This window comes from Peromyscus maniculatus, chromosome 23, assembly GCF_049852395.1.
Source record: "Peromyscus maniculatus bairdii isolate BWxNUB_F1_BW_parent chromosome 23, HU_Pman_BW_mat_3.1, whole genome shotgun sequence".
NCBI lineage: Eukaryota > Metazoa > Chordata > Mammalia > Rodentia > Cricetidae > Peromyscus > Peromyscus maniculatus.
In genome coordinates, this window is record NC_134874.1 from 28605852 (window position 1) to 28742928 (window position 137077).

The window sequence follows — 137077 nt, forward strand, 5'->3', positions numbered from 1 at the left end:
AAGAGAAACAAAAGGTTAAACAAAGGATGGATTGGGGCTGGTGCTGCTCTCTGGAGCCAGGCCAGGCGCAGCTCAGCAGGAACGCCGCCACAGATCCACCCTCTGCTCCCACCATGGTCTCTTTCCAAAGGCCTAACACAACCCACCACCATCTGAAATCTGGGGCACCATGAACCAAAGAGCAACTTCTCTCTCTTAAAAGTTACCTCAGGTAGTTTGCTACAGAAACAGAAAACTGACCACCGCCTCTGGGGTCAACCGCTAGGACCCGGTCAGGAAATGGTTTGTAAGTGTCTCCAGGAAGGATGAGTGAGTGTCACGTTTGTCAATAAGGTGACAGGAAGTGTTCTGAAGCCCATTGTACAGAAAACTATGCCTGGCTTATGTGGTGATTTGAATGTCCATTTCTTAAAATTGATCAGGCAAAGCCCCTGGAGATCGCTATACTCTGTTTAGGGACAGATAATTGCTCTGACGGGATTTTTCAGGTCACAGAGCACATAGATCCATGTTTTGTGAGTATGTGGTTAATGCATATACACATGGATGCAGGTCTGCAAGCTTGTGTGTACACACAGAGGCAGGAGGATGTCCCTAGGTCTCCGTTTTAAAAACCAGAACTAAATGGCTGGAGGTGACTCAGCCATGCTTGCTGCTCTTGCCCAAGAGTTTGTCTCCCAGCACCCGCTGGGCAGCTTACAAACATCCGTAACTCCAGCTCCAGAGGGCTTGACGCCCTCGTCTGGCCTCTGTGGGCACTGCATGCATGTGGTACACATACATGCATGCAGGCAAACACTCCTACACATTAAAAAAAGAAAAACTAAATTGCCCAGTCTGTTAAGAATAAGTGGGCCAGGCGGTGGTGACGCACGCCTTTAATCCCAGCACTCAGGAGGCAGAGCCAGGCGGATCTCTGTGAGTTCGAGGCCAGCCTGGGCTACCAAGTGAGTTCCAGGAAAGGTGCAAAGCTACACAGGGAAACCCTGTCTCAAAAAGCCAAAAAAAAAAAAAAAAGAGAGAGAGAGAAAGAGAGAGAGAATAAGTGGTGCTAGTTACTAAAGGTGGTTACCATGCGGAGAGGTCATGAGCCACGAGCCATGGCAAAACCCAGTATCAGAGCTTTATTAGGAGGAGAGGGGGAGGACAAAAAGAACCAGTCCTGGGGGAGACACATGTGGAGAGAGAGAGAGAGAGAGAGAGAGAGAGAGAGAGAGAGAGAGAGAGAGAGAGAGAGATAGGGGCAAGAGAGAACAGAGAAGGGAGGGGGGTCTGGCTGGCTATTTAAGGAGCAGGTGGGCTTACAGAGCTATGCCTGGCATGAGCCGATTGCATGACCATGCTGTGCACATGTAGTCACCTGCGCACACTGATGAGGTAAGACGCAAGACCCTTTGCTTAGCTCCTGAACTGCACATGTGCGGTCAAGCAGCTGGAGTGAGGGCAGAATTCTAACAGGGTCTACAGAGAAAATTCAAAGCCACCATGGACAACTTAGTGAGATACTGCCTCAAAATAAAAAGAAGGCTGAAGATGTAGCTCAGTGTAGAGTGCTTGCCTAGAATCCCCCGGTGTGAGGCTATTGACATGCTTCAGATGTAAAGCGTGCGCACACACACATACACACACTTAAATGAGGAAATACATTCTTGCTTTTAATATGAAGAAGAGACTGTAGTTCTGACTTCTGCTTTAGCAGTGAATGGTTCTCCGTGTTCTGATGGGAGCCATCTTTCCTGTGGAAGTTACAGCAACAGCAGTGTGTGAGCCAACTGTTCCTGCTGCAGAAGAAAAACCTGCTGCTGCCCTGAAGTGAGAAACATCCATTATCCCTTCTGCGCTCTCTCCATTCACTCCAACCCAGGCTTTTGGATTGGGGGTGGGGGGAGGTCCTGTGTAGCCCAACCTGATCTCAAACCCCCTATGTAGCAAAGGATAACCTAAATTCCTGATTGTTCCACCTCCGTTTCCCAGACACTAAGATTATAGGCATGCACTACCATGCCCAGTTTATGTGATGTTGCAGTTGGAACCCAGGGCTTCGTGTTAGGGGAGTCCTCTGCCTACCAAGCTCCAGGCCTCTACCCTGTGCTTTCTACAAACTTTGAAAACACATCCCCTGTTTCTAAAGGCTTGGTGCCGACTTACTCCAGTTAAGATCTATTTGGAGATTCTAAATACTCAAACCTGTGGGACTCAAAATGAGCCTCGTCTTCTACAGCTGTAGTCTTACCAGAGTTTTGTGCTAAGTTTCTACTCGGAGAAGCCTGTTCCAGGGGGCTGGAGAGATGGCTTAGCGGTTAAGAGTACTGGTTACTCTTCCACAGGACCCAAGTTCAATTCCCAGCACCCACAACTGTCTGCAACTCCAGTTCCAGGATATTTGATACCTTCACACCAATGCACATAAAGTTAAAGAAAGAAACCTATTTCAACTACTTCAACTACACATCAAGAATATATCCCAGCCAGACTGGTGGCACATGCCTTTAATCTCAGCATTTGGGAGGCAGAGGCAGGCAGAGCTCTGTGAGTTCAAGGCCAGCAAAGAGAGTTCCAGGACAGCCAGCATTGTTACACAGAGAAAGCCTGTCTTGAAAAACAAAAACAAAGAGTATATCTCTTTGGAAGCTGGGGAGATGGCTGGGTCAATACAGCATCTGCTGTGAGAACATGAGGACCTGAGTTCAGAGCCATAGCCTTCATGTACAACCCGGCATGATGGGGATTTCCTGCAATTTCAGAGATGGACAGATCCCCAGCACCAGCTGACAGCCAGTTAGCCAAATTGATTATATATATTATGATAATATATATATATATATGATGGAGGTACTGGAGAGATGGCTTAGTGCTAAAGTGCTTGAGGGCAGAGCCAGGAGGATCTCAGTAGCTTGCTGGCCAGCCAATTTAGCAAACCAGTAAGCTGAAGATTCAGTGAGAGACCCTACCTCAAAAACTAAGACAGGAGAGTGATTGAGGAAGACATGTGGCATGGACCTTTGGACTGCAGGCACACACACACACACACACACACACACACACACACACACACACACACACGCCAGAAGAGGGCGTCTGATTCCGTGGACTAGCCTGCAGATTATAAGGCCATCAGTCATCCCAACTTTAGTCTTGCCCCTCTGGTCAGGTGGTTCGCATTGTCTCTTGAGATTCCACTGTCCTTAATTATTGTCTCTCGGTGTGTAGCGGGGGAAGATTCGCATACCAAAGCCTTGCATTCTTGTGCCTGTCCTCGAGTGGACATCTAGATTGAAGATGAACTCAGAACAAATAAGCCATTGGCAGTTCTTAAGCTTTATTCCTACAGTTTGTTTACCGTATAAGCTATGAAGTGCGTCTATCAATTTTATTAGCCAGGGGTTACTTTGGGCTACTTTTGTGTACAACCAAGAAGATGGCTGAAGACAGGCTAGCCAGGTACAAGCTCCAATTAGGAAATGCAGTGTCTGAATGCAGCTCCGAGGGTTGGTATTGAAAAAGGACTTGTGAGTACTAATTACTCTAAATACTTATGAGGCAAATTCTGTGTTTAAATAGTCAAGATGCAAGAGGAAGAATTTTAACCCTTTAAATGGTTGGCTAGTGATCAATGGACTACATTTCCCATAGTTTCCCAGGCAGTTTCCGCTTGCCCTTCCCAGAGGGCTGTTCGCCCGTTGCTCTGGCCCTGAGCATCCGTGGGGAGAAAAAGAAGCGCTGTACTCGTCAGCATTGCTTAAATCAAATATCGTATTCTGTCCTTCCTCTCGTCTGGATTCTGATCCTTCACTCGCCGGTTTCCGGAGGCCGATCACCGGTGCGGCTCCTGGAAGCAGGAAGCCGTGCGTGCCGGAGCATTCTGGGAGATGTAGTTTTTGTTCCCTTACAGGCTGCAGCTTGTCTTCCCCCGTCTCCTCCGGTCTAGTGGCGGCGAGCGCGTGGACAGACGGATGGCAGCCGTGAGGGTGAGTGACAGGTCTGCCTAAGACCACCTTGCGGGCCGCCAACGGCTGCGAAGCCAATGAGGTTCCTGTCGCGAGCCCGGCCCCGTAACCGGCTTGCCGCGGAGAGCTCTGGGAAGTGTAGTTTTAGGCACGAGCAGCTGCCGTTAGCTGCGGTCCGCGGCGGGTACCGCGGCTCCGCAGGTGTCTGCGGCTCGGATCGCCCTTACACGGTGAGGATTTTCGGCCGGGATATCAGGCCCAGACCGGGGTTGGATGCGCAGGTGTCGTGCTCGCCACCTCTCCGGTCTTGAAACCCCCGGAGATGCGCCTCGGGTTCACCGGTCAGGTTCCTTCGTTTTGTCCGGAATTGCAAAATGAGTCCTGGTGATCAGAGCGAACCCATAGAAAGGGCCAGAGTGGAGCATTTAGATGCGGCCCTTTGGCTAGGGAGATGAGGATAAGGGGATAAGAACGCTTGTTGTGCAACCACGAGGACCTGAGTTCGAATCCCCAGCACCCACGTAGAAACAAAACAGTAACGTCAAAAAATACCTGGGCGTGGACACACCCACCCGCTACGCCAGCGCTGTGGGATCCGAGGCCCGAGGATCGCTGGGGCTTGCGGGCTGCCAGCCTAGCTAGCTTAGGGAATACGACTGTGAGTGTGCAGGTGCACACGAGCTTGCACACCGACGTGAGCATATACCACACACACAATAAATAACGATGGGTGCTGCCCGAGCCACAGTCGTCCTCTGTTACAGAAGAGAGAGCTGGGGTCAGAGTCAATAATGTACCCCAAGTCGGCAGTCCAGCTGGGGGCTGACGGACCACACATCTGCAGTGCTTCGAGAGCTGTTTCCTTCTAAAAGCAAACAACGGCAACACTCCGATAAAGGACGAGGTTTTTAGGTTGCTTTTTCTTCTTTTTTAAGTGTCTATGTATTTGTGGGGAGAGCATGTAGTGGTCAGATAAAACTCATTGGGTTCAGGAACTGATTCTTTCCTTTGGCCATGGGAGTCTTGGGGCTTGAACTCATAGGCCAAGCTTTGCAGGGACCACATTTATCCGGTGAGCTATCTTTTCTCACCACCTCTCCTGTTTTTTCAGGGGTTTGTTGTTGTTTGTTTGAGATACCGTCTGTGTATGTGACCCTAGGCTGGATTGGAACTTGGGGCGATCTTCCTGTCTCAGCTTCCTGGGATCACAGGCAAACAAACCAAAACAAAAAAAAAAGTGCCAGGCTGGCTGCACATTCCTGATCAAGGAGGATCAAGGCTAATTTAAGGCTAGCCTGATCTACATAGCAAGATCCAGACCAGGCAGGACTACAGAGTGGGAGCAGTGAGGGCCTGGTGGGGAAACCAAGCCTGACGTCCTGATTTCAGCCCCCCAGGACCCACACCACAAAGCCATGCACACTTGTAGTCCCAATGCCGCACCGGGAAGCAACCACAGGCAGATCTCGAGAGCCCGCCTGGCCAGCCACCCCGGCCACGTCAGGGATCCTTAGGCTATCGAGGGAACAGGTCTCAAAACCAAGGACAGTGACAGGAAGGACACCCAGGGTTGACCTCTGACCTCCACGTGCGCCGGTACATATATAAACGTGAGAGCCAGCATTTGAGCATGGGTTCTGGAGTTCCAACTCAGCCGTTTGTGGGCACCATCCCAACACCCCCATCCCCACCCCGGCCCAAATGTACTGCCTTTACATATATGCAGATTACTTCTCCTTTAACGCTTTCTAGATTTTCAAACCATATTAAAATTTGAATAATTGTAATTTAGATTATCTCTGAGAGATAAGATTATGAAGGGCATTTCCTTTATACTTTTTTTTTTCCAGTGTGGGTGAATCCAGGGACTTCCACACACTAAGCAAGTGTTCTAGTGAAGGTACAGGAGCCCTGTCTTGGACATTTTATAAGGCTGTAAGTTTTTATTATTATTTAGTAGTAGGTATTTGTAGTAAATAAACATTGCTTTTCTAGCCAGAAAGCTGTTCAAAAACAATCTAGGGGCAGGGAAATGCCTCAGCAGTTAGGAGTGTGCGTGCTGCTCTTGAGAAAATCAGAGTTCGGATCCCAGCATCCATATTGGGTGGCTCACAACCGCCTGTAACTCCATATCCAGGGGCTCTGATGCCCTCTTCTGGACTCCATGGGTACCACACACATACACTCACACAAACATGTACACATGCACATAAATAAAAATAATACAAAGGAAATTGTTAATAAAGGGTGGGAAGAGGTAGGGAGACCACGCAGTGGTACACACCCATGATTCCAGAAGCAGAGGTGGGAAGTTGCCACAAGTTCAAGACCAGCCTGACCATCATAGTGAAAGGCTGTGTAAAGACCCTATCAAGCCGGGCGGTGGTGGCGCACGCCTTTAATCCCAGCACTCGGGAGGCAGAGCCAGGCGGATCTCTGTGAGTTCGAGGCCAGCCTGGGCCACCAAGTGAGTCCCAGGAAAGGTGCAAAGCTACACAGAGAAACCCTGTCGGGGGGGGGGGGGACCCTATCAAAAAGAACTAAAAACAAGCTGGGCGGTGATGGCACACGCCTTTAATCCCAGCATTCGGGAGGCAGAGGCAGGCGGATCTCTGAGAGTTCGAGGCCAGCCTGGTCTATGTTTGGGATCTAACAATTTTCTTAAAAAGGAGGAAGTAGGGCTGGGGCTGTGGTGCAGTGTTCGCCTAGCATACACCAAGCTCTGGGGTCCATCCACAGCACCACATACACTAGGTGGGATGGTGCCTGCCTGTAATCCCAACACTTGGAAAATGGAGGCAAGAGAGAGGATCAGGAGTTCAAGGTTAGCCTCTGCTCTGTAGTCAGTTCTAGGCCAGCCTGGGCTATATAAGACCAACAAAAAACCTTCAGTGTCCTGTGCCTGTAATTCAAGGACTTACCTAGCTAAATCATGAAAGAGAGGTGGGGAGAGAGGAGAGAGGAAGGGAATGGGGGGAGGGGAACATGGGCCATATGTCCTCCCTTTAAATCCTATTTCTTTTAGAGTTCCCGATGTTCTATCATTCTTGATGGTTCAGGAAGCTTCTGGAACACAGGACAGACACCTCTACAATGGAAACAAGATCTGCATCATCAGCTTCAGATGTGTTCTTGGAGCCATGGTAAGAACAGGACCCACTGGTGTCTGTGCCCCCTGGCCAGGCCTGGAAAGCAGTTGAACCCTTCTCGCTCAGCTTTGAGATCTATAAGGACCTGGTGTGGTCCTCACTCTACGCTATGAGCCCACTTTGGATTGGAAACCAGAGAGGGTCCTGAGGTGATCGTGGAAGCATGGAGGCCCTCCTGTCTGTATCCTTATGTGGCTTGTGACCTCCATCTCCCGAGGAGTTGCCTTAGGACCTCTATGAGGCTCTCCCCCTTTGCCATCTGATGGCTTTCTGGGTGACCTGCATGCCGCAGGGTGGCTCCGGAGCAGGTTTGTGGACGACAGTGGTATTTCCCCTTTGCTTCACGGAGCCTAGAGGACTAGCCAGTTCCTTCCTCCTGGGAGAGCCTGTTCCAGGAGGAGAGGCTGCAGATGAAGACAATAGACCCAAGCTGGGTGTGGGGCTTCACACTTACGAACCCAGCACCTTGGAAGGCAGAGGCGGGGTCTTGGTGGGAGTTTGAGGTCAGTTGGGCTGTGTAGTGCAGCTCTGGGACACAGCTGGGACACAGCTGGATGAGAGTCACGTTAGCCCCACCCTCTCAGGGCCAGTCCACATGGTTCAGCATCTAATGGTGGCCAGGGCCCTTCTCCAGTCCTGGAGCAGCATTTATTCTGCTAATCCCTGAGTGTGTGGAAATCTCCAGAGTCTCAATGGTTGTAGTGTGTTGACTAGAGCCGTTCTCCGCCTGCCCAGCCCAATGATGCTCAGCCACCAGAACTAGCTAAGGCAGGCTCCGGCTCCCTGTGTGCAGCTGTACAGGCTGGTGCAGGTCTTTAAAATCCCTGAGCCTCTGGCTCTCTATATGAATATCAGACAAAATAACAGATCTGGAATGTGGCTCAGTGGTAGAGCACCCGCCTAGAATCCCCCAGTGAGGGGCTGGGGTGTGGCTCAGTGGTAGAGCACCTGCCTAGAATCCCCAGTGAGGGGCTGGGGTGTGGCTCAGTGGTGGAGCCCCTGTCTAGAATCCCCCAGTGAGGGGCTGGGGTGTGGCTCAGTTGTGGAGCCCCTGTCTAGAATCCCCCAGTGAGGGGCTGGGGTGTGGCTCAGTGGTAGAGCCCCTGCCTAGAATCCCCCAGTGAGGGGCTGGGGTGTGGCTCAGTGGTAGAGCCCCTGCCTAGAATCCCCCAGTGAAGGGCTGGGGTGTGGCTCAGTGGTAGAGCCCTTACCTAACACACACAAAGCCTTGAGTTTGATCTTGATGCCCAGATGGTATATCAAATAAATAGTAGGTTTAAAAGGACGTTAGAAATTACAGGATGCTAACATATGGAAGTTTTTTGTTTTTTGCTTTTTTGTTTTTTTCAAGACATGGTTTTTCTGTGTAGCTTTGCGCCTTTCCTGGAACTCTCTCTGTAGACCAGGCTGGCCTCGAACTCACAGAGATCCGCCTGCCTCTGCCTCCCGAGTGCTGGGATTAAAGTCGTGCGCCATCACCACCCAGCATGGAAGTTCTTTTTATTGCTGTTTTCGTGTGTGTGTGTGTGTGTGTGTGTGTGTGTGTGTGTGTGTGTGTGTGTGTGTAAGACAGGGCTTCACTGTGGAGACTAGGATGAGACTAGGCTGACCCCAAACTGTGGTCCTTCTGCCTCAGCTCCCGAAGCTTGGGACCACAGGTGGAGTCACCTGTTCAGTTCATTCCTCTTTATTATTGGTATTTGCTCTTTGCCCGGCAGCAGTATCGAGCCCGGCCTTCCTGCCTCTCCTGCCATTATCTTCCTGCAGTTGCCCCGGTCTCACCCCACAGCCGCCACCCTGACTCACAGCAGCAGCTGCTGCCTGCCTGAGCACCAGGACTCTGCCCTGGGAGGCCAGCACCTCTTCACGTGCCAGTCACACCCTCCCGAGCACCTGTCAGCCACACCCTCCACCGGGTGGTCAGCAGACCCTTCATACGCCTGCCCTCCCTCGCCCCAGAGTCCTCCTCCTTCCTCACCCCACCCCAGGGGTGTGAAATTGGTGAGCTTTCTCCTGGATTTAGAAGAATTTAAAAGAAAGTCGGGCTGTGGTGGTGCATGCCTTTAATCCTAGCACTCTGGAGACAGAGCCAGGCAGATTCTGTAAGTTCGAGGCCAGCCTGGTCTATAAAGCAAGTTCCAGGATAGGCTCCAAAGCTACACAGAGAAAACCTGTCTTGAGGGAAAAAAAAAAAAAAAAAAAGAAAGAAACTAAATGAGCCTAGAAAAGAAAACAGAAGTAAGTCAGAATCTCTCTGAGATCATCATAGTCCATGACCTGCTCTAACCCCGAAACTGAGGCAGGAGGATCAGGGCTTGGGGTGGGGGAGGGCCTGGACAGATAACTCAGCGGTTAAGAGTTCTAAGAGTTCCTATTACTCAGGCGCGAGGACCAGAGGTCAGATCCCAGCACCTACGCAACAGGCTGAGTGTCACACTCATGCCTGCAACCCCAGCCCCAAGGGGTCAGAGACAGGAGGATTGCTGGGACTCCTCGGCTTCCAGCCTAGCTGAGAAACCCTGAGTCCCAGGTTCAGGGAGACGCCCTGCTTCCTCTGCATATACACTCGGACACAAATGCACACAGATACATTTTTTTTTTAAATAATCTTTTTTTAAAAGAGACATGGTAGATTGTGCCTTTAATCCCAGCACTCAGAAGCAGAGGCAGGCAGACCTCTGTGAGTTCAAGATCAGGCTGGTCTACCTACAGAAGTCTAAGCCGGCCAGGGCTACAGAGTAATACTCTGTTTCCAAAATAAAAGTGTCTGTCTCTTGCTGTGACTGTGGCTGTGGCAAAGTATGGATGGATCGTTAAGTAACTAAGGGCTGGGGATGTAGCTCAGTTGCTGGGGTGCTCACCTAGCATGTACGAATCCCTGGTGTCCATCCTTGCAGTACATAAACTGGGGGGGGGGGTACACACCTACACACCTGCAATCCTAGTGTTTGGGAGACCGAAGCAGGAGGACAGGAGGCTCGAGAGCATCCTTGGTGCTGAGTGGTGGTGGTGGCGGCGGCGGCGGCGGCGGCGGCGGCGGCGGCGGCGGCGGCGGCAGCGGCAGCGGCAGCGGCGGCGCACGCTTTAAATCCCAGTGCTTGGGAGGCAGAGGCAGGCAGATTGGGAATTCATAGTGAATTCTAAGACAGCCAGGGCTACCCAGAAAATTGTTGTCTTTCAAAAAACATATATATATATATATATATCACATCCTTGCTATACAGAGTTCAAGGCCAGCCTGGGCTACCGGAAGCCTTGTCTTAAACAAGCAAACAAGAACTCTGATCCCTTAAGAATGTGCCATTTACCAGTGGCGGTGGTGCATGCCTTTAATTCCAGCACTCGGGAGGCAGAGGCAGGCAGATCTCTGTGAGTTCGAGGCCAGCCTGGTCTATAGAACGAGGTCCAGGACAGCCAGGGCTACACAGAGAAACCCTGTCTTGAAAAACAAAATGCAAACAAACAAAATTATACCAATCACATCTCATTGTTGTGCTGCACTCCACGGTTACTCAGTGGGTCCAGAAGGGAAAGGACTTATTCGTGGACCGTGAGGTAACAGATCACATTTGAATGTTCTGTTTTTAAGACCCAAGAGTTCACCTTGAATTGGGGACATTCTGGAAGTTAACCCGCGAGGGACCTCCAGCAGAACCTCTGGGGAAGCCTTGAAGCACCTATGCCGAACATCAAGGCAAGTCCAGGCACCCTCTGCTGGCTTCAAGATCTCCTGGAGGGAAAACTGAGCCATCCGTTCCTGGGAGAGGAGAGCCAAGCAGGCCGGAAGAGGGAAGAGTGATCCAGGTACGTCCTTCCTTGTTCCAGTCGGACCTATTGGTGTGGCGCGTGTGTGTCTGGTGCCAGGTAGCATCCGCAGGTCTGATGGAGAGTGTCTGTGTAAGCAAGAGGTTCTGGGGAGACCAGCCTGTCTTCCGGGGTGCCACTCCCCCATGGCCTGGGGGAGAAAGAGTGAGCCCCGAGTGTGAAGTGCTTTTCTCGTCCCTTGGCCAAGATACCGGACAGGGCTGGAGAGACGGCTCAGTAGCTGAGAGCACTGGTTGCTCCTGCAGAGGACCCGGGTTGGGGTCCCAGCACCCAGATTGATTGACTTACAACCCCCTGCAACCCCGGCTCCGAAGGATTTGACACACAGTGACCTGCGCGCGCGTGCACACACACACACACACACACACACACACACACACACACACACACACGAGTTTCAATTGTTTAATGCCTGACAGAAGACAGCTAAAGGCGAGCAGGGTTTATTTCGGCTCACGGTTTAGACCAGTGGCTCTCAACCTGTGGGTCGAGACCCCTCCGGGGGTCAAACAGCCCTTTCACGGGGTCACATGTCAGATCTCCTACACATCAGATATTTACATTACGATCCCTCAGAGTAGCAAAATCACAGTTATAGGGTAACAAAGAAATAAGGTTATGGCTGGGGGTCACCACACCTTGAGGAGCTGTATTAAAGGGTCGCAGCATCGGGAAGGTTGAGAAGCCCTGGTCTAGAGGATTCCGTCCATCCTGGCAGGGAAGTCAGGGCAGCGCTCAGGGGCGCAGGAGTGTGTGGTGGCAGAGACTTCCCATATGGTGGTGGGTATGGAAGGTAGCCCGGAACCGGAAGTGGGTGTAGTCGTCAGAGGCCTGACCACAGTGACCTGCTTCCACCTGCCAGGCCCCGTCACCTGCAAACTCCACAGCCTGGAGAGAAGGCTCGGCAGGGCACTTCCTGCTCCTCCAGAGGGCTGGAGTTGGTTCCCAGCACCCACGTCGGGCCGCTCAGGGCCCTCTGATGGCCTCTTCTGGCTTTCCCAGACACCGGCACTCATGTGCCCTGCCTCCCCACACGCGTACATATGAAAATAAATATAAAAGGAGCAGCCCATGCCAGACCCTGAGCGTTCAGAATGTGAGCCTTCGGAGGACATCTCAGGATTTCCACACACACCGCTGTCTGACCCGGCAGAAAACCATGCTGGAGGGTAATCCACAGGTGCTGTGCACATGGAGACCCTGTGTTCGTGGTCAGTCCCCGGAACACCCAACACTCCATTTGGAGTCTGTGGGCAATTTCAGCTTGTCATAGGCTTGCCTCACACTGTAAAAAGACCGTAGCCGGTGCCTCCTTGCTGAGAGCTGGGTGTGAGGGCATGCCTGCAGTCCCAGCACTGGGGAGACGGAGGCAGGTGGATCTCTGTGAGTTCAAGGCCAGCCTGGTCTTCACAGAGTTATAGGCCAGCCAGAGCTACCCAGTAAGACCCTGTGTCCAAAAGAAGGGAAAGAGAGAGAGGTGTGGGGGGAGAGGAGAAGAAGAAGAGAAAAGAAGACTGGGAGCCAGGCCTGATGAGTCACACACATACCACATGATGATAATCATGGAACTCAGGAGGCTGAAGTAGGAGGGCCACAAGTTTGAGGCCTGTCTGGGCCACTTAGTGAAAAAAGAAGACAAGAAGTCAGGGATTCCCCTAATGGTCCAGCTCCATGGAAGGGGCCACAGACTGGAGCTCTCCTGAGCTCTGTCGTCCTGTCTCAGATGACAGGACTCCTGTCCCTTTTACTGTGTGGCCCTGTGCCACACCAGGTCCACCCTGATGGAAGATTGACCCAAGATGCCCTCTGAGTGACCAAACTGATGTGCTTGATAGGGCTGACAAGGGTTGGACGTGGAAGTCTGGCCTTGGCTCCAGGTCCCTGCGGGGTGACGAGGCTCTGACTCACCTTCCCGACCCAGACTTGAGTTTCAGTGTACGGCTGAACCTCAGCAAGCTTGTTTCGATTTAGCTTGTGATCCACATGTGATTTTTATTTTATTTAGTGTGTGTCTGAGAGAAAGCTAAAGAAGCACGCATATGCCATAGGACATGTGGAAGTCAGAAGACAGCTTTTAGGGGCTGGTCCTTTCCCCTTGTTGAGGAGGGTGTCTCTTGTCTCTTCCCTGCTTGGGAACCCAGGTTAGGTGGCCCCCGAGCTTCTGGCCAAGCCTCCTTCCTGTCTTCCACCTCTCCTCTTCTCTCTGGGATTTACAGATGTGCTCACACCACCCCACTGGGCTTTTTCACCCAGGTGTCAGGGATCAAACTCAGGTCTCCAGGCTTGCTGCAATTTTACCCACTGAGGCATCTCACCGGCCCCCACCCCATATTCATCTACCCCCCCCCCTTTTTCTCAGACACACACACACACACACACACACACACACACACACACACACACATTTTCACAACAGCCCTTTTTTTTTTTTTTTTTTTTTTTTCTTGAGCAGGGTTTCTCTGTGTAGCCCTAGCTATCCTGAAATTCACTCTGTAGACCAGGCTGGCCTCGAACTCACAGAGACCTGCCTGTCTCTGCCTCCCAAGTAATGGGATTAAAGGGTGTGTGCCACCACTGCCCAGCTGCAACGGCACATTTTTATAGTTTATATAATCTTCCCTGTAACTTTGTAGGAAAGATGTTTTACATGTGATGCTTTGGAGACCCAGGGAAGTTCAGGACCATACAGTAAGGGCAGCCTCTCCCCTGGGCAGGTGCGTGAGATGAAGGGTCCCACAGAACACAGAGAGTGGGCAACCATTCATCTGGAACCCCGGCCCCAGGTGCAGGCCCGCCATGTGGCTTTGTGACCAGCCTGGTTTGGAAGGAAGGGAACAGGAAGCTGCCCTGAATGGTGGTTCACAGACCAGCACCAGCTCACATTTCAGCAGCCTGGCTTCCACTTATGTACCCCTGTAGGCCACTGTTCTATTGCTTCTGACCTTTGAGTGTTTGGGGGGTTGGTATGGTGTGTGTGAGTGTGCACACACATACATACACACACACACACACACACACACACACACACACACACACACACATACACACACACACATGCACCTGTAGGCTTGCACATACCAGCTTTTGAGAGTTGGCTCTTTTTTTCTACTGTGGGTCACGGGGATCAAACTCAGGTTGTCAGACTTACACAGCATGTGCCTTTACCCACTGAGACATCTCACTAGCTCACTTCTCTTTTTAAAATTTTTGTATTACATATTTGCTATTAATAACAAAAGGGAAAATAATAACGTGAGGAAAGTCTAGTTTGCGGTTGTGAAGAATCATGGCTGACATTTGAATACCTTCGGAACGCTTGCTGACTAGATGAATATGCATGTGTATGTTTGCACGTTTTCCTCCTCAGTCACCCTTAAAAGAGGAATCTCAGACCACTAGCCCCGTGCAGCCCTGGCATTGACGTCACTGGAAACTCTGGGCCTGTCTTTAGTCTTGCTCTTCTGGGCAATACTGCTCTCAGCCACAAGGGGGCAATATTTGCCCATGAATATCCCCCACAAAGCCTGCTGCGAATAGCAGACCCGGCACCTGATCTTCATGCCCTTCGGAGCCTTCTCCAGGGACAGAAACCGGTGACTGTTTTATCCAGGTCACCCTGGGCCGCCCTCAGCTCACTCTGCTCTCTGTACCTCCAAGAAACCCTCTTGGGAATTGGGCATTCGAGCTCACACAGTGGCACAGGCAGGTGGATGGATCTCTGTGAGTTTGAGGCAATCCTGATCTGCATAGAGAGTTCTAGGACAGGCAGACAGGGTGCTTAGTGAGATCCTGTTGAGATGCAGAGGTTCGAGGCAGGACTCTTGTTGACTGGGTGGCTCCTTTGGTAAAGAGCTTGCCTCACAAGCACAGAACCTGACTTGGATGCCCAGAAACCACACAAAAGGCCAGCCGGTGGCCGCATGCTTGTAATGCCAACAACGGAGAGGTGGGCAGGGGGACCCCTGGGGCTTGCTGACCAGCCAGCCTTGCCTCATGGTTGACCACCAACCTTAAAGAGACAAGGTTGGGGCTGGAGAGATCCTCAGTGGTTAAGAGCACTGGCTGCTCTTCCAGAGGACCCAGGTTCAATTCCCAGCACCCACATGGTAGCTCACAACTATCTGCAACTCCAGTTCCAGGGAATTCTGTCAGATCCCCTCACACAGACATACAGGCAAAACACCATTGCACATAAAATAAGTAAATAGAGAGGAAAGGAACGTGCATGGTGCCTGAGAAACTATACCCAAGGTTGTGTACACACACACACACACACACACACACACACACACACACATTCTTACATACTCTCACATGCATACACACATTCTCACACACATACTTACATGCTCTTACACTCACACACACATTCACACACACACATATTTGCGCGCACACACACACACACACTCACACACCTTGGCTCGTGAGGAAGAAACGACCTCACTCGTTCTCTGGCACTGCCTACATTTGACGACCTTCCTTCATTTTGCAGCCTTGGGCTTTAAAGGAAAAACTAGATGATGGAGCTAACAGGGCCACTCAGATTGCTCCCCTCAACCTGACACCCTCCGCTGCCTCCCCACTCCAAGGACTGAGTCAGAGCACCTTACCAGGGTCACTGGGCCCCTCAGACCTCATCCCTCCTCATCTCCCTCCACATGTTTTCTTCCTCTGTCTTTTGGGTTTGGTTGCTGTTGTTGTTGGTTTTGTGTTTAAGACAGGGTCTCACTACAAAGCTCTGGCTGGCCTGGAACTTACGATGTAGCCCAGGATGGCCTCAAGCTTTCAGTTTAGCCTTGTGCCTCTGCCTCTGCGGCTCTGGGGTTCCAGGCATGCACCACCATGCCCAGCTTCCTCTGTTTCCTAACTACCTTCGGCTTCCTTCAGCCGCCCCCACACTTGTCCGTCAGCATCAGCTCTTGCCAGGCACTTCCTGGAAGGTTCTTTCCTGCATTTCACCAGAGCTCACCTTCCCAGAAGTCTCTGCGGACTCCATGGTGTCAGATGATGTAATTCTCCCCCAGGCCCAGTACATCATCCACTTGCAAAACACTTAGCAAGCTGGATTCTCTGCCTCCCTTCTAGAAGGGGAGTCCCCAGAGAGCCTGGGGTCGGGCCTATCTGTTCACTTCCCCAGCACCTCGGCTCCCGGGGAATTCCCCTGTGAGGCTCGGGAGAGGTGTGCTCCATGGGTGCATGTCTGTTTCACCCTTGACCTTCCCACTCACGTGACCTCCCAGTGCCCACAGAGTCTCTAGAAATACATCCCCAGTAGCAGGGTCGCCAATTCTGCCCCTCATCCCTTTTGGTGATAGAGAGACCCGTGTGGTGTGGTCCGGTGTGGCCTCTGCCACTTACAGATTACACATGTATCTTATTTTCTTTCTTTTGTTTGTTTTTTGTATCTGTTTTTGTTTTCGTCTGTTCCTTACTGTTGTTGTGGTTTTGAAACAGGATCTCACATAACCCATGCTAGCCGCAAACTCATGACATGACTGATGCCAGCTTTGAACCCCCAAACCTTCCTCTACTCCCCTCAGTGCTCAGATGACAAGCCTGAGCCACCGCTGGATAGCTCAGGCTGGCCTGGAACTCAAGATCTTCCTGCCGCAGCCTCCCCAAGTGCTGGGCTTACAGGCCTACATCGCCACACCCAGCTTGGTTTCTGATCCGCACAGAGTCCACGGCTGAGCTTGCAGGGCTGTTATGAGAAACAAGTGCAGCCCCCCCTCCCCATGGCAGCCACCATGCCACAGTTCTCTCTCTCTCTCTCTCTCTCTCTCTCTCTCTCTCTCTCTCTCTCTCTCTCTCTCTCTCTCTCTCTCTCCTAAACCCTTTTCTGCAACCTCTGGACGCAGGTACCCCTAGAACCCCAAGACCACCACTTGGAGCTCACACTTTCTTGTCTTGTACACTGACTAGCAGTACTAGACAGGACAGGTGCCCTGAAGACACTTGTCACGACCCGGCCAGCACAGCAGCAGCAGCTTCTGGAACGCACAGGTGGCCCGGCCCCTCTGCCTATTGCGGGCAGGCAGAGTGCCTGGAGTTTCTGGTGTTAGGAGCCTTCACAAGGCCTAGGCAAGGAACTGAGGAGGGGAGCCAGATTTTCCTGAGGAATGAAGAGGAGAGAGGGACTGTGAAGAAAGCATGTAGCCCAGAGGGGGAAGGAAGCTTCTGGAACCTCAGAGCCTAGATTCTTCTCTCCTGTACAGGGTTGAGGACCCTTAGTGGACCCCAGGGGTCTCCTGTGCAGGGCTGTGTCTCATCTGGAGACCTCTGTCCCAAAGGTTCAGTACTTGAAATCTAGCCTTGCTGTTTCTGCTCTCCCTCCCTCCCTCCCTCCTGCCTGCCTTCCTGGGTTCATGACGCCCAGGCTGCCCTCACTCTCTTTATAACCCTAGATGACCTTGAACCCCTGATCTTCCTGTCTCTACCGCCCAAATGCTGAGATCACAGGAGTGCATCCGTATGCCAGGTTTCCGTGGTGCTGCGGATGGAGCCCAGGACCCTGTGCATGCTAGACAAGCGCCCTGCTGACTCAACTGCCTCCCTAATTTTGAGGCTCTCTCTGTGTAGCTCAGGCTTGGCCCAAACTCTCTTGAAATTATTTACTTATACTACTTTCTTTTAATTACACTTATGTGGGGGTGGGGCTCATCCCACGGTGTGGATATGGGGGTCAGAAGCCATTTCGTTGAAGTCAGTTTTCTCTTTCCTCCTGGTAGGACCCAGGGTTTGAACTCAGGCCCTCAGCTTTGGTGGCAAGCGCCTTTACCCACTGAGCCACCCCACCGGCCCCTCTCAAACCCATTTGGCCTAGGTCTCCCAAGTGCTGGGATTGCAGGCCCCCACTGCCCCACCTGGCTGTCTGCCTCATCTGCGGCTGCTAAAAGCATGAGGGCCATCAGGACCCCCTTCTAAATCGGCCTCCTCCGTCATGCTTTCCTCCTGTGTGAGCACGTTAGGTCATAAGTGCTCCAAGGCTCCATCGCTGTCCTCCTGGCCCGTCTTTGCTGTCCTTGTCTTGTGAGATGAGAGCGCCCCCGGGTCTTCGTCACTGATGACAAGCATCCACCCTCTTTCCAGCCGGAACCTTCAGCTGATGAATAAGACTTGATTTGTCCCATGAACCATCACCACCCCCGCCCGATTCATTCCATTCAAAGGCTTTCGCTCCAAATGGCTCATCTGACGTTCATTGCTGGGAGCGGTGGGGCCCCCTCAGAGCTCCACTTCCACAGGTGGAGGGTGTGCGCTGTCTCCTGTGATGGGCTCCAGAGTGACGAGCTCTGACGTGGGTTCGAGCCGATTCGGGCGCTGTATCCGCCCTGCGATTTTCCCCTCTATGGCTGCTTGCCTCCATCCAAGGAACTTCCTCCCTCCCTGTATTCATCAGGCGTCTCTCCAGTATGAATTATGGAGTGAATGGAAATTTTCCCTTATTCATCGCATTCAAAGATCCTCTCTGCCACGCGGATTTGTTGGTTAGCTACTGAATCCCATCCAAACGTCTGGGCAGAGCATGGCCCAGAGTGAGGGCTAGGCTTTATCTTAGTTTGTTTTCTGTGGCTGTCGGAAATACCATGACCAAAGGCAACCTGGGGAGAAAAGAGTTCATGGGTTTACCCTGTAGGTTCAGTCCACCATCAAGGGAAGCCAGGTCAAGAGCTCAGAGCAGGAACCGGAAGGCAGGAACTGAAGCAGGGACCTTGGAGGAGTGAGGCTTGCTTCTCCTGCTTCTCCAGCTGCTGGTCTCACACCGCCCAGGACCACCTGTCTAACCCAGGCCGGTCTCACACCGCCCAGGACCACCTGTCTAACCCAGGCCGGTCCGGTCTCACACCGCCCAGGACCACCTGTCTAACCCAGGCTGGTCTCACACCACCCAGGACCACCTGTCTAACCCAGGCTGGTCTCACACCGCCCAGGACCACCTGTCTAACCCAGGCTGGTCTCACACCGCCCAGGACCACCTGTATAACCCAGGCCGGTCTCACACAGCCCAGGACCACCTGTCTAACCCAGGCTGGTCTCAGACTCGCCATCCCCGTCTCAGCTTGCTGCATGCTGGAATTACCAATAAGAGACAGGTGCCCAGCCCTCTGCCCATCTCTCAAACCTGCCCAAAGCCCACCTCTTCTCGGAAGCCCTCCGGTGATTCTGTGAGCCCTACACATTGACACATTTCTGTGAGAATTTGATGTCTGCAAATGCCTTCTTCACCTACGATCTATTTATACCTTATTTTCTCCTCCTCTGACAGATCTAACACTTGAAGGTGAGCCACATCTTGTCCTTTGCATTCTCCATGGAGCCTTCAAGTGCCAAAACACCGAGGAAGGGTGCTGTGGCTTGGTGACTGTGTCACTGTGGACACTGTGGCATAAGGAGATGGCCTGGCCATTTGCCTTTGAAGATGAAGCTCGCCTTCTCCAGATGATTTTCTATCTTTCCTTCAAGGTCGCACAGGGAGGAAGGGATTTCTTATTGCTTCTTCTTCCTCCCTGCTCTGCCCACCAGGCAGCCCAGCCACGTTAGCTCTGAAGACCCATCAAGTGACCGGAGCCCCCGCTGCCTCCCCTCTGCCAAGGAGATGGTACTAGTTAGTTGGGTGTTGTGCTAGGACATAGGAATGACCTTGGGAAAGGTCACTTGGTGACTAAGCAGGAATGGGCACTGGTGTGTCTGTCTACCCCATCCAGGGTGTGGGGGAGGCTGGCTCAGCGACCACCCCCAGTGTGAATTTGGAACTCTGCTAGGTTCGCTTCCGTGGCACTTAGGTCTGTACCTGTTGAGGACTTAGCGGACGGACAGTTGATGGAAGTAACACATAGAAGTGAAGGAATACACCGAGCTGCCCTGCCACCCCCTCCCGAGCCCCATGGGAAGGTCACATCCCTTCTTTCAGAATATGGCTGAGTTCTGGGTCCCACCAAGGATAGACGCCCCCTTCCCTGTTGGTTATGAAAGTCTCTTATCTCATGTATAAAAAGGGGGTGGCAAATGTCTCCAAACCTAAGTTCTTATATGGCCACAGCTCCCTCCTAACCTTTTAAAGCAAGTACCTGAAGGGATAGAGATGTAGTTCAGTTGGTAGGGTGCTTGCTTAGTATGCACGGAACCTGAGTTCCTTTTGTAGCGCCCCATAAGACGGGTGTGGTGGTGCATGGTTGTAATCCCAGCACTTGGGAGCATGTGGGCAGGTCGCCAAGTGCCAAGGCAGAGGGAAGGGAATGCCCGCTAGAGGCCACATAGGAATCCATTTGTCTCCAGTGTTCTCTACCACTGTCCTGGAAATGCATTTTGTACTAAGCGTCTCTCTAGTTGCCCCTAAGATCGCCATTCCAAGACCACGTTCCCTAAGAAATGACAGAAATGGGTAGAGGGAACAGAAGTAGAGGAAATGCATGCTCTTGAAGGAACCAAGGCCTAAGGTGAAAGGTTACCCTAACCCAGGCCCTCCAGGGAGCTGCTGATGTCCACCCCAAAGAGGGCTGCTGGGAACCTGCTCAAGACAGTAGTTGGAAGCTGTAAAGACACCCCCTCCGAGTCTTGATGGCACACACCAGGAGTCGTAGCTCTTGGGAGACGGAGGCAAGGCACTTAAGAGTTCAAAGTGCAGTTGAGGCTGGCCCGGGCAACTTACTTGAAATCCCTTCTCCATGCTGCATTTCCATACCCCTACTTCCCATTCTGAGGTTACCAGCAGTGCTCCCAGCCTCTCTCTGTCTCTGTCTCTCTTTCAAAAAAGGGTTTCTCTGTGTAACAGCTCAGGCTGTCCTGGAACTCACTCTGTAGACCAGACTGGCCTTGAACTCACAGAGGTCTGCCTGCCTCTGCTTCTTGAGTACGTGAGAGACTCTCCTAACAGTACCTCACTTGTTAGCGCTCACAGTGACCTGGGAGTCCCATGCAGCGTCTCATTGAATCTTCTCAACAAGCCTTTGGAATCCGTCTTTGGGCCATGTTACAACTGAGGGAAATAGGTGTGGAGAGCTTTACTCAGATCTCTCTCAAAGCCCTGCAACTCCTGGGTAGAGAATCTGGGACTCAAATGTACACCTTCCTAGTAACTATGCCCATGAAAGTCCTGGGGTCGGTTGCAGGAGTTTCAGTTCCATTTGCTGGTTGAAAATAGCACTGTTTTTACAGTCTCATCTTTAGCCTGCCCAAACCTATCCAATATTTTACAGGTACATGAGCTCCCTGTAAGAGACATAAGCTTCTTATCAGCAGACGCTAGTGTATCTGCTGTGGGAATTGAAGGGATTCTTGAGTTGGGGCAGATTCAAGAGCCTCTGGTTATGCCATTGAATCTGCAAGTCAGGCATTGTTAGGGTTTATCTCTGCTCCACTCTGTCTGAGACCTTCTTTGGATCGGCTGGAGATACCAACATGGTCCAGGTAGGGCTCTGCCTGCCAGCTGGTTGTTCCTCTCCCTGTAACATCATCTGGGGCTAAGATGCCTAAAGAGGCCCTGGCATGCAGGTCCCTGGTGCCTCTACCTTCTTTTATGTGTACACCGTCTTTAGATGAGTAGCTTCATCTTACGCTCTGGGCTATCAGAGCCCACACGATCAATATCCCTCTCCACTGCACTCCACTTTACCTATCCTACCTCTAGCCAGTACTTCCTAGGTGGCACAGTCATATACTACAAGATTCTACCTCTGTGCATGTATTCTGTTCTTTGGACCAGAATCTAATACAGGCTGGCCAGCAACTTTTGAAGTCATTTGACTCAAAAATGGAAGGAAATCCAGTCAGGCCAGGTAATTCCCTCCCCCCTTTTTTTTTGAAATCTGAACCTGAAATCAGACTAATTGACAGTATGTAGCAAGATGTTATGATGGTAATTAGGGCTTTGATGGTCCAATGTTCTGGCCAAACTCACAATGGAGAATTTTAATGAGGAAATAGGAAATAAGTCTATTATATGGGGAAAATCCACTTACTGTGGAAGAGGAAATAAACTTTTTTTTTGGAACAAAGGAAAAGAAGAGAATGCTCAGAGTAGGGTCATGGCTACTAAGCTGCCATGCTGCCCTGTGTCTCTCCAGACCGCCCTCGCCTGTGTGTGCCCTGTGTCTCTCCAGGCCGTCCTCGCCTGTGTGTGCCCTGCGTCTGTCCAGGCCGTCCTCGCCTGTGTGTGCCCTGCGTCTGTCCAGGCCGTCCTCGCCTGTGTGTGCCCTGTGTCTGTCCAGGCCGTCCTCGCCTGTGTGTGCCCTGTGTCTGTCCAGGCCGTCCTCGCCTGTGTGTGCCCTGCGTCTGTCCAGACCGTCCTCGCCTGTGTGTGCCCTGTGTCTGTCCAGACCGTCCTCGCCTGTGTGTGCCCTGTGTCTGTCCAGACCGTCCTCGCCTGTGTGTGCCCTGCGTCTGTCCAGACCGTCCTCGCCTGTGTGTGCCCTGTGTCTGTCCAGGCCGTCCTCGCCTGTGTGTGCCACTGTAGCAAACTTGTACTTTTTACTTTTGCTTTTGCGTGTGACCTAGAAGTGGTCATGTGATCCAGTTCTGCTAATATACTTACGGGGAAATTGTTGGGACCACCTTGCATCCACGAGGCAACAAGACCAAGGGGGACACCCAGGTGAGGATAACCAGGCAGATGAGCGAAAGGAGCCAGAGGAACCATCTCCTTCCAGCCTGTACGGTGCCAGCCTACCGTCTCCTGATTCCCGTCCTGCCCTTGGGGCCTGAAGCAGCCCTTCACGAAGCTTCTCGGCCTCCCCACCCTCACTGCCCTATGGGTCTCTCTGTGGCTCTAAAAGGAGAAAACAATCCAAGTTGCTGTCTTCCTAAGTGTTGGTGGGAGAAATCCGCCACAGATGATAGGAAATTGACACAAACCATGAAGGGCAGGATCCGCCACAGCCTAAAGAACAGGCCCAGCGATTAGTCATAACCCTTCAGGCCCCCTGGACACAGATCAGGAAGGATAAATAGTTCTGGAAATTTCCATATGCATATGAGCCCGAGTCTTCTCAGCCAGGGCTGAGGCATAACTTCAAGAAAAAAAAAAAAACATGGCGGGGGAGTTAGTGCCTGAGATCCAGAGCCCAGAGAGTGAGAAATCAGGATAGGCCAGGTGAGTAAATTCTGAGGCAATGACCAGGATCTGCAGCTGGCTGTTGGAGCAGTTTGTGGCATCCGGAGCCAGCAGGTGCAAAGGCCATGCTCAGGAGGAGACGGCCTTAGTGTTGTTTTAAAATGGTCCTCTTGGAAAAAAGGCTATCCCTGCTTCTTCCCTTCTCTCTCTCTCCTCTCTCCCTCTCCCTCTCCCTCTCCACCCCCCAACTCCCTTTTTCTACCTTTGTTCAAGTTGGCAGGAGCCGGAAGTGCTGCTAAGTACCAGGAGGCTGGCGGTGTGGCTCAGTGGGCAGAGCACTTGCTCAGCAGGCACAGACCCCGGCTTGGGCCCCCAGCACCGCCTAAACCAGGCATGGTAGTACATGCTTGTAATCCTACCCCTTGGGAGGTGGAGGCGGAGGACAAGTCCGAGATCATTGGAGAAGCTGAACTCAAGGCCGGGCCCTTCCTCTTTGAAACTCTGTTTTCTAAATTCAAAAGCCAGGCTTCTCCTGGAGCCTCAATATACTCATCACGTCACCCCCATTATAAGCAGACTCTAGGAAAAGCCACCCTCCCTCTGGGGCGGCTCAGAATAACCCCAGGGGCCCAGCCAGGGTTGTGTTGAGTCAATGAGAAGCTGTGACGCAGGCTGACACGGGCCCTCAGGATATGCTTCGTGTGCCCCACTGTGTATATGGAGCTGGGTCCCAAATGCCAAGGCCAGTAGCTCACATCTGTCTCTTGTAGACTCCATTCGCTCAATGGGAATAGGCTAAAACCAGCAAAGTGGATCTCAGCTTATAAAAGGGATGAGGAAGATGAGTCACCAGAGAGGGGAAAAACAAACCAAACCAAACCTCCTGTGAGGTAGAAAAGGAGAGAAGGCTTGGGCTGGGAGCTGAACCGGCAAAAACGGAGCATTTCAATGTGTGCCTTGTGACAGAATCACCCCCCCCCCAATATTTTTTGTATGTACAGAACCAGAGATTGAACCTTGGACCTCACATATTCTGGAAAGTGCTCTCTCACTGAGCCACACCCCAGCCCCTCACTGGGGCATTCTAGGCAGGGGCTCTACCACTGAGTCACACCCCAGCCCCTCACTGGGGGTTCTAGGCAGGTGCTCTACCACTGAGCCACACCCCAGCCCCTCACTGGGGGACTCTAGGCAGGGGCTCTACCACTGAGCCACACCCCAGCCCTCTTTTGACTTTTGATTCTGAGACAAGGTCTTACTGAGTTGCCTAGGCTGGCCTGAATCCCACTCACATCCTTCCTCCTGCTTAGCCCCCTGAGTCACTGGAATTACAGACTTGCCAAAGCTATTGTTGACACTTTTTAACCCAAAGTCTTCTCCCACCCTCGCCCCCCCCCCCAGAAAGCCTCCCTACAGAGATCACAGCTTTGCAGTCTCTTAAATCCAATAAAGGGAACCAGGAGCTTCCCCTGTCCCTCCACATGAGGGCTTTACACCATGCAGCCATGGGGTGAGGTGTTCGAGCCTCTCCCTCAACCTTCACGGGTCTCTTTCCTGTGGTTCTCTGATGAGAAGCACCGGGCCCGCCGTCTCTGCCAGTTTCTCTTGTAACTTCCTCTCCAGGCCCCCAGCCGCCTTCAGCCACACCCCCCACCGCTTCTCACAAGTGCACTGTCGCATCCATGTCCCTCACTCGTGACCAGTGTAGGCTTCAGATGACTTAGCTAACGGTATCTGGAATGAAAGCCGGTACAGTCAGTAGATTAGGATTCTGACCAAAGTTCTTCCCCACCCCTTATCTCCCCAGGGTCTCTGTCTGCAAGCAAACCCCAGCTGTCTATTAGCTGCAAGGCCCTGGTGAAAGGGATTCATTGACGTGCCCCCACGAGCGGAGGGCTTTTCTCCAGTGTGAATTCTCTGACGTTGAATGAGTTTCGTGACCTTGAAAGCCCCCAGGTAGTCACCGTGGTGGGTTTCTGTTGCGTGGAAAGTAGCCAGGGTGTGTGGGGATGCTGGCCGATGCCTCCTACATCCCAGGATGCTCTCCAAGGTGGATGTTGCTACGATGTTGAGACGGTTGGGAGCCTCCGGGAAAACTGCTTTGTACGTACAACAGTTGCCGCTCTTCCGACGGTACCAACACTGTCCTGTGGAATAAACTGGATTCCGACATGAGACTTGGCCACATTTATTTCTAAATAATGTATTTGGCCTTTGGTGGAGGGTAGTGTGTGTGTGTGTGTGTGTGTGTGTGTGTACACTCACCCATATTTGTGTAGGTCATAGGTCACAACCTTGGGTGTTGTTCCTCCAACACCATCCACACTGTTTCCTGAGTCGTGATTTCTCTCCAGTCTAGAGCTCACCTAAGTAGGCCAGGCTGGATGGATCTGCCTGACTCGGTATGACTGACAAGACACCACCACGCCCAGCTTTTTTATGTGGGTTCGAAGGATCAAACCCAGGCCCGTGTGCTTGTACAAGTCCTTTACTAACTGAGCATCATGGCTGCCCTAGATCCTGATCTTCCTGTCTCAGCCGCCTTTGTGCTGAGCTAACAGGTGTGTGATAACGCGTGTGTGCCGCCGCCATGCCTAGCCTTCCCTGTGCTTGTTCACATCCCCTCATGCTTTATTTTAATTAATTTAAAAAATTTCACTTTATTAAAGAACTTGCCTAAAACCCCCCAGTGAGGGGCTGGGGTGTGACTCAGTGGTAGAGCTCCTGCCTAGAATCCCCCAGTGAGGGGCTGGGGTGTGGCTCAGTGGTAGAGCTCCTGCCTAGAATCCCCCAGTGAGGGGCTGGGGTGTGGCTCAGTGGTAGAGCACCTGCCTAGAATCCCCCAGTGAGGGGTTGGGGTGTGGCTCAGTGGGAGAGCACCTGCCTAGTATATACAAGGCCCTGGCTTGGATCCTGGTAGGATAAGCGCCAACTCTTCCCCACTTTCCCATGATTATCCAATTGTTTCTAATGAATCCCTCTCTTCCCAACTATTTTTGAAATTCTGCCTTTATTGTTAAATTCCTGTTCAAGTTGGTTATTAACCTTGAATCTGCTTGATCCTTCCCCAGTACCTAATTATCTCAGTGTATAATTTGCTTTGATAGCTGATACAATTGCCCCCCTTTTGCTGTTTCAAAATTCTCACAATGGAAAACAGGCAGTAAGTTGGAGCTGATGAGAATCACTCTGAGGTTGAAAAAAAATTCTCAGTGAGCTGTTATCTGTGGGCAGTTGTCCACAGAGATAAGACACTAGATAAAATGAAAAAGGAGGAACATAATCGAAAAAGAAAATGTGTCACCATGACAGGAACCACACAAGCCACCCCAATATCTCATTTTAATCAGTGATTCTTTTCTCCACAGTGTATTCCTGGAATCATTTTTTTTAAATCATGTTCTCAATAATTATTCTTGATGAGAAACTTAGTTTCAAATGAGATTTTGATTTTAATCCATCCTACAGCAGTGACATTAGATCATGTGACATGGCTCTGTCTCAGGACCGGAGACTTCACAGACCTTGGTAGACCATGCCACAATGCCCAGACTGTCCTGTCTTTCTGTCTCTTCTAGAAATAGCCCGTGACAGAAGGCAAACATTAGCCATTGTGCCTCCCTTTTCAGGCGTCGGTGGAATTGGGAGAAAATCATGCATCAGCTGCCCATCTCTTTAAGCTTTTCGTAGAAAACAGAACTGGGCCTTTGCCATGTGACAAAGTCCCCCCGAAGCCCTCAGGAGCCTTCAGAATTACTCCATGGGTCTGTACAGTTGAGGAACATCCTACACCCTCACTGGGACAGTAGGTTTTGGGGGGGGGGTTTGTTGTTGGTTGGTTTGTTTTGAGAAAGATAATTTTTATTTTGTATGTATGAGTGTTTTGCCTGCATGTGTGTGTGAGCAGAGCATGCATGCCAGGTGCCTGTGGGAGACCAGAAGAGGGACCAGATCCCCTGGAACTGGGGTTATGGATGGATGTGAGTCACCATGCAGGTGCTGGGAGCTGAGCCTTGGTCCTCGGCAAGAGCAACAGGTGCGCTCTTGTGGGCTGAGCCATGGCTCCTGCCCCCAGGACAGTGGTTTTGAGTACATCAAGCAATTGTGTGTGTGCATGCACCCGTGAACACACGTGAGTGTCTGTGCATGTGTACACTTGCTCTGTTTCCCCCCTCCCCGCCTCCCATCATCCCCATTTTTCTGTTCTCCTTCCGCTGGCCCCACAGAGCTCGCATGAAAGGGTTTTCACAGTTAAGATTAATTTCAGCAGATACACTGAAGGCAGGCACAGCGGGGAGGAGATATAAATAGCTGCAGGGTGGCAGGGTCAAGCGCACACTTTCCTGTTTCAGGAGCACACCGCCCGCCCACCGCAGGGGCTGATCTGGGATGTCCTTGTCCTGGAAATCTCCCTGGAGTCCTAGAGTCACAATTCTCCACAGGAGTTGGTCACATGCCTGTTGTGTGACCACCCTGGCCCCGTACAAAGCACCAGGTGAGTATCATGACCCCTTGTGCCCCCCCTTTTTAAACATGCCATGAGGCTGGAGAGATTCAGTGGGTTTGCTGCACAAGTGGGAAGACCTGAGTTCAAATCCCCAGACCCCACAGAAAGCAGCCACGGCCACTGTGACCCAGTGCTGTGGAGGCAGGGACAGGAACTGGGGCTTGTCAGCGGCCAGCGGAGCTCGGAGTCAGTGACAGACCCTGCCTCAAGGTCATGAGGCTGAAAGTGATTTGCAAATGTGGATGCAAGCACATACACACACACACAAAGGGCCAGTGAGCCGTGTCGGTAAGGAAAAGCCTGGTGACCTGAGTTTGGTCCCTGGGACCACATGACAGGAGAGAATTGGTTCCTGCAAGATGTCCTCTGACACACACACACACACACACACACACACACACACACACACACACACACCATAATTTTAATGAACTAAACTTGCTGTGTTAGCTCTTTGTTACTCTGACAAAATACCAGAGGCAGTCAACCAGAAGAGGAAAAGTTTATTCGAACTCAGGTTTCAGCTCGGTCTCCCAACTGCTTTGCGTGGGTCTCTGACAGGGCGGAGGTCATGCCCGGAAGCAGGTGGGAGGACAAGGTTGCTCACCTCAAGGCCTCCGGAAAGCAAAGAGGAAGAGGAAGGGGAGGGGACACTGTAAGGCCTTCCAGTCCTACAGGGATGGATCCCTCCAACCAGACCCCACCTCCGGAAGGTCCCGCCACCTCTGGAAGGTCCCGTCACCTCCCAGGCTCACCATCAGATGGGTGCCACGCAACGCAAAGGCTTTGAGGGCATTCCCGACCCAAACCAGAGCTACCAGGACAGCCAAGTTCACCGCGGTGTTACATTTTCTATAGATGTGTTTGTTGTGTGTGCTCACACGTGTGTGCGGTTGCACATGCCTGTGGGGAGGACGCCGGCAATCCCACCATATTGCCTGAGACTAGGTCTCCCACCACTTTTGGAGAGACTGTCGGTCAGCCAGCCCTGTGAACCCCCTGTCCCTGGTTCCCACCGCCCTGGGGTTACAGGCATGTGATCAGCCAAGATCATCAGCTTTTTAAAACTTTTTATTTATTTATTTATTTATTTATTTATTTATTTATTTATTTATTTATTTATTTATTTAATGTGCATTGGTGTTTTGCCTGAGTGTATGTCTGCATGAGGGTATCAGATCTTGGAGTTACAGATCGCTGTGAGTCACCATGTGGTTGCTGAGAATTGAACCTAGGTCCTCTGGAAGAGCAGCCAGTGCTCTTAATCACTGAGCCGTCTCCCCAGCCCCCACGATCAGCTTCTTACAGGATGATGGGTTCGAACTCAGGTCCCCACGATTGCAGAGCAAGCACTCTTGCCCACGGAACCATCTCTCCGGCTTTTTGTTCGTCTTTTTCTTTTTCTACAATCGTCTTTAGCAACAATACATGGTTGCAGGTAGCCCAGGCTGGCTTCATACTATGTAGCCCAAATAAATTCATCCTCATCCCCCTGCCTCCACCTCCCAAGGGCTAAGATTGCAGGTGTGCTCCTCTGTGCTGGTTTACAGCCTGCTTCGTCTTGATTCTATTTTGGGCACAGAGAATAACTCCTTCCCGATAGCTCTGTGAAGATTCTTGTTCAATTTTCAGAATGTGACCAAGGGTCATTGCCATGGCTACAGAGATGAGTGAAATTGCGCAGCGAAACAGACCTGCTGTGTTAACTCTATCCTCACACTCCCAGGGAGGAGATCTCCGGGCCAGGCAGTTTCACGGAGGGTTCTGCTCATATCTGAGGAAATATTAAGGGCCAAACACAGTGGTACAAAGCCGTGATTCCGGTTCTCTAAGGCAGGAGGACCGAGGGTTCGAGGCCAGCCCAAACAATGGATGAGGGTCTTGTTTTTTGGGGGGTTTTGTTTTGTTTCTTTTTAGACAGGTTCTTACTCTGTAGGCCAGACTTACCTGAAACTCAGACATCTACCTGCCTCTGTCTCCCAAGTATGAATTCTCAAAATGAATATTAAAAAATGGCTGGGGAATCAGTCTATGGGTTAGTGTGTTTACTAGCATGTGCAAAGTCCTGGGTTCCATTCACAGTACTGAAAAAAAAAAAAGAGAGAGAGAGAGAGATAAAGAACTTGGGGCCGGGATAGCAACGGAAAAAGAGCCGGGGCTAGCGCTCAGTTGGTAGAGTTCCTACTGAGTACGCAGGAAGCCTGATACTACACAAACTAGGCTTTGTGGCCCTGCAGATAACCCTAGGACTCGGGATGTAGAGACTAGAAGGGGAAGAGTTGAGAGGCCAACCCCTACCGCTGTGACGGACTGTCACCTGAAATCCTGAGCCAAATAAGCTCATCTCCCCTAAGTGGCCTTTTGTTGGAGGTTTGGTGGTTTGGTTGGTTTTTTTATTATTTATTTATTGGTTTGTTTGTTTATTTTTTTGGTTTCGAGACAGGGTTTCTCTGTGTAGTTTTGGTGCCTGTCCTGGAGCTCACTCTGTAGACCAGGCTGGCCTCAAACTCACAGAGATCCACCTGGCTCTGCCTCCCAAATGCTGGTATTAAAGGCGTGCGCCACCATGATAGTCTTGTCAGGGTATTTTATCACAGCACCAGAAATGATGCCAGATCAACAGTAACCCAAGTGGTTGGTACCACACCCAGCATGTGTGAAGGCCCTGGGCCCAATCCCAAGAAGAGAAGGAAGAAAAAGTAGGGAGAACAGAGAGCAGTGAGAGGAAGCTGGGGGGGGGGGATAGATAACAGACATGATGAGGTATTTACCCCAAGTGGACACATAACATTAATATGATTGACCATTAGGAAGATGCCAATTAAAGTCACAATAAGGTAACTCGAAGCCTCTATTAGAATGAGTAAGACAGCCATTAATCCAGCACTTGGAAAGCAGAGGCAGACAGATCTCTGTAAGTTCAAGGACAGCCTGATCTACAGAGCAAGTTCCAGGACAGCCGGGACTACACAGAGAAACTCTGTCTCAAAAAAGCAAAACCAAAACAAAACAAAACAAAAAAAAATGACTAAGGCAACAATATTGATAACATCAAGTCCTGGCAAGAATGCAGAGAAATAACAGTTCTCATGTGTTTTTAGTGGAAATAAAATAGCCCAGGGTTGGGGTGCGACTCAACAGAAGAATATCTGCCTAGAATCCCCCAGTGAGGGGCTGGGGTGTGGCTCAGTGGTAGAGCCCCTGCCTAGAATCCTCCAGTGAGGGGCTGGGGTGTGGCTCAGTGGTAGAGCACCTGCCTAGAATCCTCCAGTGAGGGGCTGGGGTGTGGCTCAGTGGTAGAGCCCCTGCCTAGAATCCTCCAGTGAGGGGCTGGGGTGTGGCTCAGTGGTAGAGCACCTGCCTAGAATTCCCCAGTGAGGGGCTGGGGTGTGGCTCAGTGGTAGAGCACCTGCCTAGAATCCTCCAGTGAGGGGCTGGGGTGTGGCTCAGTGGTAGAGCACCTGCCTAGAATCCCCCAGTGAGGGGCTGGGGTGTGGCTCAGTGGTAGAGCACCTGCCTAGAATCCTCCAGTGAGGGGATGGGGTGTGGCTCAGTGGTAGAGCACCTGCCTAGAATCCCCCAGTGAGGGGCTGGGGTGTGGCTCAGTGGTAGAGCCCCTGCCTAGAATCCTTAGGGTGTGGCTCAGTGGGAGAGCACCTGTCTGATTGGTAAACTCCAGGCCAGGGAGAGACCCTGTCTCAAAGGAGGTGGATGCTGTTCCTAAGGTGGTGTTCTCTGGTTTCTACACACACACACACACACACACACACACACACACACACACACGTTTTCAATGTTTTATAAAAATTTTCAATTTTTAAAAAATGAACTTCGGGGCTTAGAGAGATGGCTCAGTGGTTAAGAGTATATTCCGCTCTTGCCGAGGACCTGAGTTCAGTTCCCAGCAACCACACTAAGCAACTCACAACTGTTTGTAAGTCCAGCTCCAGGGTGAAACAACACCCTCTCCTGGTCTCTGTGAGCACCTGTATTCATGGGCACACACAGACACATACTCTTTGCTTAAGTAGCTGTAGGCAGGACACTTCGGTGGGAGAGGCTGGGATCTCAGGTGAAGATGACCAGCTCTCTGGAAACTGAAGCGAAAGGACTAGGAATTCCAGGCCAGCCTCGGCTGTGCAGCAAGAGCCCCCATCAAGAATAAAGAGAGCCTGGAGAAGGCCTGGCAGGTAACGGTGCCAGCCACCAAGCCTGATGACCTGAGTCTGATCCCTGGCACCCACTTGGTGGGAGGCGAGAAAAGACTCCTACAAATTGTTCCCTGACCTCCATACTCAGCGGTGGCACGTGCTCGCGGTCTCTCCCCAACCACCCACACACAATAAAACAAAGAATAAAGGGTAGAGGAAGGGAGGGAGGGGGAGGTGAAAAGAAAGCCCTAAATATAGTCTATTATCAGGAACCACAATTAGGACTTGATTCTGTGACTTTGGGGATAGAGGTTGGGGCACCATTCTGCCCGTAACACATATAAAGCTCGGGGTTTTGTTCCGTATTGAACAAAAACCTTCTAAATATATAGTGGGGGAGGAAAAAGAAGCCTCATCTAATGAGCAATTTCTTTGCAATTCTGCGCTCCCTTCATCCCATCTTCAGCTGCTTAAATCAATAAAACTCTCCGCAGTTTAAAAATACTTGGACAACTTTGACACCGAAGAACACTGCGTGCCTGAGCGAGTTCTCAGACTCGCTGGGCTTGATGGGATCTGCTTCTCCAGAGGAAGCGGCCTCCACTTAGCTTAGTCATAGCTGGCCTTCTAGAACATTCTTCCTTAGCACCTGTACAGTCCCCAGCGGTTGGGGGCGGCTGGGGCATTTGGGGTAACCTCTTATGATGATGACGAGCTCCCCGAGTTTTCTTAGGGAAAAAAAAAAGCACCAAAAAAACCAAACTGAAAACAACAAAAATAGAAAGAGTTGAGGTTGCTTTGCAGAGACTTTTGTTTTTCTAAGATTTATTTTATTGTTGGGGAGGGAGCGGGGTGCATACGCGTGCAATACCTGAATGGGCCAGAAGAGGGAGGCAAAACTCCTAGAGCTGCAGCCACACCTGTAACTGGTTGTGTGTGTACACAAGGTGTACACAGGGTGTACAGACACACGCGTGCAGGCAGGGCACTCATACACGTCAAATATTTAAAAGAAAGAAGGAGGAGAAGGAAGAGAGGGAGGGAGGAAGAAATGAATAAATAGGATCAGGGACAGCGCTCAGTGGGTGAAGGAGCTTGCCACCAAGCCTGACAGTTTAAGTTCAGTCCCCCAGATCCCACATAGTAGAAAGAGAAAGAACTGACTCCTGTTGGCTCCTCTGACCTTCACACACACCCTGAGGCATGCATGTGCTTACAAACACAAATGCACACAAAAATTGGGCAAAAAAAAATCATTGCACTGAAGTATGAATCCAAGCACAGATGCTGAAACATCACTCACCCGATGTAGAATTGCCACCCAGGGAGTGACCAAGTGTCCAGGGCTCAGATCGTGACCACGAGAACTAGCAGCCACAAGTCTGTTAGGAGACCCCCTCTGCCTTCTTTTACTGAATATCTCCTGAAGCAAAGAGGCTTATCAGGCTTGAGTTCGGAAGGCCAGGAGTCCAAGGCCAGGCTGGGCCTCTGGTGAAGGCCTCCTGATACATGTGGGAGATGCCATTTCAAGGGAGAGCGCGGGCCATTGGGTAAAAGAGGAAGAAGACATCAGAGACGGGCCATGCTCGCTTTTTTTTTAACTTTCTTTTTATTTACTCAATGTGTCTTTCACATCATGCATCTTGATCCCATCCATTTCCCCATCCCTTCACACCTGCCCTCTGACTCTGCAACCCACCTCCAAATAAAACAAAATTTAAGAGAAAAGGGGGGGGGAGGAACAAATTAAAAACCTCGTCATGGAAGCTGCAGTGTGACACAGTGAGTCACACAGCCAACCCTGTGTCCGTAGATCTGTACTTGTGAGTGTTCACTGCAGAGTGTCTGGTCCGAGGTCTGGTTTCTGCTACACTATAGATGCTGGGCCCTCGCTGGGACTCTTCTTGGATATCCTGATGTTGCCCTGTGTCGTGGAGATCCTGCAGCTTTGGGTCTGCGGGTCAGGCGCCTTCACATGCTCCAGCAGATCACAGATGAGGTAGATGTTGGGGCGGGCCAAGTCATAACCCTGGTTCTGGGCCTGGGCAGCTGCAGGATTGTTCTGCCCTCCAGTTCTCCCCTGTCCTCACCACCAGGGGGAGCTCTTCAGCATTTGCCCCTGGCTAATTCACCCTTGCAGCAGTGAGCAAGGGGCGGGGCCAGTTTTCCTGCTGTCACAGCCTCAGGGCCAGCTCTGCCATGTTGCCCAGACAAGGTGCAGGGGCCACTCTCCCGAGTGCTGCAGCTGGTGAGGGGTAGGGACTGCTCTCCCGCTCTTATGACCCCAGGGCCAGCTCCTCTACCTGTCTCAGTCATTCATGGGCAGGGGTGGGGGAGAGGGCGTCTCTCCTCTGCCCAAGCCGCCACATGTCAGATGAGTAATGAAGACAGCTCTTCCTTGCTCAGAACATCAGGGCTGGGTCACCCACACCTCCGACAACAAGGCCAGCTGTGCTGTGCTGCCCAGGTGAGGAACAAGGACAGCTTTCCTGAGTGCTGCAGCTGGCGGGGGGGGGGGGGGGGGGTCATCTCAATCATCTGTTGCAGGCTGTAAGAAGTGGGGGGTTAGGGAAGCATCTCTCTCCCACACCTACACCACCACATGACAGACGAGCAGTGGGGGCAGCTCTCCCACGCTTACAACTCCGGGGTGGCTCACCCACACCCGCTAACAGGGTGGGCTCTATGGTGCTGCCCAGGTGAGGTGCAGGGCCTGCTCTCCCGAGTGTCGCAGTTGGTGGGGGGCAAAGCCAGCTCTCCTGCTCTTGTGGCTACAGGGCCAGCTCTCCCACCTGCCTCAGGCATTGATGGGGGAGGGGCAGCCCCCCCCCCACACCAATGCAGACTCACTTTTTAAACAGTGTAGTTTATATTATGTGTATGTGATGGCTATTCTTGGTTGTCAGTTTGGCTGTATCTGGAATGAACTACAACCCAGAAATGGACAGCACACCTGTGAGAGATTTTTCTGCTTGGTTTGAAGTGGATGAATCTACTTCTAGTCGGGACCTCTGATCTGGATCTTGAAGTGGGAAGACACACCTTTAATCTGGGCCACACGTACTGCTGGCAGCCTATATGAGGACATGGAAGAAGGATGATCTTGCTCTCGCCTGCTTGCCGTTGCTTGGCCAGCACATCCATTACTTCACTGGCACTGGAGCCTACTTCTTCTGGTTTCCAGCAGATACAGAAGACCAGCCTCGTGGGACTGAGCAGCTACTGGATTCTTGGACTTTCCATTCACAGCTAGCCATTGTTGGATTAGCTGGACTGCAGCCTGCTCTTGGATTTTCTTTTACTGTAGCCCCACATTGGACACCAAAATATGGTTATTTGTTTTTGTTCTTTTAGGGGTCCTGCTACCCAGCTCCCATATAAAGCACACAGAGGAAGGCTTATGCTTATTTATAAATGCCCGGCCTGAGCTTGGCTTGTTTTTTGCCAGCTTTCCTTAACTTATCCTGTCTACCTTTTGCCTCTGGGCTTTTCCCATTCTCTTCTGCAAACCTTACTCTTACTCCGTGGCTTGCTGTGTAGCTGGGTGGCTGGCCCCTTGGGTCCTCCTCCTTCTCTAGCTACTTTTCTCCTCCCAGATTTCTCTTTCTATTTATTCTCTCTGCCTGCCAGCCCCGCCTATTTCTCTCTCCTGCATTGCTATTGGCTGTTCAGTTCTTTATTAGACCATCAGGTGTTTTTGACAGGCACACAGTTTAGACAAGTAACAAAGCTTCACAGAGTTAAACAAATGCAACACAAACAAAAGTAACACACCTTAAAATAATATTCTGCAACAGCAACCTGGAAGTCACCCTCATCTGGCCTCTCTGGGTATCTGCATTCATGTACACATAACAGACACACACACACACAGACACACAGACACACAGAGAGACATACACACAGACACACACAGACATACACACAGACACACACACTTATCTTTTTTTAAAGGCCAGGTATGGTGGCACGTGACTTTGATCCCAGTACTTGCAGAGGCAGGTGATTTCTGTGAGTTTGAGGCCTGGTCCACACAGTGAGATTCAAACCAGCCAGGGCAAGAAACAAACAAACATAAAAGGAAAAGAAAATAGGGTTTTCCATTTCAGTTAACCTAATCAGGATAACCCCTCACAGTCATGCTCAGGCCCATCTCCCAGGTGATTCTGTGGTACTAACAGTTAACCACTCATCACACTGGACAAGCAGCAAAGAACAAGGGCTGTGTATATTTTTCAAAGGCCCATCCTTAGTGACCTACTTCCTCCAGCTATGCCTCGTTTCCCAAAGTGTCCAGAACCTTCCAAGACAGCACCACCAACTAGGAACCAAGCGTTGTGGCCAAGTTCAGATCCTACCGCCCTCCATGTGGGACTCCCAGCTGGTTCAGCACAAGGTGAAACAAACCAACAAAAAACATGCAGGTGCAGGGTCTGAGGGAGCCTCAAATAGTGCATGCTCGAAAAGACTGTGTGTGTGTGTGTGTGTGTGTGTGTGTTTACTGTGGAAGTAGAGCAAAAGCAGAGAGCTGAAGCTAAAGAAAGAAATCTGTTCTGGGGGGAAGAGGAAGGGGGCAGGAAGGGGGAGAACAAGGGAATCTGTGGCTGTTATGTAGAACTGAATGGTATTGTAAAATAAAATAAAAGGAAAAAAAATCTGTTAAAAAAAGAAAGAAAAAGCAATGCCTCACTAGAGCTGGAGGGACGGCCAGCAGTGAGGTACACTGGCTGCTCTTCCGCAGGACCCGAGTTCGGTTCCTGTAGTTTTGTTTTGTTTTTTGTTTTGTTTTTTTAATTCACTGAGACTTATTTTTACTTGTGAATGCCCGGCCTTAGCTTGGCTTGTTTCTGGCCAGGTTTTCTAACTTAAATTATCCCATTTCTCTTTAACTATCTTTTTATCTTTCTTCTTTCCTTCTTCCTCCATGGCTGGTTGTGTGGCTGGTGACGGGCCCCTGGTGCCCTCCTCCCTCTCTCTCTCTCTTCTTCTCTTTCTTCTCCTTCAGCCTAGATTTCTCCTTCTGTTCATTCTCTCTGCCTGCCAGCCTAGCTATTTCTCCCGCCTAGCTATTGGCCATTCAGCTCTTTATTAGACCATCAGGTCTTCTTAGACAGGCAAAGTACGCAGCTTCACAGAGTTAAACAAATGCAACATAAAAGAATGCAACATGGGCTGGAGAGATGGCTCAGCGGTTAAGAGCACCGGCTGCTCTTCCAGAGGTCCTGAGTTCAATTCCCAGCAAGCACATGGTGGCTCACAAACACCTGGACATACATGCAGACAGAACATGCATGTAGACATACATGCATGTAGAACATTGTATGCATAATAAATAAATAAATGTTTTTTTAAAAAAAATCTGATAAATGGAGAGACCCTCTTTCCAGAATCAGGTCGCGCCCCGCCCTCCTCGCGGCGCCCCGCCCCCTGGTGGAGCAGCGTGCGCTCACTGGCCCGGGCGGCCCTCTCTCTCCGCCCTTGGCCCCGCCTCCTTGCGGAGGGCAGCTACTGCGCAGACGCAATGACTCCCTCTTCCCAAAGGAGCAGCTCCCGGTCCTCCAGGTCACCGAGCCGGCTTCCTAGAGCAGCCCCTGCGGAGGCGCCAACCCGGAAGTTCGGACTTCCAGAGGAGCCCCGAGCGTGCTTCCGGTAACGCCCGCCTAACTCCTGCCCTGAGGCTGTCCTCAGGTGGCTGTCTTTTCACGAAGAGAAGAACCGGGCAGAGTGGCTGTCGCATGGAGGGGTTGCAGGGCCGCGTGGTACCCCAGAGTGCCTGCAGAGAGCAGCCCGGGCCGAGCCCTGGTGCGGTGCAGGATGGAGGACTCTGGTAGATCGCTACGGATAAAACCCAAGGAGGCTGTCCTGGGATCATCCTCGGGTGCAGGGTCCGTGGATGCCCAGAGATGAGACCGCGCGGGTAAGTGGGGTCGATCCTGAGGGCTGAGACGTTCAAACACTATCTTGAGTAGTATTTTATTATTATTATTATTTTTTTTTTTTGAGACAAGGTCTTGCCATGTAGCCCAGCCTCAAGAATCCCCCTGCCTCAGCCTCCCAAGTGCTAGCTAGGGTCATAGGCATGCACCACCACCACTCTTGGCTGTAGATGGTGTTTTAATAAGGACATGAGTGCTCCTAATGTGACCATGAAATGCAGGGGTGCCAGGCTGGGTTGGACTGTGTGGACGGGCTGGAAGCAGGAACGGCCTGGTTATATAATGTGTATTCGTTAGGTGTCCGGGCTCTTCCACTACGGTGTACCTTCCATGAGAACCAGGGTTCTGTTCTCCCACCTAGCACTGAGAAGAATGCCTGGCATGTAGTTAGTAGCTGCTTAAGAAATAGTGTCTGAGTGGGTTTGTTCTCGATAATACACCTTAAATTACCGCACAGCCAGAGCCACTGAGAAGTGGAGGCAAAGTAACCGGAGGTTGGAAGAGCATCCAGAAGCGGAGTCCTGGTCAGGAGGGTTTGCTGGGCACTCCTGAGCAAACCCCTGCCAACGGGCTCCGATGGGCTCCAGGGAGGGGCCCAGAGCCCAGAATCCCGACCTTTAGTCTCACCGATCTTCGTTGTCCCTGCCCTTTCTGCCCACGCCCACGCCAGGGTTGGAAAATGTTTTGGTTTTCTTTGAATATCCCCATCTACAGGTCCGAAGCCAATATGCTCGTGTTGTTTAAGGCCTCTGTAGCATCGTTTAATAAAACCTGCCCCTGTGGTTTCCCTCGGAGGTGATACAAGATGGATATCTTCGAGCCTGCCTTTTCCGCTGCTTCTCCTTTCGTTGAACGTTTTCCCAGAGCGTATTCCCTAGCCACATTATATTGTGTTACTGTATGTTAACTTTCTAGAAAGTTAATAATGAAGATGTGCATGCCTATAATCCCAACTTGGAAAGTGGAGGCAGTACAAACAGGACTTCAAAGCTAACCTGGGCTATTGGGACCCTGCCTCCCGTTTGTGCTTGTGTGTGTGTGTGTGTGTACATACATATACATGGGAGGCAGGTGAAATGTCTCTGTCCATAAAGGCACTTCCTGTCAAGCTGATGACCTGAGTTTAGATTCTCAGCGCCCACATAAAATCCAGATGTGAATGGGCACATCTGTGGGGAGAGCAGGAGAGATGGGTGGATCCAGGCAAACTAGCCAGTCTAGTGGGTCCCCCTGGGTTCAGTGAGGGAGACCCGGTCTAGTAAGGTAAGGTTAGAGGGCAAAAAGTGGAAGAGATTAGATGTCAGCTTCTGCATCCACATGCTCGAGAGCGCGCGCACACGCACACACACACACACACACACACACACACAGACACAGACACACTTGCCGGCCATGGTGGCATAATCCTTTCATCCCAGGGAGGCAAAGGCAGGTAGATCTCTGTGAATTCGAGACCAACCTGGGCTACGTAGCAAGTTCTAGGACAGCCAGGGCTACGTAGTGAGACCCTGTCTGGAAAAGGAAAAGAAAAAAAAAAAATAGAGACTGAGGCCTACGTTTAGTTGTAGAGGAGAAATTAAACTGTACATGAGGAGCTGTGCACTCTCTCTGTACATGAGGAGCTGTGCACTCTCCCTCCTGTCGTTCTGTCTCTCCTCATCTGAAGTGGTGGTGGGAACCTGGTGTGGAATTGAAGGCAGCTTCGGTTCAAAGCAAGTAGAAAAGGGTTGGGGGGGGGGGTTCCGTGTAGCTCAGTCCTTAGAGTGCTAACTTAGCAAGCGTGAAATCCCACGTTCACTGCCCAGCACCACATAGACCAAGTGTTGGTGCCGCACCTGTAATCCCGGTACTCGAGAGGTGGCGGCAGGAAGATCAGGCGTTCAGGGTTATCCTCGGCTACTTAGTCTGAGGCCAGCCTGAGCTAGAGACTGGGAAGGGAGGGGGAAAGGGAGGGGGAGATGGAGTAAGAGGACGAAGACCTCCTTTAAGGCTCCGTCCTCTGACTGAGGTTAAAACTCCCAGGTCTGGGGCTGGAGAGATGCCCAGTAGGTAAAGAACTCGCTGAACAGGCCTGATGCCTAGTTTGAGCCCCCTCCACCACGGAAAGGTAGAAGGAGGAGCCAGCTTCACACGCACGCGGCCCTTGTCATGTGCACTACACACACATGAGAACAGTAACTTTCGAGAACCTGTTCCCTTATGGCTCAAGGGACCTACCCCAAGGAGGATTTGAATGGGTGTTCACCAGTCTGCCAAGGCAAAGACTTGTTTGTCAGCCTGGTCTCCTCACAATTTCACCAACTCCCTGCTGGCCAGACTTCTTCAAGTCCTTGTTTTGGTTCAATGCCAGGGCCAAAGCCAAGGCAGCTGCAAATGCTAGGCAGGAGCTCTACCCCTGAGCCACACCCCAGCCCCTCACTGGGGGATTCTAGGCAGGAGCTCTACCACTGAACCACACCCCAGCCCCTCACTGGGGGATTCTAGGCAGGAGCTCTACCACTGAGCCACACCCCAGCCCCTCACTGGGGGATTCTAGGCAGGTGCTCTACCACTGAGCCACACCCCAGCCCCTCACTGGGGGATTCTAGGCAGGGGCTCTACCACTGAGCCACACCCCAGCCCCTCACTGGGGGACTCTAGGCAGGGGCTCTACCACTGAGCCACACCCCAGCCCCTCACTGGGGAATTCTAGGCAGGGGCTCTACCACTGAGCCACACCACAGCCCCTCACTGGGGGATTCTAGGCAGATGCTCTATGACCAAGTTATGGTCCTCCAGCTTTTTATTTGTTTTTGAGATAAGATCTTTCTATCTAGCCCTAGCTGGCCTGGAACTCACTGCATTCACCAGGCTGGCCTCAAGCTCATAGAGATCCTCCTGCCTCTGCCTCTCCAGTGTTGGAATTAAAGACATGCCCCCACCATACCTGACTTTAGTTGTTTTTGTTTGTTACTTTTGTAGTTATTTTATTTAGGGCAGGAGAAATGGCTCTATTGTTGGGGGATTTTTCTCTTTTTGGGGGGACCTGCCACCCCAAAACACACACGGAGGCTTATGAATGCCCGGCCTTGGCTTGGCTTGTTTCTAGCTAGCTTTCCTTAACTTATCCTGTCTACCTTTTGCGTCAGGGTTTTTCCCGTTCTCTTACTTCTGTATCTCACTCCTGCTCCGTGGCTTGCTGTGTGTGTAGCTGGGTGGCTGGCCCCTGGAGTCCTCCTTCTCCTTCTCTGGCTTCGAGCCCTTTCCCTCCCAGATTTCTCCCTCTATTTATTCTCTCTGCCTGCCAGCCCCGCCTATCCTCACCCCTGCATTGCTATTGGCCTTTCAGCTCTTTATTAGACCATCAGGTGTTTTAGACAGGCACAGTAACACAGCTTCACAGAGTTAAACAAATGCAACATAAACAAAAGTAACACACCTTACAATAACATTCTACTACATGGCTGGCTCCACAGTCAAGAACACTTGCTGCTCTTACAGAGGACCCAGGTTCAGTTCACATCACACACGTGGTAGCTCACAACCATCCATAACTCCAGTTTTGAGGGATCTGATCCCCTTTCTGACTTTTGAAGGCACTTGATACACACGGTACTTATATATACATACAAACAGTACATTCATACATATAAAATAAGTTAATTAAATTATTTTATTTTTAGTGTGTGTGTGTGTGTGTGTGTGTGTGTGTGTGTGTATGTGTGAGTGTGTGATGTGCACATGAGTGCAGGTGTCCTTGGAGACCAGAAGGGTTTGTCACATCCCCTGGAATCATTGTGGTTGCTGGGAACCAAATTTGGGTCTTCTGCAAGTGAATAAAGTCCTCTTAACTACTGAACCACCTACACACACACACACACACACACACACACACACACACACACACACACACACACACCTTTTATTCTTTATTTTGAGACGTGTTCTCACTAAAGTTCTCTTGGCCTTGAAGTCACTCTTTAAGCCCGGTGGGCCTTGAACCTGTGATCCTCTTACCTGCTCCTGCTATAGCTAGGACTTGGGGATCACACCCACCAGGCCCAGTCTGCCCTTGCCTTTGTCTGCCTGGACTGCCCCGTTTGTCTTGGTTGCTCATTCTTCGTTTCGTTGTCCCAGGGTTCTGCGCCCTCTTCGAGCATCACCGAGTTCCTACAGCAGCCTCCTTTCCCTTGGTTCCTGTCCTGTAACTTTTCATCATGCTTTCAACTCCCTCGGTTACTGTGTGGGTTTGGTTTTTGTTTGTGGTGGTTTTCTTTTCCTTTCCTGCCCCCCACATTTGTCCATTTTTTGTGGAGGACTCGCCATGTTATAGTCTGAGTGTGGAGGCGAGAGGACCACTTGGTGAAAGTTGGTTCTTTCCACCATATGGGTCCCAGGGAGCAAACTCAGGTCATCAGCCTTGGCAGAAAGCAGCTTTTCTGACTGAGCCATCTTTGGGTGCTAGTGGTCAAGCCCCGGGCTCACGCTTACTGGGCGATACCTGCACACTGAGCTACAGCCCCAGCCCCCATTTAAACAAGAAAAAGATTTCTCCTCTCAAAACATCTCACACCAACTTGGGTTCTGACTCCTCTAGATCCCAAGAGATTCTCCACCTTGTGGACCTATTTTGGGGTCTGTCTTAAAGTTCAGTGCTGACACTGGCCTCCTCTGCTGGCATCTGAACCCCCAAGTTAAAGAGCGCAGTTCTTCAGGATACTGCCTGCTTCAGACACCCTCCAAGCCCCAGGTTTCCACCTGCACTTCTGAGTGGCTCGTTTTCAGATTTCTCGCTTCTGGGTGGATAAAGAGCTTTAACAGCCGAGGGACCCAGGGAGGCACCTGCCATCTCTGGTTTCTTAGGAAAGGTACAGGTCGGGAGTGGCCAGTTGGAAGAGGTGCATGGGCTGTGGGTGGAGATAGAGGGTAACTCAGCATGGCCTTCATGATAATTCCACGTGATTAGCAGCCCAGGAGCTCTGGACTGCACTTGAGAGCCTTTTATAGAGGCTTCACTCCCCTAATGAAAGAGGTGTGGATGAGGCACAAAGTCCCAAGCTTTTCATCTGAACTGTGTTCTGTGAGCGGCCTCTGTCCTGAAACTACCCAGGACCCACCAAAATCCACCCCATGAGAATGAAAATTGTTCTCACCCCTGAGGAAGATCCGAGGAATTCAGGATTAAGATGTTCCCTTGACTCCCATCTGGGTTCTTGTCTGGGTGTGGTAGCACACACCTTTAATCCCAGCACCTGGGAGACAGAGGAAGTAGATTTCTAAGAGTTTATGGTTATTCTGGGCTATGTAGGCCATTCCAGACCAGCCAGAGCTACATAGTAAAAAACCTGCCTCAAAACACCAGAAACCAGGGATCTTACTAACCTTGTGTGTGTGTGTGTGTGTGTGTGTGTGTGTGTGTGTGTGTAAAACTTTGTCACGGGGCTGGAGAGATGGCTCAGTGGTTAAGAGCACCAACAACTGGTCTTCCAGAGGTCCTGAGTTCAATTCCCAGCACCCACATGGTGGCTCACAACCATCTGTAATGAGATCTGGCACCCTCTTCTGTGTATATAATAAATAAATAAATCTTAAAAAAAAAAAAAAAAAAAAAAAAAAAAAAAAAAGCCGGGCGGTGGTGGCGCACGCCTTTAATCCCAGCACTCGGGAGGCAGAGCCAGGTGGATCTCTGTGAGTTCGAGGCCAGCCTGGACTACCAAGTGAGTTCCAGGAAAAGGCGCAAAGCTACACAAAGAAACCCTGTCTCGAAAAACCAAAAAAAAAAAAAAAGAAAAAAAAAAAAAAAACTTTGTCACAATGTTTTGGGTTTTGTTTGTTTTTCATTTCAAAAAAGATGTATTTTTAATTATGTGTATATGTGTGGAGGTGCCCCAGAGGCCAGGGGAACTGGAACAGGAGGTTGTCAACCCGACCTGAGAATGGCAACTGAACTCAGATCTTCTGAAAGAGCAGGCTATTTTCTTTTTTCCTTTATTTATTTTGGTGTTTTGAGGCAGGACCTCTCTACATGGCCTTGACTGTCCTGGAACTCACTCTGTAGCCCAGGCTGGCCTCAGACTCACAGAGATCCGCCTGCCTCTGCTTCCTGAGTGCTGGGATTAAAGGCCTGAAATCATCACACCTGGCCAGACTGTTTTCTTTACTAAGCCATCTCTAGCTCATTTTTTTCATTTTTTTCAAGACAGGATCTGGGGGGCTGGCGAGGTGGCTCAGTAGTTAAGGGCACTGACTGTTCTTCCAGAGGACCCGTATTCAGTTCCCAGCACCCACGTGGCAGCTCACAACTGTCTGTAACTCCATTTCTAGGAGATCTGATCCTCACACCAATGCACAAATAAAATAAAATAAATGTTTTAAAAAATATTTTAAAAGCCGGGCGGTGGTGGCGCACGCCTTTAATCCCAGCACTCGGGAGGCAGAGCCAGGTGGATCTCTGTGAGTTCGAGGCCAGCCTGGGCTACCAAGTGAGTTCCAGGAAAGGCGCAAAGCTACACAGAGAAACCCTGTCTCGAAAAACCAAAAAAAAAAAAAAAAAAAATTTTAAAGACAGAGTCTTGACCTGAACCCACAGAAATAAAGGTGCTAAGGGGCAAGACTGGAGATGAGAAATAAAGAAGACAGATAGCTGGGCCCGGGAGGTCTTGCATAAGGTGATGACTTCTGCTAAGCAAGTGTATTAAGAAATGGAGCATCTTCTACGGTATTTGTAAGGGGAGAATGGGCCAAAGTAGCAGAGAGCTAAATCAGACAATGTGGGCAGAAAGAACACAGACTAGCTCAGACATGTACGTCTGCTTAAGGCCTGAGAGCCACAGCCCAAAGGGAAGATAGGATCCCCGTAAACCCAGTTTTCACTCCTTCGAGGCACAGGCCCCAGCCACAGACCTCGCCAATTGGACAATGACACAGAACTGAGGTCCCCTTTGTCCTTTATCCAGGCCTCTGGGAAAGCCTTGAATTGTCAGGCTCCCGACAGAGCCTCATGCGCCCAGACTTGATTTGAACTTGCTGTGTAACCAAGGATGACCTTAAACTTACTGATCCTCCTGCCTCCACCTCCCCAGTGCCAGCGTTATAGGCATGCACCACCATTCCCAACCCTGCTTTTATTTATTTTATGCCTCCCCCGCCCCAGTGTAAGATGCATGAGGACAGGAGTTTTATTTTTATCAGTGCCAATCCTTATACTTCAACAGTGAGCAGCACATAGGAAACAGTCAATCATGAATGGGTGAATCAGCCAATAAGCAAGGGGCAGGGTAACAGGGACTACATGTAGATGCAGAGGACCTGTGATCACCGGCGGTTTCAGAATCATAGGTCAGGGGACTGCGTGTGCTGACTAGACTGTCAACTTGACACACAAGCTAGAGTTACTAAAGGAGTGACCCTCAGTTGAGAAAATGCCTCCGTAAGCTCCAGCTGTAAGGCATTTTCTTTATTAGTGATTGATGGGGGAGGGCCCATTGTGACTGATTCCATTCTTGGGCTGGTGGTCTTGGGTTGTATAAGAAAGCAGGCTGGCTGAGCGGCAGCGGTGGCACACGCCTTTAATCCCAGCACTCATGAGGCAGAGGCAGGCGGATCTCTGTGAGTTCCAGGCCAGCCTGGTCTACAGAGTGAGTTCCAGGAAAGGCACAAAGCTGCACAGAGAAACCCTGTCTCAAAAACAAAACAAAAACAAAAACAAAAAGCAGACTGAGCAGGCCAGGGGAAGCAAACCAGTAAGCAGCACCCCTCCATGGCTTCTGTATCAGCTCTTGCCTCCCAGGTTCCCAACCTATTTGAGTTCTTGTCTTGACTGCCTTCGATGATGAACTGTGATATGTAAGTGTAAGCCGAATAAACCCTTTCCTCCCCACATTGTTTTGGTCATGGTGTTTCATCACAGGTTACAATAGTAACCCTGACTAAGGCAGTGAAAGAAACAGACCAAAGCCAGGTGACTGGCGCGTAGGGAGTGATATCCAAGGTTGACTTTGGGTCTCCCCGGGAGCATGGACACAGGAAAGGGAAGGAGGGAAGACTGCCACCCAAAACAGGGTTTTGGTAATAACTTTCTTCATATTTTACTCAGCAAAAAATGCATCAGGATGTGGAGTATGGTGCACACAACTTTGTAGCTTGAGTTTTCCTGCTTTGCCCACAGTCAGGACAAATCTTTGTCACCCGCCAGTCCCACAGCCGCTCAGACCCAACCAAGTAAACACAGAGACTTATATTGCTTACAAACTGTATGGCCGTGGCAGGCTTCTTGCTAACTGTTCTTTTATCTTAAATTAACCATTTCCATAAATCTATACCTTGCCACATGGCATGTGAAGATGCCGGTAAGCCACCAGCCACGTGGCAAGGTATAGATTTATGGAAATGGTTAATTTAAGATAAAAGAACAGTTAGCAAGAAGCCTGCCACGGCCATACAGTTTGTAAGCAATATAAGTCTCTGTGTTTACTTGGTTGGGTCTGAGCGGCTGTGGGACTGGCGGGTGACAAAGATTTGTCCTGACTGTGGGCAAAGCAGGAAAACTCAAGCTACACAACTTTGATCCCAGCACTGGAGGCAGAGGCAGAGGCAGGCAGATCTGAGTTCAAGGCCAACCAGGGCAACATAGTAAGACACTGTCTCAAAAAAAACATACCAACAAAAAAGCGTGTTGAGTCCTTGAGCCTTAAATTCTATTGTGTGCCTAAAGGTCAAGATGAAATGTGCAAAGAAGTCACCCTTATTGCTCCTAATACTAAAATGCCAGAAGTTAGCATTTGCCCCATGCTGCTCCTCAGACTAAACGCCTTGGGTCATTACCTATGACCCTATCTATAATCCTCAGGTACACCAAGAAGATGGTTTGGCTAATTATATTTTAAAGATCTGATCCTGCAAGGGTAACTTCTCTTTTTGGGTTTTCGAGACAGGGTTTCTCTGTGGAGCTTTGCGCCTTTCCTGGAACTCACTCTGTAGCCCAAGCTGGCCTCAAACTCACAGAGACCCTCCTGCCTCTGCCTCCCGAGTGCTGGGATTAAAGGCATGCGCCACCACCGCCCGGCTAATTCTCTCTCTTTTTTTAAGTTTTATTTTTAATTATGTGTATGCCTATGTGTCTGCGTGAGGACATATGCACGGGAGCGCAGCTGCCAGGGAGGTCAGAAGAGGGCCCTGGATCCCCCTGGAGCTGGAATCCCAGTTGGAAGCCACCCAGTGTGGGTACTGGGCACGGAACTTGGCTCCTCTGCAAGAGCAGTACGGGCCTTTAACCCCCGAACTGTCTCCCTTGCCCCGTCAGCCTTTCTTCATATTCTCATTAGAGTGTCCACTGTGATCATGCGGGAATGGTTACCAAATCCTCCTGCAGTGTGTAAGCCGAGGCCCGTAAGGGTTTTGTTGCAAACAATGACGATAAGAAGCTGCAGGGTTCTACACATCCAGCACGGTGAGGGTTGTCAGACTGGTCCCTAGGATAATGTGGTCCTCGGAGCGGGTAGGGTCTAGCTACGCACCAGGGGAGTCCACAAAACGACCGAGGACCCCAGCATAGGCGCCACCTCCGGCCCCAGACACAGGAGGAAGGGGCGGGGCCTCCACAAGCCGGTGCCGGAAGTGCCTCTCCGCCCCTGCCACTGGACCATGGAGACCGTGGCCCAGTAGAGACCTTAGTGCGGGACTTGCAGGGGCGGTGGACATGGAGGCTGTGCTGAACGAGCTGGTGTCTGTGGAGGATCTGAAGGTGAGGCCCGGGCCAGAGGAAGGAGGAGGGCAGAATCGGAAAGGACAGTTCCGGAGGAGAGCTGACCAAGGCCGAATACTGCCGGCTTAGGCTTGCTGGGGAAGCCGAACTACGGCTCCCAGCAGCCGCTGCGGTGTCCTGCTCTTGCGGGAACCTGCGCTTTATCCCTTGGCCTGATGGGAGTTGTAGTTTCCAGGGTTTCGGCTCCTCAAACCCGAGGCCTGGAGTCTTGCGGGGGCGCTTAAGTGTGATGCAGAGTTGGGAATTTGGGGTACTCGTGCGAGGGATGAGGTACAATAGTCACCGGCATAAGCTTTTGCTAGTGTTGAGTCCGGCATGGTTCGCTGCATGTTAACCCGCATCCTTGTAGCAGTATTTTCTTTCCTTTTCTAGAATTAAGGTAAGGCAGATCCAGGCTCAAAAGAGTAGGTGGGACGGCACCAGCAGCCTTAGGCGAAGTCCGCGAAGAAGGTCATTTATCTGCTGGGACAGTATGTTTACTGTTCAGCTACTTGGGGTCAGCTGGTCTGGGAGCAGTGCCCGCAGCTGCCACCAGGTGGCATCTCCTCTTGGTACCACTAGGGGCTGGGTGCAGGGGCCTCGCGAGGGGAGGGCACAGAGCCTGGGTGCCAAGGCCACGGTGGACGGGAAAGTGTGGTCTCACGGGCACTCAGACACCAAGTTCAGCTGGAGGACACCCTCTGTTCCTAACTGATTCTTCTTTTCTCTGACGACAGAATTTCGAAAGGAAATTTCAGTCTGAGCAGGCAGCTGGCTCTGTTTCCAAAAGCACGCAGTTTGAGTATGCCTGGTGCCTGGTGCGAAGCAAGTACAATGACGACATCCGAAAAGGCATCTTGCTCCTGGAGGGTAAGGCGCTGGGTCCCCTTGACCTCCCCCGCCCAGGACCCTTTTCAGCCCTCCTCACCTCATAGCTAACCCAGTAGCCACCAGTAAATTCACAGCAGCCAAGGACTAGGTTGGTTCTCTATATCCCCAATTTCAACATCCGAACATTGATTCAAGTGGGGAAAAATACATGTTCTCAGGCTGGGGAGATGACTCAGAGTGCTTCCTGTGCAGGTGTGAGGACCTGAGTTCAAATCCTTAGCACCCATGGAAAAGCTGAGTGTGGCCACAAGCACCTGTATATAGAGAATAGGAATGAAGTGCTGCTGGGGGGGGGGGAGGATTGCTTCTGCCATCTTTGCCCGGGTTCAGTGGGAGACCCTTTCTCCGGGGAGTGGGCAGAGAGTGCCTCTGGCCAGGCCTCTGTGCGTGCATCTGCACACAAGTTTCCATACGTACCACACCCACAGTGTCCACAAAACATTTCTTGTTCAGTTATTAATTGCTGTTAATATAGCATTTACATTGTATTGGGTAACAGTAATTTAGAAAGTTTTAGAGATGTGAAATATCTGAGGGGCTAGTGGTATTGGGGACATGTGATCCCGCCACTCGGAAGGTGGAGGCATGGGGACATAGTTCAGTAGTAGAGCATCGACTGCAGAGATGAAGGCAGGAAGTTCAAGACCAGAGTCAGCTACATACTGATCAAATTCGAGGTCAGCCTGGGCTACCTGAGTACCCTGTCTCAAAAAAGCGTCCTTGGGGAATACAACTAGTTATCTATGCAAATACTATTTAATTTTATATAAGGGCCTTTACATCTGTAGATTGGAATCTGAGGGGCATCTTTGAGAATCTCAGAGGTCATCAAGGGACAGTATTGTACTGACAGAACATGCCTGTGTCGTTTAGTTGTTTTTGAGTTTGACTCGGGGTCTCTGTATAGCTCAGGGAGCTCCGACTTCCGACTTCTGCTTCAGCCGTCTTAGTGCTAGGAGTTGAGATGTGCCGGGAGCTCCAGGGTCCCTGTAAAAGCAAACACTGTCCCTGGACTCTGATCAGTGCCGATTTTTCAGGTTTCTGGTGTAGTAGGACAAACAGTAGACGTGGTCTCGGGGCATGTGAGTCTCACTGGGGGCTCAGTACAGACACTGCGAAGGTCCCAACGCTGGACACCTTCTTAGCGGCACAGTGTAGCTGCATACACCAGTAACGCCAGCACTCAGGCTCAGGCACCGATTGGGAGTTTGAAACCAGCTTGGGCTACATAGTGAGTCCCTGTCTTTTTTTTTTAGACCGGGTTTCTCTGTGTAGTTTTGGTGCCTGTCCTGGATCTCCCTCTGTAGACCAGGCTGGCCTCGAACTCACAGAGATCCGATGGCTCTGCCTCCCAAGTGCTGGGATTAAAGGCATGCATGTGCTGCTGCTGCTGCCGCTGCCCAGCTATTTTTTAATTTTTTTTTTTATTTTATGTGCATTGATGTGAGGGTGTCAGATCCCCTGGAAATGGAATTGTGGACAGTTGTGAGCTCCCATGTGGGTGCTGGGAATTGAAGCCTGATCCTCTGGAAGAACAGCTGGTGCTCTTAACCACTGAGCCATCTCAGCTATGAGTCCCCATCTTAACTCCTATCACACATAGACACATACAGAGAAAATGAAAAAAATTTCAGGTGAGGGTCACTCAGGAAAGTTGAGTTAAAAGAGAAGGGGGCGTGTTGTGGTGGTGCAGGTCTTTAATCCCAGCACTCGGGAGGCAGAGGCAGGTAGATCTCTGAGTTTGAGGCTAGGCTGGTCTATAGAGGGAGTTCCAGGACATCCAGGGATCCACAGAGAAAGCCTGTCTCAGGGAAAGGGGAAAAAAGCCCAGTCAGCAGGGTACCTGTCTACTATGTATGAAACGCTGGTTCCGTTCGACTCCTACACGGCATAAACCAGGCGTGGTCTGTACCACTCAGGAGGTGGTAGCAGGAGGATTAGAAAGAAGTTCTGGTCATCCTTGGCTAGATGACACAAAGGAGAGGCTGCGAATGTGAGGCAGGGGGTGACCTTGCAGTGACACCCATAGCTAGCCCATAGGGATGTACCCATCGATGTGGACTGGAATCCCTGCATCCGCCGCGGGTATCTGGCGGGCTCACGCTGCTCAGGACTGGAACTAGAAAGCTAAGAGTGGTAGAAAATGGTAATGGAGGTCTAGGACAGTGGCTTCCCCTGATCGTAGAGTGAATCAGCATGGCAGGACCTGTGGGACACAGTGTTAAAAGAGAATCCAGGGGCTGGAGAGATGGCTCAGCAGTTAAGAGCACTAGATGCTCTTCCAGAGGATTTGAGATCAGTTCCCAGCACCCACATGGCAGCTCACAACTGCCTATAACTCGGGGTCCAGAGGATCCCAGCACCCTCACACAGACATAACATGCAGGCAACACACCAATGCACATAAAATAAATATAAATTTAAAAAGAGAGCATCCATCTTTCTCCTCCCCCTCCCCCATGCAGAGCTGTTGCCCAAAGGGAGCAAAGAGGAACAGCGGGATTATGTCTTCTACCTGGCAGTGGGCAACTACCGTCTCAAGGTGAGGTGCAGAGCCCTTCTGCCCTGCGCATTCCCCCAGAGCGAGCCCTGGCCCGCAGGAACCGCAGAGGGCAGGGGGCTGGGGCGGTGTAAGTGCATGGTGTAGAGTAATTCCGGGACAGACTCTAAGGGAAGATGAGGGAGTATCAGGGTGTGGGGACCGTGGTGACGTCAGGATTGGGGTGCAGCCCCGTGCCTGTAGCTGTTATCTCCACTAGCTTATCACCCCCCACAGCTGGGCTGTTTGTGGACTCTACTCTGTGGGGTGGGGCTGTAGCAGGAATGGAGAAGGAGGAGGAGGAGGAGGAGGAGGAGGAGGAGGAAGGATGAGCCTGAGCCGGGGCCAGAGAAGGACACCCCTGGGTGGGAGCTGGCAAGGGGAGCGCCCTGAAGGGTGTACGGTGTGAGGTGTCCCCTCTGACTACAGGAATACGAGAAGGCTTTAAAGTATGTGCGAGGGCTGCTGCAGACTGAGCCCCAGAACAACCAGGCCAAGGAGCTGGAGCGCCTCATTGACAAGGCCATGAAGAAAGGTGACAGGCCTCTCGTCCCTCATGCCCGGGGCCCTTGGGAACACCCCCGCATAGTCCTTGACCACACCTACCTCCCGAGGGTCTCTGTAGCCTTGGAGTCCCAGCCCCCAGACTCTGGGTACAGGTGCCTCTCTTCTGTGGAGGGGAGTGTGGTCAGGGGCCCTGGGGCAGGACTGATCTGCTCACGGCCCCCTCTTTCCTTTCCAGATGGACTAGTAGGCATGGCCATTGTTGGGGGCATGGCCCTGGGTGTGGCAGGACTGGCTGGACTCATTGGACTAGCTGTCTCCAAGTCCAAATCCTGAAGACAGCCTCACCCGCTCTCTGCCCTGGCGCACCTGGGAGCCTGGGGACACTGGAAGAGGGTCCTGTCCATCCGTCCTCACCATGGCCTTGCCTTGTCTTCCCCAACCCTCGTCATCCACTCCACAGTCTCCTCCTGACCTTCAGCCTCCCATCCCGACACCTGTTGTTAGCCCTAAGTCATGCTTTGCGATGAGTGTAAATAAAATTGGGCTGTGGCTTGGGAACCTCTGTGTCTGAGTGGCTGCTGAGGGAGGGGCAGGTTCGCTGGGTGCACTGTGGCCCCCACTGCCCCCCTCCAGGCTCCTTTGCCGGCATCCCAGCCCACACCCTTCCTTCCTCCCCTATCCTGAATCCTCGAGGCAGGAACAGGGCTAGGAGGACCTGGCTTTTCCATTGCCCCAGAACCCTGGAAGAGAACAGCAAACAGAGGGAGCAGCGGCCTGGGATTTACGACTGTGGTCTCCTCTGACCCACTAAGCTGCCTGGGAGTTTCCACTGCAGGGGGCCCCCACTGGGCTTCCTCCGAAAACCTCCGCCCTTCCCTCCCTTTGTCCTCCTGCCCCCTCCCCTTCCTCTACCCAGTCCCTCTCCTTAGGGGGGACACGGATGGATGACGTAGAGAGAGGAAGCCCTGTGAAGATGGCAGGGGCCGTGGGGGCTGCCGGGCACACGATTCCCCAATCCCAGCCTGTGGGACGGGAGGCAGAGATCTCACAGATCTCACCCCACGCCCCCTGTGCCAGGCTGTGCGTGGGCCTGTTTGGCTTCTCTGCATACTTCTCATTCCACAGCCCCTGCCAGGCTTGCTAGGGGGTGGGAGGAGGTACCTGAGGGGAGCCCAGAGGAGCCTGATGCCAGAAAAGGTAGGGATGGGGAGCGACAGAGGGCACAGCTCTGTCTCACATATTCTGGGAAAGGAACCCTGGTGCCAACTTGCCAAGCAAGAAGTGGCTGAGAAAGAAATTATACTCAGCCAGGGTTGGGTGGGGGACCCAGAGGCTTCCCTTTATCAGAATTAATTAATAGAGCTGGTGATAGTTCCCAGTTAAGTGGATAGGTAGAGAGATTAACCAGAATCATGCCCTAGACCTGTGATCCATCCCTCAACCCTGGGCCCCTGGCCCCTTGGCAGCCAGATCAAACTCAATACCGTAGAGTCAAAGGTCAGCTCCGGGAGGGACAATTCAAGTTCAGGAAGTTTGGAGGAAAGTAGCATTTAGTGGCCTCACCTCAGCCCCGCGGCATTCAGATCCAGGGCAATTACCAACCGCTGGGGCAATAGGAGTGTGCCGGGAGCTGTGATCTGTGGTCCCAACTTCCATTACAACCTAAGAAGCCAATAATGTTGTGTCAACAAGGCTGAGAGCCAAAACCCAAGCCCAGGGCCCTTTGATAATGTTGGAGTCTAAGTGGGAACCCGGTTGGAGGGATTCCAGAGCTCCCGTCACCCCGTAATCAACCTTCATGGTCCTCGGAGACTGAAGTGTCCCAACCCCAGGGTCTTCAGTGTCTTAGGCTGCTCTCAGGTCTCTAAATCCATCATGGAAGCCTCTGGTGGGCCTGTTGGAAGTTTTCTTCCCTTGACACTCTGGTCTCTCAGTTACCTAAAACTCTTTGTCCCTCTGATTTTATTCCCCGACCCTGGTGACAGCTGAGTCAGAGACAGGCCACTTCCCCTGGATTCCTGATGGATCCCTGGGGGCTGCTCCTTGGCTGTATCCCTGAGTCTCCTAGTCAGTCCAGCCTCCCCCCTCCTAGGGCGGGGAGTCCCGGGCTAGGCCGGGGGAGGGGGTGGACTTTTGGCCCGTTTATTCCCTCCATCACAGTCAACAGCTGCCGAGCGAGCGGAGCAGGCTTGGCTCATTCCTCTGACCTGCCAGGAAGCAGAGAGTCCCAGAGACTGGACCGAGACAGTCAGACCTGGGCTCCAGGAGAAGGCAGACGGGGATCGCAGCTGGACAGGCTGTCCTTCAGCCTTCTCCCTCCTCAGTCTTCCTTAGCATCGCTTTGGGGCCAAAAGCCCCCAGAATTCCCCTGGAGGTACCACCTCTATCCCGATCCCTGGGGCTCGAGCCCCTTGGGGCACCTGCACCCCAGCATGTCTATAGCTGTGGAGACCTTCGGCTTCTTCATGTCAGCCCTGGGACTGCTGATGCTCGGCGTGACGCTCCCAAACAGCTACTGGAGAGTGTCCACCGTGCACGGGAACGTCATCACCACCAACACCATCTTTGAGAACCTGTGGTACAGCTGTGCCACAGACTCCATGGGAGTCTCCAACTGCTGGGAGTTCCCTTCCATGCTGGCGCTCTCTGGTATGGGGTGAAGGGGCCTCTAGGGGACAGAGGGAGGTTGGGTGGCCGGCTGGAGATATCCAAGCCGAGAGGGTGGATGTGGTTGCCTTTGGCCTGGCCCTGGGCACCATCGTGATACAAGTTCAGATGAAGCTCTCAGTTCTGGGCCGCTGCAGCAAAGAGTTCTGCATGACCCCGAATGGGATGGGACGCATGGTTCTCTGCCCTAATATGCGATCCTCTACCAGCTAAGTCAAGCTTCCAGACGCAAGCCAGGCCTCGGGTAGCTCCAGGCCTCAGATGAATGAGGGAATACATTTGGTCTTGGCCGTCTGCAAGCTAAGAGTAATCGTGGTGCCCGCGCGCAGGTGGTCATGAGGCCCCGACACGTGCAGGCGTGAACGAACGGGATGTTGACTGTCTACTTTAGTGCTTTATTCTGGGGAGGGTTTGCTCAGTTGGCAGGGGTGAGAACGAGACACCATCTTGGTTGACTGACTGCCAGCCTCAGCAGCTCTCTAGACAGCCACAGATTGTGGTCTACCTGTCCTGCTGAACTCGGGGGCCCCTGGACACAGCTGGCTTGTTTTGGAGGAGAGTCTCCTGGGAAGTCTGAGTGGATGCTGGAGAGGTGGTTTTGTGGACGTGCCTGTGGATGTGGGGCTCAGAGTGTGGGTTTTGTTGTTGTTTTGTTTGAAGGTCCTAACATGGCTCCAGCCTGCAGCTCTAACTTGGGCCCTGGCCCTTCTTTGCGGCCGGCATTGCCTGTCTCTTGCTCTCCTGCACAGCCCTCCCTGGCTCCGCCTGCCATCATTTCCCCCAAGGAGTCCATCTGGACTTCCTAGTCTCCCCCATGCTACAAAGACTAAAGTCGGTGACCATGAACCAACCCTCCCTGGTTGTTCTGCCACTAAGTTCTGGTCTCGCTTTTCTGGGAGTCCAGCTGCAGGTGATGAGTGGGTGGGAGACAACGAGACCAGCCCAGGGTGGGAAAGTGAATGCTGTGCAATGGCCCCATGAATCTGGAAGATGCCCTGAGCGGTGGTGGTGTCTGGGTGATCTCCGGCACCCCTCTCTCCCCAGATCTCCTGAGGTAGCTGTGGGCAAGGGTTTCATCCTCCGGGACCTCTGATTGTGTTCCACCCCAAACCTTTGGAAAAGCTGGTCTGTTCTGGACCACAGACTCAGAGCAATAAGAAGGGACCAGAGATGTGGGCAACGCAGCGCCCAGCCAGCCTGCTGCATCTCTGGTGTGCAGAGGCCATTTTGCTGTGAGCCTGGCCACCTAAGAGGGGCCTTACATGGTGTCACCACTCTGCCTGCAAGAGAACGCGAGTGTGGAGGAAAGTCACATGGGAGTTTGCTGGGGGTGATGGAGGGTAGAGGGCCTTGAGGTGCCCAGGCCTCCAGGGCTCCTGTCACCTCCCTTCTGGGTTTTTTGGTTTGGCTTGGTGTGTGTGTGTGTGTGTGTGTGTGTGTGTGTGTGTGTGTGTGTGTGTGTGTGGTGTTTTGAGGCATAGTGTTGCGCTATGTAGTCGGGTTCCTGATCTCACTATGTGGTCCTAGGCTGGTCCTAAACTCAGAAACATCCTCCTGCATCAGCATCCTGGGATTACAGGTGTGCACCATAATATCCAGTTCTCCTTTTATGTGGACATCTCCCCCCTCCCCCTTCCCCCCACCCCCTTCCCCCCTCCCCCTTCCCCCCTCCCCCGTGTACATCTATGCTTTTCAGAAATATTTACATCGTTAACCTCATTTTTGTCAAAGCTGGACCACTCTGCAGAGTTAAGCAACCTGCCTAGAGGCAGAGGAAGTGGACAGGAAGCTATGATTTGAATTCACTGTCTGGGCTGAGGACCAGTTTATTCCTCTGTGGTCTGCTGAGTCCCAAGGGGGATCCTATCTTTCTTTGCAGCCAGTACTAGAGATTAAACAAAGGCCATATGCATGCTAGACAAGCACTAAACTACACTCTGCCCCTCACTGGGGGATTCTAGGCAGGTGCTCTACCACTGAGCCACACCCCAGCCCCTCACTGGGGGATTCTAGGCAGGGGCTCTACCACTGAGCCACACCCCAGCCCCTCACTGGGGGATTCTAGGCAGGTGCTCTACCACTGAGCCATACTCCAGCCCCTCACTGGGGGATTCTAGGCAGGTGCTCTACCGCTGTGCCACACCCCAGCCCCTCACTGGGGGATTCTAGGCAGGTGCTCTACCACTGAGCCAACCCCAGCCCCTCACTGGGGGATTCTAGGCAGGTGCTCTACCGCTGAGCCACACCCCAGCCCTCTTTTTATTTTTCATTTTGAGACGGTCTTGCTGAGATGCCCAGGCTTGCAGCCCTCTTGTCTCAAGCTCTTGAGTGCTGCGGTGATTCCCGACATAGTTACCCAGCCAGGCCTGACTATCGTTAATGACCTCACACCTGTGCCACCTCTCCACGGTTCCACCAATGGATCCACATACCTGTTGGCCCTTCAGTCGCCTTTCCTTTGTCCATCAGCATTGTCTGAACATTAAGAATTGGTGGGGAGCCAGGCGGTGGTGGTGCACACCTTTAATCCCAGCACTCGGGAGACAGAGGCAGGCGAATCTCTGTGAGATCGAGGCCAGCCTGGTCTACAGAGTGAGTTCCAGGACAGCCAGGACTGTTTCACAGAGAAATCCTGTCTTGAAAAATAAAAAAATAAAATAAAATAAAAAGGATTGGTGGGGAATTTTCTAGAAGGTGTGGCCGAGAGTCCTATGTCCTCCCAGAGAACTTTGTCCCTCCTCCATATCTCTTAACTCCAAGCTACTTCATCTCTTCCTGGCAGAGACCCAAGCCCTCTGCTTTCAACATGGTGCCACGCGCCCCACCCGGGAGAGGGGTACAAGGTCCCTGAGAGCGCTTGGCAACCATCAAAAACAGGAGGGGCCAGCAGCTTCCCTCATCCCTGAGAAAAGGGAAACTGAGTCACCAAAAGATTATGGGCTGAGCTGACTGGGATGGGTTCCTAGGCCCAGGTTTCCCGTCTCCCCACCCCCCAACAACCCCGGCCCTCGACCCTCTGCCCTGAGTCACTGCTGCCCCCTGCTGGTTACTCCAGGAGAAACCCCGCTCCAACCATGTCCGTGGTGTTGGGTAGGGTGGCACATGCCTGTAATCCCAGCAAGCCAGAGGCTGAGGCAGGAGGATCAAAAGTTACCTCAAGATCATCCTTGGCAACATAGCAAGTCTGACGCCATCTGGTTTATGCGAGACCTTGTCTCAAAAAATAAAATAAAATAAAAACAAAAACAGGCAGGGGATGTAGCTCAGTTAGTAGAGTGTTGGTCTAGAGTGCCGGAGGCTCTGGTGAGATCAGGTAGCTCTGCTTGCTAGAGTCCATCAGAGGCAGGCTGTGGACTGTTGACATTCTCTTAGAAAAGGAGAGGATGGCAAGAGTCATTGAACCCTCACCCCAACCTCCCAGCCACCCCTCCCAACCGTTTGTTTACAATTCTGCCTTGACTGCGTGTGGCCTGGGATCCCAGGGAGAGGCTAGACTACACAGGCTGAGCGGAGACTAGGAAACGGGCCTTCATTTATGTGCCCATGGGAGCCATGGTCCGTGCTGGGTGCAGACTTCCTGTTGTGGCTCCTTTGGGGTCAGCCATGCCTCTGCCAGTGAATGCTCACCCATGCTCTCTGTGAGGCAGCCGGCACACTCACTGGTTCCCCCATGGCGATATTTGGTGGAATCCCACCTTGGTTTGTTCTTGGGACCTCAAGAAGAAGGGGTAGATGTTGATGACATTCCCCTAGGGAAAGAATTTTGCCCACACCTGGGCTGCATCCTCAGCACCACATAAACCAGGCCTGGTGGCGTGTACCTGTCATGCCAACACTGGGAGCCGAAAGATCAGGTGCTTAAGGTCGCCCTCAGCTGCTTAACAAGTATGAGGCCAACCTGGCCACATGAGGCCTGCTCTTTTCTTTAGGTTTCAACAGTGGCACCCCAGCAGGGAAAGAGGGGGTGCAGGGCGAGGGAGCCAAGACTGAACAAAAGGGATAAGGAGGGAGGTTGACGTGGACCCTGAAGGGGGAGTTGCTAGGAGTTTTAGGTGCAGGAGACCAGGAGGAAAGCATGCCTTCTGAGGATGGAGGTGCGTGGAAGGAAAGGACTGACTGCTTCACCCCTGCACGCTCCCCAGGGTACGTCCAGGGCTGCCGCGCCCTCATGATCACCGCCATCCTCCTGGGCTTCCTGGGCCTCTTCCTAGGCATGGTGGGGCTGCGCTGCACCAACGTGGGGAACATCGATCTCTCCAGAAAGGCCAAGATACTGGCCATTGCAGGGGCCCTCCACATACTCGCTGGTAATGGGGGAGAAAGGGGATGCGTGGGTGGGGGAGGCCCTCACCACAGCCCCTGCCTTCTCTGTCCTCATCTGCTCTCAGGGCTTGCCTCACCTTCCCCTTGGGTTGGCCCCTGCCCTCTCTCACTCATCTCTCCCCTCTCCCCACCCTGTCTGTACTCTGCAAATCTCTAGACCACAACCCAGTGTCCAAGAGTAGGGCTTGCCCTTCTTTTTTTTTTTTTTTTGGTTTTTCGAGACAGGGTTTCTCTGTGTAGTTTTGCACCTTTGCTGGAACTCACTTTGTAGCCCAGGCTGGCCTCGAACTCACAGAGATCCACCTGCCTCTGCCTCCCCGAGTGCTGGGATTAAAGGCGTGCACCACCACCGCCCGGCGGGCTTGCCCTTCTTGACGCTGAGCCAAATCCCAGCCAGGCCTGAGAGGCCATTTCCTTCCGAAACTTACAACTGGGAGGGAGCAGAGTCAGGGCACACACACACACACACACACACACACACACACACACACACACAGAATAACAATGCTACAGATGGCCTATTACTGTCCAGCTTATTACATTTCTGCACACATTCCTTCACAATAAACCATGCAGGGCTGGTGAGTGCTGACCCAAGACTGATCCAGGGGTAGATGGGAAGAACCAACTTCTGAAAGTTATCCTTGGACTACCACATGAGCATCTGCACTCACACACATACACCACGCACAAATAACAAACTAAGAACAACAGTCATTTTTAAAAATCCTGACAGGGCAGGTATTTCCCGTTTTCTAGATCTGAAGGTTTGGAAAGGTCCCTTAGCCAGTGTGGCAGTGAGGAGTGATAACCCACAGGGATGTCAGTGGGTGGGAAAGACTGTCTGGACAGCTGGGCTTTCAAGATGGGTATGGTTACCATCTAGGGGTCATGATCAGATTCATTTTCTCTGCCAGTTAAAGAATTAAGAGGCAGAGAAAACCCTCAAGCTGGACAGGTCGCAGGTGAGAAACCTTGAACACAGCAGATGATTCAGCAGTTGAAGGAAGGCGTTTATTGGGGATGAGGAAGCACACAAAGGCACCAGACACACAGAGAAAGACTCTCCACAAATCAGAGGGAGAACTGAGAAGCCGAAAGTCCAGTGCCTTCTCGAAGGCGGGACCTTTAAGTCTGAAGAGCCTTTCTCCGTCAGGGTTGGTCGGTTGGAAGACAGACAGGATGGCTGATTGGCCCTCAGCTGTTGCGTAACATGTCCTGATCCAGCATCGAACTGTCAGTTCATCCATGACCGACCGCTGCAGGAGAAAACAGGAGTCCACAGGGCCTTTGTTTTAAGCTGCTAGGCTTCTGTCTCAAATCCAGGAGGGAGGGAGAAGCCAGCCATCTTAAATGTCCACCATCTTTATTACCTAGGCATGGCCACCCTCCTTGTCTCCCAGGGAATCTTCTTTCAATCCTAGTCCCTCAGTATATTTGAGGTCTAGCGTGCACAGAACCCTAAGTTCCATCCCCAGCATTGAGTAAACTCTGTGTGGGGGTAACAGGATCACGGTCATGCCAGGCTACGTGGTGAGTTCAAGGCCAGCCTAGGCTTCCTAAGAGCTTGTCTTAAAAAATGTAAGCTACCTTGGGCTTCAAGTGGCCTGAAGGCTGCACTTTGAACAGGTCTGGGTCACAGGCTGGAACAGAGGAAAGGAACTGTTCCTCTTGAACATCCTGTCCCATCCCTCAAACTCCTCATAGCTCACTTGCTTTGAGAGGCTGTGGCTACAAGAAGGGCCTTTACGACGATCCTCCCTCCTTTCCTCCAGGGGCCTGCGGAATGGTGGCTATCTCCTGGTACGCCATCAACATCACTACTGACTTCTTCAACCCCTTGTATGTTGGAACCAAGTAAGTGAGGGACCCTGCCCCTGGGGACAGGGGGTGGGTAGGTCTCGGCCCAGCCCCTCTGGGCTGGCCCTTACCTCTTCCACTCCGCCAGGTATGAGCTGGGTCCCGCCCTCTACTTGGGCTGGAGTGCCTCCCTGCTCTCCATTCTGGGTGGCATCTGTCTCTTTTCCACCTGCTGCTGTGCCGCCAAGGAAGACCCAGTCACCAGGTGAGGGGACAAACGGGTGGAGGCCTGGATTGAGGACTCCAATGTGCTGTGACCACCTGTGACCCTGCCTTCCTCCTAATTCCACAGGACTGGCCTTCCCTACAAGGCTTCTACAGTTGTGGTACCCAAAGCCACCTCGGATGAAACCGACATCAGCTTTGGTAAATATGGCAAAAACGCCTACGTGTAGGAGCTCTGGCCTGGTGGACACCAGTTCTTGTCCCACTGTCCCCAGCGGAAGTGTCCCCAGGACCGTCAGACCACTCTCCAGTTAATAACCTCAGGACAGACCATTTTCAGACTCCACCCTGTGCCTGGAAGCCACGGCCTGCTCTGGGCACACCTTATCTGGCACTCCAGCCTCTCCCAGGAACAGAAGCTGTGGAGGCTGCTTGCGTGGCCTCTTACAGCTGGACCCAAGGGGACAGAGGTGTCTGCAGCTTGTGACACCATATGAACACATGTATAAATAAATGTATATTGTGATTGTTCGGGGCTTCAGGGGTCAGGAAGGTGCAGCAAGTACCAAACCATGCCGGTCAAGACTGTCCACTTGAGCAGTCTCAGCCAGTGACACAGTGTGCCAAGGGGCTGGGGAGACGGCTCGGTGAGTTACAGTGTCTGCCGCACAAGTATGAGGGCCTGAGTTCAAATCCCCAGAATCCATGTAAAAAGCCAGGTGTGGTCACACTCGTGTAACCCGAGCGCGGTTGGGGAGGCTGAGGCTTACTGGCTTCCAGCCCAGCTCAAGGTCCATGTGAGACCCTGTCTCTAAGGAATAAAGTGGAGATTGAGAGAGCAGGGTGCTAGAAGCCCTCCTCCGACCTTCCAGGCACACAGACTCGAGCACAAACAACACACACACACACACACACACACACACACACACACACACACACATGCACACACGCACATTCTTAAAAAAAGGTGTGGCAAGTGATCTGAAAAGGAGAATAGCTAATTGCCGCTCAGAGTCACCCACCTCAGGGAATTATTGTTAGCTGGGACGCCCCTAGACAGCTGATAGTCTCTCTCTTTTGACTCTTAACCTGTTTTTTTACAGCTGCACAGAGGAGCAGTTGGTCTAGAACAGGAGTTTGTGTGTGTGTGTGTGTGTGTGTGTGTGTGTGTGTTTGAACTAGATCTGGGGTTTAATAAAGATATTTTAAAAGATGCATTGTTTACATGCATGTGTGTGTGTGCCTTCGTGTGTTTCTATATGCCATGCGCCTGCCTGCAGGTGTCTGAAGCCCAAAAGAGGGCACCGGATCCCTTGGAGCTGGAATTACAGGTGGTTATGAGGTGACCTATGTGGGTGTTGGGAACAGAACCCTGATCCTCTGTCAGAGCTACAAGGGCTCTTATCTGTTGAGCCATCTCTTCAGTCCCTTAATAAAGATATTTTAATATAGATGGAAACTCAAGGGTCAAGAGAGAAGACCTCATAAGAAAACGATACCCAAGAGCGTGGATGTCGGCATTTTAGAAGTCTTAGAAAGACACCAAAATACAATATGGGGTCCTCAAAAAGGAGCCCCTGGGATGCATCTTGTTTGTTTCACCTGGGCCTGAGTGTGGTCATCAAGGCCGGGCTGGGCCTGGTGTGTACACATTCCTGTGGGAAAGCTGCGGTATCTTCCAGAAAAAGGCTCATGTATATCCACAGCTGGCTGGTGGGGATGGTGTGTTGTGAGCAGTGTGGTGCGGGCATAGTAGGGACCAAGTAGAGCTGGTGCCTGTTCAAGAAAAGAAAAGGAGGCTGGCCGGGCGGTGGTGGCGCACGCCTTTAATCCCAGCACTCGGGAGGCAGAGCCAGGCGGATCGCTGTGAGTTCGAGGCCAGCCTGGGCTACCAAGTGAGCTCCAGGAAAGGCGCAAAGCTACGCAGAGAAACCCTGTCTCGAAAAAAACCAAAAAAAAAAAAAAGAAAAAAAAAAAGAAAAGGAGGCTGGATGTGGGGGCGCACTCCAGTAATCCCAGCATTTGGGAGACAGAGGCAAGCAGATCAGGAGTTCAAGGTCATCCTTAGCTACATGAGGCCATGTCTAAAAAAAGCTGGGGAGCTGAACTGGAGAGCTAGCTCAGCTGGTAACGTGACTTCCTTTCAAGTATGAGGGCCTGCGTCTTATTTCTAGAATTTAAAAAGGGGGGGTTGGTATGGCGGTATACGCACCACTGGGTAGATGGAGTCAGGGCCTCACTGGCTGGCCAGCCCGGCAAGACCGGCGACCTGCAGGTAAAAGTGACAGACCCCAGCTCCACAAACACGGTGGAAAGTGACCGAGTAGGACACCTCTACTTTCTTTGGCCGTGATAAACGCCACGACCAAAAGCAACTTAGGGAGAAAGGAGTTTATTTTAGCTTTTAATTGCCAGGTCACACTCCATCACTGAGGGAAGACAGGGCAGGAGCTCACGCAGAAACCACAGGGTGATGCTTACCTGCAGTTCCCAGTAGTATAGAGTCTAAACCCACCTGCCTAGGGATGGGGATGCCCACGGTGGGCTGGGCCCTCCCGCATCAATTAGCAGTTAAGAAAATACCCCACAGATGTGCCCACGCTCCACTCTGATCCAGCCAGTCCCCCAGCTGAGACTCCTTCAGATAATTTTGGGCTGTGTCAAGTTAACAGCAGAAGCTAAGTAGAACACCAGTTGATCAGCACCCATCACGTATACATACTCAAACACACACACACACACACACACACACACACACACACACACACACACACACAAACGCACCAAAAGAAAAAAAGAAAAGAAAATGAAGCCACTAGGCAGAAACCTCTGATCCAGTGGCGGGGTAGACAGGATGGGACGTCAGCTGACTAGGTGTCTTCTGCAGCACCGAGCGGTGACCAGGGTCCGCCTCTGGTTCTGCCAGGCAGCCCTTTTTCTGTGCCGCATCCACGCAACTACATCAACTCCCCCCTCTGCCTCCTCTCTCCTTTTCCTTCCAGGAAGCCTGAGCCGAGCACACACCTGAACACTGAACACTGAACTGTATTGAGCAGGATTGCTGGGTTGCGTTTCCATTCTTCAGTTATGGTGTGGTCACGTGATTATAAAAGACCAAGGGAAACTTTAAAAAACAAAACAAAAAACAAACATTTTCCTTTTTTTTTTAAAGACAGGATTTTTGAGATGTGTATCCCTGGCTGTCCTGGAGTAGACCAGGCTGGCCTCGAACTCAGAGAGATCCGCCTGCCTCTGCCTCCTGAGTGCTGGGATTAAAGGTGTGCTCCATCACTGCCTGGCAGGCCACATTTTTATTATTATTGTTGTTGTTGTTGTTGTTATTATTATTATTTGTGTGTGTATGTGTGTGCGTGCGCACACACACGTGTGCCACAGCATATACTCACAAGTCAACTTGTGGGAGTCAGCCTTAGGGGTCAAACTCGGGTCCACAGCCTCAGCCTCAAGTGCCTTTAGCCACTAAACCATCTCACCAATCCAAAATTTTAAGTGAGAACTTGTCTCGAAAAAACAAACCAAAAAGACAAAAACAACAACAACAACAGAAAAAAAAAAACCTCACAAAACTTTGCTGGATCTCATTAGCAGCTTATTAAGGTCATTTGTTCAACAAATACTTAGGACGCCCCTGCTGTGTGTTTCGCAGGGTAATTTCCTGGATTACGTGATTACAGCTTGCAATCCACTTAGACGGCTAAGCAGTGAGTCTGGGATCCTGTAAATGCCATGGTCAGTCTTAGCGGCCAGCACCATCAGCTACAGAACCTCTAGGATTTCCTGTGCTTCCCAGCAATGTCTTGGTCGTATGCTGGTAATAATTTCACACACTCTCCACTTCTGACATCCTAAGGACAACTTGTCGCCGCACACTAACTAGTAGCATCCGGGACAAGTCAGCCTGACCGGCCCCATTGAGTTAAGTATCAGACAGAACTGGTTCCACATCATTTTGCATCATTCCTCAGCCCTCACCCCGCTAGTCCAGTTACTCAGCCCTTGAAGCTGGCTCAACCCAGAAAATACTTCAAGGGTTGGTGATAGTGTAATCTGTAATGATAGCTCCTGGGGAGGCAGCGGCATGAGGATTACGAGTTCAAGGCCTGCTGGAGCTACAGAGTGAGGTGGACACCACCTAGTGAGATCCTGCTTCAAACTATACAATAAAAAAGTGTGGTGGCGCACGCCTTTAATCCCAGCACTCGGGAGGCAGAGCCAGGCAGATCTCTGTGAGTTGGAGGCCAGCCTGGGCTACCAAGTGAGTCCCAGGAAAGGCGCCAAAGCTACACAGAGAAACCTTGTCTCGAAAAACCAAAAAAAAAAAAAAAAAAAAGTGAGCTTGGCAAATGAATGGAAACACATGAACTATGAACCAAAGGCTGAGGGGCCCCCAGCTGGATCAGGCCCTCTGAATAAGTGAGACAGTTGAATGGCTTGATCTGTTTGGGAGGCATCTAGGCAGTGGTACCAAGTCCTGTGCTCATTGCATGAGTTGGCTGTTTGAAACCTGGAACTTATGCAGGGACACTTGGCTCAGTCTGGGAGGAAGGGACTGGACCTGCCTGGACTGAGTCTACCAGGTTGATCGCATTCCTCGGGGGAGGATTTGCTCTGGAGGAGGTGGGAATGGAGGGTAGGCTGGGGGTAAGGGGAGGGGGTGGGAGGGGGGAGAACAGGGGAACCCGTGGCTGATATGTAGAACTGAATGGTATTGTAAAATTAAAAAAAAAAAAAAAAAAAAAAAAAAAGTGAGCTTGGGACATAGCTCAGGGGTCGAGTGCTTACCCAGAATCCTCCAGCGAGGCCTGGAGGTGAGGTTCAGTAGAAGGAGGCTAGCCTAGCTTGTGCAATTCCTCTACTCCCATTACTGGTGGGTAAAGGCCCTTCAAAGTCTGATGACCCACGTTTGAGTCTTAGAACCCAGACATGCCATGGCTCCCATCTGTAGTCCTAGCACCTCTACAGTGAGATGGGAAGTAGGAGAATCACTTGGAAGCTTTGTGGGCCAGCTGGCCTGAAGTCCACTGAGCAGGGGGCAGACACAATAAAACTTTTTTCTCCACAAAGTAGGAGGAGGGAACTGATTCCCTCAAGAGTTGTCTTTGGATGTCTACACACTCCCTGTGGCATGCGCGCGCGCGCGCGCGCGCGCGCGTGCGCGCGCACGCGCACACACACACGCACACACACACATATAAATATGGAGGAGAAAAAATTGAGACATGTAAAAAAGCAATATTTAAAAAGCAGCACTTGGGCTGGGAGGTGGTGGCGCACGCTTTTAATTCCAGTACTTAGGAGGCAGAGGCGGGAGTTTGAGGCCAGCCTGGTCTACACAGTGTGTTCTAGGACAGCCTGGGCTACACAGAGAAACCCTGTCTCGGGAAAAGAAAAAAAACAAACCATGATGGGGTGGGGGTGGGGGACAGCACTGGGAGGTGGAGCCAGAAGGATTAGGAGTTCAGTCATCCTTCGCTACATATATAGTGAGTTCAAGGCTAGTCTTGTCTACAATAAGACTTTATTTCTAAAACCAAACTAAAGCACCAGCTAATAAGGGCAGAGATGAGTTGAGAGTAGCTGGTGTTGGGACATAAACCTCCCACGACACAGCGGGCAGACAGCGGGAGGCTGGAAGAGGGAGGACAGAGTGTACGCAGGACAGACAGCCAACCTGACCTTCGCCTCCAAACACCTCAACAAGCAGGCAGGTTCCTGTCACCGGGCCATTTATTATCATAGCAATCTGTGGGCTGGACCAAGCCCACCACAGTCCCTGGGGTCCATGTGGCCTTCCCTGGTTGGCAGGACACAGCTTTCCTGGGTGAATGGGCAGTTCCTCTCTCTAGCCTTTGAGGATGAGCTGGGGGAAGGGTTGGGGGAGGATGAGACTTCCTCTCCCTGATGCCAGGTTTACACCGTCCACTTCAGACACCTGCAGAGAGAGAAGAAGCCGGTTGGAGGAGGAGGGAGGTCCTGGATGCTGTGTGGGGTGAGACCATGGGCATGGTTAGGCTCTGGCTCACCTGGTCTCCTGGTGGGTGCCCAGGCAGCGGACCGTGCAGTACCGGGCACCACAGCTTACGCAGGTATACGGGGACGGGAAGCCACACACAGCGCAGAAGGGGCGCTGGGGTCGGGACGGGGGACCCGCACAGGCCGTCAAGTAGTTGGGGCCCTCAGATGTGCTCAGGTTCTGCAGGGACACGAAGGGACAGGCGTGTCCACCGAGGATCCTGAAGAGCATGGGCTCATGCCTTTGATTTGGGGGACCCCCGCCCCCAACACACACACAAACACACCAGGCTGAGAACTCTCTTACCTGCTCCTCCAGCAAAGCCTGGAAGTTTTTCCGGAAGCGAAGTTTGAAATGGTCACCTCGAGTTTTCTTCTTTTTCTTGCCTGGGGGATCAAGGGCAATGAGCTGCTGGACAGCTACTGTGACACTTAGGGTCTGTCCCTCCCTGCTGCATCTGCCCTGTACCCTGGCATCTCCATCCGGGTCCACGGTCAGCGCCTTAAAGTTCAGTCTACTCCATCTTGTTATTTTGGGGACAGGAGCTCATGTAGCCCAGGCTGGCCATGAACTACTCATTGTGTAGACAAGGATGACCCTGGACTGGTTCTCCTGCTTCCGCCTCTCACGTGCTGGAACTACATACAGGCCTTCTGTTGTTGTTGTTGTTGTTTTGACACAAAGCCTCATGACATACCCCAGGCTGACTTCAAACTCACGACGTAGCCCAGGTTGACCTTAGATTCTTGGCAATTCTCCTACCTGAGCGTGCTGCGTGCTGCGTCTACAGGCAAACTCCATCACACCTGCTTGCTTCACCTTTTTTATTCCACACACACAGAGAAACCCAGGCGCAGAGAGGGAAGACACTTGCTCAGCCCAGGAGCAGTTTCCAAGTCACCTCCCTGCTGGGACCCTTCCCACACGGCCTGCCCAGCCCTGACTCCTTTCCTCTCCCAACGACAGGCAGAGTTTGTTGTTTCTTTCTTTTTTTTTTTTTTTCAAGACAGGATTTCCCTGTGTAGCCCAGGCTGTCCTGAAACTCACAGAGATCCACCTGCCTCTGCCTCCCGAGTGCTGGGATTAAAGGTGGGCGCCACCACCGCCTCACCCCCCACTGCTGACAGGGATACTTTGTATTCTGTATTATAAAGGCACACTTGTGGTTGGGGAGTGGCACACGCCCTTAATCCCAGCACCCAGGAGACAGAGCCAGGCGGATCTCTGTGAGTTCGAGGCCAGCCTGGGCTACAGAGTGAGAACCAGGACAGGCTCTAAAACTACAGAGAAACCCTGTCTTGAGGGGAAAAAAAAGTCTGACAGCCTGAGTTCAATCCCGAGAACCCACATTACAAAAGAGAACCAACTCCTGAAAGTTGTCCTCTGACATCCACCCACACGCCATGCCATGGCATGCATGTATACACACACATGCACACATATGCACAAATAAAACAATAGAAGTTGTTCACATTTTCAAAAATCTCTCTGGGTGTCATAGCGCACACCTTCGATCCCAGCAGCTGGTAGGCAGAGGCAGGCGGATCTCTGAGTTCAAGGCTGTCTGGTCTACACAGAGAGACCCTCTCCCAAAAAACAGACTGTAGTTGGTTTCTCACTCTTTTGTTCTTTACCCCATTTGGGGGGCCCGCCATCCAGCTCCCAAATAAATCACACACACGAAGGCTTATTCTTTCTTATAAATGTCCAGCCTTTATTGTTTCTAGCCAGATTTTCTTTTTCTTTTTCTTTTTTTTTTTTTTTTTTTTGATTTTCGAGACAGGGTTTCTCTGTGTAGCTTTGTGCCTTTCCTGGAACTCACTTGGTAGCCCAGGCTGGCCTCGAACTCACAAAGATCCGCCTGCCTCTGCCTCCCGAGTGCTGGGATTAAAGGCGTGCGCCACCACCGCCCGGCCTAGCCAGATTTTCTTAACTCAAATTATCCCATCAACCTTTTGCCTCTGGGCCTTTTATCTTTCTCTATTCTCTATACCTGTCTTTACTTCTCACTCCATGGCTTGCTGCGTAGCAGGGTGGCTGGTCCCTGGAGTTTCCCCCTCCTTCTTCCTTCCCTGATCTCTCTTGCTTCCTCATCCCTCTTTTTCTCCATCTGTTTATTCTCTCTGTCTGCCAGCCCCGCCTATCCTTTCTCCTGCCTTGCTATTGGCCGTTCGGCTCTTTGTTAGACCAATCAGGTGTTTCAGACAGGCAAAGTAACATAGCTTCACAGAGTTAAACAAATGCAATATAAAGAGTGCAACACATCTTTGCATCATTAAAACAAATGTTCCACGGCATAAACAAATGTAACACTTCTTAAAATAATATTCCACAACAGACAGACAGACAGACAAAACCCTCCCTATAATAGAAAGAGGAGAGAAAGAACAGGCACAGACATGGATTACTAGCGTAGTGTATACAGCTGTTGATGGTTGTTTTGTCAAGCCCTCCCTCCCGGTCCAGGTGTCCTTGGAGCACAAAGGTGACAGGAGTGGATGCTAACTTGACCCAGTGGTTCACAGTGCCCGAGCCCAGCCCAGACATCCACAGACTGAGAGACAAGTACGAGGCATGATAATGAGAGGCACAGCCGTCACAGGTCTCAGAAATGTGGCTGACACCTGACACAGAGGGGAAAGGCTGGATGTCACCCAATCCAGAGTGACTGACAGCCTTTGTCTCTGTCTGTAACCTGCTGACTGGAGAGGGCTCTTTAGAATAGTAACACATCGTCTTCTCGGACTGTCGGCTCTCTGAATCAATCGGAGTTTTAAAGAACCAGGGGCTGGAAACATCGCTCAGTGAGTAAGGACACCTGCTGCCCTACCCAGCAGCCTGAGTGACCCAAGTTCAAACTCTGGAAGCCACATGGTGGAAGGAGAGAACCAATTCCTCTAAGCTGTCTTCTGACCTCACATGCCAGCATGTGCAGAAATGCACACACACACACACACACACATATGCATGCACACACAATAAAGAAATCAAAAAATACAATAGATGCAATTCCCATCTCTGCTCACTGGCATCTGCAGTGACAGGCTGCAGCTTCATGACACCGTCTCATTCTCTCGCCCACACCCCCCCTCACCTGTGTCTGCATCGTCATCAAACTGAGGCAGCCTCTTGCCCAGCTGGGGGAGGCCCGCGTGGGGGTCATCCTGGAAGTTGTCATTCTCTAAAGCTTCTAGCTGTCGGTTGATCCGGCGCTGCCGGGCTGCCCGGTCCAGCACCCGCCGCTGTCCAGGGTCCTGGGAGCGAACTAGATGGGACAGGGTTACAGGGTCAAGAAAGGGGAAAGCTGGGCCGGCACAGTCTCCTGGCCTCATCCCCGCGATGCTGTGGGAAGTTCCCAGCTCTTGACCCTGCTTCCTTCCAGCCTGGGAAGCCGGTTTCAGCCCTTCATGCTGACTCTTAGTCATCCAGCCCCAGCAGTCACTAGAGACACAGTAAACTGCGGCTGGGCAGATGGCTCAGTGGTTAGGAGCACTCTCCGCTCTTGTAGCGTGCTAGAGTTCAGTTTCCAGTACACAGGACCATCAGTCACCAGGGTGGTTCACAACCGCCTGTAACTTCAGCTCCAGGGGATCCAACTCCCCCTTCTGTCCTTCACAGGCACCTACACTCATCTGCACATAGCAACACACACACACACACACACACACACACACACACAATTTTTAAAAAAATAAGGGAGTACATTTAGGAAGTGACATTATGCTGACCCCTGGCTTCCACATTCAACACACCTGTGAATGTGGCAAAATATCCAGTGTATGTTTCTAGAATGTTCCTTTAGCCTGAGTGGCATCTCTATGCCCCGTGACTGCACGGAATACAGTCCTTGGACTAAAAGGGTCTCTGTTCCCTGGCGTGGCTCCCAGCCACCCTCCTCTCTTGGTGACAATGCTTCCCATTCCCACATCTCGGCTCCCCTCTTTCTCTTCAGACCACCTCTGCCTGCCCTTCTTTTATCGATAACCCTGACCCTTTCCCACCTCCCACAACCTTCATTGGGGCCTCAGGAAGCCCAGGCTGGCCTGGAACTTACTATGTAGCTGGGAATGACTCCGGACGACCTGTGCACCACCACGCCTGTGGCTTATGTGGTGCTGGGAATGGAACAGAGCTTTGTGTATGCTAGACAAGCACTCTACCAGCGGAGACAAACCCCTAGCCTCTTTTCTGGCATTTCTTTCTTCCAAAAGTTCATTTGTTCTATGTGTTTCTGTGCGCGTGTGGGCACCGCAGTACAGGTGTGGAGGTCAGAGGACAATTCGTGAAGTTTTGTCTCCCATCACGCGGGTCCTGGGGACTGACCTCAGGTGGTCAGGCCTGGCAGCAAGCACCTTGACCTACTGTGCCATCCTGTCAGCCGCCCATTCCAAAGCTGGGTTTCCCAGGGCATGCCAGTCTCAAGCCAGAACCCCCTCAAACCACAGACTTGGTTACAAGACATCGGGAAGCCGAGGCAGGACCAGCCTAACTACATAGGCAGCCTCGGCTACAAAGCGAACCCTGTCTCACTAAGTAAGAAAGCAGAAATAGTATGGGAGTGGAGTGGGGAGGGGCGGGGGCCTGAAGCCAAGCGCTTTGGTTTCCTGGCTCCTCTGTGCCCTCCATCCCGAAGCTGGGGTGGGTACAGACGCTCACTGCACCCAGGCTTTGCAATGACAAGCTGTGCTCTCCGTCCCCGCGTCTAGCTGGCGGCAAACATTCACAAAACCTGAATGAATGCTTGCGGGGCGACCCCAAGGCCGAGCGAGAGGGCCCGCGAGAGGACCTGACATGAACAACGGGGCGGACGAACGTTACGGTGGACTCGAACTTGGGGTGAAGAAAAGGGCGAACCTCCAAGGGCTCACATACCCGAGGGTTTCTTCTCCACCATTTGCGCAACACAGTCGCCGGGAGAACCGACTGCGCAGGCGTGTTAACCACCCAACCCTCGGTCCCGGCGCATCCCTTCCGGTGGCGTGCCCTCGCGCGCGTGCGCGGCCCTCCCCCTCCGCCTGGAAGTCATGGCGTGATGTTCCCTTGGAGACCAGAAGGCTTTCCCGCCATCTTTGATTGGGGCACACCTACTTCCGGTCGCGTTGTGGTTGTTTTAAAAAAAAAAGTAAACCTAAGCGCTCTCCCCGCGCCCCCCACCCCCCGCTTTTAAAACTTGGTGCGCGTGGTCTTTAGGGGCGCGCTCTGGCCCCTGGGGCTCTTTTGCAGCCCCGGAGCGTGTCCCCGGGCAGGGGCGGGTGGGTTCGGGGGGCTTTGTTAAACCCCCGCCCGCGGCGATGTCCTGCATCGAGCTTCCCGGGGGTGGGGTGGGGCGTCAGTCCCCGCCGCGCCCCTCTCCCCCAGGCCTCGCCGTCCAGTCCTCCTCCGGGTCAGGGCCGTGGTCAGGACCCGCCCCCGCGTCCCCCGGACCCTCCTCGAAAGGTCACTTCCCCTCCCTGGGACTCGGGCGGCGCCGGGGACCGGACCCCCGGCTGCTCCCCACCCCCGGCCCGCGCCCGCCCGCGGGACAATCCTTGCCTTGTCTCGCCGTCTGCATCTCGGGTTTGCGGCGGCCTCGGGTTACGCCTTGTTTCCAGGGCGGAGTCCCGAGCGCAGCTCCTCCTCGCCGCGCGCTCGCCTGCCCCTCTTCCCAGAATCTTCTTCTCCCGGAGTCCGGAACCCAGGCTAAGCTCAGCCCCGCTGCCGGCCCGGGTGTCGCCCGAGTGCGCCGCTGCCGCCGCCGCCGCTGGCCATGGCTGCGTCCGGCCCGGAGCCCCGGCTTCTGCTCCTCCTGCTGCTGCTGCTGCCGCCGCTGCCCCCGGTGACTTCTGCCTCCGACCGACCCCGGGGCTCCAACGCTGTCAACCCAGGTGAGAACCCGGGAGCCCAGTGGGCAGAGTCGACACGTCTGCCAGCCTGGGAGGGAGTGTCCAGCCCCTCCCGGGCCCCAGAGCATCACCCTCTCCCCCACGCTGAACTAAGGGGTCCCAGTGCCCCCTGACAGCAGGAACACTCCAGCCCCCAGCCCTGTGTGTTACCCTCCCCCGACTCTTCTGGAGACCACATGTCCCAGGGCAGGAAGAAGTTTAAGGAGGGAAGTGGAAGGAACTTCAGTGAAATAACGGGGAGGTGGAGGGGATACACACGTGGGACACCGAGCCGGGGGTCCTAAGTGCCAGTTCCGTGGCTGTGACAGACAAATTGCTGGTGATCACTGTGGCGACGGCGGAGACCGAGGGATACCGGCGTTTTCTGCAGTCTGCGGAGTTCTTTAACTACACTGTCCGGGTGAGTGGGGGCCTCTTGGGAGAAGCTCCATCCACCCGGAGTGGGCTGGCGGCTGGTCCTGTTTCCTCACCTTGGCCAGCTGAACCTCTGCCATGGCGTGGGGGTGGGGTCTTTCCTGCAGACCCTGGGCCTGGGCCACGAGTGGCGAGGGGGAGACGTGGCTCGAACCGTGGGTGGAGGCCAGAAGGTCAGATGGCTAAAGAAGGAGATGGAGAAATACGCAAACCAGGAAGACAGGATTATCATGTTTGTAGACAGGTAAGGAGGGTCTGGGGTGGACAGACAGGGAAAGGGAGAACAGGGGGAGAGAAAAAGAGACCCCTTTCCTTGCCCAGCTACGACGTGATTCTGGCCAGCAGCCCCGCAGAGCTGCTGAAGAAGTTTGTCCAGAGCGGCAGTCATCTCCTGTTCTCTGCTGAGAGCTTCTGCTGGCCCGAGTGGGGGCTGGCAGAGCAGTACCCTGAGGTGGGCACGGGGAAGCGCTTCCTCAACTCCGGTGGTGAGTGGCAAAGGACTCAAGACAGCGCTCCCTTCCCTCCGCCCACCCCCAGTGGTGGGGGTAGTGCATGCTCCAGGTTCCCCGAGGTTGGAGAGAGAGTGGGATCCTGGGATTCCTGGGGGTCTATCTCTCGTCTGTCCCCCAGGATTCATTGGCTTCGCTCCCACCATCCATCAAATCGTCCGCCAGTGGAAATACAAGGATGATGATGATGATCAGTTGTTCTACACTCGACTGTACCTGGACCCAGGGCTGCGGGTAGGGAGACTGGGCATGGGGCGTCCCCTAGTCGAACGGGAGAGAAGGCATGAGGGGAGCTGGAGAGAGATAGGGTGCCACCTGTCCCCACTCATGTCCATCTCATGCTCTCTAGGAGAAACTCAAACTTAATCTGGACCATAAGTCCCGGATCTTCCAGAACCTCAATGGAGCCCTAGGTGAGGAAGAAGATGGTTAGAAGTGGGTGGTGAGGGACGGGTGCCTGCCAGAACCGGGCTGGTCTGCAGATGACCAGTGTGCTGACTTATCCAGTACCCAAGCATATGATATTGTGTTAGCGACAGGGAGGCTGGGGTGTGGCTCAGTGGTAGAGCTCCTGCCTAGAATCCCCCAGTGAGGGGCTGGGGTGTGGCTCAGTGGTAGAGCCCCTGCCTAGAATCCCCCAGTGAGGGGCTGGGGGTGTGGCTCAGTGGTAGAGCCCCTGCCTAGAATCCCCCAGTGAGGGGCTGGGGTGTGGCTCAGTGGGAGAAGGTGTACCTAGCATATAGAAACCCTAGGTTCAATCCTCGGCACCACCCAAGAACAAAAAGGGAACATGGCGGTTGGCGCTCAGGTCTCTATCGACCGGGCACTGCTGTGGTACCCAGTCAGGGGCTCTCCCACTGTGATTTCATTGACACAGAGCTGCAAAGTTCCCTGACTTCCCACCTTGGAAGACCCTTGGGCAGGTAAGAAAACTGACTCCCATAGGGCCTAGTGAATCACCCAGGTCACTCAGGTAGAGTGGCTGAACTATCCAAGGTGGCAACAGCCTGGTCAGACTTACAGAAGCCAAGGATGGTGTTATAGCCCTGATCTCAGATCTCAGAGGAAGGAGGGCCTTGAGTTGCAGGCCATAGTGAGGCCTTTTCCAAGGAAAGAAGGGACTCATAGAAAAGCACCCAAAAAAAAAAAAATTTTTTTTTTCTTGTGTATTTGTTTTGGAGGGGAGCACACGTGTACGGAGGTCAGAGGTCAGAGGTCATCTCTTGAGAGTCTATTCTTTCCTTCTCCCTTGTGGTTTCTGGGTCTCAGGCTTGGTGGCCAGGGCCTCTGTCCACTGAGCCATCTCACCAGCCCCAGTCACACACACTAGATGACGACTTAAACCAATTCAATGATGTTTTTGCCTGTTGCTTTGCCGTTCCCAAATAAAGGGACTCTTGAAAGCCTTCCCTTTTCCCCCCAGATGAGGTGGTCTTAAAGTTTGACCAGAATCGTGTGCGCATCCGGAATGTGGCCTACGACACCCTTCCAGTTGTGGTCCACGGAAACGGTCCCACTAAGGTGCCCCTGGTGCCCTCAGCCCTTGCTTGTCTCAGGTCCTGGGTACCCCATCCCTCCTGGACCGTCTGGTCCTCCCCACTCCCAGTAGAAGACCTGCCGGGGTAGATGCTGCTCCTTCTTGCTGGATTCTCCCTGTGCTGAGCCCAGCTCGCCTCTCGTCTGTTCCCCGACACCTCCACTTTAGCTACCCCCCCCCCCTGTCTCCACAGCTCCAGCTCAACTACCTGGGGAACTATGTCCCCAATGGCTGGACTCCCCAGGGAGGCTGTGGATTCTGCAACCGGAACCAGAGGACACTCCCGGGGGGGCAGGTGAGGAGAGACGTGATGTAGGGCAGCCTCCATTGCGGAGCTCCTGGGCATCCCACCCTGGCCGAGTGGGCAGCGGCTGGTGGGGGCTACGGGGCAGAGAGAGGCCCGGGCTTCTGTGAGCCTTGTCCTGTGGTGTCCCCAGCCTCCCCCCCGGGTGCTTCTGGCCGTGTTTGTGGAGCAGCCTACGCCCTTCCTGCCTCGGTTCCTCCAGCGACTGCTGCTCCTGGATTACCCCCCGGACAGGATCTCTCTTTTCCTTCATAATAACGTGAGCTATGGGAGACCCCACCCCCCACCCCCGCACGGACGCCCTGCATCCTGCACCTCTTCCCGTCTGCCCTCCCCTGACTGCATCCCTCATGGACCCCCTCTCCCTGTCCCGTCTTCAGGAGGTGTACCATGAGCCTCACATTGCCGACGCCTGGCCACAGCTGCAGGACCACTTCTCAGCAGCAAAGCTAGTAGGCCCAGAGGAAGCGCTGAGCCCAGGGGAGGCCAGGGACATGGCCATGTGAGTGACTCTCCCTGAGCCTTCACATTCCACTCCCCTGCCTCATCATCTGCCGTAGACGGTGGAGCCCCTGGGAAGGAGACACCGACTCTCGTCCTCGTCTCGGGGGTGGGAGAGCCCCCCTCATCCCACCATCCCCGTTGGCCTGCCTCCATGCCCCATGTGGCTCATCTCCCCATTTTGTGGGTCTTCCACTCCAGGGATAGCTGTCGGCAGGACCCCAAGTGCGAGTTCTACTTCAGCCTGGATGCTGATGCTGTCCTTACCAACCCCGAGACCTTGCGCATCTTGATTGAACAAAACAGGTGACCAGCCCCACCCATCCGTGGAGCCCCAGGACATGGTCCTGTCCCCTCTCGTTCACTTCCCTCTGCCCATCCTTCACCTCTGTTTTATCCACAGGAAGGTAATAGCCCCCATGCTTTCCCGCCATGGCAAGCTCTGGTCCAACTTCTGGGGTGCCCTGAGCCCCGATGAGTACTATGCCCGCTCCGAAGACTACGTGGAGTTGGTGCAGCGGAAGCGAGTGTGAGTTCCCCCACCCATATGTGCCCTGCCGGTGCCAGAGCCTTCCCTGGGTCCCCACTCCGTGGCATCCTCTGTGGTCATTAGGCCGCAGCTGTGGGTCGGGATTGGTAACCGATTGCGTGGTTATATTGTATCAGTGATGTGATGGCTTCAGGCCCAGGGTTCTGGGGTCCCCTGAGGGAAGGAGCCTCTGCGATGAACAAAGTGTAATCTGGGGGGTTGTCCGTCTGGCTGATCATACCTCGTGTCGGCAGGGGCGTGTGGAACGTGCCCTACATATCCCAGGCATATGTGATCCGCGGGGAGACCCTGAGGACGGAGCTGCCCCAGAAGGAGGTATTCTCTGGCGGTGACACTGACCCAGACATGGCTTTCTGTAAGAGCCTCCGAGAGAAGGTGAGTGGGGTGGTTGGCATGGGTCGCCACGTCTCAGGACTTGATGCTGTGCCCGCAGCCTCCTGTTGTCCTCCTCACGCATGCCCACCCTTTACCCCACTCCAGGGCATCTTCCTCCACCTCAGCAATCAGCACGAGTTTGGCCGGCTGCTGGCCACGTCTCGCTATGACACTGACCACTTACACCCAGACCTCTGGCAGATCTTCGACAACCCTGTGGTAAGAGGGCCCCTTTGACCCTGCCTCCACCCAATAGGGGCCCCTCCACTGCCACCATCAGGGGTGGGTGACCCAGTGGAGGGGGTAAAGAAGGCTCCACTCAAATGCCCAACGCCTCCCGCAGGACTGGAAAGAACAGTACATCCATGAGAACTACAGCCGGGCCCTGGATGGGGAGGGGCTGGTGGAGCAGGTAAGCTGCCCCAGGACCTTGGCCTGGTTAAAGCGCCCACCGCCGGGATTGGTGGCCTCCAAGCTGAGCCCCCAGGGACTGAGGGTTGGCCGTTTGGGCAAGAGGGAGGCTGGTAGCCACACTAAGCGTCACGGGGCCTGTAATCCTAGAGGTCTGGAAGCTGATGGAGAGGATGGAGAGTTCCAGGCTAGCCTGGGCTACCTAGTGAGTGCCAGACCAGCCACGGGCAGGTGACAAGACCACGTCTCAGGAAACAGAAGGGGTGGACGAGATGACTCCATGGTTAAGCCCTTCACACATTCACACATAAGCATGTGGACCCAGTTCAGATCTCCAGAACCCACGTAAATGCTGGGTGTGTGGTGGCCCGCCTGTAACTCCAGCCTGAGAAGGCAGAGACTGAGGATCCTCAGCAGGCTGACTAGCCAGACCAGCTGCATCAGTAAGCTCTGGGTTTGATTAAGAGATCCTGCCTCAGTGGAGAAGGTGCAGGAAAAATGGATCAGTTCCTGGTGTCAGACTCAGACTTCACACATTTGAGCACACACCCCTACACAGGTGTGCCTACACTCACATGAAGACAAAGAGCGGTGTGGTGCGTGTCTGTAATCCCAGAGTTCAGGTAGTAGTGGAGGCAGGAAGAGGAGGGTTAGAAGTTACAGGCCAGCCTGAGACACATAGCAAGTTCAAGACCATCCTGGATTACATAGTAAGACCTTTTCTAAAACTAAATAAATGGGCCGGGGCTATAGCTCACTTGGTAGAATACTTGCCAAGCATTCACAAAGCCCCAGGTTCAGTTCCCAGCACTGTATAAACTGAGCATGGTGTTGCATGCCTGGGATCTCAGCACTTGGGAAGTGGAAGCAGGAGGATCAGAAGTTCAAGGCCAGCCTCAGCTACATAGTGAGTTTGAGGCCAGCCTGGGCTACATAAAAAAAAAAATGCAGAACAGGGTCATTGTCCTAGATACTGGGGCTCCAGGCGCCCTGCTTCTGCCCTTTTCTGCTCAGGCCTCTTCACTGACCACCCCCCACCCCAGCAGCAGCCTAGCGAGCTCAGGTGGCCCTTACTTAGATCCTCCCTGTCCGTCTGTCTCCCCTGCCCTGTCCTGTCGCCTGCCCCACCCTCTGCCCCCCTTCCTGGAGCTCACCTTGCCCTGTCCCTTGTCGTCCTGCCTGCTCCCAGCCGTGCCCAGATGTGTACTGGTTCCCACTGCTGACAGAGCAGATGTGTGATGAGCTGGTGGAGGAAATGGAACACTATGGCCAGTGGTCTGGAGGCCGGCACGAGGTGAGGGCTGAGGGCTCCCGAGAGGGACCGTGGGATTGGGGTACGGAGGGGAATCCCCGGGGTGGGACTCATTCCGGGTACATTCGTGACTTGTCTCCTCGCTGTGACGATATCTGACGAGAGCAGCTTGAAGAAGGGGTTTCTGGCGGCTCACAGTCTGTGGGCGCAGTCCGTCATGGCGGGAGGGTGGCAGCAGGCGTATGAGGCAGCGGGAGCGTGAGGCTGCGGGTCACGTGGCATCTGCAGTCAGGAAGCAGAGAGAGATGGATGTTGGTGCTCTGCTCCCTTGCTCTGTCGTTCAGGCCAGGACCTTAGCACAGAGGATGGTGCCGCCCACAGTGGTCAGGTCTTCCCATCTCTGTCACCCCAGTCCAGGTAATCCCTCCTGACATTCCCAGAGGCTCGTCTTCTAGGTGTTTCTAGGTCCCATGGAGTTGACAGTCAAGGTTAGCTGTAACACAGAGGGCGCTTATTTCATGGGCTACGGGTGTTAGATAGCATGGCCAGATGACATGGGAAGGTGGAGCGATTCACAGGAGAGCTGGCAGCAGCAGAGACTGAAAGGCCCAGATAGACAGAAGTGTTAAGACTCAGGCTGGGCAGTGGTGGCGCACACCTTTAATCCCAGCACTCGGGAGGCAGAGCCAGGTGGATCTCTGAGTTTGAAGCCAGCCTGGTCTACAGAGCGAGATCCAGGACAACCAGGGCTACACAGAGAAACCCTGTCTTGAAAAAAAAAAAGAAACCAACAAGATGAAGCTGATGTTGTCCCCGAGGAAGAATGGGGTAGCCCAGGGATGTGAGTGGCTCAGTGTCTGTTGTCCACAGGATTCCAGGCTGGCTGGAGGATACGAGAATGTTCCCACCGTGGACATCCACATGAAGCAGGTCGGGTACGAAGACCAGTGGCTTCAGCTGCTGAGGACATACGTGGGGCCCATGACCGAGCACCTGTTCCCTGGCTACCATACCAAGGTGGGCTGTCCCAACCACTGCTGTCTCCTTCTTCCAGTACCCCGGTCCTGGAAGGCTCCATACGCACCCTCCTCTCAATCAGTGTAGCATCTAAGGCTCCACAGACCTAGGGCTTGGGATGGAGATGGGATTGGGAAGAAGTCAGGCCTCCTACTTGGGCTGCTGTGCCTTTAGAAGAATCACTGGAGGGGCAGCTGACCCCTAAACCTCATCACTTGAGAACCTGAGGTACGAAGACCAAGAGTTTGAGGAAAGCATGGGGTGTCTCAGATCAGAAGAGAAGGGCTGGAGACGTGGGTCAGTTAGAGTGTTTGCCTCGCATGCCCAAAGCCCTAATGTAGACTGAGCTTTTCTGTCCTGACCGCCTGTTCCCAAATACCTCGCAGCCACTTTCCCAAATTACCACACAGAGGCTTATATTAATTATAAACGCATGGTCGATAGCTCAGGCTTATTACTAGCTAACTCTTACGACTTAAATTAACCCATTTCTATTAATATTAGTATTATCACATTGCTCATGGCTTTACCTGTCCTCTAGCATGTCTTGCTTCCCGGGCAGCTGGCAGGTGTCTCCCAGACTCCTCCCTCCTTCTTCCCAGCATTCTCAGTTTGGTGTTCCTGCCTAACTTCCTGCCCAGTTACCAGCCTGCCAGCTTTTCATTAACCAATGAGAGTAATACATCATAGTGTAGAAAAGGGTGTTCCACAGCACCCTAACTTCCATCCCCAGCACTGTGTAAGCTGGAGGTAAGGTAATAAGCACAGGACTCAGGAGGTAGAGGCAGGAGGATCAGAGAAGTTCAGGGTCGTCTGTAGCTACATAGTTACATCTGTAGCTACATAGTTACATCTGTAGTTTGAGGCCAGCCTGGGCTATGAGATACTTTGTTTCAAAAACACGGGGAGACACGGGGGCGGGGAGATGGCTTCATCAGTAAAGGGCTTATCATGTAAGCATGATGACCTGAGTTCCTGTCGTCAACATCTGTGTAAAAAGCTGGACATGGCATTCCACATCTGCACTCCCAGTTCTGGGGAGGGACCTAAGGTAGAGGAGGACAAGTAGACCCAGGTGTGGTGACACACGCCTATGATCCCAGCACTCAGGAGGCAGAGGCAGGAAGATCTCTGTGAGTTCGAGACCAGTTTGGTCTACATAGTGAGTTCCAGGACAGCCAGGGCTACACAGCGAGACCCTGTTTTGAAAAACCAAACAAAGAGAGAGAGAGAGAGAGAGAGGGAGAGAGAGAGAGAGAGAGAGAGAGAGAGAGAGAGAGAGAGAGAGAAGGAAGAGCCGCGGCTTTCCTTGCCCTTCCTGTAGCTTCCAGCTCATGTCTCCACAGACACGGGCGGTGATGAACTTTGTGGTCCGCTACCGGCCAGATGAGCAGCCCTCTCTTCGGCCACACCATGACTCGTCCACCTTCACCCTCAATGTTGCCCTCAATCACAAGGGCGTGGATTATGAGGTGAGTCTGGGGTCCTTCCTGTCTCAAGACGCTCGGGCTCCTCCACACACACACTTCACCTTGCAGCCTTGTCTAGCTCCTTTCCTGGGCCTTCTCACGTCTCGTTCTTTTGTGTCATGCCTTGGATCAGCTGCATCACAGGCCATCACGAGGGAAGCTGAGGCAGGAACTCAAGCAGGGCAGGAACCTGGAGACAGGAGCTGATGCAGAAGCCACGGAGGGGTGCTGCTCACTGGCTTGCTCCTCATGGCTTGCTCAGCCTGCTTCCTTATAGAACCCAGGACCACCAGCCCAGGGATGGCCCCATCCACAGTGGGCTGGGCCCTCCCCCATCAATTATCAGTCAAGAAAATGCCCACAGGCTTGCCTACAGGCCGGTCTGATGGAGGTGTTTGCCCCTGTGAGACTCCTCATCCCTGATGACCCCATCTTTCATGTTGGCGTTAACCAGCACAGCGTCCTTCCTCTATTCCCCAAGTCTGTTTTGGTTACTTTTCTGTTTTGGCTCACAGTCTGGGAGTGTGGGTGGAGAAGGCATGGAGCCGGAGGGAGGCTGCTAGTTACATTGTATCCTTAGTCAGGAAGCAAAGAGGTGAAGCCTGGTGCCCAGCCCGCCTTTCTCCTTACTTTTTTAAAATTTAATTTAATTTTATGTGGATTGTTGTTTTGCCTGCACGTGTGTCTGTGTGAGGGCGTCAGATCCCCTGGAACTGGAGTTACAGACAGTTGTGAGCTGCCATGTGGATGCTGGGAATTGAACCCAGGTCCTCTGGAAGAGCAGCCAATGCCCTTAACTGCTGAGCCATCTCTCCAGTCCTTACTTGCTCCTTTTTATCAGTCCTAGCTGCCAGCCCATGAAATGGCGCCATCCTTATTCAGGGTGGGTCTTCCCCGAACCTCTTCAACCCATTCTAGAAACTCCTTCTCTGATATTCCCAGAGGTTTGTTTCTCTGGTGATGCTAAATTCCATCAAGTTGGCAGACCAGATTAACCACCAGCCCCGTTGAATGGCGTCTCTCCCTGCCTGTTGCCCCCCCCCCCCCCCCCCCCCGCGCCCCCACACCCCCTGTCGCTAACCTTACTTTTATTTTTATGTTCTCTCTCATCTCCCCAGGGAGGTGGCTGCCGTTTCCTGCGTTATGACTGCAGAGTCTCATCCCCCAGGAAGGGCTGGGCTCTCCTGCACCCTGGCCGCCTCACACACTACCATGAGGGCCTGCCCACCACCCGGGGCACTCGATACATTATGGTGTCCTTTGTTGACCCCTGACACTTGACCAGTCTGCCAAACTTTCTCTGCCATTGTGCCTTGTTGGGCCCCGGGGGTCCCATTCTGCCATTCTCAGAGAAAGGGGCCCTGGCTCTTCTCACTTCCTGGTGTGTATGTGTGTCTGTGTGCCTGGGACTGAATGCCCGGCCCCAGCGTCCCTCTCAGGAGGTCCCTGGAGTCTTCCACCTTCCCACTGACCCCATGGACTCAGGGGGAGTGAACTCTTCTTTTGTTTGTTTTTTGTTTGTTGAGACAGGGTTTCTCTGTGTAGCTCTGGCTGTCCTGGATCTCGCTCTGTAGACCAGGCTGGCCTCGAACTCACAGAGATCCTCCTGCCCCTGCCTCCCGAGTGCTGGGATTAAAGGTGTGCACCACTGCTACCCAGCAGGAGCAGACTTCTGAGAGTTCCCTGCCTGATAAATTATTGCGCTTCCCCAGCCTCACTTCAATAAAAGGATGTTTTTAACTGTTGAGTCCACGAGTCATATATATATATATATATATATATAAAGTCAGGGTCTCATGTAGCCCAGGCTGGCCTCCAACTCACTAGAGGGATTACAGTTGTGCACCACCATTATACAGTGCTGGGGGTCAAACCCAGAGTCCTGCATGGCGGCAAGTTCTCTACCAACTGAGCTACGTCCCCTCTCCTTTATTATTTTTTTAAAGTAAATTTTGTGTATGTAAGTGTGGGTCTATGCACATGAGGTGTCCACAGAGGCCAGAAGATGGCATCACACAAGATGGAACTAGAGTCACAGGTAGTGGGGTTGAGAGCCGCCTGCCTGGAGTGCTGAGAACCAAACTCTGGTCCTCTGCAAGAGCTGCCGGCACTCATAACCTCGGAGCCAGCTCTGCAGTCCCCTCCCCCTTTTATTACATTTGTGTGTGTGTGTGTGTGTGTGTGTGTGTGTGTGTGTGTAACTTGTGGGGATAGGTTTTCTTCTACCGTGTGCATGCTGGGTAGTTTATGTCAATTGGACACAAGCTAGAGTTATCTGAAAGGAGGGAACCTCAATTGAGAAAATGCCTCCAGAAGATCAAGCTGTAAGGCACTTTCTTAAGTAGTGATCAATAGGGGAGGGCCCAGTCCATGGTGGGTGGTACCATCCCTGGGCTGGTGGTCCTGGGTTCTATAAGGAAGGAGGCTGAGCAAGCCATGTTGAGTGAGCCAGTGAGCAGCACCCCTCCATGGCCTCTGCATCAGCTCCTGCCTCTAGGATCCTGCCTGCCTGTCTGAGTTCCTGTCCTGACTTCCTTCAGTGATGAACTGCAATGTGGAAGCATAAGCCAAATCAACCCTTTCCTCCCCAACTTGCACTGGGTCATGGTGTCTTGTCGAAGCAGCAATAGAAATCCTGACTAAGACAGTGTGAGACCCAGAGATCAAACTCAGAATAATCTGTCAAGCTGGTGACAAGCACCTTCACCACTGAGCCCTCTTGATGCCCCTTCTTAGATTTTTGAGACAGGATCTCTCTGTGTATTGTAGGTTGGTCTTGGTTTTGCCTTCCAAGGGCTGGGATTGCTAGCATGAGGTACCATACTTGGCTTGCATGACTTAAAAATGAAAGCCAGGGCTGGGTGGCGGCGGCGGCGGCGGCGGCGGCGGCGGCGGCGGCGGCGGCGGCGGCGGCGGCGGCGCACGCCTTTAATCCCAGTGCTTGAGAGGCAGAGGCGGGTGGATCTCTGTGAGTTCAAGGCCAGCCTGGTCTACAGAGTGAGTTCCAGGAAAGGCTCCAAAGCTACACAGAGAAACCCTGTCTCAAAAAACAAAACAACAAAATGAAGGCCAGGAAATGCAGTGTGTAATCCTAGCATCCAGGAGACAGAGGCAGGAGGGTGTGGAGTTCAAGACCAGCCAGGGCTACATAGTGAGTGTGTCTCAAAATATAAATGGCAAGGGCTGTTGAGATAGCTCAGCTGGTAAAGGTGCTTGCAGCCAAACCTGTCTAAACAACCAAGGGCTGGGGATATCCCTCAGTGATGGGGTACTTACTCAGCATTCACATGGTCCTGTGTTTGGAGTCAGGGAGATGGCCCTCTGGGTACAGGCATTTGCTGCTGTCAGTCTGGGTTCAGTCCCTCAGACCCACTTGTTGGAAGAAGGGAACAAACCCCCAAGTAGCCCTTTGGCCTCTACAGGCAAAAAGGGTGTGTGCACTCTTCCACAACTCTGCCCCCTCACACACACACACATTTTCTAAAAGTTAAAAAAAGAAAATTAGGATCAAATACTCTTGATCACCAGTTATACATTTCCTGCCTCTTAACACCTCCATGTCCACAGCGAGTTCCTTCCTTCTGCCCAGGGTATAAGCTGACGACGTAACCGATCCATGGTATGGTTAAGGGGAGGTTTTCATCGTAGATACGGGAGAACAGCCAGAGGCATCTGAAAGAGTCCAGAGCAGAGAGGGAACGTAGTAGGCTGGACCTGGCCAGGAGAGAAGCGGGGTGGGGGGGGGTGGGGAGGGGGGGGACGGGACACGACACAAAGAAAGTGCTGGCAAAAGAGAAGAAAGTAAGCTGCAGGCACACACGCGCTGGGGAGGCAGAGGCAGGAGGATCTCTGTGAGTTCGAGGCCAGCCTAGGCTACAGAGTTAGTTCCAGGACAGCCAGGGCTGCACAGAGAAACCCTGTCCTGAAAAACCAATAAATAAATAAATTACAGTAAGCTTCCAAGCCCTGCTTCGTGTGTGTGCGTGTGTGTGTGTGTGTGTGTGTGTGTGTGTGTGTGTGTGTGTGTATGTGTGTGTGTGTATGTGTGTGTGTATGTGTGTGTGTGTGTATGTGTGTGTGTGTATGTGTGTGTGTATATGTGTGTGTGTATGTGTGTGTGTATGTGTGTGTGTATGTGTATGTGTGTGTATGTGTGTGTGTATGTGTGTGTATGTGTGTGTATGTGTGTATGTGTGTGTGTGTATGTGTGTGTGTGTCTGTGTGTGTGTGTGTATGTGTGTGTGTATGTGTGTGTGTATGTGTGTATGTGTGTGTGTATGTGTGTGTGTGTGTGTGTGTGTGTGTGTGTGTGTGACAGGGTTTCTCTGTACAGCTTTGGCTGTCCTAGCTCTGTAGCCCAGGCTGGCCTTGAACTCGCAGAGATCTGCCTGCCTCTGCCTCCAGGGTGCTGAGATTTAAAGGCGTGTGAGACCACCGCCAGGTTTGACATGGGTGCGTTCTGAGGGGAGACACACTCAGTAAGGCATGCACTTTGCTGACTGAGTTATTTACCTAACCCTCCCCCAACTCTTTTTTAAAAGATTTATTTGGGAATTGGAGGGATGGCTCAGCCATTATGATTGCCTATTGCTCTCCCAGAGAACCTGAGTTTGGTTCCCAGCACCCAGATCAGACTGCTCACAACCACATCAGCTCCAGAGCAGCTGCTGCCTCTGGCCTTCACCCTCCCACCCTGTACACACGTACACATGGGTAAAAAGAAAAAGATTTTAAAATCTTATTGTAAAATCTTTATTTGTTTTATTTGTGTGTGTCTGTGTGCACATATGTGTCCGAGAGCTTGCAGTGCCTGTGGAGGCCGGGAAGGGGCATCAGGTGCCCCGGAGCTGGGGTTACAGATGGTCGTGAGATAACTGACATGGGTACAGGAACCAACTTAGGTCTTTTGTTGTTGTTGTTTTGTTTTTTCAAGACAAGGTTTCTTGTCCTGAAACTCGCTCTGTAGACTAGTCTGGCCTTGAACTCACAGTGATCCACCTGCCTCTCGCTCCCGAGTGCTGGGATTAAAGACGTGTGCCACCGTGGCTTGGCGCGCAGTAAGTGCTCTTAACTGCCCAGCCATCTCTCCAGATTCTCTGCGGCGCCCGCCCTCTTCCTATGAATGACAGGTATTGAGCCGGACTGTGTGTAGGTCCTGTGTGCAGCGTCCCAGCTGTTCTGACTTCAGGATGGTAAGAATCCTGTGCCTGAAGATCATATGCCTCAGCAGCGGGGCCCTGGGACTGTCTGCAGACCCTGCAGCGGCCTCCTGATGCTTACAGCCTTGGCAATTTGACCTTAATTAGACCCAGGCAGTGACTACGGAGTTTTCAGACTTGCTCTTGTAAAGGCCCATGGGGTCTTACAGCACATGTCAGATATCTATCTCAGCCTAGTAGCAGAGACCTGAGGCCCTAACACCTTGTGCTAGGCTCCTGGCCACGCCCCGATCATGCCCGCTTCATCCTATTGGTCAACTCCTGCAAACTCCGGGGAGAGATAGCTTTGCCTGGCCCCTGTTCACAGTTCACTGTCCACGTGGCTCAACTTGTAGGTCAGTGAAGGGGGGGGGGGGGGCAGAAGTGGGGGTGGGCCCCGGCGCAGGGGTCAAAGTCAGAGAATTGAGTTAAGAGGGGGAGTGTGTACTTAAGCTGTGGGCTGCCCTGTGCATCTCCCCTCTAAAGTATGGAGGTCTCATCCAGCCCTCTGCACCGGACTCTTGAAGTGTTTGCTGTGCTTCAGTGGGTCTTTTCGTTCTTGGGACTTGGTGAGTCCCCAAAGGCCCTGGAGTCAGACACACTTGGCTGTGGATGCTCTTCTTCCCCATGATCCCACGGAGACAGAGGAGGAATTTCTGGGGTCCTAGGAGGAGCCTAAGGCTTGAGTAGCATAGAGTGGGAAAGCGGGCCAGAGGGGAGGAAAGGGCTTAAACATCTGGGTTCCTTTTAAAATATTTGTTATTATATGTATTTATTTGTGGGGTGGTTATGTTCATGCCACAGCAAATGTGTGCAGCACAGAGGGCAGCTTGAAGTAATCAGGCTTGTCATTATCTGGGACCAGGGAATCGAACTCAGTTCATCAGGCTTGGCAGCAAGCACCTTTACCACCTCAGGCATCTTGCCGGCTCTAACACCTGGGTTCTTTGCATGCCTCTCTATCTTGTCTTTCAGCCCTGCTATGCCTGATGGCATTGGTCCTAGCCTCTCTAGGCCGGGCCTGGACCCTCGTGGTCCTCTACCTGGCCTGGCTCTGCAGAGATAGACACACACCCAGGATGGGGGGTCGCCGTTCTGCCTGGGTCCGGAACTGGGCAGTCTGGAAGTATTTCCGAGACTACTTCCCCGTCAAGGTGAGAGTCCCAGAAAGTGCGCTGGGTTGGGATGGATGGGTGGGGGTCTCAAAAGAGAGAAATGTGGGCCTCCCTCTCCCACCCCCAAAGCTGTTCCTCACTGGGAAATGTGATCCATCCGTAATAACCTTTGTTCTCCAGCTGGTTAAAACGGCCGCGTTGGATCCATCCCAAAACTACCTGTTTGGTTTCCACCCTCACGGGGTCCTGGTTGTTGGGGCCTTCAGCAACTTCTGTACGGAGGCCACAGGCTTCTCTCGCCTCTTTCCGGGTCTCAAGCCACATTTACTAATGCTACCGTGTTGGTTCCAAGTGCCTCTCTTCCGAGATTACATCATGACCAGTGGTAAGGAAGCCCCTTCTCAAGATCCCCGGGCGCGAAATGTCACCTAGCCTTTCTTATCCCGGGGTGGGGGTGCGGGCGCCTGGGTTCACCTCTGTCTTGGTGGTATCTCTGCACCCCAGCCTTTGTCTTCCCCACCCAGGTTTAGTCTCTTCTGACAAGGCTAGCGCTTCCTATCTCTTGTCCCACCCCGAGGGTGGCCAGGTGGCTGTCCTGGCTGTGGGAGGTCCCCTGGAGGCTTTGGAGGCAAAGCCTGGAACAGTGAGTTTGCGACTCCGGAATCAGAAAGGATTCATTAAATTATCACTGGAACACGGGTGAGGAGTGGGCGGGCGTCGGGCAGGGGTGTGTGCACCAGAGCTGCCATGCACGTGAGGAGTGTGGAACCCCGTACCTTCAGGACCCAGTCAGACGCATGCGTATCTGTTTCCGCTCCTCCAGGGCTTGGCTGGTGCCGGTTTTCTCCTTTGGAGAGAATGAGCTCTTCCGGCAGTATCCCAACCCGCCAGGCTCCTGGGTGCGGAGGGTGCAGGAAGGTCTTCAGAGGATGCTGAGTGTGGCCCTGCCTCTCTTTCATGGTCGCCTGGGTCTCCTGATACCCTTCCGCGTGCCCATCCACACTGTGGGTGAGTCATGAATCTCTTCCATCCTCTCCCAGGAGGGGGGACTGTTCCCTTAAAGTCTGCTGTCCTAGCTCTGGTCCGCAAGTCTGGCACTCACCCCCTAAGCTGCCCAGCTCGACCCTCCCCATCTCCCCCATCCCCTGCCTCCGTGTTAGTGGGAGATTTAGGGACATCTTAAGAGTCAGTCTTCTCAGCCGGGCTGTGGTGGCGCACGCCTTTAATCCCAGCACTCGGGAGGCAGAGCCAGGCGGATCGCTGTGAGTTCGAGGCCAGCCTGGGCTACCAAGTGAGCTCCAGGAAAGGCGCAAAACTACACAGAGAAACCCTGTCTCGAAAAAACCAAAAAAAAAAAAAAAAAAAAAAAAAAAAAAAGAGTCAGTCTTCTCCTCCTGTTCCTTCCACAGTGGGTGCCCCAATTCCAGTCCAGCGAAGCCCGAGGCCCAGCCGGGAACAGGTGGACCAGTTGCACAAGTTGTATGTAGAGCGGCTCACCGAACTCTTTGAGGAACACAAGACCCTATACGGCGTCCCTGCTGATCAACACCTTGTTCTCACCTAGGCGTGTCCCTGTTCCTGTGTCCTGGCCTTCCTGAGTGACTGCGGGGGCTAGGGGTGGGGGGTGAAATTAAATGTGGGAATAGACAAGAAGCGTTCGTGTGTTTGTACAAGTTCGGGGGAGGGAGAGATAAGCCACAGGGCAGGGGCCCCCACCGTCCCCACTAATCCTGGTAGCCTTGACCACTCCCAGGGATCTGCAAACATGCAAACAGATTGCCTTGCCCGAGCCTGCCTGCCGGCATATCTGAGTCCTCCTGCCCTGCCTGGCCTGTATCAAAGTCTCAGGTCCATACCATTGTCTGGGTCCCTGTGGCCCAGTGGGTGGGCTGGCCAGCGGCTTCTTGTCTGCTCCCTGCCTTAATGCCTCAGTCACCAGGGAGGTACTGTCCCTTTTCTATACTCTCCCCTCCCCCCCGCCAGCTCAGAGCTCCTCCCAGTAATGTGCACAGACGCACTGACCAAGGAACTTCAAAGGTCAGTGTAGTGGAAAGATTTTCTCAGGTCCTTCCAGTCTGCCTCGATCCTGTCTGGCTCTGGTAGGGACAAATCTCTCTCATTTGCAGCTGCTTATAAAATAATCACTTAGAGGCTTCATATTATTTACATACTGTATGGCCTATGGCAGGCCTCTTGTTAGCTAGCTCTTCTATCTTAAATTAAGCCATTTTTACTAATCTATGTTTTACCATGTATTACGTGGCTTTACTGGTCTGCTGGCATGTTGCTCCTTGGGCAGCAGGCTGGTGTCTCCCCAGCGTCTGCCTTTCTGATTTGTTTTAATTTTTTCTTTCTGGAGCTGAGGACCAAACCCAGGGCCTTGCGCTTGCTAGGCAATCGCTCTACCACTGAGCTAAATCCCCAACCCCCAGCCTCTGCCTTTCTCTTTCCTGTCTCTCTCCTTGGATTTCCCACCTGCCTCTAAGCTGCCTTGCCATAGACCAAAACAGCTTATTTATTAACCAATGGGAACAACATATATTCACAGCAGGTCAGTCCAAGAAGGAGCCTAGAAAGTTCGGGGGCTCCAGGTCCAACATCGGATCACCCCAGAAGTGAACTGCTTCCTGTGAGATCACAGCCCCAAACCTTCACCCTCTGTTTCCTGGGTCCTGGAGTCCTCGTGAGACAGAGGGAGGTACCAGGACCTCTGTCCCCCTCTCTCCTCCCTCACCATGAAAACCCCTCAGAAGCAATGGCTTGAAGTGATGGGTGCCTGCCACCATGTGCTCCTTTTGCTGATCATGGGTAAGAGTGACTGGAGAGGCGTGGGGGTGGGGCAGGCGTGGGGGCCCCGAGACAAGGGAGCTAGGAAAAGGGGATTAGAGGCCATATGGCTGGGCCTCTGCCCTTGTGGGTTCCAGGCACCAGGAAAGGGCTGCTCAGCAGGGGTGGAGAGAAGGAGCAGGGGTGGAGGAGAAGGAGCAGGGGTGGAGGAGAAGGAGCAGGGTTGTTTTGGCTGACGACTGCCTGACATACTAGATGCCAAGGCATCTTTCCCTTCCACCCAGGCCCCTTCTTCACCCTGCTGGTCTTCTTCCTCCTTTTCACCCGGCTCTGGTCCTTCTCTCTTCTCTACCTGGTATGGCTCTACCTGGACTGGGACACGCCCAGCCAAGGTAAGTCTTGGGCAGAGGTCTCCTCGGGTCCTGAGACATGTTTTGCCATCCTCTGTGTGTATGCACACGCCTGTGGGGTTTGGTTTTGTTTTGTTTTTAAATGTAAGCGGCCTCACGTGGTGGGTTCACTCCTCTGCACTGGTGTTGCATGCGGGGACCAGAGGTTGACTCCATCACTCTTCCACCTTGTTCCCTGAAGCAGGGGCTCTCAATCGAACCCAGAGCACACTGACATGGTGGTTTTTGCTAGCCTGCCTGCTCTGGGGGATTCCTGTCTCCACTTTCTGAGGCCGGAATTCCAGTGGCTTCCAGGCCCGCCTGGCCGTTACATGAGTTCTGGCGAGCACTTAACCCCTGAGTCATCTGGCCTAGTCCAGAAGGTACGGTTTTCCCAGGGAAGTCTTTCATCCCTGCCCCCATCTCTCTGTGTGCAGGTGGAAGGTGCAGCAGGTGGACGAGAAAGTGGACGATATGGAAACACCAAAGAGATTATTTCCCGATCAAGGTGACGAGTCTAAACTCTTAACAGACAGTCGGTCTCCTTCCTCTCTGTCACCTCCTCACCTTCCTCTGTGCTGGAGCCTCTACTGGATTGGATGTCTGAGCTCAGAATGGGGTGATATGTGAGAGTGATCCCTGGGACCTTGAACTTTGAACTTTGGGGTAAAGGGCAGCTCTTTCCAGCAGTTATCTTGTATTCTTGTTTTATTTTTATTTACTTTTGAAATTTAAACTTTTTTTAAAGTTTACATTTTACTTATTTTGGGGGGTGGGGGAGGGGCTTGCGCATGCCACAATCAGATTTGGGAGGGGAGGGGGTGGGGGGTGTTTCTCCCATCACGTGGGTCCCAGGAATTGAACTCCAGTTGTCAGGTTGGTAGCAAATCTCCTTTACAAGCCCCAACAATCTCACCTGGCCCTCATCTTGCATTCTGTGCCTCCTTCCTCCTGACATCTTCCCAAACGCCTCAAAGCTACTGAAAACCGCAGAGCTGCCTGCCGACCGGAACTACGTGCTGGGTGCACACCCCCACGGGGTCATGAGCACGGGAATCTTTTGTAATTTCTCCACGGACAGCAATGACTTCTGCCAGCTCTTTCCTGGGCTGCGGCCTTGGGTCGCCACGCTGGTGGGACTCTTCTATCTTCCTATCTATCGAGACTACCTCATGTTCATCGGTGAGCCTTCTTATCCTAGCCTTGTGTCCACTTGGCACAGCCTGGATCAGGTTGGCCTGTGGCTGCGTCTGTGGGGGACTGTCATCTTGATCGTTAGTTGATGTGGGAGGACCCAGTCCACAGTGGGCAGCACCATTCCCTGGGCTCGTAGAAGAAAGTTAGCTAAGCAGGAGTCTGCGCGTGAGCCTGTAGGGAGCGCTTCCTCCGTGAGCTCCTGCACCGACTGCCCGCAATGATGGACTGCAGCCTATAAGCTAAAACAACCCCTTCCCTCCCCTAAGTTGCTTTTGGTCAGAGTAAACCCAGTAACAGAGATGAAAGGTGAGCGTGCCCATGGATTATAGGCTGTCTCCTCCGTAACTAACAAGATCCTCACACAGCAGACCCCCTACTTCGGAAGGAGAACTGGCTTGAGCACTGGTCCCCTTCCGAGGGGGACACCAAGTGTGTAGCACAGGATGCAGGGACCGCAGAACTCAGAGAGGATCAGGACATGAGGCTGACTCTCTCCGTGCCAAAGAGTGGCGGTGGGATGGCTGGGGAGCGGGGGAGAGGGTGGTGACAGTCCCCTGCTTTTGTCCACAGGGCTGTGTCCTGTGAGTCGACAGAGTCTGGACTTCATTTTGTCACAGCCCCAGCTTGGCCAGGCAGTGACCATCATTATTGGGGGCGCCCAGGAAGCCCTGTACGCGGTTCCGGGGGAGCACTGTATCACGCTAAGGACACGTAAAGGCTTCGTACGTCTGGCGCTAAGGCATGGGTGAGTGGGACAGCAGATGCTTCTCAGGTCAGGCGTCTGCTTTGTAGCAGGGTCTCGTGTAGCCCAGGCTGTCCTTGAACTCACCCTGTAGCCAAGAATGACTTGGAACTTCTGATCCTCCTGCCTCTACCTCTTGAGTACTGGGATTACAAGTGTGAACCATCACTGCAGGTTTACGCTGTGCTGGGGGTGGAACCCAGGGCTTCGTGCATGCTAGGTGAGTATTCTACCTTATAGGTGTAGATAGATAGGTATATCTATATTGCATGCATGCACGCGCATGCACGCACATGCACGCACATACACACACTACACACACCACACACACACACACACACACACACACACACACACACCACACACACACACACACACACACACACACACACACACACACAGCCATCAGAAGGCATCAGATCCCCTGTCTAGAGTTACAGGCAGCTAGCTGTGAGCTGCTCAACACATGCGCTGGAAACCCAACCCTGGTCCTCTGTAATAGCGAGTACCGAGTACTCTTAACTTCTGAGCCATCTCCTCAGCCCCACATTTGGATTTTTTTTTTTTTTTTGATTTTTTGGTTTTTTTAATTTTAAAAATTTTTCTCTATTAAAGCACTTTATTCTCGACATTCAGATTGAACAACTTCAGTTAATATAGGTGATAAAGCACAGGTGTAGGACACAGTGTCTTTTCTTAGATAGCTTCCTGGCTGAGATCAAACTAATTCCATTTTTAACAGCATTGGCATTTCAAAACAATATATGATTAAGTTCAGAGTTCTATGATTCAGACTGTTTTTAAATGTCAATCTTAAAGGAAACCAGAGTAGGCCACTATTACACTTCTGCTGTTACTCACTTGTGACCACTGCAAAGTCTCTGAATATTCAGTTTCTTTTTTTTAAATGCCAAATGCTGTTTATTGAAGGAGGGAAGAGGTCTTAAATACAGGATTACAGCACAATGGGAGAACCCTGGAGGGCAGAAGTTCACTATTGATGTTTCACAATCTTGCATCTAAGCTGTTAATGCCCATTATGCAGGATACACAGACAATGAACTTTCCTTAAGCATTCAGGAGGGTGGAACCCAGCAGGGAATTAGCATTGGGAGGATATCAAGGTCAAGGTCAGCAAGCAAGGCAACAGTTACCCAAAACGGGGGGCCAGGACCCTACAGGTCCCCCCTTTTACTAAAAAATGAGCTTCTGACTTAGGTTGCATGGGACGTCAGCAGGTCACCTTACCTGTCATGGAGACGCCTGCCCAGGCCACACAGGCCCCCCAGGCATTACCCGTCTCTGAATAATCATTATCATACAGGCTCAATCGTGTGTTATTCATTATCATACAGGCTCAATCGTGTGTGAGCTGCAGAGTTAACTGCTGCCAAAGATCTCAAAGTGGCACTGGGCTTGCAATCTGTGTGTTCGACACAGAAAAGACCAACAGAACACCTGGATTTTTTAAAATGTCCTTTTATTTTTATGTGTGTGTGTGTGTGTGTGTGTGTGTGTGTTTGCCTGTATACATGTCCATGGGCTATGTGTGTGCAGTGCCCAAGGAGGCCAGAAAAGGGCCTTGGATTTCCTGGAATTGGAGTTAGAGACAGTTGTAAGATACCATGTGGGTGCTGAGACTCAAATCCAGGTCTCTCCAGCCCCATCCCTTGCATCTGGATCTTAAAACGTAGATTCTAGGAATCATCTCAGGTCTTCATCGTTCCACGGCAAGCGCTTCACTGGGCAGTATCCCCATACCTTCAGCCCGATTTCAAGGCGATGCCTTGGCACCAGCTGTGGTGAGACAGGCCCTGAGTCCCAGCATCCTGGGAGGCTTAGGCAAGAGGAGACACACACACTAAGCCTTTCTTCCCTCTCACACCCTCCCCAGGGCCTCTCTTGTGCCTGTGTATTCCTTTGGGGAGAACGATATCTACAGATTCAAGTCTTTTGCCCCAAACTCCTGGCAGCATTGGTGTCAAGTTGCCTTCAAGAGACTCATGGGATTTTCCCCTTGCGTCTTCTGGGGCCGTGGTCTCTTCTCTGCCAACTCCTGGGGTCTGCTACCATTTGCCAAGCCTATCGCTACTGTGGGTGAGTCTGGGGGAATCTCTGGGGAGGAGAGCCACTGTCCGATGTATTTGCAGCAAGAGAGCCCTCTCACCCACATCTCCCCCCCCCCCTGCAGTGGGACGCCCCATCCATGTACCCCAGTGCCTCAAACCCACCGAAGACCAAGTCAATCATTATCACCAACTCTACATGAAGGCTCTGGAGCAACTGTTTGAAGACCACAAGGAGACCTATGGTGTCCCTGCTTCTACCCACCTCACCTTCCTCTAGACCTGAGACCCTGGACCCTGGGCCTGCAGACTTCCACCATGTCATGCTCCACTACTTCATAAATGCTAATTCTGCACGCAAACATGTCCAGACATGGCCATCCCCATCCCCAGGTGCTATAGAGTGTCCCCCACCCCCTAGTCTGGGTCTCTGGTCTCTTCTCAGTGGGTCTTGGCTGGTTTGTTTTTGTTTTGTTTTTTGTTTTTGTTGTTTGTTTTTTGCTTTTTTGAGACAGAGTTTCTCTGTGTAGCTTTGCGCCTTTCCTGGAACTCACTCTGTAGCCCAGGCTGGCCTCGAACTCACAGAGATCCGCCTGCCTCTGCCTCCCGAGTGCTGGGATTAAAGGTGTGCACCACCAGTGCCCAGCGTTTTTTTTTGTTTGTTTGTTTTGTTTTGTTTTTTGTTTGTTTGTTTGTTTTTTGTTTTTTGACCTTGGATAAGTCACTATTCTATTTGCCTAAGTTTTTATTAACATATGTTAATTATACACAATAGTGGGTTCATGGTCCTCAAACGATGGCTCAATAGTTAAGAGCACTTGTGGTTCTTGCAGAGGACCCAGGTTGGAATCCCAGCACCCACATGGAGGCTCATAACTGTTGTGCCCAGATCGTAACCCCCAGAGAGACCACCAAGGACGAGCATACCAGAATGCAAAAGCAAGGTTTATCTGTTACAAGTCATGACAGGGAACTCATCTCAAGCCATCTCAAGTGAGGCAGAGAAGAGTTACTCTTTCTTGGGGAAGTTAGTTTTTATAGGCAAAACCCATAAAATTTCTTAGAGGGGAGGGGGTTAGTACGGGTCCATCCTTGATTGGTCCAGTTTTTTCCAGGCCTGGACTTTATCTTATTCTAGCTTATCTGTTTGCTCTGTCAGGAGTTTTACAACTTCTCTCCGGGGTCTGGTCATGTTATCTCCAGAGAGGGGCATTTTGTGGTTAATTGGTTACCACCAGACATTCTGACTTTGTTCTTTTGAGTTCCTGGGGCTGGCGCCATCATTTCTGGTAACTTGAAACTGGCCTGGGTCTACCTATTATTATTATTATTGAGATATCTTTGTCTAAGGCCCCCTTTTTGAGACAATAGAGTGAGGGTCTTGTTGTCCCCAAAGCCGACACTGGAGACTTTAGGTACAGAATGCAAAAGTAAGGTGTATTCTAAGTTTACAAGCCTCCAGGGAGGCGCTTCCAAATCTCTCACTCACAGCAGGGAGGTTGGAAGGAGCGCTCCCCTTTCTTTGTGAAGCTAGTTCCTAAAGACACAGACCATATAATTTATTTTAACCCGCCTCCCTTTTTTAGTCTTTTGGTCGAATATCCTGACTGTTTTCCAAAGTCCCTGTAGCAGGTACAGCCACCTGGGGAAAAGGGGTCTAAGTTCTTTTCTACACTTAGGAATCCTGGTTTAAGCTTCTCTTTGTCTGTAGGGGATAGAGTTGGGGGTTTTACTGAGGTATCACAACAACCACCCATAACTCTAGTTCCAGGGGCTCCATTGTTCTCTTCTGACCTCCACAGGCACCTGTGAGCACAAAATGCACACACATTCACGCAGGCAAACACTCATTCCCATAAAATAAAATAAATAAATCTAAAACTCAGAGTCTTTTTTTTTTTTTTTTTTTATGGTTTTTCAAGACAGGTTTTCTCTGTGTAGCTTTGGAGCCTATCCTGGAACTCTGTAGACCAGGCTGTCCTCAAACTCAGAGATCCGCCTGCCTCTGCCTCCTGGGCGCTGGGATTAAAGGTGTGCGCCACCACACCCGGCATCTATGGGGGTTTATTATGACGGTTTTCATACATGTATACAATGCAGCATTTGATCATACTTACACCCACAACCCTCTCTTGTCCCCCTTCCTTCCTCTTTCCAACTGGTCTGTCTTTTTGTTTGTTTGCATTGTTTTGGGGACCCAGTGAGTTTCATTAGAATTATTTACAGAAGTGTGGGCCCCTCACCAGTGACTACACTGTTGAAGAGAATGTCTCACCCTCGCAAAGCAAGCATTAAGTTCCACCCCCACCCTCAATTTTGGAGACAGGGTCTCATTATATACCTCTTGCTGGCCTGGAACTCACTATGCAGACAAGCTGGTCTCCCACGCTCTGGGATTCAAGGTGTGACTACCACCACCCCTACTGTGAGATAAATTCTCCTGTGACTCAAGCTGGCTTTGAATTTATTATATGGCTGAGGTGGCCCTTGAATTCCTGCTTTTCCTGTCTCCACTTTCCAAGGGCTGGAATTAGAGCTGAATGCCACTGAGCGCCTGTAATCCTTGCTGAGATCCCCCTCCCTCTCTAAAGGAGGCCAGCAGCTTAGCTAAGAACTGGCAGGTGCCCAGCGGTGGTAACGCACGCCTTTAATCCCAGCACTCGGGAGGCAGAGGCAGGCAGATCTCTGTGAGTTCAAGGCCAGCCTGGTCTATAAAGTGAGTTTCAGGACAGTCAGGGCTACACAGAGAAACCCTGTCTTGGGTGAGGGGAGGAACTGGCAGGCTACAGAATAGAGTTGAGGAGGAAGGGCAGCTTTGAAGGGTGAATAGAATTTAGGAAGAAGGAGAAGTAAGGGTAGATACTAGAATACTGCGAGCTAAGCTGGGGATCTGTCCTGGAGTGCATGCCTTTGTCCCCAGCAGGTGGGAGACTGAGGCAGGAAGATCATGGCTCCTACAGAAAGATGGGAGCAGAGATAGAAATCCCCCTGAAAGTTCATAGGTCAGCTAGCCTGGCCTAGGCAATGATGAACAAGAGACCTTGTGGTGATCTATTGTGTATCAAATAAAGCTTGCCTGAGGATCAGAGGACAGAGCCAGCCACTAGATTAAACGTAGGGGCCAGGTAGTGGTAGCACACACCTTTAATCATAGCCCTTGGGAGGCTGAGCTCCATCTGGATCTCTGAGTTCAAAGCCACCCTGCACTACATGAGGTTGATTCTGTCTAGGAGAGAAACAGACCCAGGCAGTGGTGGCATATACCTTTAATCCCAGTATTTGGGAGTCACACGCCTTTAATCCCAGCATTTGGGATCTCCTGCCTCTGCTACCAGTGTTTGGGAAGCACAGAGGCCATTAATCCCAGAACTAGGAAGGAAGTGAAATGGCTGAGCAGAGAAAGGCCTATAAGGGGTGAGGATACAGGAACTAGAAGCCTTTTTGGCTGAGGACTCAGAGGCTTTCAAACAGGATTTGTGGAGTTGGCGAGATGAGACGCGGCTGTGGCTTGTTCCTTGTCTCTGACCTCTCAGCATTTACCCCGATATCTGGCTCTGGGCTTTTTATTATAAGATCATTTTAGGATTAGTGCAACAAGATCCTGTCTCAGACAAGGTGGACAGTCAGTACTGGTGTCGAGTGTGCACCCACATTCACACACACTCCCACGTATCACTCCCACACAAAGATCGAAAACAAAAGAGGAGGAAACATGCGCCTGGTACCAGTGAATCTGGCCAAGAACCAATAGTCTGGAGAAGCTCGTAGGCCCCAAGGGTGAGCCTTAAACAATCACATTGCTAAACGGATATACTGTCACACCTCCCTCTAAATTCAGGTATCTCCATACCCATAGATGAGCGCAGCCCCCAGATCTTATCAGCAAAGCTCCTTTGTGAAGCGGACAATGGTTAAGGTAGAAACTTAACTGATCAAAGCAAAGAGAACAAGGGTCAATGGCGTGCTCAACACCATCTAGGAAGAGGGGAGCAGAAGACCGTAAGAGTCAAAGGTCAGGACTGACCGTGTCTTCTAGACACGACAGGATGGGACGCTACTCTCAGGAACTCACACCAACTGTGGTTGCCAGCACAAGATCAAGCCAGCCCTGAAGGGGGAGGGGCCCACAAGCCCCCAACCCTAGTCGAGGAGGAGCCATTGATAGCTGGAGACTTCTGGAGAGGGGAGGGAGAGGCAATTTTCTTTAAGGGTGTCAACCCTAGTAGGTAGACCTATTCCAGTGGATCCGTCTACACCCATGAGGACATGGGCCCCGCAAACTGGAATCGATGAGTTATGAGAGAGAGAGAGAGAGAGAGAGAGAGAGAGAGAGAGAGAGAGAGAGAGAGAGGATGAAGGGTGAGGGATGGATGGGGGAGAGAGAGAAGTCAATATCATTGAAATGCATTGTATGCGTAGATAAAATTTCCCCCCAAATTAATAAAAGGATATTATATTAAAAGAAGTTTTAAGGGCTTAAAAATAGGGGTGGAGACCACAGCAGAGTCAGTGGGAGTTCACCGCCATTGTGACGGCGGCATGGTATGGATAAAACGAGGGGTGAGATCTGCCGTCTTCCGGGTCCTCGTGCGTCTCAGCGTCCTTTCTCTTTGGCTCCACTGTCCACTGGCTTTGGGTTTGCATCCAGGACTTAAAGCAAGAGCAGCTTGTCAGCTGGGCCTGGTGACTCATGCCTGCGATCTCTCGGGATGCTGAGACAGAAGGATTTCTTTAAGTAGGAGGCCAGCCTGAGCTACACAGTGAAATCCTGTCTCAAGTAATAATAATAATAATAATGTCAATTTGTTTGAATGTAATCCGAATGCAACTCTATTTGTCATCCACTGCCCTATAAAATGTATTCAGGGGAAGGGTTTTCTTGCATCTCCAGGTGAAATTTTGGGCGAATCCACAGCTTATGTTGGTCCTCTTCAGATAGGAAGTTGTCTTTTTTTTTTTTTTTTTTTTTTTTAAGACAGAATCTCATGGAGCCCAGGTTATCTTTGAACTCACTGTATAAGGAGAGGAAACCTTTGAGTTCCTGATCTTCCTGTCTGTGCTGGGGATGAACCCAGGGGTAGTACGTGTGTGCTGCACAATCACGTGTGTGCTGCCCAGGCACTCTACTGACTGAGCCGTCTCTCCAGCCCTCCTGACATCGTTTTTGTTGTGGGGTGTGTGTGTGTGTGTGTGTGTGTGTGTGTGTGTGTGTGTGTGTGTGTGTGTGTGTGTGTGTGTGTGACTATGCGCGCAGATTGAGGCTAGAGGACACCCAGCATCGTCCTCCATTGCTCCCGTCCTGTGCCCTCCAGGCGGGGTCTCACTAAAGGTGGAGCTTCCGGTTCTGCAGCTCAGCTGCTGGCAGCAGCCCCGCCCTCCTTTTGTCTCTGCTGCCTCTAGGGCTGAGGTTACAGGTGTGTAGGGAGGAAGTTTGTCAGAAGATTCAAACCCTGGTGGGCTTCAGCCCAGTCTTTGGAGCAGGAGGCCTGCCCCCTAATGGCCCCAGTTCCCCAGGGCCTGCCTTGTTACTTTGTTATACACCTGAAATACTCATGCTCCTGATTGCCCTCCATACCCCGATATGTCCCATGCCCCTGTCTCTCCCCCCATCTCCTCCCCTCCTTTCTCTCCTCTTTTATTTGAGAAAAAGGCCCATGTAGCCCAGGCTGACCTTGAACTCACTATGTCACCAAGGCTCCCCTTGAACTCCTGTTCCCCACCTTCCAAATTTTGGGATTATAGACCCTGCCACCATTTCTAGCTCATAGGAAGTTCTCTCTGGAAAAGGACAAGTGCCAGGTGTTGTAATATAATCTTTTTTTACATTATGAAGATGTATCACTGTTGGTTTAATAAAAAGCTGAATGGCCAATAGCTAGGCAGGAGAGAATAGGTGGTACTTCTGGGAAGAGAGAGAAGGCTGGGAAGAAGAAAGGGGTTTTTGCCAGCAGAGGACACCAGATCTGTAATGAGAATTACAGATGGTTGTGAGCCACCATGTGGTTGCTGGGAATTGATCTCAACACTTCTGGAAGAGCAGCAGCCAGTGCTCTTAACCTCTGAGCCATCTCTCCAGCTGAAGTAGATTTTCTTTAAGGCTTATTGGTTGTTGGAGTTTTTGTTTGTTTGTGTGTGTGTTTGTGTGTGTGTGTGTGTGTGTGTGTGTGTGTGTGTGTGTGTGTTTCCCATGTGTGCTGCTGCCCAAGGAAGACAGAAGTGGGAATGGGATTTCATGGAGCTGGAGTTTTTTGTTTGTACCCTTCTCAGTCAAATTAGTGCTGATGATTGGATGTTCACTCATTTTGTTGGCTTGATTTGTAACCCATAGTTGCAATCAGTTCAAGACTTCTGCACTTCTCCCTATGCTTGGGAAACTGTGACCATTTCTAACAGCAACCTTTGATGTCTCCAAAAGGATGGCAGAGCCCCACAATGATGATTCCACCTGGATTGTGGTAAAACCACTAAGCTGACAAACACCACCCAAAGATCAGCTTTGGCCTACAAACTGCTCAGGACAATTTCAAGCTAAACTAAGATGGTCCAACATCATAGACTACTCCAGTCAGAACTTCAAATAAGCCCTACACTTTCCCATCACACCGAGACTGGATAACGACTAGCTCTCCCAGGACTTGGTCTTTATTGCAATTTTTTTCAGGGTCTCTTAAAGATGCCTTTGCCCTCAGACAACAGGAAGTAGGTTTAAGAACACAACTCCCACGTTCCCAAGAGATGGGGTGAGTGGTTTTTGGTCATTCGGTGGATGTTTGTCATCATTTAGGGGGGTTGGTTACAAGTTGTTATAGGTCATGATCATGGAGGAAATGAAGCAAAGGAGATTTGATTCAGGGATCTCATTCTGAAAAGAAAAATGGGGGATATAGGAATGATAGGATAAAAAGGTAGATTATTGAACTACTTTTTTTTTTTTTTTTTTTTTTTTTGGTTTTTCGAGACAGGGTTTCTCTGTGTAGTTCTGATGCCTGTCTTGGATCTCACATTGTAGACCAGGCTAAACTCAAACTCACAGAGAGCCCCCTGGCTCTGCCTCTCAAATGCTGGGATTAAAGGTGTGTGCCCAATAAAAGACATTCCGCAAAAAAGAAAAAAAAAAAAAAAAAAGGTGTGTGCTACCACTGCCCAACTATTGAACTACTTTTAAACTAAAAAAGCAATTACAAATATTTTATCTCAAATATTTTACACTGGGATGGATTTTTGTATATTGATACAAATTTAAGGTTAATATATGTTTCTACTCTAATTTAAAATATTTTTGTATGCTGGGCGGTAGTGGTGCATGCCTTTAATCCCAGCACTTGGGAGGCAGAGGCAGGTGGATCTCTGTAGATATAACCAACCATCTTATTAAATAAGAAATACAGAACCAATGCAAAGAAGAAAGCCAAGAGGTCAGAGCTAAAAGCTAAAACCTTACCCTTCCTTCTGCGGTGGTCCTACCTCTCCGAAAGAGAGCTACTTCCTGTGTTAAAGTCTTTATAAAGACTTTCGGTTCTGCCTTCTCATTGGTTGTAAACCCAACCACATGACCGCCTCGTCACTGCCTGTCTGTACAGACCTCCAGGTCTTCTATGGTTGGTATTGAGATTAATGGTGTGTGTCTCCAATGCTGGCTGTATCCCTGAACACACAGAGATCTACCTAGCTCTGCCTACCAAGTGCTGGGATCAAAGGTGTGCACCACCACCACCCAGCTTTCCTATGGCTTGCTAATAGCTCTGACCCCCAGGCAACTTTATTTATTAACATACAAATAACATTTTAGTACAAAATAAAATATCATCACATTTCCCCTTTTCTATTTTAATAAAAAGAAAAAAGGAAAAAAGCTTATAACTAACATAAGAAAAACTATATACAAAAGTACAATAACTATATACATTATATACAAGTAATAAATACCTAAACAATGTCTAGGCCATTTGTATTTGACAAATTCAGAGAAAATAATTCCATTATCTATCCTATTTTGGTAAGTCCAAAATGTATCTAATTCACTTTCTATCCTAATTAATCTTCAACTATAACTAACTAATCTTCAACTCCCTCAGAGACCCAAGAAGGAAATAATATTAGCTAACAAAAATAAAAACAGGAAGTACATGCAAGCAACTTCCAAAAAATTGTGAGTTGACAGAAACAGCCAGCTGCCTGGACAGTCACCTGAGGTTTCTCCGCAGTGTTGGGGCATCATCTTCAGCCTATAGGCTTAGCGTATCTGACAGACTCATTTGTGAAGTAGGATGTACATAAGGTCAACAGTTCAACTTCACATTGGGTGAGAGCAGTCCATGTACCAGAAACACCTGAATTCCACTAGTGTCATGTCATGATTCAGGATTTTAAATTCTGGAAATTGTTGACAGTTTTTGAACTCAGCTGTCCATTCTTCTCGGCTATGTGTGTATGTGGCTTCATCTCAGCATCTTGTTCTTCTCCACATCCCTCTATTAAATGCCATTCTACTATTTAGAGGTGTGAGCTTAGTTATTCTTCCAGAATAAGTGTTTCAGCTGCTGTTCCATTGCACATCAGAAGCCATCAGCCCACTGCCTGGTCGGCTGCCTTCGAAGAAAAGGGCACTGTACCTTTTCCAGATTGCGAAGGCCATTTCAGGGATGGTGCCATATTGTCCTGGCCTCAGAAGATGCCTTTTGATAAAGCCATAACCACACTTGTTTTGGCAAGAATCAGTAGTCCTTTGTTTCGTGTCCTATCTGTCCTGTTTGTCAGCAGTTCATTCGAGGATACTTTGTTGTCCTGTGGCTAACTTTTGCCACAATGAAAGTTAACTCCAATTGCAGTTTTTTCAATGCCCATATTTTCTCTGAAGTAGATTGGTACTGCCAGGAGTCAACATGTCTCATAGTCATAACAAAAAAGAAAAAATTTCTAAGTTATTAAAACATTTTAAATGCCATATTCTGTAGATCTGAAGGGTTTGAAGATGACCTGTCTATCTAAAATATATCTGCTCAATCTTCAAAACATACCTAATATGACTACAAGTTCTATTATAATGTCTAACTACTAACTTTCATTTCTTTATATCCTAATAGTTGTTAATAATAACATTCAAGGATCAGAAAATTACATTACATTGTTAAATGAACGGTATAAGTACAATTAGAAATATACATATAGCATTTTCTAACAATATCAATTTTAATATATATAATTTGTATACAATATAAAACAATCCAATCCAATGTAAAGTATTTAAAACTAGTAATTGTCTTTTTCTTTTCTTTCTTTCTTTTTTAAACAAGAACCTTAAATCTAATCTCCTTTGCTTAGCCCTTTTCCTAACCCTTGACAACAACTTGTAACAACCCCCCAATCAATGAAAATTATCCCAGACCCAAAGCCCATTAAAAGACCAAAAAAAAAAAACCCACCCACCCCACACCACCTCTTTGGGAATGTGGGCATTGTATTCTTAAAATTGCTTCCTGCTGGGTATGGGTGAAGCTATCTTTATCCTGAAAAGAAAAATTTCAGGTTTATTTTCAAATTCTAGGAAAGGTGACTATATCCTTTGTTATCCAGTCTATGTATAATGCCAAAGTTCAGGGTTTATCTCAAGTCCTTATTCAAGTAGTCTTTGAGACTGGATCATCTCAGCTAGTCATCTCAAAATTGCTCTGAGCACTTTGTAGTTCAAAGCTGATCTGTAGATGATGTTTGTCAGCTTAGTGATGTTATTATTGTCCACGTGGAATTGTTGTTGTTGTGGGGCCCCATCTTCTTCCTGGAGACTTCAGTTGATGTTAGGCCTGGCCGTGAATTCCTGCAGAAAAGTGATAAGAGACTCGAACACAAAGACATATATATGCAGCTAATTGAAGCCTTTTTTCTTTCTAGAATTAGTTAGTACTCTATATGACTATTCATATCTTAACAAAGTTTAAAATGTATATATATCTATATATATTAATCTTGTAGATTTTGATATAAAATTTATACTTTAAGAAAAGTTTAAAGAATCGGAGTAGATTCAAAGAGTTGAGATTAGTAATAGAATAGTCCCTTAATTAATTTGGCTTTTCTCCTGTCCCATAGCAGAAGATGGCTCTTTTCTTCTGGCATGATACAGGGAGTTTGCATTTTCCTTTTAACAACATGCTTGAGTTTAAAGAAGGAGAGAGCCATTCTCCAACTCCAAAGTCAGCTTTAAATTTTAATTGAACTGGGACTATTAGAAGACCAGTAGTGTTAAATCTTTAGAGAAAAGCAGAAACAAACATGTAGGAAGACATAAAATTTTTTAGATAATATACCCATACGCCATTTCACTCTGTTTCCTGGGATAGATGATTTGTCCCTTTTCTCCAGCTGTCTCATTTGTCCAGTGTTCTTCAGATTCCTTAACCTTCATTCTCCTAGAAGACAAAAACAAAAACCTTTCCCCAAAGTTTTTTTTGGGATGTTCCTTTTTGGCAATTTATTATCTGTTTAAATGAAAACGCATGTGTTACTGGTATAAGTTAGTTTAAATTGGATGTTCATGCTGGTTGATGAACTATCACCTCCTCTAAGAGGTCTCTCTTGTTCAAATCAACCTTTATCAATTTTGATGGTACCCACAGCTTATCTTATCCTGTAGAAACAAAAGCCAAACCTCGTCCCTGATGTAACACATATCCTGGTTTCCATTCTGAGGTCAGCACATCTTTAAAGTATATAGGCTGATTTAATTCTGTAGTTTTTTTCTATTATCCAATGTTTCTCTGTAGCTATTGTTCCTTTCTCATTGGCATTGAGAAAATTTAAAGTTAATAGAGCATTATGAAGTCTATTTCTGGTGGGTTTTGTTACCCCTTTCTGTTTATTTAGCATATCCTTTAGAGTTCTGTTTGATCTTTCTATAACTGCTTGACCTGTAGGATTATGTGGTATACCTGTAATATGATTTATATTGTAATAAGCAAAAAAAACTGTTTCATTTTAACAGAGACATATGATGGATGTTTTGATTTGTGCAGGTATACCCATGATGGCCATAACTTCTAGCAAATGAGTGATTACAGAATCAGCTTTTTCAGAACTCAAAGCAGTTGCCCATTGAAATCCTAAATAAGTATCTATGGTGTGGAGTACATATTTCAATTTTCCAAATTCTGCAAAGTGAAACACATCCATCTGCCAGATTTCATTCCTCTGAGTACCCTTTGGGTTACATCTTGCTGGTAATGGCGTTTGATTGTAGAAGGAACAAGTAGGACATTTCTTTACTATTTCTTTGGCTTGTTGCCAGGTTATGGAAAAATCCTTTTTTAAACCTTTACTATTGACATGATTTTTTTTATGAAGTTCTGAGGCCTCCAACACATTTCCTATCAATAATTTATCAATCTCATCATTGCCTTGTGCTAGAGGGCCTGGCAGACCAGTATGGGATCGAATGTGAGTTATATATAAAGGATGACTCCTTTTCCTGATTGTATCTTGCAAGTGAAGAAATAGTGAAGTTAATTCTGAAGCATCAGGGATAAATTCTGCAGTCTCAATATGTAATACCACTCTTTCAGCATACTGAGAGTCAGTTACTATGTTGAGAGGTTCTGAAAAATCCATTAATACCAACAGAATAGCATACAATTCTGATTTTTGAACTGAATTATAAGGACTTTGAACCACTTTACTTAAATTTTCTGATTTGTAATCTGCCTTTCCTTGTTTGTTGGCATCTGTATAAAGTGTACGAACTCCAGATATGGGTTTTTCCCATACAATTCGAGGCAAGATCCAATCAGCTCTCTTTATAAGATCAATTCTATTGCTTTTGGGATATTTGCTGTTAATTTCTTCCAAAAAATTAATGCAAGCTTTTTGCCAAGGTTTACTTTCTATACATAATTTTTCAATGTCCTCCTTAGTTAAAGGTATGACAATTTCTGCTGGGTCTATTCCTGCTAATTGACAAAGTCTCAATTTTCCTTTCCAAATCAAGTCAGAGATCTTTTCCACATAAGTTTTTAATTTTTTATTTGGTTTATTTGGTAAAAATATCCATTCCAATATAATATCTTCCCTCTGCATTAATATTCCTGTAGGAGAATGCCTAGGAGGTAAAATAACCAAAATACAATCCAGCTTTGGATCAATACGATCTACGTGCCCTTCATGTACTTTCTTTTCTTCCAAGGCCAATTCTTTCTCAGCTTCAGGTGATAATTCTCTTGGACTATTTAAGTCCTTGTCACCTTCTAAGGTTTTGAACAAATTATTCAGTTCATCATTTTTTACCCCAACAATAGTTCTTAGATGAGAAATGTCTCCAAATAATCTTTGAAAGTCATTAAGAGTCTGTAGTCGAGCTCTCCGAATTTGCACCTTTTGGGGTCTAATTTTTTGTAGCTCTATTTTATATCCCAAATAATTAATAGAATCTCCTCTTTGTATCTTTTTAGGAGCAATTTGTAATCCCCAGCAAGGCAAAAATTTCTTTACTTCTTCAATCATTCTTTCTGAAGTATCTGCATTTGAGTCAGCTAGTAAAATATCATCCATATAATGATAAATTATAGATTTAGGAAACTTTTTATGTACCACTTCCAATGGCTATTGTACAAAATATTGGCACAGAGTTGGGCTATTCATCATTCCCTGAGGGAGGACCCTCCATTGAAATCTTTTAACCGGTTGAGAATTATTATAAGTAGGCACTGTGAAAGCAAATCTTTCTCTGTCTTTTTCTTGTAAGGGTATTGAAAAGAAACAGTCTTTTAAATCAATAACTATGAGAGGCCATCCTTTTGGTAACAGAGTAGGCAATGGAATTCCAGATTGTAGAGATCCCATTGGCTGAATTACTTTGTTAATTGCTCTAAGGTCTGTTACCATTCTCCATTTACCAGATTTCTTTCTTTCTTTCTTTCTTTCTTTCTTTCTTTTTTTTTTTTTTTTTTTTTTTTTTTTTGGTTTTTCAAGACAGGGTTTCTCTGTGTAGCTTTGCGCCTTTCCTGGGACTCACTTGGTAGCCCAGGCTGTCCTCGAACTCACAGAGATCTGCCTGGCTCTGCCTCCTTCAGCAAATCCTACCAGTGGGCGCCACCACAACCAGCCAGATTTCTTTTTAATAACAAATACAGGAGAATTCCAAGGGCTGGTTGATTCTTCAGTATGCTGAGCATTTAACTATTCTTCTACCAGCTCTTCTAAAGCCTGGAGTTTCTCTGTTGTTAAAGACCATTGCTGAACCCATACAGGCTTGTCTGTTGACCATTTTAAAGGTAGAGCTGTTGGTGTTTTGGGAAGATTATCAGCTGTTGTGCCCTGTTTTTGTATAACATGTATGGCTGGTAACCACTTATTAGAATAATATCTTCTAATATTTCTCTCAGAAACATGTACTAGTTTATGATTTGTTTCTGAGATTGGAGGGATGTTAATCTGAGTATTCCATTGTTGCAACAAGTCTCGACCCCACAGGTTCATAGCTATGTTAGCCACACATGGTTTTAATTTTCCTCTCTGTCCTTCTGGACCTATACATTCGAGCCATCTTGCACTCTGTTTCACTCGAGATAATGTCCCAATTCCTAACAGTTGAATGTTTACCTCCTAAAGAGGCCAAGTTGGATGCCAAAATTCTGGTGCAATTATGGTAATGTCCGCACCTGTGTCTACCAGACCAGACAACAAAACACCATTTATTTTTATCGTTAATTTTGGTCTTTGTTCATTAATAGAAGTTTGCTAAAAATTTTTCTTTATGTTTTTTCCTGAATTTCCTATTCTCTCTGTTTCATCATCCCGACCAGCATGATTTATTCCAATAGGCATTTGGTTATTTAGTTGCTTTGAGTAGGGGTTTCCTCTACAACTGCAGGAAAGGTTTGAACTGGATTTACTGTGGGGACCTGCCCGAGGCCCCTCTGGGAGTTTCCCGAAGCCCGAGGCAAAGGATTACCCTGTCTGTCCCAAGCCAAACTGTCCCAGTTTTTAATGGATTCTTGTCATGGTGGGCGCCAAATGTAGATGTAACCAACTGTCTTATTAAATAAGAAACACAGAACCAATGCAAAGAAGAAAGCCAAGAGGTCAGAGCTAAGAGCTAAAACCTTACCCTTCCTTCTGTGGTGATCCTACCTCTCCAAAAGAGAGCTACTTCCTGTGTTAAAGTCTTTTATAAAGACTTTTGGTTCTGCCTTCTCATTGGTTGTAAACCCAACCACATGACCGCCTCGTCACTGCCTGTCTGTACAGACCTCCAGGTCTTCTATGGTTGGTATTGAGATTAAAGGCGTGTGTCTCCAATGCTGGCTGTATCCCTGAACACACAGAGATCTACCTAGCTCTGCCTACCAAGTGCTGGGATCAAAGGTGTGCACCACCACCACCCAGCTTTCCTATGGCTTGCTAATAGCTCTGACCCCCAGGCAACTTTATTTATTAACATACAAATCACATTTTAGTACAAAATAAAATATCACCATAGATCTCTGTAAATTTGAGGCCAGCCTGGTCTACAGAGTGAGTTCCAGGATTGCTAAAGCTACACAGAGAAACATTGTCTCAAAAAATTTTTATTTTGTATATTGATACAATTTAAAGTTATTTTTGTTTTATTGTATATATGTTTCTATTCTTGTTTAAGATACTTTTGTATATTGATACAAATTTAAAGTTATTTTTATTATACTGTATATATGTTTCTACTCTTGTGTAAGGTATTGTACCTATGCAGCTCATTTAAAAATATATTGTAAAGTTCTAGTCCTTGAAAGCTATTTAGGATAATAAAGTAAAACAATTAGTAGTTAGTCATCTATAACAATCAAACTTATAGTCATGTTAGGTATGTTTTCTAGGTCAAACAGAGATATATTTTAAATAGATAGGTGATCTTCAAACACTTCAAAGACCTGTAGAATATGCCATTTAAAATGTTTTAATAACAAAGCTTTTCATAACTGTGAATCATGTATGCTCCTGGCAGCACCAATTTACTTCAAAAAAGGATGATAGGCATCAAAGAACCTCCATATGGAGTTTGCTTTCTTTTATAGCAAAGTTAGCCACTGGGCACAACACTGCCCTTGCTTCAACTGTTGACAGTATACTGTCCAAATTGTATAAACAGGACACAAAAGAAGGCAACTGCTGAAATTTACCAAGACAAAATAGGGCAGTCCTTCAAAATTCCTGCTTCACAGAAAAGTGTGTCAGATATTCTAGGCCTGTAGGCTAAAGATGGATGCCCCAGTATTGCAGAGGAACCTCGGGTCTCTCTGTTATTTCTATAGTTTTGAAAGTTGTTTGCTCTTCACTTCTTGTTTACTCAGGGAATATTAAATCCTTCTTGGGTCTCTGATGGTGTTGAATACTAGATAGTTATAGTTACAGTTTTCCTTAGTTCTTATAGAAAATAAATTAGGTATAAAACTTTGGACTTACCAAGATAGGACAGAAAACGGAATATTTTCTCTGAATTTGTCTAATACAAATGGACTGGATATTGTCACTATAATTTTTACTTGATAATTGTTCTTATTATATATATATAGTTTTACTATGTTAGAGTTAAAACCTTTCCTTTTATTTATTTTTTGCAGTCTTAAGTCTTCTTTGTCTTTTTTTATTATTAAGAAATTTTCTATTCATTTTACATACCAACCACAGATCATCCTCTCCTCCTTCCTCCCACCCCCCCAGCCTTCCCCCCTGCAACCCACCTCCCATTCCCACCTACTCCAAGGCAAGGTCTCCCATGGGGAGTCAACAGAGCCTGGTACATTCACTTGAGGTCCAAGCCCCTCTCCCTGCACCAAGACAGTGTAAGGTGTCCCACCATGGGCACTGGGCTCCAAAAAGCCAGCTCATGCACCTGCAATGGATCCTAATCCCACTGCCAGAGGGCCCCTTAAGCAGGTCAAGCTAAACAACTCTCTCGTCTATGCAGAGAAAATGTTTCCTTTTAATTTAGACAAAAAGGGGGAAATGTTGTGGGATAATCTTTTTGTACACTGTGAAGATGTGTCACTGTGATTGGTGTAATAAAAAGCTGAACGGCCAATAGCTAGGCAGGAGAGAATAGGTGGGACTTCCAGGGTGAGAGGAGAATGCCAGGAAGAAGATGGGGACTTTTGCCAGCAGACTCAGAGGAAGTCAGACATGCTGTACTGAGAAAAAATAAATAAATAAAAGCCACATGGCAGAATGCAGACTAAGAGAAACAGGTCAATTTAAGTTATAAGAACTAGTTGGAAACAAGCCTAAGCTAAAGGCCAAGCTTTCATAATCAATAATAAGTCTCTGTGTCACTATTTTTGAGCTGGCGGTCCCAACTAGAAAGTTCTACTACAGCCAGGTCTACACAACTCCACTCCATACTATTCCGCTCCTCTCTCCTTTTTTATTTTTAATTGAAGGTGAGCTCTCAATATGTAGCATGAGCTATCCTTGAATTCACAAGCATTCCTGAGGGCTGAGAACACAGGCATGGCTCAGATTGTTCTGTCCCTCCTCCCCTCCCTTCCCCTCCTCTCCCCTCTCCTCCCCCTTCTCTCTTTTCCAGAGCCCTATATCCCCGAGTTCAAGGCTGTTGCGGATCTCCTCCTCACCATGTAGTGAACAGTACACTCCAACACTGTGTGCTCAGGGCTCCACAAGCTCAACCTCTTCTCTCCCTGCCATCCTCGAAGTGGCCACCAGAGGGTGATCTCTTCTCAAAAGGCAAATCTGTCCTCCAGTGTAAAACCTCTGCCCGGTCACTCCTGTTTACTGGGAGGTCTAATGGGCAGTCGCACTTAGTCTCAAACTCACAGAGATCCACCAGTCTCTGTTTCCAGAGTACTAAGATTAAAAGTGTGTGCCACCACCACCTGGCCCTGTTTGTCTGGATTGTTGGTTTTGGCTTTTAAGACAGGATCTCACTTTGGAGCACAGGCTAGTCTTGAACCTGTGAATCTCCTGCCTCAACTTCCTGAGTGCTGAGATTATAGGCATGAGCCGCTTTACCCTGCAGAGCTCACAGAGCAGGAGGCCTCTGAGCCCTGGGCTTTGCTGGAGACCAGCTGCCTGCCTGGAGGGGAACACCTCAGTGCAATTCACAGTCCACTTCCAGAGGGCCTTCCCAGGCCTGCAACCTGCCAGGTGGCTCAGGACCCCCCCTTAAAGATGCCTGACACCCCACTTGCTGTATTAGGTGAAGTGGAAAACATCGATCATCTTGGCACTAGGGAAGCCAAGGTGGGAAAATAGTGAGTTCAAGGCCAGCCAGGGCTCATAGTGAGATCTCATCTTGTTTAAAAAAAAAAAAAGGAAAACACACACACACACACACACACACACACACACACACACACACACCCCTACATATACATACACACATATATAACAAAAAAGAATAAAATCAAACAAAAAAGTCTGATGATCTGCACTAAAGTACACGGAGGAGCTCATTAATTTGAAAAGGTTATTTTCAAGATTTATTTTATTGATTTTGTGTATGTGTGTGGGTCTGTGCAAGTGAATACAGGTGTCCACAGAGGCCAGAAGAGGGTATCCAGTCCCCTAAGCTAGAGTGGTAGGTGGATGTGAGCTGCCACTTGGATGCTGAGAACCAAACTCAGGTCCCTGTGGGAGCAGCAAGTGCTCTTGACCACTGAGCCGTCTGTCCAGCCCCTGTTTTGAAAAAAAGGGAAACATTTCATCATTCATCATGCCTTGAGACGCTATGTCTCAGCACATTTACGGTAATGGAAGACAAATCTCCCATCAGGGATTCCAGATAACCCTTGACAGCAGACTGGTAGAAGGGAAATACAGCTTGTTTCTTTGTGGTTTGTTTTTTGTTTACTTGGTGGCAGTGCTGAGGTCTTTACAAATGGTAAGCATAAGGTTTGGTATGGTGGGGAACAAGTTTAATTCCAGTACTCCTAAGGCAGAGGCTGGGGGATCTCTGTGAGTTCAAGGCCATCCAGGTCTACATAGCAAGTTCCAGGCCAGTCAAGGGTACACAGTGAGACCCTGTCCTAACAAAGAAATATCCAAATGTGTGCCAGGCATCCTCTCGTCGTGATGAGAACGGCCACTACCCAATACACAGAGATACAGAGATGACTCTAACATGCCCTTGTCCTAAAAGAGTTCACAGTCAAGGCTGACAGTTCTTCTGTCTCTCTGACTCACCAAGCTCCCAAGGGTGTTCCTAGAATTGGACAATCCTGCCTACGGACTCAACAAGAGAGGCTTCCATTATGGCTGCGTTGAGATGGCCAGGCTATAATGAAACTCGGCTGGAGAACAGCAGCTCCAATTGACTAAATAATAATTCCTCCCATTACCTGAGCCTCTGTGCCAGACACCCGGCACGAAGCCCTTTCCCCGCAGCATCTCATTCAGCCCTTACTGGAAACGAGGTGTTAGGTCTTCTGTATAGAGAGGGCGATGTCGTGATTCACCAGCGAGCGTGACATCAGTGATCCATCGCCTTCTGAGCCTCCAGAGCGTTCCTCTAAGTGCTGCCCTTCTGAGTCAGGCTCTGCGATGACGGGCCAGCCGCTTAACCCTTGTGTCTCTGGTCTCCTCCCCTGTCTGAAGAATGAGCTCCTTGTGAAGGTTATGGGGTGCCTGAGGGATGCCGGTGGTGTAGTACAGTGGGCACACTGCTTACCTAGCAGGAGACCCTAGGTTCCCTCTCCAGCACTACACACACAGATCCATACGGAGCATGGAGTCACGGTGCAGGCCTGTCATCCCAGGGAGACCGAAACAGGAAGACTGGGGGTTGAAAGGCATCCTCAGCTACATGAAGAGCCAGAGGCCAGCCTGGGCTACATGAAACCCTGTTTTTGTTTTAAAGCATGTGGGGCTGTCACGATGGCTCAGGGGTAAAGGCACTTGCCGCCAAGCCCTACAGCCTGGTCTCCAACCCAGCACCCCACGGTGGTTAAGAAAGCCAGCTCCTCAGAGCTGTCCTCTGACTTCCAATGGGAGCTGTGGCACACCGGTGCCCCCCTCATCCATAATTAAGCAAATTATTTTTTTTGTTGTTTGGGTTTTTTGTTGTTGTTGTTTGTGTTTGTTTTATGTGAATTGGTGGTGTTGGGTCTGCATGAGGGTGGCAGATCCTCTGGACCTGGAGTGACAGACAGTTGTGAGCTGCCATGTGGGTGCTGAGAATTGAACCCAGGTCCTCTGGAAGAACAGCGCTGAGCCATCTCTCCAGCCTGCAAATGTAATTTTTTTTTTTTTTTTTTTTTTTTTTTTTTTTTTTTTTTTTTTGGTTTTTCGAGACAGGGTTTCTCTATGTAGCTTTGCGCCTTTCCTGGAACTCACTCGGTAGCCCAGGCTGGCCTCGAACTCACAGAGATCCGCCTGCCTCTGCCTCCCAAGTGCTGGGATTAAAGGCGTGCGCCACCACCGCCCGGCTGCAAATGTAATTTTTTAAATGACTCGATTTTTTGAAAGTTTTGAGGTTTTGTTTCTTGTTTTATTTTTTGAGACAGGATTTCTATTCTCTTTCTTTTTTTCTTTTTTCTCTTTTTTCTCCTTTTTTGTGTGTGTGTGTGTGTGTGTGTGTGTGTGTGTGTGTGTGCGCGTGCGCGTGCGTGCGTGTGTGTTTTGAGACAGGGTTTCTTCTCTGTGTTGTCCTGGCTGTGCTGAAACTTGCTCTGTAGACCGGACTGGCCTCAAACTCCCAGAGATGCACTTGCCTCTGCCTCCTGAGTGCTGGGATTAAAGGTGTACACCTCCACTGCCCAGCAAGACAGGGTTTCTCTGTGTAGGCCTGGCTGTCCTGGAACTCACTATGTAGACCAGGCTGGCCTCGAACTCAGAGATTTACCTGCCTCTGGCTCCCAAGTGCTGGGACTAAAGGCATGAAAGTATTTTATTTTGTTTTACATGTGTGGGCGTGTTGCCCACATGAATAGCTGTGCACCACGTATGTGCAGTGCCCGTGGAGACCAGAAGAGGGCATCAGATCTCTTAAAACTGAAGTTATAGACACTTGTGAGCCACCATGTTGGGAATCAAACCCAGGTCCTCAGGAAGAACAGCTGCTGAGCCATTTCTCCAGTCCCAACAAATGCTTAAACAAACAAACAAACAAACAAACACCAGCATGTGAGGTGGTTTTTTGTTTTGCTTTGTTTTGGTTTTGGTTTTGGTTTTTCAAGACAGGGTTTCCCTGTGTAACAGTCCTGGCTGTGCTGGAATTCGCTTTGTAGACCAGGCTGACCTCGAACTCACAGAGATCTGCCTGCCTCTGCCTCCCAAGTGCTGAGACTAAAGGTATGCACCACCACCTCCCAGCTGCTGATTGGATTTGGTGTTACCTAGGAGACACACCTCTGAGTATGTCAGTGAGGGTTCAGAGAGTTTAACTAAGGAGAGAGGATGCACCCTGAATGTGAGTAGTACCATCCCATGGGCTGGGGTCCAAGACTGAACAGAAAGGAGAAAACAGGCTAGAGTATTCATCCTTTTCTACTTCCTGACCGTGGAGGCAATGTGACCAGCTGCTGCCACCATAATGGACTGTACCTTCAAGCTGTGAGTTGAAAGAAACCTGTCTTCCCTTCAGCTAACACTGGTCAAGTATCTTATCTTGTCATGGCAGCTATGAAAGTAACACACACACACCCCATCACGGCAGGGCTCCAAACCTCCCCCAAACAGCGCCACCTGCTGGGGACCAAGTTTCAAACACATGTGCCCGTGGGGACACTTCACACCCACGGTAACCACCCGCCTACGGTGGCGTTCTGAGAATTCTGCCAAAGCTCTTTGAAAACACTCTGGATGGTGCTGTGATTCATAATGCATCATGGCCTCAAGAGGACCCTGGAACACGGGGCTGCTGAGTCAAAAGCCTTCTCTCCTGCCTCTCAAAAGGTCTTGGCTAATATTAAACTGAGGCTGCGGATGTATCAGAGACAGAGTGTTTGTCTACCATGCACAAGCTCCTGGGATCAATTACTCCTGTCACCAGAAAGAGGAGGGGAAGAAGAGGGGGAGGAGGAGGGGGAGGAGGAGGAGTCAAGGTGTAGCCCACATTCCACACTTAATTAGGATCCCCAAAGCTATCATGGCTGTCATCTGGTTTTTATGGTGGGGCTGGTGGCATTGGAACTCATAAAGATCTGCCTGCCTCTGCTTCCTGAGTGCTACTTGCTGCCCTTTCAGAGGACCTGGTTCAAGCTCCCAGCAGTCTCATGGCCGAGGATCACAACCGTCTGCAACTCCAGTCCCAGGGGATCTGACCCCTTCTTCTGGCCTCAACCTGCACCAGGCACACAGGTGGTTCATAGACACACTTGGACAGTCAAAACACACACATGCACAAAGAAAAGAAAAAAATACAAAAGGGCCACTAACCACTCTCATCTCTTCCATCCAGTTCCCCGGCCAGGACGAGGATCAGAGTTCCGTCCACAAGACTTCATGTCACCCACATCCCGGCTGTCCCGGATGCCTGGTGCCCCCTTGGGCTCCAGTTGGCTTAGGTCCATGAGGAGGAGGGTGGGGGTTTCTGCTTCATGCCCTTGGAGGCTTCACAGTTCTGAGTCACTCTCCAAGCCACCACAGAACACCACCACTCTGAACTCATCAGACCTGGTGCCCAGGTCCCTCCTCTGGGACCCGAGTCCCAGCTCGTATCCAGGAGTGCGCAGCCCAGGGCCTGCTCATCTTCCTCCCAGGCTGTCCAGGCTGGGACGTGATGCCCCTGCCCTGACACCTGTCTCTGTCTACACCGGCCTCCTCCTCTCTACTTCTCAGCATCGCGGATCCAGCTCCAGCAAAGCAGAGGATTGGGAAACAGGAGCAGCGCCGCTGTACAGGACATGCGGAAAGTCACCATCTCGCAGGGACAAAATGGCGCCCTTCATGGAGATCCCCATGGTGCAGCTTGACCTTGTCTAATGACCCAGATTACTGGGCTAGCCTCCTGAGTCAGAGGTCCTTACACTTCATCTTTCCTATCCGCCTGTCTCCAATCCCCATGTTACTCACTTGTCCCCAGGGTTCCATGCCCAAGGAGACCCTTGCCAAATAGACAGCTTCCTTCAGAATCCCTCTGAGAAATGGGGTGCACTGAAGTCTCGTCCAGGAAGACCCTCTCCCAACAGATCCCCTTCCTTCCTGAACGAGGCAGCCCTCTCCCTATCACCTTCCTCTTCCCTGACCACCACTCCAACCCTTCCAGCCCGCCCCACGTAACCTGTAACCCTTTTCTCCGTCCGCAGGGTCTCTTCCAGTCTCCTTTATGTCATTCCCTTGGGTGTGTTTCCAGTGACACTCCTGTGCAGGAAGGGCATACATATGACACCATGTTTTCCACATTCATGGTCCCCCTGGAGATGGATTTTGTTTTAATATGTATATTTTGACACAGGGTTGCACTATGTAGCCCTGGATAACCTGGAACCCACCGTGTAGATAGTCTGGTCTCAAACTCCTCACAGAAATCCATCTGCCTCGGAGAGGGATTTAAAGCCTTTTTTTTTAAAGATGTATTATTTTGCGTGTATGAGTGTTTTGCTTGCTTGTCTGTGTGTGTTCCATATGTGGTTGGTGCCTGTGGAGAGCAGAGGAGGACATGGGATCCCCTGGAACTGGAGTTACGGATGCTTGTAAACCGTTATGTGGGTGCTGGGAACCAAGCCCAGGTCCTCTGCAAGGGCAGCGAGCTCTTACGCACTGAGCTGTCTCTCTATCCCTTAATCAAACAAACAAACAAACAAGCTATCTTTTGCATCTGCAGGGCTGAGAGTCATGAGGTGTCATGTTTGAGGTTCTGGATGGGCACTTCCTGTGGCTAATCTCTCCCTAATTGTTCCTAGCCCCCATTCTGTCTGCTGTCTACTATTTTTGCTCCTATCTTTGGGTTCTTTGTAAGATGCCTTCTGCATCTTAGCTGGCTTCATGTCTTACCTCTTCCTTCCTTCCTCCCTCCCTCCCTCCCTCCCTCCCTCCCTCCCTCCCTCCCTCCCTTCCCTTCCCTTCCCTTCCCTTCCTCCCTTCCTCCCTCCCTTCCTTCTCTTTCCTTCCCCAGCGCCACCAGCCTCAGGGATCTCAGTATTCCAGAAGTATGTGGTGGAATAGGAGTGGAATGGGGTGGCAATGTATGGTTCTTCAGCATGCCCAGTGACTCCCCTCCCCCACTCATCCCCTTCACCTGGAGCCACCATTCATGTTCATGAGATTAAAATCATGTTGTAAGAATGCCAGGATGAGAATGGGGTGGGGAAGTGAATGCTATCTGGGGCTTGGTCCCATGTAGTCCTGAGCGACATCTCTCCCAGTGCTCTGGAGGTCAGGGTTTGCCCGTACCGAGTCTGCCCAGACACTCTTTTGAGACTTAGTTCCAAGGTGTCAGTCAGACCGTGAAACAAGATGCACCAGACAACCTACAGTTTGGGCTTACCCTGGACCCCCTACCCCACCAGTTACCAGTACTCGCCTTTGGGGTTCAGGGACCTTAGAACCTTTGTGTATGCCCCCCCCTGCCCCTTAGGAAACAGAAGCAGAGGGAAGTGGGCTGGTGAGGTGGCTGAGTGAGTGAAGGGACTTTGCCTCTGAGCCTGCCCACCTGAGTTCAGTCCTGGAGCCCACACAGTGGAAGCTGAGATGATTCAGACAAACGGTCATCTGGCCCTCGAGTGTACACACACACACACACACACACACACACACACACACACACACACACACGATAAATGTAATAAAAAGTACCTCAACAGGTCTGTGAGATGGCTCTGTGGGTAAAGGCACCCGTCACCAAGCCTGACCACCTAAGTTTATTTCCAGCACCCACGTGATGAGAGAATTGACTCCTGCAAATTGTCCTCTGACCTCCGCACGCAATCTGCAGCTCACTTGCACCCCCCCCACACACACACAGAGAAAGAGAGAGATAAATAAAATGAGCTCTTCAAAGTGCAGTAACAAATTGACGTGACTCAGCAGAAGCACGGGGGATGCTGAAGGTAAGGGAGAGATGAGTCAAGTCCTTCGGGACTCTGGGAACCCCCTCCCGCCCCGCACCCCGACTTCTGCCACCTACACCCCAAACAATCTTCTTCGAGAAGCACCCTTTGGAACGGTCTCCCCATCCTGGAAGCCATGGAAGGAAACAGGAGCCTGAAGTCTTCGGTTAGTCGGAGGAGCCCCAGTTCCAGGCCACTCACGCTTTGCCCCACGGGACACGGGACCATGAATGGCTGCCGTCGCCGTGGGCCCGCCTGCTTGTGTTTTCTCCGGGAACCGGGCACGGCTGGTTCCGGTTATCTAAAAACGTAAATGGTTTTCTTCTCTCAGCACAGGGATCACAGGGATCAAATCACCATGCATAAGCAAGCACTTATCCGCGGAGCCATCTTGCTGATCCCTGAAGATACAAATGGGGGAGGGGGACGGTCAACAACTAACTTCATTTTCCGGATGAAGGGGGCAGGGGATTTCTAGGCATGCAGGTTTGTGTGTTAATGTGGTGTAGGCTGGGCAGGATGGGTTCCCCAAGAATGTCATTTCTGGCTCTGAGTCAGCGTGGCCAGACGCTTTGGCTCTGATGGAGACCCGACCCTATAGTTGCCCTTTCTCTTCAGGCTGGGTTTGGAGACCCAGGTAAAGCAAAGAGAGGATTCTTCCCCTAAGCTGGAAGTCTGAGAGTTTCACCTTTGGCCTGGTTCTGCCTATGAAAGCGTCTTGAGCCGGGTTTGCAACTTTCCCAAAGGCTCCTCTCCTATTGTAAAGAGAGTTGAACACTGTGGTTGTTAATTTTTATTACTTATTGGAGATAGGCTCTTACAATGTAGCCCTAGCTGGCCTGGAAGCCACTATATAGACGAGGCTGGCTTGTGATGAGATCTGTCTGCCTCTGCCTCTTGAGTTTAACTGTGTATGCTGCTATAGTTGGGTATATTAAAAATTGTGTTGGCCGGGCGGTGGTGGCGCACGCCTTTAATCCCAGCACTCGGGAGGCAGAGCCAGGCGGATCTCTGTGAGTTCGAGGCCAGCCTGGGCTACCAAGTGAGTTCCAGGAAAAGGCGCAAAGCTACACAGAGAAACCCTGTCTCGAAAAACAAAAAAAAAAAAAAATTGTGTTAGCTTATATTATTTGTATAGAATAATGGTTCATTCATTGCACATGTATCTGACCTAAGTACTTTGATCATATTTGTTCCCCATCCCCCTCCTTTATCCCACTGCCTGGTCCAGCTGGTCCTGGTTTTGTTTATGTCTCTGTGACAAGTTCAATCTAGGAGAGCAAGGGTTTGTTTCAGCCCACAATTCCAGGCAACAGTCCATCACAACAGAGAAGTCAAGGTACCGGAGACTGCTCACATCACACCCACAATCAAGAGCACGGAGAAATGAGTGCGTGCACGTCCCCCGCTCAGCTCGATCTCTCCACTTCTATACAGCCCAGGATCCTCTGCCTAGGGAATGGTGCTGCCCACAGTGGGCTGGATCTTCCCCTGTCTATAAATGCAGAGTCAAGACAATCCCATGCAGACATATCCACAGGCCAGCCTGATCTAGACAGTCCTTGAGACTTTCTTCCCAGGTGATTCCAGGTTGAGACAAGTGGACAAATGAAACTAACTCTCACACCCCCTGACCTTCTTCCTCTTCCCAATTAGTCCTCCTATTTTCATGGTTGATTGTGTGTGTGTGTGTGTGTGTGTGTGTGTGTGTGTATGGTGTGTGTGCATAGGGTATAGTGTGTGTGTGGTGTGTGTGTATATTGTATAGTGTGTGTGTGTGGTGTGTGTGCATAGTATATGGTGTGTGTGTATGGTGTGTATGTATAGTGTATGGTATGTGTGTGTGGTGTGTGTGTGCATAGTATATGGTGTGTGTGTGTATGATGTGTGTACATAGGGTATAGTGTGTGTGTATAGTGTATAGCATGTGTGTGGTGTGTATGTATAGTGTATAGTGTGTGTGTGTGTGTGTGTGTGGTGTGTGTGAATAGTATATGGTGTGTGTGTGTGTATGGTGTGTGTGCATAGTATATGGTGTGTGTGTGTATGGTGTGTGTGCATAGTGCATAGCGTGTGTGTGTGTGTGTGTGTGGTGTATGTGTATAGTGTATAGTGTGTGTGTGTGTGTGGTGTGTGCATAGTATATGGTGTGTGTATGGTGTGTATGTATAGTGTATGGTGTGTGTGTGTGTGTGTGCATGGTGTGTGTATAGTGTATGGTGTGTGTGCATAGTGTATGGTGCGTTTGTGTGTGTGTGTGTGTGTGTGTGTGTATACCAATGTGCTTCATCAGGCCTCAATACAGAAGGTGAATGAGAGGTTATTTACAGGGACAAGGGTAACACAGCAGTGGTTTCCTCATTGAAGAAACTGTCCCACCCTCCCCTGCTGGAGGCCCTGGGAGTATACAGCAGGTGACAAGTAGTATTCAATAGGTTGACCCATCAGACAAATAACTCTCTGATGGGAAGCCCCACTTGGTGAAGACTATGGGTCACTGACTGTAAATGACTTTGCTCCTGTCTGTCATTTTCCTCATGTGCCATTACATTTCTTCCCTAAGAACTGCTATGGGTGTTTTCCCACTGATTGTATGTTTATCTCATGTATATATTCCATCTATTGGGCACACATTTATCTGTGGATGGTCAGGAAGATGATTTCTGTGCAAGCTGTATAGTTTTGATGAATAGAAATAATACTAAGATACTTTTCATACTCAGACTGACATAGGAAAATAACTGTGTTCTCAGCCACAAAGACAGCTTTCCACACATTTAGCTAAGACCTCAGAGCAAATCCAAAATAGACTAGTTGTCCCTGGAGACGAATTGCACAAGGGCAAGTTCCCAGGTGTGTTTGTGGAACCAAAGCCAAGCTGATAACGTTAAAGACATCAATTCCCCACAGCAATTGACTTTCTGCATGTACTTCTGGCCTCAAGGTCCAGCCAACTAGCTGTTTATTGTTTAAGTTCTGAATGTCAACGCCACTCTCTGTCTGGGAACCCTAACCACTCAGAGCTACATGTCTGCTTTATTCACCATGCCCGGTCAGTGGGGCCTCCCTAGCTTGAGAGAAACCATGTGATTCCTTACGTGTATCAGAATGGCTCTGTCTCTTATTGTTTACTCAAGAAATGCTTTGTGACTCTGAAGATGTAACTCCTATTTATCCAGAGTTTTTGCTGTGGAGGCAGAGATGTGTGCATAGGGCAGAAATGTGTCTGTAGAGGAAAGTGAGAGAGTGAGCGAGTGAGCGAGTGATGTAGTAGTGTGTGAAGGGATGTAGTGGAGTAGAGAGGAGAAAAGTGTGTAGAAGAGAGATGTGTGGAGACGGAGATGTGGAGCTATGTAAAAAGAGATGTAACTGCATATAGAGATATATGACTGTGTAGGAGAGGATGTATGCATGTAAAGAGAGATACATAACAGTATTTAAAGAACGTAGCTGTGTGGAGACAAAGAGTTTTCAGAAGGAGATATTTTATGTTTGTTTGTTTGTTTGTTTGTTTGTTTTTCAAGACAGGGTTTCTCTGTGTAGTTTTGGTGCCTGTCCTGGATCTCACTCTGTAGACCAGGCTGGCCTCAAACTCACAGAGATCCTCCTGGCTCTGCCTCCCGAGTGCTGGGATTAAAGGCGTGTGTCACCACCACCACCACCACCACCACCACCACCACCACCACCACCACCAGGCTCCAGAAGGACATTTTTTGAGATGAAGTAAAAAAGAAAGTTACCATCAGAAAGTGTGTGTTTCCTTATCTACCCCTCAGATAGAAAAGTCTAGGCCGGGTGGCGGCGGCGGCGGCGGCGGCGGCGGCGGCGGCGGCGACGGCGGCGGCGCACGCCTTTAATCCCAGCACTCGGGAGGCAGAGCCAGGCGGATCTCTGTGAGTTCGAGGCCAGCCTGGGCTAACAAGTGAGTTCCAGGAAAGGCGCAAAGCTACACAGAGAAACCCTGTCTCGGAAAACCAAAAAAAAAAAAAAAAAGAAAGAAAAGAAAAGAAAAAGAAAAAGAAAAAAGAAAAGTCTAGCTCTCACTGCATTGTGGATTTTTTTTGCATACCCTGGAGATGGTCTTGGAGCAGGATTTCCCAAAGGCCGCAGGTACTGCCCTGTTAGCAGTTAACTCCTATTAGTCCCCAAGGGGCAGGGCCTTAGGAATCCTTCCCTCCTCCATGACCGGATGTGGATGGGCTGTTTTGTGTTGATCTCGTTCAGGTCAAGCCCTGTAGATTGTAGTGGCCCCCAAGGAGCTTGGACAAGCTTTAAATCTAGTTTCTTTTTTCCCTCACCCAGGCTGGCTTCACTCGAGGCAGATTACAAAGACTCAGGCAAGAAAGAGGAGGCAGGAACTCTTCTTTACAAATATTTTTTAGAGGCTGGAGAGATGGCGAAAACCAATGCTTCTCAGCCCTCCTAATGCTTCGATTCTTCAATACAGCTCCTCATGTTGTGGTGACCCCCCACCATAAAATTATTTTGTTGCTACTTCATAACTGTAATTTTGCTACTGTTATCAATCGTGATGTCATTATCTGATACACAGGATATCTGATATGCGACCCCTGTGAAGGTTCATTCGACCCCACAGGGTCTTGGCCCACAGGTTGAGAGCCACTGGCTTAAGCAGTTATGAGCACTTAATGCTCTTACAGAGAACCTCAGTTCCGTTTCCAGCACCCACTTTGGGCAGCTCACAACTACCTGTAATTCCAGTTCCAGGGCATCCAATGCCCTGACATCCTTGGGCCCTGTAGGCATGTACCTCATCCACAAACATGCATACAGGAAAAACACCCATAGGAAATAAACATACATGCAGGAAAAACACCCATAGGAAAGAAATAAACAACATTTCCTTCAAACACTTCTTGTGCCGCAGCTGGTTCCCCCTTTAAGTCAGCCAAACTAATATCATCCCCTGCAGAGCTGGGGGTCTGTGTCCCTGGGTCTTGACTGTGGAGGTTTCATCAGGTAGCATGAAGGGGACGCTGTAATTGGCTGAGAGACCATGGGGGATTTGATTGGTTGTGTGGTTCATATGAGGAAACAGGTCTGGAGTAGGAGTTATCGGGACTCGGGGAGGGAGGTCGTTTCTCCTCGGCCTTGTCTCTGGGTAGAGAAAATAGAAGAACTGGCCACCAAGAGCATGCCAGGTTCATAGGGAGGGACTCGGCAGGAGTCTTGGAAGGGATGCATAGAGATGCTGTTACAGGGGAGACGTGAGGACTACAGCAAGAAAGAGAGAAGAGGAGGGAAAAGAACTATGGTGGGGAATTTGTCCCCTGCATCAGCAGTGGTCCAGGAGGGAGAGGAGGGGGAGGAGGAGGAGGAGCCTGATGGGTGGTAGTGGCACAAAACTTGAATCCCCGCACAAGGAGGCAGAGGCAGGCTGGCCTCTGAGTTCAAGGCCAGTCTCATCTAGCTACATAGGGAGTTCCAGGCCAGGCCAAGGAGAAGGAGGAGGAAGGGAGGGAGGGAGGGAGGGAGGGAGGGAGGGAGGAAGGAAGGAAGGAAGGAAGGAAGGAAGGGACTCCAAATGGGAAGGAGGTAGTTTGTAGTCTGATTCCTACAAAAAGGCAGACCAGTTTGGAATAGGCTGCAGGGAAGTCTCTAAGGGGTCGGGAACAGCTAGAGGAGACTCGGAAGGCAAGATGGAGAAGAAGAAGCAGGATGCGGGCTCGAGTTAGGGTCCCGGTGGAGTCTCAGGACAGAAGCACAGGAAGGGAGAGGAGGCCCGCGGAGTAAGGCTACATCTGGGACCCTGGAGCGGACTGAACTGTGGCACAGAGGACCAAGAAGCTGAGCGCCAGAACTCAGAGCTGGCCTGGACTCCAGGCCCCAGAGCCGTGGCTCTCCACCTTCCTAACGCTGCGACCCTTTCATACAGTTCCTCATGGTGTGTGACCCCCAACCGTAAAGTTATTTTAGTTACTACTCCATGACTGTAATTTTGCTACTGTTACGAACTGTAATGTAAACATCCGTGTTTTCCGGAGGTCTTGGGCGACCCTTGTGAAAGGGTCGTGGGAAACCCCGAGGGGAGTCGCGACCCGCAGGTTGAGGAACACTGCTCTAATTCATTCAAGGATAGTAATAATTTCCGTTTGATGTCTACAGTGACTTAATAGAGGAAGCAAGCAGGTAGCGAGCTGGGGGTGTGGGTAAGTCTGGGGGCTAGAGCCAGTGATAGGGGGCGAATGGTCTGGGACTGGATGCTCTCCAAGCTGAAGAGGGAGAAGTCCTAGCGATGGGCTCTTCTTCCCAGCTATACCAGCCTCCTGGAACCTGGCCTGTCACCTGAGTGGTGTGGTCAGCGGCTTGGGGGCCAAGTGAACGACAGACAGCCGTGGCAGGGGTGGAGGCTGGCAGAGAGCCCCCTAGAGGCCTCCCCCTGCAGATCACGCTGGAGTCCGCAGTGCGAGCCTCTCCCAGCCTGGAGACCCTGCTGGCGGGGGAAGCTGCGTGTGGTACCAGGAGGGCGCCGCACTGGGGGTGGCCTAGGCCCCCGCACTGTTTCTGCTCACAGTCAGTCAAGGGACAGCCTCCGAGGGCCAAGCTGGTGTGGCCCCTCCGAGGCAACCATCTGCCCTCCAGCCCCAACGGAAGAAATAGTTTTTAATCACCATGCTGGCGAAGACAAAGGCTGGCCTGACATCCCATCGCCACGGCCAGGTGATCCTGCCAATTCTTTAAGAACCTAAAACACTCTAACTGGAACCTTCCCGTTCCCTTCCTCCTCTTCGACTCCATCTTCTGATCCGTCTCCCTCGGGTTCATCCCCCCTTGGAGACCCAGGGATGGAAACAGCCTTATTCCCGGCTTGCTCCAAACTCATCCATCTTTCTGTGGAGATCCAGGTAGTGGGACTCTTCTGACTCTAGTCCAGCCCCGCTACTTTGGGGGACCCAGACTTTTGACCCAACTTACTCCAAACCTCCTGAGCATCGGCCCATGTGAGGGGCTGTGGGAGTGATGATGTTGAGAAGGAACAGCCCTCTGGCCTCGGGTGCGTGCTCGTTTGTGGTCCCCGCAGGGCATTCTTTCAGCCCCGTTCACTGAAGGGAGGATTCCGTCGTCCTAGCCTAGCCCTACGGGTCAGCACCGCTGCCCACCATCTTCCGACCAGGGCGAGCTGAGACACGGCCCTCCTGCTGCTGTCGTGGCGCCACCATCACCCCTTAGGGCCGTCGGTGTGACCGACAGCTGCTGTTCAAGACCAGAGGCCGGGAGCGGCGAGCGGACCGACGGACAGCGAGCGCATGCTGTGCCCGCGCCCCTCCCCGATTCTGCCCGGTGGAGAAGGCCAGAGTGGCTTTCCGCAGCTCCAGTGCGCAAGTGTAGAGCCAGCAGCTGTGGCACCTGCAGCGGCGACAAGCCCCTGGCGAGGCTGCGCCAGCGCCACTTGGCATCAAGCTGCGCTCACAGCTGGCTGACTCGTCGGAACAGCCGGGGAGGGTCGGGTTGGCCAAGGGTTAGCATTGCGCAGCACCTGCGGGAGGGACGGACATCTAAGGCCTCTCCTCCGGAAAGGAGCAAGAAGCTCTTTAGAACCCCCACTCCATCCCCACCCCCACCCCCCCACACGCACACTGCAGATCCTCAGCCAGCCCCACATCTGCCATTCCCAAGCTCCGCCCCTCTCAGAAATAGGCTGGTTCTAAAACAAACACACAAAACCAACTTTTTGTTTTTACATTTAATTATTTTGTTAATGTGTAAGAGCATCACTGTATGAGTGTGAGGGTCGGAGGGAAACTTTGGAAGAGTTCTTTCCTTTCCCTATATTGATTGGTCCAGGGGATCAAATTCAGGTTGGCAGGCTGAATGACAAGAGCCTTTGTCCACTCGCCATCTTGGGGGCCCTAACCTCCAATTCTTTCTTTTTTAGACTTACTTTATTCCATGTGTGTGAGTGTTTTGCCTGAACAGACCATATGTGTGCCTGATGCCAGAAGAGGCCAGAAGAGGCCAGAAGAAGACACTGGGTCCTTTGAAACTGGAGTTATAGATAGCTGTGAGCCACCATGTGGGTGCTGGGAACGAACTTGGGTTCTCTGCAAGGACAGCAAGTGCCCTTAACTGCTGAGCCATCTCTCTAGCCCCCTTCCTCTCTTAAAGGTTTACTTTTAATTTTTAAGAAAACTGTATTTTCTTTTCTTTTCTTTTGTTTTTCAAGACAGGGTTTCTCTGTGTAGCTTTGCACCTTTCCTGGAGCTCACTCTGTAGCCCAGGCTGGCCTCGAACTCACAGAGATCCACCTGCCTCTGCCTCCCAAGTGCTGGGATTAAAGGCATGTGCCACTACCGCCCAGCTGAAAGTTGTATTTTTATTTTACGTGTATGGGTGTTTTCTCTGCATGTGTGTCTGTGTGCAACCTGCATGCAGTGCCCGAGGAGACCAGAAGAGGACATTGGATTCTTTGGGACTGGAGTTACAGATGGTTGTGAGACTCCATGTGGATGTTAGGAACCAAACCCAGGTCCTCCTGAAGAGCAGCCAGTAAGTGCTCTTAACAACGGAGCCATCTCTCCAACCCCTAGGTTCTAATTCCTAACTCCCTAACTTTTCCTATCTTGCTTGCTAAAAAACACCCCAAAATGCCCTTGCCCACATCAGTGCCTGGGGGAATCCCCCTGCATGGCCCCACTTGGTGCCCTTCTAAGAACAGGTCCCTTCAGTCCTTCCCTGTCGCAGAACTGAAGAATGCTCTTGCTGGCTTCTCTCTTACACCCCCTGGTGGACGCGAGCAAAAGTGTGTGCAGCATTCAGACCCTGGCTACTAGGAGAGTGCTTCGGTATTTATCCTCACTCCCGGAGCTGGCCCGGGGTCCCCCGCCTCAGCTTCTGTTGACCAGCAGACACTGCCTCTTCCACTCTGCCCCTTTTTCTCCTGTTCCCTGAACTTCAGTCTCTAACTTGGTTCCCCCTGTGTCCAGTCCCTCTAGCTTCACCCACCACCCAGTGGGTGAGAGACTCGGGACATGAAGCGTATTTGTAACACTCCCCATTTGGGCCTCTGTGTTTATCTCTGGTGAGGCATTTTCCGAACCTGTCCTCCCAGGGGTTGGGGGTTCCTAAAAATTTATCCAACTACAGTCTCACTTTTCAAGGCTCCACCCATAAGCCTTCAACCCACGGGCGGTTCTGACTGGAAAATTTGGAGCAATAGAGGGCTATATCCCATGATATTTCTGGATGCATCCTACCTCCATTTCTCTATAATGTGTGGACTTCCATTCCCCTCCCCTTAGACCGAGTCTCACCTATCCCAGTCAGGCCTGAATTTGACATGTAGCTGAGGATGGCTTTGAACTCCCGATCCTCCTGCGTCTACCCGCAAGTGCCAGGATTAAAGGCGCGCCTGGTGAGGCCCAGTTTCTGCAACGGGTTCTGGAGATGGAAGCCGGGGCTCAGGCCTTCTAGGCAAGCACTTTGCCAATTGAGCTGCACCCCAGCCTCAGCCTGGACTCTTTCTGCTGAAATATGAAAAGTAACCGTTGTGTTTATAGAGTACGGCCTCCTTCGCTGCTGGATCTCCACACTAACGGGAGGGAAAGAACAGACTCAAAAAGATCCAAGTGGTTTCTAAGCCGATCCCGGTTGCCAGGGGCCTCACTGCAGGTCTCTAACCTGAGTGGTCCAAGCCCCGAGCAAGCGCAGAACCCCTCTCGGGGTGATGCTGTTGACTTGAACTTCTTGTTGGTCAAGGGAACAGTTGCTAGGGAAATATTACCTCCACTACAGAGTTTGCTGAAGCTGGAATCCAAGGTGTGGGCTGTGGAGAGCTCCAGGAGGATTCAAGGCCTGCAAGAGGGCACAGCCATGGCTGTCCAGATTCTTCCCAGTTCAGCCCTTGTAGCTCCTCTGCCCTGTCTCAGCCTGGCCTGCCACCTTTCTGGTCGTTCCCACTATGGCCATATGGCAATAAAGGATCTTTGGTTCTTCTTCTGTGTGTGTATGTTTCATTTCTCGTCCATGGGGAAGGATACACACCCCGTCCCGCCCCGCTCCCCCATCAGCCTGTATTCAAGAGATCTCCAAGCCCGGTAGCAATTGGGCTAATGACAGGCAGGGAGGGATGCTGTCCATTGCTCTCCTCCACCTCCACCAAACAGAAGAGAGAACCCAGGTTGTATCTGGGCTAGCCCGGGGTCACCGTTTTTCCCCCTGGACATAGGAATGAATTGCTACCTAAATTATTGGGTTCCTCTCCTAAGTTCACTCGGTCCTCCAAGACCCCAGGCATCTAACTCCCACCTCTTTGGACCGTGCTTTCCAGACGCTCTGCCTTTCCCCATTTCTGGGTGGGCAGCGCGTGACAGAGGAGAGAAGGAGGTGGAAGAACCTGGGCACCGCCCCCCCCCCCGCCCCCGCCTCCTTCTCCAGAGCGGTGGAGACTGCGATACTCAATCCTACCACACGGGGGCGCCAGGACAAGTGCGGACGCGGGCGAGGCAGCGCAAGGTGGTTCTCGTCCGTGTGAGTGCGCCCATGGGTGTCTTTGTGTGTCTGCCTTTCTGTATATGTGTGTGCGAGCCAAGGGGTGTCTGGGTGGGATGTACTCGGGGCAACCAACCTGATGTATCCTCTGGAACAGGTACTCCAAGTGTCTTTTTCTTTTTATGAGGATGCTTAATGTGGTTATGTGTGGACGGGGAGGCAGGCGACTTACGTGTATTGTCGCGTGTGCACAGTGCAGGCTGTGAGTCCCCGAAACTGCGTCTTGATTTTTGAAGTCACGTTTCATAAGGTGTTTTTTTTGTTTGTTTGTTTGTTTTTCTTTTTCTTTTTTTTTTTTAACCCTCTCCCACCACCCTGGGAAAAAAGGAATAAGGTCTGTCAGTGCAGATTGCCATCACTCCCGGCACATCCTCAGCATTAAGTCTGGATGGCTGTGCTAAGTGAAGTGTGACATTGTGTTTGTTAAGTGGGTGTGTCTGAGAGTCGGAGTGTAACTCTGTAGGAGCGGGTTGTGTCCTGTGACAGGTGGATTTTGGAGGGGGTTGGAGTAAGATTATGGAAGCACCCAATTTCTCTTGTTAGCTGAGAATGCCAGCTTCATTGTGTGTGAGTGTGAAATGTATGTGTGTGTGTGCACAAATGTGTGTGGTGTGTTTCCCTTTCCAGGTCTCTCAGTAGCAGTCTCTCTATGTCTCTCCCATCTCTGCCTCTTTTTCTCTTTGCTTGGTGACTCATCTTTGCGGCAATGGCCTCCCCCGGCTTGCTGGGTCTCCCCTCCCCCACTCCGAAGTGGGTGGGTGGGGGTCTAATGGAATGGGACCCTGGTATTAAAAATCAGAGTGAGAATCCCCCCTTCCCACCATGTATCATTCGGAACCCTCTGCTGGCTTCTCCCTGACCCTCTCTCCAAGTTCCTTCCCAGACTTCCCCAGCTTTGGATTGGCTTGGGGGCGGGGGGCGTTTAAGACATGAATGGATTCTAAATCGGACCATTTCCAAGGGTCTTTAACACTTGTTTTGAGCTCCAAGTGGAGACCCCCGTCTCCTTACAAAGTGCCCCTCTCATTGCCCATCTCCACCCCTCCCCACGGCTGACGAAAGGAATGGCTGCAGAGGTGAGTCACCGGTTGGGGGAGGGGGAGCAGGAAAAGGGGGGGTGAGTGGCGGGGGTGGGGGTGGGGCGACGAAGCCCCTGCTCTTTCTCTCCCACACCTCCTAATGCCCTTCCCCTCCAGCCCTCATCCCTGGTTTTCCAAACCTTTCAACTCCGAGATCATGGTTCTGCTGAACCAACCTCACCTTCTCCTCCTACCCCTGGAATGCGTGAGAGACTCAGAAACCAGGACCAAGGTAGACAGGTCCCTAGACACCGGTCAGAGCACATATTTGGTGTCCCCTCCAGGTCCTCATCTTAGCTACGCCGTTTAAAGTTGTCTCTCCGTGTCATTAACCATCGTGCCATCCTCCTCCTCTCCCTAATCCTAGGAACCTGCCCCTTGGCTAGATCTTTTCCTGTGTAGAGGCATCAGAGTCTCGAAAGGTGGTTGATAGGGCTGGGGGATGCGGGGGAGTGTAGCTCAGTCAGTAGAGTGCTTGCCCAGCATACACAAAGCCCTGGGTTCAATCCCCAACACTGCGTAAACTGGGCACCGGGGAGCATATCTGTAATCCTAGCACTTAGGAGGGGGAGGCAGGATCAGACAGTCAAGGTCATCTTCAGTTAGTTATATAGTGAGTTGGTGGCCAGCCTGGGCTACTTGAGACCCTGCCTCAGAAACAACAAAACAAAACAACAACAGAGGGAGAAGTTATGAAGAACATCCGTCATCCCTGGGAGGGGAGGTGTATGACACATGAATGAGCTGAGCTAGGGACCAGGTAGGGGGTCAGACCTAGAAATGAAGTCGCCACGCCTGTCTGGTATCTGGGCCCACCTTGCCCATTGCCACCCTGTGATGACCAAGGGTCTTGAGATGTGAATTTATGAGCTGTTGCTTGGGTTTCCAAATAAGTAAGGATGGGGAGTTAGGGGTGATGGAGAAGTGGCGGAGGCTCCTAACAACCTGGGGTGAGGACTTGGGGGTCTGCAGACAAGTGGCTTCAGCTATGAGACGATTGCCCTGAGATCCATACGGTGAAGAAAGAAGAGAGGGGACAAGGGAGGTCCAGAGGAGTTCCCATAAGCATGGGCGCACACCAATAGACAGCAAAGGATCCCCAGAAAAGCACAAAGACACACACACATATATATACACGCTCAACGCACTAAGCCAGACACCAGATGTGGGTGCATCCAGAGACCCCAAACAGCACAGGTATGTGCTGACAGTCCTAAGAGGTTAGAATGTACATGGATGCACCCAGAGTCACGCAGGTGGTAAGAGAAGCCCCCTCCCCCCAACCCATTTAAACTGGAACCACATCTATCCAGCCTCAACCTGATTCACTTGCTTCTTCAAATTCCTTCTCTTTCTCTTCTCTGCTTTGGGTCTCTTTCATCTCTGTCCAGAGAAATGCACATACATGTACATGCACACGAGGGTGCTTACGTATGCACACGAACCCACAGGTATACGGTTCCTCTGGGTGTCTGTCTCCTTTCCCGGGGATCTCAAACTTAGAGATCTCCCCAGTCGCCCCTCTTTGGCAAGCTCTCTCCCCGACCCTCCTCTCTCGGAAGACTCTCCCCCACCTTCAGAGGTTGGAACCATCAGCTTTCTGAGTCATTTTCCTTAAGGAAGGTAATGCGACCCCCGTCCTCAGCCTGCTGCTCCTGGAAACCAGGCTGAGATGAAGGGAGATGGGAGGGGAAAGGGAAGGAGGGGACTCTAGACGGGCAGGCTCTGGGTAGTGGTGTGGGGGGGACTGTCAGGTGCTGCTGCTGCTGCTGCTGCTGCTGCTGCTGCTGCGGTGGTGGTGGTGGTGGTGGTGGTGGCGGTGGTGGTGGTGGTGGTATCTCCAGGCCCTTCTTCCTCCTTTCTATGGAACGCCTGCTGTCACCTTGGCTCTCAAGTTTGTTGGTTTTTTTTCTCCCCTTTAGCCTGATCCTTCAACCTGCTCCAGGTTCTATTCCCTTCCCCTGCCCCCATCTCCTCTTTCCTCTCTCACCCCACCTTTTTCTCCGCAGAGCTGATGGGTTCTCTTCTGGGAAAGTCAAGCCACTGATGGAAAGGAGAAGCCACTGCTGGTTATAGAGGGATAGCACGTGAGTGTGAGTGTGTGTGCGCGCGGGTGTGTGTGCGCGCGCGTGCCCGCGCGTGCGCGTGCCTGATTTAGGGGGCTCAGAATGAGGGTCGGTAGCGGGATGGGATGACGGAAGGGCTGACTCTGAAAGAGGCCCTGAGACCCTCCGCACACACACCCATCCCGGTTTCCAGCGTGTCGAGGTGCGGGGTGGGGGGGGGTGAGGCTCTGCGTGTGCCTACAAGCACCCCTGTGTCCGCAGCTCTTGTGTGTCTGGTGTGTGTCATTGTCACCCCCCCTTCCCTGCCCACGCCCCCGCACTGCTCTCCGCCTGCACCGCAGCCCCCTCCAGCCTCCCTCCCTCCCTCCTTCCCTCCCCTTCATTCCTGCAGTCACCGCTCCGGGGCCACCTTTCCCTCTCCTCTACCCCCTCCCCATTTCCGTCCTCCCATCCCACCCCCGCCCACGTCTGGTCTCCCTTCACCGGCCCCGGCTGCCTGATAGATTTTCTGCGCAATCTCTGCGTCATCGCCCCCCACTCCCGGAACCTCTAGTCGTCCAAGCCCCCAGCCCCAACCCCTCCGGGCAGGAGATACGGTCGAAGGGTCTGATGGCTGAGAGGGTCCATCTCTGACGTTGCACTGCACTCCCCGCCCCCCTCCGGCCGCGTTCAAGCCTCCCCGTTAAGCAGCAGAGAGGAATGGAGTTGAGTCACCCTCTCCACCTGCTCAACCCCCTCCCCACCTGGTCTGGTCTCGCCCTCCAAATGTCCTTGGGTGGGGGCTGTGGGGAGAGGGGAATAAGCAGAAGGGGGTGGGAGAGGTGGATTGGAAAGGGGGCACCACAGGGACCCCTGACAGGCACAGCAGAGCCCGCTGGCCAGAAGGACAGACACACCTTTTTCTCCACCCCCTCCAGACACGAACCGATCGTGAACAGACACGACCCAGAGGCACACACATCGTCAATCTTTTCCTTTTCCCTTCCAACTAGGACCCTTTCCAAGGTGATTACCCGAACCGCAATATCCACCCATCTGCCCTGGCCCTGGGCGGGCATCCCGCTCCGCAGATCCACCCCTCCTCTCGGGTTCGCGTCGTCCTTGGGCGTGCTCCCCATAGACCACGCTGTGGCGGAGTAGGGAGCCCGTCCCCCTCCCCAGCTTCCAAACCCCTACCGTCCCCCCAGCCAGTACTGATCTCTTACTGGCGCCCAGTTAGATGCTGGCGGTGCCCTCTTCCTATCCAATTCTGCTCAGCAACGCGGGCTGCGCCGCAAGTTGCTTTGTAACCCACCCTCCCGCCTTCTGGCTCCTCTGTACCCACCCTTCCATTCATTCTTCCATTCATTCATTCATCCTTTTCTCCTCGTCCCTCCTTCATTCATTCAGAGCCCCCTGCCCCGCCCGCCTCGACATTTCATTCATTCATTCATTCATTCATTTCCCGGAGCTCGGCTGGCGCACGCCCCTCTAGCCGAGGGCCTCACTGCGCAGGCGCAGGCCGGGAGCGACGCTCACCCTCCAATCACCGGACATCCACCATCCACCAGGCACCCGCCCGCTTCCCCATGAATGAACATTGACGTCAATGGGGCGGGGCGAGCCCACGTGACCCCGCGCGCTCCCCTTTATAAGGCGGCGGCGCGGGCGCTGTCCAGCGTGCTGAAGCCGGAGCGAGAGCGCAGCAGCTGACCCAGCGGAGCCCAGCTCCCAGGACGCCAGCCCTCGACCACCGCTCGCACTCCAGCCACGGAACGGAGCCAAGGCGGACGGGGCCCGGTCTTCCCCCTGTCCCGACCCTCCTCTCCACCTTCCGCCGTCGTGACACCGGCTGGTAAATACTCCGATGTCCATTCCTCCAACCCTCTTCAGTCGTGGGCGTGAAGGGAGGGTTTTCTCTCCGAGCGGGGTGTTGAGAGCACAGCGGGGTGCCCCCGAGAAGGGTCTTTGGTAAATGGGGGAGTCTCTGCTCTTCTGTCGCTGATGAAGTCGCCCACGCACCATCCGGGGAGTCCTGTGGGGAGGGAACAGATCCCCCCCCCCACCTCCCGCTTATCCTTGTACGCGGGCGCTGGCTGAGAGATGACTTGGGGAAGGGGGCGACAGGAGGCACTGGGTAGCCAGGGCGAGAACTGCGGGCGTTATTTCCCATTTGCACGACTCCAAAGATCGCCACATCTTTCTTGTTCTCTGCTAAACGTTTTCTCTTCGGGTAAGGTTGGAGAAATGAGGGAAACCCCGGATTTCCTGCTTAAAGGTGGGGGAAGGGAATGCAGAAATAGAAAGCGGGGAATTCTTACAGAAATCCTCTATTTCTTTGGCTTCTTCTATTTTTCAGTCTCTGGCAGCCCGTTGGTCATGAAAACCCTCACGTTGCCGGCATCCGTCCTCTTCTGCTTCCTTCTACTGATCCAGGGGTTGGGAGCAGCGCCCCCCGGGCGCTCCGATGCTTATCCTCCTCCCCTCGGCTCTGAGCATAAAGAGCAGGTAGCTGAGGACGCAGTGTCCCGGCCAAAGGATGGCAGCGCCCCAGAGGTCCGAGCCGCTCGGAATTCCGAGCCTCAGGACCAGGGAGAGCTCTTCCAGGGCGTGGATCCCCGGGCGCTGGCCGCGGTACTGTTGCAGGCACTGGACCGTCCGGCCTCGCCCCCGGCGGTCCCAGGAGGTTCCCAGCAGGGAGCACCCGAAGAAGCAGCAGAAGCTCTGTTAACCGAGTCCGTGCGCAGTCAGACCCATAGCCTCCCGGCACCAGAGATCCAAGCGCCCGCTGCGGCCCCCCCTCGCCCTCAGACTCAGGACAACGATCCCGAGGCCGACGACCGCTCAGAGGAGCTGGAGGCGCTAGCGTCCTTGCTCCAAGAACTTCGAGATTTCAGTCCGAGCAATGCTAAGCGCCAGCAAGAGACGGCCGCAGCAGAGACGGAAACCCGCACGCACACGCTGACCCGAGTCAATCTGGAGAGCCCCGGGCCAGAGCGCGTATGGCGCGCTTCCTGGGGAGAGTTCCAGGCGCGCGTCCCGGAGCGCGCTCCTCTGCCACCCCCTGTCCCTTCGCAATTCCAGGTTCGAATGCCCGAAAGTGCTCCCCTTCCCGAAACCCATCAGTTCGGGGAAGGAGTGACCTCCCCTAAAACACATCTAGGTGAGACTCTGACACCTTTATCCAAGGCGTACCAAAGCCTAGGTGGCCCCTTCCCCAAGGTGCGCCGCCTCGAGGGCTCACTGCTGGGCGGCTCTGAGGCTGGAGAGCGCCTGCTTCAACAAGGGCTGGCTCAGGTAGAGGCAGGGAGGAGACAGGCGGAGGCCACCCGGCAGGCCGCGGCGCAAGAAGAGCGGCTGGCCGACCTCGCCTCCGACCTGCTGCTCCAGTATCTGCTGCAGGGCGGAGCCCGGCAGCGCGATCTCGGGGGTCGAGGGCTGCAGGAGACGCAGCAAGAGCGGGAGAGCGAGAGGGAGGAGGAGGCGGAGCAGGAGAGACGCGGTGGTGGGGAGGACGAGATGGGGGAAGAGGATGAGGAGGCGGCGGAGGCGGAGGCGGAGGCAGAGGAGGCGGAGAGGGCGCGGCAGAACGCGCTCCTGTTCGCCGAGGAGGAGGAGGACGGGGAAGCCGGAGCCGAAGACAAGCGCTCCCAGGAGGAGGCGCCAGGCCATCGGCGGAAGGATGCTGAGGGGGCAGAGGAGGGCGGGGAAGAGGACGACGACGACGAGGAGATGGATCCGCAGACCATCGATAGCCTCATTGAACTGTCCACCAAACTCCACCTGCCAGCCGACGACGTGGTCAGCATCATCGAAGAGGTGGAGGAGAAACGGAAGCGGAAGAAGAACGCCCCTCCCGAGCCGGTGCCGCCCCCCCGGGCCGCCCCAGCCCCCACTCATGTCCGCTCCCCGCAGCCCCCACCTCCAGCCCCGGCCCGGGATGAGTTGCCGGACTGGAACGAAGTGCTCCCACCCTGGGATCGGGAGGAGGATGAGGTGTTTCCCCCGGGGCCCTACCACCCCTTCCCCAACTACATTCGGCCGCGGACACTGCAGCCACCCGCATCCTCCCGCCGCCGTCACTTCCACCACGCGCTGCCACCTGCGCGCCACCATCCCGACCTGGAGGCCCAGGCCCGGCGCGCGCAGGAGGAGGCGGACGCGGAGGAGCGCCGGCTGCAGGAGCAGGAGGAGCTGGAGAATTACATTGAGCACGTGCTGCTGCGCCGCCCGTGACCCGCCCCGGCCCCGCCCCCGCGCGCCCGCCCCAGGCTGGGCGCGCCACCACGCCCCCCCTCCGTGTCGCTCCTCCTCCCTCTCGGTGTTTGCATGCGCCCCGGCTCCGCCCCTCGGCTGCCGCCCGGCCCCGCCCCACGTGACCCCGCCCCGAGCTCTGCCGGGACCGGACCTGTCAGACGTTCCCCGGGTCTGCAGTCCAGAACTCCCCAAACTCACGGGCGATCCCGGGGCCATCCCAGGCGGGTGGGTGTTTTGTGCGAGTCCCCTTACACCCCCACTTCCTCCAGGGGCCTCGTCCCCATCTAGTATCTCCTGAGACTTCCCGATCCCCAACGGGAAAATCTGTTCTAATTAATCGTGTGAAGTGTCTGTCTCCCAGCCGTGGGGCCCCCGGAGCCTCCCCCTTCTCCAAATCGCTGTGAACTCACCCACTTCCTGCCCTTCTCTGTTGTAAATACCCCTCACGGAGGAAATAGTTTTGCTAAGAAATAAAAGTGACTATTTTATTAGGACTTTGTTTTCCGTTATTCACCCGACCCCTTGGGCCTGCTTGGTCCTCTCCAAGGGGCGGTGAGGGGAGCGCCAGTGTGATCCGGTTCTGGACTCTCTGACCAAAGCCAGGACTGGGTGGGAGAAAGGTGTGAAGCTGTACCTGGGAAGGGAATGATCTAGAAATATATCTACGAGGGAGCCCTACTTTGGGGCCGGTGAGATGGTTCATCGGGTAAAGGCACAGGTTGCCAAGCGTGACCTGAGTGTAACATTAGGGTTCTTTCCACATGATGGAAGGGGAAGGCTGACTACCACATGCCCACCATGGTACACCCGCCCACCCACCCACAAAATAAATGAATGTAATAAAAAAAAAACCACAACGAAATAGAACCTCTGCTCTCCACTACCGCCCTGTGCCGGAAGTTGAGTCATAATTGCTAGTGTTTGACCCACAGAAGAGTGGAATCCAACAAGAGCCCGGTGTTTGGTTGGAGCTATGGCTTAGTATGAATGCCTGCCTAGTACGCACTTGGCCCCTAGGTCTAGTCCCATAAAGTGAGTTCAGGGTCAGGAAAAAAAAAAAAAAAGAAACAATTGTCTGGGATGAGCAAGTTTCTAGAACGCAAAAGAAAAAAAGGTACCGCATAGGAGATGCTCCTTTTTGGGTATCTGGATAGCTTCCCCCACCCCAAGTCATCCATCCTTCTCTTCATGACTCCCTGAATTCCTAGAAGCTTGGGGAAGGAGCTGACCCA

At 51.3% G+C, this 137077-nt stretch overlaps 7 protein-coding genes and 3 long non-coding RNA genes across 21 annotated transcripts; 7 read left to right on the forward strand and 3 right to left on the reverse strand.

Annotated features, from left to right (window-relative positions):
• The first annotated feature begins 3698 nt into the window (after positions 1 to 3698).
• LOC102908603 (uncharacterized) lies at positions 3699 to 35045 on the forward strand. Of its 7 annotated transcripts, XR_013047833.1 has the most exons (7): positions 4048 to 4177; positions 5798 to 5882; positions 6973 to 7090; positions 10686 to 10900; positions 27326 to 27468; positions 33510 to 33630; positions 34538 to 35045. It is a non-coding gene; the product is annotated as an uncharacterized LOC102908603 (long non-coding RNA). The 7 variants fall into 7 exon arrangements; XR_006067787.2 differs by lacking the exons at positions 27326 to 27468; positions 33510 to 33630; positions 34538 to 35045 and adding exons at positions 19191 to 19205; positions 24781 to 25148 and having other exon boundaries at positions 4051 to 4177; XR_006067791.2 differs by lacking the exons at positions 4048 to 4177; positions 27326 to 27468; positions 33510 to 33630; positions 34538 to 35045 and adding exons at positions 3701 to 3968; positions 19191 to 19941.
• Positions 35046 to 37301: 2256 nt separating this feature from the next.
• Positions 37302 to 51783, forward strand: Fis1 (fission, mitochondrial 1). 2 transcript variants are annotated; one of them, XM_016001802.3, is made up of 5 exons: positions 37302 to 37548; positions 48026 to 48158; positions 50645 to 50721; positions 51148 to 51253; positions 51461 to 51783. In XM_016001802.3, exons 1-5 carry the CDS (start codon positions 37525 to 37527, stop codon positions 51556 to 51558), a joined length of 438 nt encoding a protein of 145 aa, XP_015857288.1. In that variant the 5' UTR covers positions 37302 to 37524; the 3' UTR covers positions 51559 to 51783. The 2 variants fall into 2 exon arrangements, with proteins under 2 accessions (XP_015857288.1, XP_006971320.1); XM_006971258.4 differs by lacking the exon at positions 37302 to 37548 and adding an exon at positions 47133 to 47288.
• LOC121825479 (uncharacterized) lies at positions 48651 to 56524 on the reverse strand. The gene is made up of 3 exons (XR_006067793.2): positions 56325 to 56524; positions 52789 to 52887; positions 48651 to 49166 (listed from the first exon to the last, which is right to left on the reverse strand). It is a non-coding gene; the product is annotated as an uncharacterized LOC121825479 (long non-coding RNA).
• Cldn15 (claudin 15) lies at positions 51912 to 61453 on the forward strand. 2 transcript variants are annotated; one of them, XM_076560996.1, is made up of 6 exons: positions 52239 to 52422; positions 53386 to 53874; positions 58035 to 58199; positions 59991 to 60072; positions 60164 to 60280; positions 60368 to 61453. In XM_076560996.1, the coding sequence occupies exons 2-6, from the start codon at positions 53658 to 53660 to the stop codon at positions 60468 to 60470; spliced, it is 684 nt and encodes a 227-aa protein (XP_076417111.1). In that variant the 5' UTR covers positions 52239 to 52422; positions 53386 to 53657; the 3' UTR covers positions 60471 to 61453. The 2 variants fall into 2 exon arrangements, with proteins under 2 accessions (XP_006971319.2, XP_076417111.1); XM_006971257.4 differs by having other exon boundaries at positions 51912 to 53874.
• A 4307-nt stretch (positions 61454 to 65760) lies between these two features.
• On the reverse strand, positions 65761 to 71942 carry Znhit1 (zinc finger HIT-type containing 1). Of its 2 annotated transcripts, none has more exons than XM_006971253.4 (5): positions 71147 to 71303; positions 69369 to 69539; positions 66581 to 66660; positions 66285 to 66454; positions 65761 to 66193 (listed from the first exon to the last, which is right to left on the reverse strand). In XM_006971253.4, exons 1-5 carry the CDS (start codon positions 71166 to 71168, stop codon positions 66172 to 66174), a joined length of 465 nt encoding a protein of 154 aa, XP_006971315.1. In that variant the 5' UTR covers positions 71169 to 71303; the 3' UTR covers positions 65761 to 66171. The 2 variants fall into 2 exon arrangements, with proteins under 2 accessions (XP_006971315.1, XP_006971316.1); XM_006971254.4 differs by lacking the exon at positions 71147 to 71303 and adding an exon at positions 71807 to 71942 and having other exon boundaries at positions 65971 to 66193.
• A 63-nt stretch (positions 71943 to 72005) lies between these two features.
• Plod3 (procollagen-lysine,2-oxoglutarate 5-dioxygenase 3) lies at positions 72006 to 82235 on the forward strand. Of its 2 annotated transcripts, XM_006971256.4 has the most exons (19): positions 72006 to 72138; positions 72465 to 72556; positions 72678 to 72814; positions 72892 to 73055; positions 73201 to 73313; positions 73429 to 73492; positions 74503 to 74600; positions 74810 to 74911; positions 75054 to 75179; positions 75301 to 75422; positions 75623 to 75727; positions 75825 to 75950; positions 76205 to 76346; positions 76452 to 76565; positions 76690 to 76758; positions 77947 to 78051; positions 78880 to 79026; positions 80373 to 80498; positions 81614 to 82235. In XM_006971256.4, exons 1-19 carry the CDS (start codon positions 72021 to 72023, stop codon positions 81767 to 81769), a joined length of 2226 nt encoding a protein of 741 aa, XP_006971318.1. In that variant the 5' UTR covers positions 72006 to 72020; the 3' UTR covers positions 81770 to 82235. The 2 variants fall into 2 exon arrangements, with proteins under 2 accessions (XP_006971318.1, XP_006971317.1); XM_006971255.4 differs by having other exon boundaries at positions 76205 to 76565.
• Positions 82236 to 84024: 1789 nt separating this feature from the next.
• On the reverse strand, positions 84025 to 88772 carry LOC143270358 (uncharacterized). Its single transcript, XR_013047517.1, has 3 exons — positions 88665 to 88772; positions 87585 to 87703; positions 84025 to 84167 (listed from the first exon to the last, which is right to left on the reverse strand). It is a non-coding gene; the product is annotated as an uncharacterized LOC143270358 (long non-coding RNA).
• LOC102924808 (2-acylglycerol O-acyltransferase 2-B) lies at positions 85715 to 88386 on the forward strand. 2 transcript variants are annotated; one of them, XM_076560116.1, is made up of 6 exons: positions 85715 to 86049; positions 86669 to 86847; positions 86989 to 87193; positions 87333 to 87507; positions 87632 to 87816; positions 88218 to 88386. In XM_076560116.1, exons 2-6 carry the CDS (start codon positions 86683 to 86685, stop codon positions 88370 to 88372), a joined length of 885 nt encoding a protein of 294 aa, XP_076416231.1. In that variant the 5' UTR covers positions 85715 to 86049; positions 86669 to 86682; the 3' UTR covers positions 88373 to 88386. The 2 variants fall into 2 exon arrangements, with proteins under 2 accessions (XP_076416231.1, XP_076416230.1); XM_076560115.1 differs by lacking the exon at positions 85715 to 86049 and adding an exon at positions 86113 to 86262.
• Positions 88773 to 89479: 707 nt separating the features above from the next.
• Mogat3 (monoacylglycerol O-acyltransferase 3) lies at positions 89480 to 95867 on the forward strand. Its single transcript, XM_016001762.3, has 7 exons — positions 89480 to 89616; positions 89880 to 89987; positions 90422 to 90492; positions 90962 to 91166; positions 91752 to 91926; positions 93818 to 94020; positions 94115 to 95867. The coding sequence occupies exons 1-7, from the start codon at positions 89544 to 89546 to the stop codon at positions 94267 to 94269; spliced, it is 990 nt and encodes a 329-aa protein (XP_015857248.1). The 5' UTR covers positions 89480 to 89543; the 3' UTR covers positions 94270 to 95867.
• A 38100-nt stretch (positions 95868 to 133967) lies between these two features.
• Positions 133968 to 136339, forward strand: Vgf (VGF nerve growth factor inducible). The gene has a single exon (XM_016001654.3). It carries the CDS (start codon positions 133968 to 133970, stop codon positions 135822 to 135824), a length of 1857 nt encoding a protein of 618 aa, XP_015857140.2. The 3' UTR covers positions 135825 to 136339.
• The last annotated feature ends 738 nt before the right edge of the window (positions 136340 to 137077 follow it).

Excerpts from the sequence above, each read along its gene's own strand:
- Fis1 (XM_006971258.4), top strand. The coding sequence starts at position 47,244 with ATGGAGGCTGTGCTGAACGAGCTGGTGTCTGTGGAGGATCTGAAG. Across the intron at positions 47,289-48,025 it reads TGTCTGTGGAGGATCTGAAG|AATTTCGAAAGGAAATTTCA; the intron begins GTGAGGCCCGGG and ends CTCTGACGACAG. Across the intron at positions 51,254-51,460 it reads TGACAAGGCCATGAAGAAAG|ATGGACTAGTAGGCATGGCC; the intron begins GTGACAGGCCTC and ends TTTCCTTTCCAG.
- Cldn15 (XM_006971257.4), top strand. The coding sequence starts at position 53,247 with ATGGATCCCTGGGGGCTGCTCCTTGGCTGTATCCCTGAGTCTCCTAGT. Across the intron at positions 53,875-58,034 it reads TTCCATGCTGGCGCTCTCTG|GGTACGTCCAGGGCTGCCGC; the intron begins GTATGGGGTGAA and ends CACGCTCCCCAG. Across the intron at positions 60,281-60,367 it reads AAGGAAGACCCAGTCACCAG|GACTGGCCTTCCCTACAAGG; the intron begins GTGAGGGGACAA and ends CTAATTCCACAG.
- Znhit1 (XM_006971253.4), bottom strand. The coding sequence starts at position 71,168 with ATGGTGGAGAAGAAACCCTCGG. Across the intron at positions 69,540-71,146 it reads GGTGGAGAAGAAACCCTCGG|TTCGCTCCCAGGACCCTGGA; the intron begins GTATGTGAGCCC and ends TGTCCCATCTAG. Across the intron at positions 66,194-66,284 it reads GGCACCCACCAGGAGACCAG|GTGTCTGAAGTGGACGGTGT; the intron begins GTGAGCCAGAGC and ends CTCTCTCTGCAG.
- Plod3 (XM_006971255.4), top strand. The coding sequence starts at position 72,021 with ATGGCTGCGTCCGGCCCGGAGCCCCGGCTTCTGCTCCTCCTGCTGCTG. Across the intron at positions 72,139-72,464 it reads CTCCAACGCTGTCAACCCAG|ACAAATTGCTGGTGATCACT; the intron begins GTGAGAACCCGG and ends TGGCTGTGACAG. Across the intron at positions 75,951-76,204 it reads TTGGTGCAGCGGAAGCGAGT|GGGCGTGTGGAACGTGCCCT; the intron begins GTGAGTTCCCCC and ends TCGTGTCGGCAG.
- LOC102924808 (XM_076560115.1), top strand. The coding sequence starts at position 86,181 with ATGGAGGTCTCATCCAGCCCTCTGCACCGGACTCTTGAAGTGTTTGCT. Across the intron at positions 87,508-87,631 it reads AAATTATCACTGGAACACGG|GGCTTGGCTGGTGCCGGTTT; the intron begins GTGAGGAGTGGG and ends CCGCTCCTCCAG. Across the intron at positions 87,817-88,217 it reads CGTGCCCATCCACACTGTGG|TGGGTGCCCCAATTCCAGTC; the intron begins GTGAGTCATGAA and ends TTCCTTCCACAG.
- Mogat3 (XM_016001762.3), top strand. The coding sequence starts at position 89,544 with ATGAAAACCCCTCAGAAGCAATGGCTTGAAGTGATGGGTGCCTGCCAC. Across the intron at positions 90,493-90,961 it reads GAGATTATTTCCCGATCAAG|CTACTGAAAACCGCAGAGCT; the intron begins GTGACGAGTCTA and ends AACGCCTCAAAG. Across the intron at positions 91,167-91,751 it reads AGACTACCTCATGTTCATCG|GGCTGTGTCCTGTGAGTCGA; the intron begins GTGAGCCTTCTT and ends TTTTGTCCACAG.
- Vgf (XM_016001654.3), top strand. The coding sequence starts at position 133,968 with ATGAAAACCCTCACGTTGCCGGCATCCGTCCTCTTCTGCTTCCTTCTA.